The sequence below is a fragment of the Schistocerca piceifrons genome, chromosome 2 (genome assembly GCF_021461385.2).
Source record: "Schistocerca piceifrons isolate TAMUIC-IGC-003096 chromosome 2, iqSchPice1.1, whole genome shotgun sequence".
NCBI lineage: Eukaryota > Metazoa > Arthropoda > Insecta > Orthoptera > Acrididae > Schistocerca > Schistocerca piceifrons.
The window spans coordinates 569,716,722-569,860,900 of NC_060139.1; the positions used below are offsets into that span (position 1 = coordinate 569,716,722).

At 42.5% G+C, this 144,179-nt stretch overlaps 1 protein-coding gene across 1 annotated transcript; it reads left to right on the forward strand.

Annotated features, from left to right (window-relative positions):
- Nucleotides 1-12,939: 12,939 nt before the first annotated feature.
- Nucleotides 12,940-76,802, forward strand: LOC124775589 (ankyrin-1-like). The gene is made up of 4 exons (XM_047250419.1): nt 12,940-13,886; nt 65,280-66,018; nt 66,199-66,406; nt 76,684-76,802. Exons 1-4 carry the CDS (start codon nt 12,940-12,942, stop codon nt 76,800-76,802), a joined length of 2,013 nt encoding a protein of 670 aa, XP_047106375.1.
- The last annotated feature ends 67,377 nt before the right edge of the window (nt 76,803-144,179 follow it).

A 144,179-nucleotide genomic window follows, 5' to 3' on the forward strand; every position in this document is an offset into this window, starting at 1 on the left:
CATACTACGCAAGCAACCACACGGTGTATGGCGGAGGGCATTATGTACCACTGCTAGTCATTCACTTTCCGTACCACTCGAAAATGGAGCTGGCGAAATACGACTGTCTATATGCTCCCGTATGAGCCCTGATTTCTCTTATATTGTCTTCATGGTTCTTACGTGTGAAGTACGGTAGTGGCAATAGAATCATTGTGCAGTCTGTCGCAAATCCCGGTTCTTTATTCTATATCAATAGTGTTTCGCGAAAAGAACTTCGTCTTTCCTTCAAGGACTCCCATTTGAAATTAAAGTACTCGCGTGTTGACCGAACTTACCGGTAACAGGTATGCCAGCACGACTCTGAATTGCTTCGATGCCTCACCTTTAATTCGACCTGGTGGGAATCCCAAACGCTCGAGCAGTATTTACAAATGGGTCGCACTAGTGTTCTATAACCGGTCTCCTTTGCAGATGAACAACACTTTTCTAAACCTGTCCCAATAAAACGAAGTCGACCGTTCGCCTGTCCCACTGCAATCCTTCCATGCTCGTTCCATTTATATCGCTGTGCAACGGTATGCCTTGACCTTTCTGTGTCAAGTAGTACACTAATGATGCTGTATTACAACATTATGGGAATGTTTTCCATAACCTTATATATTTCTACATTTACAGCCAGCTGCCTTTCATCACACCAAGTAGAATTTTTGTCTACGTCGTCTTGTATCGAACTACAGTCATTCAACGACGATATCTGCCCATAGACTACAGCACCATCAGCAAACAGCCACAGATTGCTGCTCAGCATATCCGTCAGATCATTTATGCATACCGAGTGAATAACCTAAAACTAGCATCGCAAATATTGCGGAAATGGTAATTGCTATTGCTGTGTGGTTTTCAAAAAATGGGATGGTAGTCAGGGGCTTGTAATGTTACCAAGTCAACAGATTAAAGTAATATTTAGAAAGAATATTTTTTCTGAAAACATGCAATTTAAGATAGTAACAACTAAAAATAGGATAAATTACACTCCTGGAAATGGAAAAAAGAACACATTGACACCGGTGTGTCAGACCCACCATACTTGCTCCGGACACTGCGAGAGGGCTGTACAAGCAATGATCACACGCACGGCACAGCGGACACACCAGGAACCGCGGCGTTGGCCGTCGAATGGCGCTACCTGCGCAGCATTTGTGCACCGCCGCCGTCAGTGTCAGCCAGTTTGCCGTGGCATACGGAGCTCCATCGCAGTCTTTAACACTGGTAGCATGCCGCGACAGCGTGGACGTGAACCGTATGTGCAGTTGACGGACTTTGAGCGAGGGCGTATAGTGGGCATGCGGGAGGCCGGGTGGACGTACCGCCGAATTGCTCAACACGTGGGGCGTGAGGTCTCCACAGTACATCGATGTTGTCGCCAGTGGTCGGCGGAAGGTGCACGTGCCCGTCGACCTGGGACCGGACCGCAGCGACGAACGGATGCACGCCAAGACCGTAGGATCCTACGCAGTGCCGTAGGGGACCGCACCGCCACTTCCCAGCAAATTAGGGACACTGTTGCTCCTGGGGTATCGGCGAGGACCATTCGCAACCGTCTCCATGAAGCTGGGCTACGGTCCCGCTCACCGTTAGGCCGTCTTCCGCTCACGCCCCAACATCGTGCAGCCTGCCTCCAGTGGTGTCGCGACAGGCGTGAATGGAGGGACGAATGGAGACGTGTCGTCTTCAGCGATGAGAATCGCTTCTGCCTTGGTGCCAATGATGGTCGTATGCGTGTTTGGCGCCGTGCAGGTGAGCGCCACAATCAGGACTGCATACGACCGAGGCACACAGGGCCAACACCCGGCATCATGGTGTGGGGAGCGATCTCCTACACTGGCCGTACACCACTGGTGATCGTCGAGGGGACACTGAATAGTGCACGGCACATCCAAACCGTCATCGAACCCATCGATCTACCATTCCTAGACCGGCAAGGGAACTTGCTGTTCCAACAGGACAATGCACGTCCGCATGTATCCCGTGCCACCCAACGTGCTCTAGAAGGTGTAAGTCAACTACCCTGGCCAGCAAGATCTCCGGATCTGTCCCCCATTGAGCATGTTTGGGACTGGATGAAGCGTCGTCTCACGCAGTCTGCACGTCCAGCACGAACGCTGGTCCAACTGAGGCGCCAGGTGGAAATGGCATGGCAAGCCGTTCCACAGGACTACATCCAGCATCTCTACGATCGTCTCCATGGGAGAATAGCAGCCTGCATTGCTGCGAAAGGTGGATATACACTGTACTAGGGCCGACATTGTGCATGCTCTGTTGCCTGTGTCTATGTGCCTGTGGTTCTGTCAGTGTGATCATGTGATGTATCTGACCCCAGGAATGTGTCAATAAAGTTTCCCCTTCCTGGGACAATGAATTCACGGTGTTCTTATTTCAATTTCCAGGAGTGTAGAATGTCCGTGGTGTTTGTTGCGGGGTTCAAGTGCGAGTCAATTACGAGATATCGTATTTGAAAAAATTTCCACACTGACAATTGTACAAGACCTGTGATCGCATATACTAAAGAGCAAAGCAAGAGCACACAATAGTTACGTGGATTCTGATCAGTAACGAGACAGTTGACCATCATAGGTTAAATTCAAAATGTCTACTGGCAGCAGCAACACACGCTTCCAGTCTAGTATGGAACGACTTCTGCACACATGCTAGCATGTCAGCGGTGTTCGAAAAGGCTGCATCGTTGCATATCGTCGGGTGTAGTTGGTATGTCCTTGTAGACAGCGTCTTTAAGCTTTCCTCACAGAAAATAAGTCTACAGCATCAAATCTGGGGAACGGGTTGGCCAAGGTGCCGATCCGCTGTATCCAATTCAACGATTTGGAAACAGTTCGTGACTATATGGTGTAGTGCTTCGTGCACTATGGGCTGGATAGCCATCATGTTGGTAGCACAAGTTCTTCCTAGTCTGCAGAGGAACGTTTCCTAGCATCCATGGAAAATGGTCTATTAGGAGGCTCCGATACTTGTGCGCGTTCAATATTCCGTCTGTGAAAAATGGGTCTGGGAGGTGATGGTTCACTCTCCCGCAACTCTCACTTTTACTTTCCGTGGACGCTGACATCCCACCTGAGGAATACAACGGGGATTGTCAACAGACTAATAGTGCCTGTTTCGGCGGTTTACCTGGCCATGATTGGTAAATGTGGCTTCATCGCTAAACAAGATACGTGACACATCTGGAGCATTCCGTTGTAATGACCATGTGAAGAAGATAACACGATTCTCATAATGGTTTCCATGCAGCTCTTGAGGGAGAGAGATGTGATAGGGGTGGAATCCATGTCGATGAAAAATTTGTAGGACACTTGCCTGACTCACGCCACTTTCTCGTCCAATTGCGCAGTAGTTAACGTGGTGAACAACTGCTGTTCTGTCGCCATTTGTTTCCTTCTATCACGTTGTCTTGGTGTTACAAAATAATTTCCGAGGTGGTTGATGTCTATTGGGATAGACATCTAGAACGAAGTGCATTCTTCTTGCACTCACCATACACCATGAGCATATCGACTTTTTCTGTATTTGTAAATTCCACCGTCCACTAACAACCTACTGCTTGGACCGTCACACATTAACTGACTGGTAAGTCGCAATGCACTCAATGAACACACAAGAACACTGTCAGTAAACATAACAATATCTTACTCTCCAACTATCTAGGTTGAATAACATTCTGTCAATACTTGCCCCATAGAACATGAATATGACATTTCGTAATGATGTGGAACATGTCAGTTTAACATAAGTTTTCTTTACACAGTACACTTCATTTTATTTTTTAATTTCATATTGTTTTACAGTTACTACTTTATATCTAAAAATTCAGCTATTGAGTAGAAGCAGTTATCATTCAGAAATTCTTTTAATTTGTTTTTAAATGTTGATTGGCTCTTTGTCAGACTTTCAATGCTACTTAGCATATAATCAAAGATTTTTGTGGCACCATAATTGACCCCTTTTGTGCCAAAGTCAAATTTAACCCAGAATAGTGAAGATCATCCATTCTTGCAGTGTTGTGGCTCTACACTTCACTATTATTATTGAACAGAGATGGACTATTAATAACAAATTTCATAAACAAATTTATTATTGCTAATGTACTGTGAATATCCTGAGTTCTTTCAATAAATGTTTGCAGGGTGATCTTGGGTGGGATCCAAGTATTATTCTGATTACACTCTATTGTGCAATGAATATTTTTTCTCTTCATGATGAGTTACCCCAAAATATTATACCATATGAAAGCAGTGAATGAAAATAGGGATAATAGGCTGATTAACTGACGTGTTTATCACCAAAATTTGCAATAACCATAATAGCATAAGTAGCTGAACCTAACCATTTCAGTAGATCATCAACATGTTTCTTCCAATTCAGTTTCTCATCAGTGCACACACCCAGAACTTTTGAGTATTCTGCCTTAGCAACAGACTTCTGTTCAAAGTCTATATTTGTCAATTATGTTATGCCATTTACAGTATAGAATTGAATGTAATGTGTTTTCTCAAATTTTGTGAAAGTCCATTGCAGAGACCCACTTAATAATTTTCTGAAAGGCACAATTTAAAATATCCTAAGCTTATTCGTGTTTGTTGGGTGTGATTACTATACTTGTATCATCAGCAAAAAGAACTAGCTTTGCATCTTCATGAATTTAAAGTGGCAAGTCATTAATACATATTAAGAACAATAAGGGACCCAAGATGGAACCCTGTGGGGCACCATTCTTGATACCTCCCAGTTAGAGGACTTTGCTAATTTTTGCAGACTATCTGTACAGTTAATTTCAACTTTCTGCATTCTTACAGTTAAATATGAAATAAACCATTTGTGCAATGTCCCGCTCATACCACAATACTTAAACTAATGTAGAAGAATTTCACGATTCACACAGTCAAAAGCATTTGAGAGATCACAAGATATCCCAGTGGGTGTTGTTCGGTCACTCAGAGCATTTAATATTTAATTAGTGAAAGTCTATGTAGCATTTTCTGTTGAAAAACCTTTCTGAAAACCAAACTGACATTTTGTTAGTACTTCATTTTTACAAATATGTGATGATATTCTTGAATACATTACTTTTTCAAGAATTTTGGATAAAGCTGTCAGAAGTGAGACTGGGACACAGTTGTCAACATCAGACCTATGCCCTTTTTTATGCAATGGTTTAACAATAGGATATTTCAGTCTGTCTGGAAAAATGCCCCATTTCAGTGATCTACTACACAAATGGCTGAGGATTCTACTTGTCTGTTGGGAACATTCATTGTCTACAACCGCTTATCTGTTCTTTCTAGCAAAAATATTCTCCAAGCCTTCTTGACTGATTTATTAACTCCAGAAACCATTTGTTGGAGACGTCATCAGTTCCACGTGAGCTTTTATGTTTGAGTGCATTTATATTTTCCTAATTTCAATGTGAAAGGTGGGTTGAATTTCAATTTAATCAGAGTGCATAGTTATTGCCTCTTCCATATACTGCTTTGGTTTTCTAATGAATATCTTGATCCAATTTTCTGTACAACACTTAAAAAATGATTAGTAAAAATGTTTTCTACTTCTTACTTTTTGTTAACCAACTTTTCATTGAGTTTGATAGAAATACAGTCTTCCTCTGCCTTTGGTTGCCCTGTTTCCCTTTTAACACTATTCCAAATTGTTTTAATTTTATTATCAGAGGTGTTAATGTGAGACACAATACACATATTTCTGAAATTTTTAATAACTTTCCTTAATACAGTGCAGTAGTTTTTATAACGTTTCTCTGATTCTGGATCATTATACCTTCTAGCTATATGATATATAGCAGTGTGTCAATTTTGGCACTTTTTAAAACACGATATCTTGTATGCGACTCGGACTAGAATCGTGCAACAAACATCTATGATATTCTACATTATCCAATTTTTAGTTTGTTATTATCGGTAGGTATTGTTTCATTTAAAAAGTATTATTGCAATCTGTTGAATGGCTAACAGTACGAGCCCCTGACTACCAATCCATTCTGTGGAAACCGCACATGAATGGCACTTTCCATGTCCGCAGTATTTGCAGTGCACGTTTTAGGTCGTTCACCTTGAGTAGACTATAACAGCGGTCCTATATTCGAGCCACTCACATACCTGGGAACCTATTCCTTAGATTTCGGAAATCTATAAATGTGGAATCTTCGTATTGCCCTCCATCCTTAGTTCGCAGGATGTCATGTGAGAAAAAGGCAAACTGAGTTTCCCACGAGCGATGCTTTCTAAATCCGTGGTGATCCGTGGACAGAAGCTTTTCCGGCACAGAAAACGTTATTATATTCGAACTGAGAATATGTTCAAGGATTCAGCGGCAAATCGATATTAAGGAAATTGGTTTGTAATTTTGCGGACCCGTACTATACAGGAGTCACCTTCACCTTTTTCCGGTCGTTTGGCACTTTGCGCTGGACGATATATTCGCGGTAAGTTCTATCTAAGTAAGGAGCCAAAGCCGTAGAATGCTCTTTGTAAACTGAACTGGAATTCTGTCCGAACCTGGTGGCGTATTTGTTTTCATTCAGTTGCTACTCTGCGCCAGAGATGTCTATTAATACGTCCTCCAAAAGGGAACCTGTGAGATGGTCAAAGGATGGTATGATAGTACGATGCTTCTGCGTGAAAGGTTACCTAAATGCGAAATTAAAAACTTCATCTAAAAACTTCATCTTTCCCTTTGTTATCGTTTATTACCACTCAGTATTTGACAACGAGTGAATGGATAGAAGCCTTCGAGCCGCTTAGCGATCTTACGTAGGCTGAGAATTTTCTCGGGTTCTCGGCTAGATCCTTTGCTAAGAAATGATGATGGTAGTTGTTTTATGCTTAGCGCTTCGATCTTTTTACAAACGCCTGAATCTCCTATAACTTTGGGCTGTCATCATTTGCGTTCTTTGTTTTCAAGCGACAGTGCAACTGTTTTTGCTTCCTCGGTGTTTTATGAACTTTGTTATTAAACAATGGTGAATTTTTTCCGTCCTTACTCCACTTAATGGGCACATACTTTTCCTGAGCGCGATTTAGACTCCGTCTGCACTTTGCAGTATACTGAAACTACATGGTCTCCATTCATTGTCTAACAGTACGTGGGATGCTACCAACCGCTTATCTGTTCTTTCTAGCAAAAATACTCTCCAAGCCTTCTTGACTGATTTATTAACTCCAGTAACCATTTTTGCTACGATGACGACATGGTTTCCCTGTCCCTGTAATGACACCGTTGACAAGGTCAGGCCAGTTTGTAGCTACAAGCTCTAAAAAATTTCCCTTTCATTCCGATCTTGCATCCCAAACACTCGAGCCGGCCGGAGGAGCCGAGCGGTTCTAGGCGCTACAGTCTGGAGCCCCGCGACCGCTACGGTCGCAGGTTCGAATCCTGCCTCGGGCATAGATGTGTGTGATGTCCTTAGGTTAGTTAGGTTTAAGTAGTTCTAAGTTCTAGGGGACTGATGACTTCAGAAGTTAAGTCCCATAGTGCTCAGAGCCATTTGAACCATTTGATTTGCTAAAAGACCATACTTTCCTGTACACCGCTGCGTCATAAGAAAACAATGCAGATTGCTGCTCACCCTATCCGACACATATCGAGAACAAGAGCGGTCCCATCACACTTCCCTGGAGCACTCCTGTTAACTCCTTTCTCTGTGATGAACGCTGGCCATCTACAGCAACATAAGGGGTCTATTTCTTAAAGCCTTCGAGCCACTCAAATATCTGGGAAGTTTTTCCGTATTCTTAGACCTTCGTCTGCAGCGTAACACTGTGAGAAACGCTTTGTATAAATCTGGGGTTTTGGAATCGCTTGTTTTCCTTCATCCGTAGTTCGAAAGATATCGTGCATAAAAGGATAAGTTGAATTTCGCACGAGTGTTGCTTTCTAAAACCGTGCTGATTTGCGTATAGAAACTTTTCTCTCTCAGTGATATTTATTTGTATTCGAACACAGAATTTGGTTAGGAATTCTGCAAGATACTTACATTAAAGATATTTGTCTGTAATTTTGCGGATGCTTTCTTTTACTTATCCTATGTAAGGTAGTCAGCTGCCGTTTTTCTAGACTCTTCATCTCTTTCCACAACACAAGAGAATCGATAAATGCGTGCTAAGTATGAAGCCAAAGCCGAAGAGTGTACTCTGTAAAACAGAACTGGGATTCCAACCTGACCTAGTGACTTATTTATTTCCAACTTTCTGAGGTGCTTTTCAACGCTTACCTCCATGTGGTATACACTGTAAGCAGCTATTATTGGTGTTGCTGATTCTGTTTGTGTGATCTTCAGTCAATACAGTGGTGTCATGCGCTTCTCCATGCTGCTCTGTCCTGCGGAACCCTGTTAATCTCTGTATTACTACAGCAGTTTACATCCACTTCAACCTGCTTACATCTTGGCCTCCCTCTACAATTTCAGTCACTTACACATCCCCCATCACTAAATTAACTAGTCCCTAATGCATAAAAATACACTCCTGGAAATGGAAAAAAGAACACATTGACACCGGTGTGTCAGACCCACCATACTTGCTCCGGACACTGCGAGAGGGCTGTACAAGTAATGATCACACGCACGGCACAGCGGACACACCAGGAACCGCGGTGTTGGCCGTCGAATGGCGCTAGCTGCGCAGCATTTGTGCACCGCCGCCGTCAGTGTCAGCCAGTTTGCCGTGGCATACGGAGCTCCATCGCAGTCTTTAACACTGGTAGCATGCCGCGACAGCGTGGACGTGAACCGTATGTGCAGTTGACGGACTTTGAGCGAGGGCGTATAGTGGGCATGCGGGAGGCCGGGTGGACGTACCGCCGAATTGCTCAACACGTGGGGCGCGAGGTCTCCACAGTACATCGATGTTGTCGCCAGTGGTCGGCGGAAGATGCACGTGCCCGTCGGCCTGGGACCGGACCGCAGCGACGCACGGATGCACGCCAAGACCGTAGGATCCTACGCAGTGCCGTTGGGGACCGCACCGCTACTTCCCAGCAAATTTGGGACACTGTTGCTCCTGGGGTATCGGCGAGGACCATTCGCAACCGTCTCCATGAAGCTGGGCTACGGTTCCGCACACCGTTAGGCCGTCTTCCGCTCACGCCCCAACATCGTGCAGCCCGCCTCCAGTGGTGTCGCGACAGGTGTGAATGGAGGGACGAATGGAGACGTGTCGTCTTCAGCGATGAGAGTCGCTTCTGCCTTGGTGCCAATGATGGTCGTATGCGTGTTTGGCGCCGTGCAGGTGAGCGCCACAATCAGGACTGCATACGACCGAGGCACACAGGGCCAACACCCGGCATCATGGTGTGGGGAGCGATCTCCTACACTGGCCGTACACCACTGGTGATCGTCGAGGGGACACTGAATAGTGCACGGCACATCCAAACCGTCATCGAACCCATCGTTCTACCATTCCTAGACCGGCAAGGGAACTTGCTGTTCCAACAGGACAATGCACGTACGCATGTATCCCGTGCCACCCAACGTGCTCTAGAAGGTGTAAGTCAACTACCCTGGCCAGCAAGATCTCCGGATCTGTCCCCCATTGAGCATGTTTGGGACTGGATGAAGCGTCGTCTCACGCGGTCTGCACGTCCAGCACGAACGCTGGTCCAACTGAGGCGCCATGTGGAAATGGCATGGCAAGCCGTTCCACAGGACTACATCCAGCATCTCTACGATCGTCTCCATGGGAGAATAGCAGCCTGCATTGCTGCGAAAGGTGGATATACACTGTACTAGTGCCGACATTGTGCATGCTCTGTTGCCTGTGTCTATGTGCCTGTGGCTCTGTCAGTGTGATCATGTGATGTATCTGACCCCAGGAATGTGTCAATAAAGTTTCCCCTTCCTGGGACAATGAATTCACGGTGTTCTTATTTCAATTTCCAGGAGTGTATGTCTTATCATTTTATCCCTTATTTTAGCCAAGATGTGCCGTCCATTTATTTTTTCCCTAGTTCCATTTAGTATTTTCTCAGAAGTTATCCGATCTACGCATCTAATTCGCAGCATTCCTCTGTACGTACGGAGCTTCTATTCTCTTCTTGTTGGAACTCTGTAGAAGGCTACATTTTAGACAAATACCTTCAGAAAAGACTTCCACTAACTTATGTTTGTATTCGGTGTTAACAAATTTCTCTTTTTCAGAAACGCTTCTGTTGTTAATACTAATCTGCATTTAACACCCTCCCTGCTTCAGCCATCGTCAACTAGACTCGAAGGAGAAAAAAATGGAGAAAAGAAAAGACACAGTACGTAGGAATTATCCGCATAGGACGGAAAGCGGTAGATATGATTTACATGAACAGACGAACATGTGATTAGAATTTCAGAAACAATGAGTGAATTGTTCAAGAGAAAGAGCTTCATAAACTGAGCAAGCCAATAACACTTTGGCCCGTCTCTGGCCCTTACTCTAGAAGTTGTTAGACTTGGCATTGATTGCTAGAGTTGTTGGGTGTCGTCCTGAGGTATATCGCCCCAAATTGTATCCAATTGAGGCGTTAGATCTTCAAAATTTCAAGATGGTTGGAGGACTCTGTCCATAATGCGCCAAACGCTCTCACTTGAGGAGAGATCCAGCGACGTTCTTGCCCAGAGGAGTTTCTACTGCTTGTCTTCTTGCTTGCCAAATGCTGCATTGGTCAGAAAGGTCACCGGATCTCATCCCAGTTGTGAACGGTTGGAGCATTCTGGGCAGGGCCCTCCAGCCATCTTGGGATTTTGACAATCTAACAGAATTTGGTGCAATATTTCTCAGGAGGCCATCAAATAACCATGTCGATCAATGCCAAGCCTAATAACTGATTCCATAAGTACCAGAGGTGGACCCTCTCGTTATTGAGTTGCTCAAGTTCTCCCTCTTGAATAATTCATTGATTATTTCTGAAATTGTGGTCTGTACATGTACATTACATCTGCTGATTTCCGTCCCATTCGGATAATTCCTTCGTAGTGTGCCTTTTTTTTGTCTTAGTGTGTACCTTCCTGCCCAGATACTAATCATCTACTAAATTTAGTGCCTCATTTACTTATATGATTCCCTTTGCATCATCTTGGGCAAATTGGCGACAATGCGTCATCCTTGTTTTATTTTCTTTTCAAGCTATTTGACCCGTTCAGCTGATCTCCCAAGTATTTCGCCATCTCCGACAGACTTACGATGTCATTGGCAAACATAAACGTATTATTTCGTCTCGCTTTCCAAATTTATCTTGGATTTTCTCTCACTGCTTGGTGAATGTATAGACTGCATAACGATGGTACGCTACAGCTCTGTCTCACTCCCTTCTTAACTGCTGCTCCCGTTTCATGTCCTTCGACTTATAACTGCAGTTTGGTTTCTATACAAGTTGGAGATAACCTTTCATTCTTTGTATTTTATCGCTCTGGGTATTTTATCCCTGCTGCCGTCAGAATTTCAATCAGTGTATTTCAGTGAACATTGGGTAAAGCTTCTACTAAACTGTAAAAGCAAATTTATATTTATGTAGGGTATGGGTACTTCACAAAAGAAATTATATTACAATTGTCTCACACTGCAAACTCATATGCGTGCCACGAATATAGTTTTTTGATCCTTTAGCCATCCCTAGCAACTTTGTGGAATCGCCAGCGAAAGCTCTCCTTGGACATTCTTGGATTACGTGGCTAACAGTCTGCTTTTCAGCGGCACAAAAATGGTTCAAATGGCTCAGATCACTATGGGCTTAACTTGTGAGGTCATCAGTCCCCTAGAACTTAGAACTACTTAAACCTAACAAACCTAAGGACATCACACACAACCATGCCCGAGGCAGGATTCGAACCTGCGACCGTAGCGGTCGCACGGTTCCAGACTGTAGCGCCTAGAACCGCTCGGCCACTCCGGATGGCTCAGTGGCACAACCACAACTTGGAGAAGTTATTTTCGTCCACTTGTACAAAGAATCGGCCTACCTTCCAGTGCTGGTTGTTATTTGGTTAAGAACCGACCAGATCTGGCAGTTCAGTCAGGTGCTTTGGTACGCAAGGTATCACAACATTGATCTGCCAAGTGTGTCTCTAGCAGTGATCCATATTAAAGCCGTTCCCATCCAACATTCTTCCGGTTTTCATGGGTGAGTGACGATAACGATGCCTAACTTTGCTGGTACTTGGAATGTTAGCTTGAGAACGGAGTTTAGGATCTGTAAATGCTATAAACGTATATAGGCCGTTCTTTAGTGTACCTTCTAAGGCAAGTAGTAGGGTTAGTGAACCTAGCGAGTCACTAAATATCTCCAGAACCAATATTGATGTTTTCCGAGGTAAATTTTTACTAGTTTTGCCATTATTCTGTAAACAATTCGTGTCAGTATTTTGATCAGAAACTTTACTTTTTTATGTTGCCGAACCCCACAGGTCCACAGATGCCTCCAGTCACAATTTTGCAGCAGGATGATGCCCCACCTCACTATCATGGGGATATTGTCAAATTTCACCATGAGGCCTTTCCTGAGCATTGAGTTGGAAGTGGTGGGTCCCATTACCTGGCCCCCTCGGTCTCCCAATGTCACTCCACTGGATTTCTGGATTTTAGTGCAAGGGGACATTGTTAACACACCAAGGGTTTGAGGTATCGTATGGTAGATTTGAGACAGCGAATCTACGCCGCAGTAGAGGTCATAACACCTGTCATGCTTATAAGCATGTGGCGAGAAGTGGAGTACTGTTACAGTATCTGTCGAGCTACAAATTGTGCCGTCATTGAACTGTAAAATCATGCATAAATATGTTTGAGCTCCTGTGTACAATGTTGGACAAATACAGTTATAAACCTTAATAGCTGCTGAAATATAAACAAATGATTTTATTTACCTCTAGCCCACTTTCTTTTGTTGCTGTTTCAGGATAGAATCGTGAAAATGACCTCAGCACAAAAGTGGAGACTGGAAGATGTCTTCAAGTGGTCTCCTATACGTTTTGCAGAGGAGACAAATGCGTGGGAATGGATAGAGAGAATGTTGGAAAACGGGTTGTCAGCAAAGGAGCTCATAACCACGAAGAGAAAGCTGTCCGATTTGGAGACGGCAGTCGCCTTAATGCACGTCTTCTGCACGGGCGGTTACCTGCGGCTGCTGCGGCTGGCACTGTCAGTGGACCCGAGATTGTCATCGACGAGTCTAGACGGGAAGGGATCGACGCCGCTGCACGTGGCAGCCGCGAACAGGAGAGACGCTGCAGTGCGGCTGCTGCTGGACGCGGGCGCCGACTGGGAGGAGAGAGACGGCCTCGGGCGCACGCCGCTCCACGTCGCCGCCGCCAGTGGCAGCATCCATGCCTTCCGGCTGCTGTTGGATGCCGGGGTTGACCCAGAGGTTCGGGACTCTGAAGGAAATACGGCGGTGCACTTCGCTAGCGAAGCTGGCCACACAGGTATCTTGAAGGCGCTGTACGGCAGGGGCGTGTCGCGTTGTCTAGTCAAGTTGCAGCTGCTCTTGTCAGCGGAGAGTTGCAACGTGGAGGGCGTGCGCCTCGCTCTGAAGCAGACTTCCAGCTGGGGCGGCGCATGGAGTGACTTGCACTGCGTGGCGATCAAGGGCAGTGGCACGGCTGTGAGGACGATGCTGACTGCCGGCGTCGACCCGAACGCCCGCGACGCCAACGGCGACACCCCGCTGCACGCCGTGGCGGCCGCGGGCTGCCCGGGGGCGGCGGAGGCACTGGTGGAGGCCGGCGCAGACGTGGACGCGGCCGACTCGAGCGGCTCGACGCCGCTGCACTACGCGGTGCGCGCTGGAAACCTGGGGGTGGCGCGCGTGCTGCTGGCCGCGGGCGCCAACGTGGAGGCGCGCGACGCCGAGGGCGACACGCCGCTGCTGCGCGCCGCCGCCAGGGGCTGCGCCGACGCCGTGGCCGCGCTCGTCGCCGCCGGTGCCAGGACCGACGCCACTGACGCCGCCGGCAGGACCGCCGCACAGGTGGCCAGACTGGTCGGCTACAACGGGCTCATCAGCGCCCTGCTGGACCGCGCTGACAACCGCATTCCTTACGCCGTCGATAAAGCGCCGAACGCTGCCGATGTGATCTTGCGTACAGAGGGACTTGTAGATGTGTCTTAAAACAGACTTGGTGATTGAATGGCACGTTCTCGCAATTGTTATGTACGAGGGGCGTTCAGCAAGTAAGGCAGTACATTCTTTTTCTGAAAGCAGGTTGGCTTTATTCAGGATTCCATACACCATATTATTCCCCACTCCTTTGGCCACAAAACCCTATTTTTCAACATAATCTCCGATCAGTGCGACGCCCCACGTCACCATACTGGAATGGACTGTACGCCAGCGAGGTACCATTCTACAGGTCGACGTCGTCGCAGTCAACGTCTTGCTGTTTCAACAACTTCCCTGTCATCCACGCACTGCTTCCTGCGGAGTCCATCCCTTATTGGCTCAGGTCAGAAGGTGGGAGATCTGGGCTGTGGAATAGATGACGAAGAACAGTCCAATGAACTTTTGTGTGCTCCTCTCAGGTGTGTAGACTTGTGTGAGGACCTGCGGTCTTGTGGAGAAGAAGGAGTTTTTTGCCTTTTAGTGGTGACGGACTCACTGAAGACCAACATTGCAGGAGTCACAGCTGTGTGCAGCAGGGCGGCATGAGGGACTGGTTTGCGCGATCTTATTGTGACATGACAGACGTCTCGCCCAACGACTCACCATGCTTTTGTTCATTTCGATGTCTCCGTAGATATGTTTCAAGCGCCTATGAATATCTATGGTTCTGTGGTTTTCTGCCAAGAGGAACTCAATGACAGTTTAGTGCTCGGAACGCACCTCCTGTACCAACACTATTTTGATGGCTACGTGTTGTGCCGTCACCTACTGGAGATTCATGAAACTATAGAGGCTGAAGCGGGAAAATTCCACGATGTCCCGCAACAAATACCGCAGTTTGTCAACAGAAATTGACCGAGAAAAAATGTACTGCACTACTTACTGAACGCTCCTCTTAGCTCTACGAAACCATTATCACACTGATCATTAGAAATCCAACCTTTCCCTCTTCGAAAATTTTCCTCCTACCTAAATATTATCCATCAATCCCACCGCTTCAAATTAAATAGCATTCCTGGTATGTTGCAGCACCAAAACCAATAAATCCTCTCAATCCATGACGTACAAACACTTCGCATCCAGTCACAAAGCAACTTCGGCTCACACTTCGAAACTTCATGAGATATACCCATCTTATGATATTAGTTTCCTCCTGTTCTTGTTGGCCTCCTACATTCTCGTACGTGCCACTTTGTATCTCATCTCATCTTTTCGTACCCTCTCTCCTCAAATCATTACCAACTCCAGGCCGTATTAAAATAGTCTTTCTCAACTCGGATCTCGTTTATGTCCATAGCATCTTACGCCGTGTATCTTATCCTCTTCCCGTATATAGGGTGTCCCAGGAGGAATGGTCAGCATTCAGGAATGTGACAGAAGCAATCATTTCAAGCGCAAAAAAAGAAAGAAAAGAAGAAAAAAAAGAAATTCATATTGACATATGCTCTATTCCAACTTGTTTCCGAGAGGTTTAACCCATTTAATGTACGTCGTTATTTATTTCCTATACTGTTCAGTACGTTGTCAGGTTTACACACGTACAAGAATCAGTAAATATAAAACATGTGTTTTACAAAGCAATAATTGAAAAACACGTATTTTAACTAATTCACCTTCAAGGATTATCGTACATACCGTATTGTACAATTCACAATAAATATTCAAGTATCTCAAATGAATTTGTGCACTTTTGAAAGAACATGTTGTTTTGTTTGTCTGAGTGCATATGTACTTCGCCTAACTAGGCCGGTAGCGTCCATGATCCGACCAAGCACTTATCTGGCATATTCATGTGTCGTTTGTACACTTTATACCTTATCCAGCCCCATGAACAAAAATCTAATGGCATGAGATCTGGCGATCTTGGTGGCCAGTTAACTGTACTACCACGACCAATCCACCTGTTGGTGTAGATGTTCCCGCAAACATCTGGTAAAATGTGGAGAGACTTCGTCATGCTGAAAGTACATCGCAGTCCGCGTACCCAAAGATACCTCTCGAGGTGTATAACAAACGAATTGAAAAAAAAAGAAATGCAAGTAATTCTGTCCAGTCATTCGCTCCTCCAGAATGACCGGATCTATGAATATGTTACTGATCATGTCGCACCTAACATTGATCCAAAAACGCACCTGGAATTAGGTTACCACTGTAGCGCATGGGTTTTCCCGCGACCATCAATGATTATTAAGTGTGTTGTTCGGGGAGTAAGACACAAATGTGCGCGCCACTGACCCAAATATAAGTGTACATTAAATGTGTCCTATCTCAGAAACGACCCGGAATAGGGCATATGCCCATATGAACTTATGTGCTTTAAATGAGCGCCCCTGTCATATCCCAGATTATTGACTATTCCTTCAGATACACTTAACCGCAGCATACCATCCTCCCTGTCTGTGCCCTACATCTACACTTTCTTGGTGAAATTACGTCGCTACATCATCATTTGAGCAATACCACTCACTTCATCACTTGTAAATGTCGATAGTGAGAATTCTGATGACAAATAGGTTAACATGTGATACATATTATATGTTATTGTCCACTTTGTGAAGTAAATAAATGTCTCATTTCAGACTTTTACTGCAATTTTTTCCGATTTGAAGCTTCTCTCTGGCTATGAATGGAACATTTGAGCCGCTTACAACTTAATAATAATCAAGAAAAATAATTTAACACTTAACAAGATATGCCGGTAATTCTACACCTCCACAATCCATGCCCTACCGCAGTTGAATCCAACTAACAGCTGCTTCAGGACCATTAAATTCGTCTTGGCATCAACACATCGTATCACATAAAACGCAGAGTGTTTCTTTCTCCGCACCTGGTCTTGTTTCAATCCCTTCTGTTCATAAAGCGTATGTTTAGACGTTAACTTAATATCTCACCCCTCCCCCCCTCTCTTTCTCTGTCACATCCTAGACGCAAACTTCTTTTCTTCCGACTCGCTATGCCTTTGGTGCGAGTCCTCAACACTACGTTGACACACAAATCAACATTGTTCTCATCCTGCATTTGAATCATATTATGTAATGCATACATGAAAAAAATCACCACATATTACATGTAAATCACAAAATAAGAATTACTTTTACTCCAATGTATGGGCCCGCATCTCGTGGTCGTGCGGTAGCGTTCTCGCTTCCCACGCCCGGGTTCCCGGGTTCGATTCCCGGCGGGGTCAGGGATTTTCTCTGCCTCGTGATGGCTGGGTGTTGTGCGCTGTCCTTAGGCTAGTTAGGTTTAAGTAGTTCTAAGTTCTAGGGGACTGATGACCACAGATGTTAAGTCCCATAGTGCTCAGAGCCATTTGAACCAATCTAATGTATGGGATTAATACCAATGTTTCAAATTTTTAACATATGTTGTAATTAGTTTTTAAAAAAAACTTGGCCGAATAACAGTTGTATAATTGCTCCCATGACGAACCACAAGGGGCAAAGAAGGATGAAACAGCAATAAATAAAATCTATTGGTGAAATGTTGATTATTTCTTGTACTACATTTCAGAACAGTCTCCGGAAAGATCCCTTTCCTTTTTTCTTGTAGCAGCAGTACGATAACTCACTTATAAAGAGATCGAGTCGGTATGTGTGGGGAAAATACGCAAAAAGTTCAGAATAAAGCACTCAGGTCGTCGCAGAATTGTAGGAAATGTAAGCATGCAGAGCACATTTGCTGAACATCTCAAAACTGGAACCACACTCCCTCCTCCTCAATCTCCGCCCATAGTCTGTAAACATAAATACATGCGTTCAAATTTTGAACACAGGCAAAACTTTATTTACGTTACAAATGCATCAACAAGAGGCAATAACTTATCAGTGATCATACATCACTCTCCAAGAAATAACCTTTTAGCACATTATGGGAGATCTCAAACAACACTCACCGAACCAGTGACATTGCAGTACACGGAAGATTTAAATTTAACTTACATCTGTTCTTCTTTCGCTTCCGAGTAGCCCCTTTCCCTCCACTGCTATGGTTCGTAATACTTTTTTGTGCTAAACATACGTTTTACTGAAATAACTTAGTAGAGACCAAAACGATAAATCACAGTTCGAGCATTAAAGATGAAGTTAGCGATAAATAAGAGCCTAAAGATCAAAAGAAGAAAAGAACATAAAAATCGTGAATGAGACTTATAATGGGTGATCAAAAAATTTCCGTTCGAAAGACATACAATGCCGAATCGGTATGCCAATAAGGCAAAATTGCCGTAAGTATTGAGGTAATCATTCATAATCGCATGGGGAGAGATTAGGGCAATAAGGCTCTCACTTAGGATTAATTGTTTTTGCCCATAACGCATGAGACTGGCCTCCCAGATCGACCGTCGTCTTGTGCCGAACCTCTAGCACTACGGAATTTGGGGCATCGTTGCGCAACGGTGGTTTTCTACAGATATGCTGCATCATACACATTCTTGATTTTCCGGCGGATGTATGCTGGTGTTTGTCCTTCGCAGCTAAGACAAAAATAACAGCGTAGTGGTCTTGTTGGGCCGTATTTGGTAATAGTTCACGTTTCCACATTTACCGCTTCCACATTAGAAAGACACGAATGCCGTACTCATCTCTTGCCTACTGCACACGTCGGTGCTTATATACCCGCATTGGGGTCGCGGTATATTGTATATATGTTGCAGCAATGTCCTTAAACGGAAACATTTTGATTGCTACTTATAACATTACGGTTTCTTTCATTGATACAACAGGTTGTAAAGTTAAATGGTAAGTTCGTATTATGAAAGCGATTAAATGGTTCAAATGGCTCTAAGTAGTATGGGACTTAACATTTGAGGTCATCAGTCCCCTAGACTTAGAACTACTTAAACCTAACTAACCTAAGAACATTACACACATCCATGCCCGATGCAGGATTCGAACCTGCGACAGTAGCAGAAGCGCGGTTCCGGACTGACGCGCCTAGAACTGCTCGGTCACAGCGGCAGGCTGAAAGCGATTAACACAGGGTCGAAGGATCAGAACTTCTGTATAGGTGTAAGGAATAAGTAAACAACGATGGCTCGGTACTCTGAAGGCTGAAGTGTGAGTGGGTACACTTGAAGTGGGAAGAAGTTGGTAAGCTTTCTGCTGCTCTTTTCAGTATCGTCGCAGTTTTGCTGCGACCAGCAGCTGATGACCGCCGTTTCTACTCGCTAAAATATGAGAAAATGGCTCCAGTTGTAGTAAGGAAATCAAATTCAATACAAGCGTAAGAATAGCTATCTGAGAAACGTACTATAGATTCGAAAGCAAAATATTACTTGTAGATTTGTCGAAAACCGAAAGTAAAGTCAGCCAATGAAACGAACATTCTTTCCGGGTGTTAACAATAAGTGCCAGGTTGTATTAATAGAAGAGATAGTTAAGATTCAACGCAGAACGTCACATTTCGTCGCTTATGTTATTGTAAGCCCGAGAAGAGTACAGAAATACTTAACAAACTGCAGTTGTAGACACCGCAGAAGCTGGAAAACATATTACTGCCTCCCACATACGTACCCAGTACGACAAAAGAGTCAGAGGAAGTACAGGTCACGTGGAGGATTACCGCTAGTCGTTCTTTCCGCGCATGCAGTAGGGACGTACGAAGCGGGTATAATACCCGTTAAGTACTCTCCTCCACACACCTTAAAGTGGCTTGCGCTGAACAGCTGGATATGTAAATTAAAAACCGAATATTGCATGCCTCATCGTATACCTTAAGGAATGACTGCAATGAATACAGAGAAGAGCTGATGCTTGTCATTCCACGCTCAGTCCGGAAATGGACAGAGGTGAGGATCGGTCCTGGTACATCTGCTCTTCAACACGAGTCAGCAACAGTTTTCCGTGAGCACATGTTGACTTATATACCGTGTAGCTTTGGGTGAGATTGTATTTACATGGTCTGAAGTGGTATGATTTTATCAGCGTCAGATCTGAATGATACTATATGGAAAGAACATGCAGGCGTACTGTTAAGGGAAGAACACCGTACGTTGTTTATAGAGGAAGAAAACATTCTTTTGTGACAACCATGCAGCCTAGACCAAGTACAGCTATTGCGTCCCAACTAACAGAACCGGAAATACGCCATCTCACTGTTGCCAGATGATAAAAGATATATTTGATGTAGAGTATAACACTAGAGGGCGCTAGATTTAAATTTAGTGTAAATGATTATATAATCAAGCGGTTTCATACCGAAGGAGCTTAAAATGTGTTAGTTGGCAATGATTTATCACAGAATTCGGAGGGAAACAGTGAAAATTATTTACTATTTGCTTAACTTTTCTGTAAAAACCTTGACCAAGGTATCTGACTCAGAAGGAAAATCATTTCTAATGTTTCAAACGTATTATAACACAAATACTGAACATTTTACAACGTTGAAATGTAATACGTGGAATAAAGGCATGAAAAGAAATTAGCTAAACTCAAAAGCGTTATTCCCGTAGCAAGGTATTGTAATGACGTTGGATTTCAAAAGTCTAATCACAAATATTTCAGTCGAATGTTAAGTAAGACTCAAATAAATTTTACAGAAGAGGAAAATAATCTCTTGAAGAATGGCTCAAATACATGGTGTACCTAAGGACCGGGAGCTCTTTCAATTATTTATTACACAAGAACTAAACATTGCACAGATGTCATACATATTGCATTTTGAAGAGAAACTGTGAAAGGTTTTTACAATTATTCGATATGCGAACTATGAGTGACCCGTCAGACGTCAGTACGGTAATCGAATTCTTGCCATAACCGTCCCAGCGTGGCATTGTCGACTGTGGCTGTTGCTTCCTGTGTTCTCTCCCGGAGCTGTGCTACATCACGCGGTAGAGGCGGTACGCACAGCAAATCTTTAATGTGTCCCCACAGAAAAAAGCCCCACGGAGTGAGATCTGGTGACCGGGTAGGCCATTTCATGAAACAGCTGTCTCCTTCTGTAGCCTGGCCGCCATGTTTGCGACTAGTGCTAACTATCGGCAAATTAAAAAACTACACTGTGGTGGTATACATGCAAAAAAACTTTCAGGCTTTCTCTTCAAAATGACATATGTATGATATCTGTACAACGTTTGGTTTTTGTGCAATAAATAATTGAAAGTGTTTCCGGATGGCCGGCCGCAGGTGGCCGAGCGGTTCTAGGCGCTTCAGTCTGGAACCGTGCAACGCTACGGTCGCAGGTTCGAATCCTGCCTCGAGCATGGATGTGTGTGATGTCCTTAGGTTAGTTAAGTTTAAGTAGTTCTAAGTTCTAGGGGACTGATGACCTCAGATGTTAAGTCCCATAGTGCTCAGAGCCATTTGAACCGTTTGTTCCCGAACTTTATGTACATCCTGTATAATGTAACGGCAAATGCTACAAATCCAAATATAGTAGGAAACCTTACGGTAGATCTTAAAATTGGTCTTAATTGTGTAAAAATGGAAAATTTGCAGCAGGTTAGAATATCCCATAATGTTCGTAATGTTTTCAGTAAAATTGAATTTTTATGGTTAGTGTCCACAAGATAAAGATTAAAAAATATTAATGCTGAATTAAAGCAAAATGAAGACTTTGTAGCAAAATCTAATAAATGTAATGCTGTAGTTATTGCCAACAAGGTTCAATCCGTTTCTAAAACTTTAAAATTTCTTGAAACAAACAAAGTTTACGAACTGGAGGAGGATTCAACTTCTACTTCATCAAAAAAAAAAGTATGTAGGCGACGTCAAACACCTGTTAAGGCCTTTTCATAGGAAACAGTTGATTAACATGAATCCACAAGTTCCCAGGCTACATTCTCCGTTCAAGATCCATAAAATAAATCATCCAATTAGTCCGATGTAAACAGTGGGCTCCATGAATTAGCTAGGTTTCTTTATGGAAAGACGAAAAAAATCATAAAAATAATTATTCAGTTGCTAAGAGTCAGATTTTGGTGTTTTTAAAATTAAAAGTTTGGAATGTCACCAAGAGACGAAAATAATACAGTTCGATATTACTAATTTGTACACCTCTGACTGGGAGATTTCAGATACGTCTTCGCTGGACATCGGGGCTCAGTTGGAAGCGGGATTCATCAATGAAGACCTTCTACTCCAGTAAATGAGATTTCAGGCCCAAGACGTGTTTGGAGTTGCCCGCACAGCGGTGAGATACCAACGTGACTGCCGCACGCCATATAGCCAACAACCAGGACCGACGGTCAGGTGTGCCACTCCCTTTCAAAGCGGGATCCCTTTAGTTGTCATCCGCGGGACCCTTAGAGCACAGCGATACGTTAACGGTATTCTACGCCCTGTTTTGTTGCCCTTCGTGGCAAGACATCTCGGAGGCGTACTATTGTGCCGTCAGAGTTCCCTCAACCACTACCAACCGTGACCTGAAATCATCCCTGAGGCTTCCCACACCAAGCTGGCCGGAGTAACGCCGTTGGCCTCTCCAAAACACTGGAAGATTGGGGCCTCTCCCCAGGCCGTCGCCATATTCGCCGACAGTCGTCCGAGGTAGTGCAGAACCACGATTTACCTCTGAACACAATGCGATGCCATTCATTTAGCAGTCCATGCTTCACGGTCGCGGCACCCACTCCATACGCAGCCGTTCACATTGCACTGCAAACAACAGCCAACGTATGGGGCGGTAAATTCATAGTCCCGGTGCCGCTAGCCTCCGACCACTGTTGCGGAATGACATAGATTGTTACAGGGAGACAATTACTTGTTCTCGGACAGCAGACACAGATGCGAAGGGGATGCGACGTGCTTGTTCTACAACACGGCGATCCCGCCTCTAAACACCCCATGCATTCCAGCATCAGGCCACTGTCGCAATCGAATGCCGCACTAGTCTGGATGTTGCACTACTTGAATAGCCGGCCAAATGGAGACCCGTAGTGAGGACTCTTTCATACACTGTCAGCTGCTGATGATGCTTTCTCACACTAGTATGCGGCATTTCCCTGTCCCTTTCAGTGATCACTCGACATCTGATGCTGCTAACGTCCGTTATATACCATACCAGGCCTGGTAATACCACTAAACACGAACACTAATGCACACTACAGGCCGTTCTGCCTGACACAGAGAAGTACAACTCTAATTACTTACATACGCGCCGATAATGTGTACGTGTACGAAGTTACACTGACCTCCATGTCTGTCTTCTGGGTCCTTCACTTTTTTTATCAGGCAGTGCAGATGTTGATTTGACTTACTTCATTGCTTTAAATGCGAATATTTTAGGTTGGGCTTTACCGTGACTGTTATTGACATTAAATGAAACAACAAGTTTACTATTACCAGTCACCGTTTTATTTATTTCCACGACGTGTTTCAAAGGTTTAAACCTCCATCACCGAGTGGATTTACATTAGTTAGTATGACATTTGTGTGTGTGTTGTGTTACTTTTAGGAGGAACTTGTGGCACTGTCTAGTGGAGAAACCAGACACTGTTTCGGAACATGGTTTTGGGTTTCTTCTGACAAAAAATTAAACTTCATTGCTGTAACAACGTTCATCTGTAGAGTGAGCGAGTGGGGTGGCGCAGTGGATAGCACACTGTATTTGCATTCGGGAGGACGACGGTTCAAACACGCGTCCGGCCATTCTGATTTAGGTTTCCTAAATCGTTTCAGACAAATGTCGGGATGGTTCCTCTGAAAGGGCACGGCCGATTTCCTTCCTCATACTTCCGTAATCCGAGCTTGTGCTCCGTCTCTAATAACCTCGTTGTCGCCGGGACGTTAAACATTAATTTCATCCTCCTCCTCCTTGTGTAGAGTGTATGAAGACATTTGTTTCTGGAGTTAGTTTTTGAAACATGCATTGTCATTAATAACGAAAAAAGAAACCGTCAGTTTTTCATTTCGTGTGATTTATCACGCAGCTACGTTTTCACCTGATTTTGAAAGAAGAGTTCATTTCTCTCAAGGTCCCTAAATAATTTCAGATAGGTGCAGGTATTGTTCTGAATAAGGGCACGACCGATTTCCTTGATGAATCCGAACTAAATTTCTGTACCTAACGAATTCGTTGTGAAGCTAAACTCTTTTGCTTCTTTATTAAATATCGTCCTGTACGGGATTTTTTCGAAATATTGTCGTTATAATGTGATGATTAAATGGGTAAGTGTCAGACCGTAGACACAAAGGAACGGGGTACAATCCTGAATCGGTCCTGTGGTTATTGTCTTTATTAACCTGTGGCTCTGCTGTGAAAACCTGAAAAGTAGCGCGTGTACCATTCTTCGGAGACTACGTTAGGCAGTAGGTCACCTATAAGTGCCCACCTACGAAAGCCTACTTACATAGTTTCAACAGACAGTACTAACTGACGAATTTCAGCATATACTATAACCGCCCGGTAGGGATCACCAAGAGAAGGTAAAACTAACTGCAGCGGTCAGGAGACATTTAAACAATCATTCTTCCACACTCCATGTGCGACTGCGTGTAACGAAGCCTAATAGGTAGTAAAATGAGACGTACACTCTGCCAGGCGCTTCACATGGTTTTCCTGAGGATAGATGTAGATGAGATGCAAAGGAAAGTATTGCGATGTTCAAATCAGCCTTCAGATTGAGTCCATCCTTATATATTCATGAAAGACGTGAATGGTAAGCTGTTTTTGAACACCGAAATAGTGTGCATCACTAGCGTGATCCTCTGTGCTGCTGATGCATCTATCCCAAAAGTTCTCAGGCCGACTTCGGAGGTGACATGTGCCATGGTGGAATGATGAGTGTCGCTCCGGAATTAAGGTTACACGCATGGCATTGCGACGGTTCAAATGCCAACCATCTGCTACGAGCCTCGCAGCTTTTCAGAGTGCACCGACAAAGGCTCGAAAACAATAAAAAGGACGAAGAAGAGGTCTTCGCAAATGTTTCTGCACTCGATAAATCGACGCACTAGCTCTTTAAAGGAATGGGAAGCCATAAGGAGAATTTGCAGCAAATGTGTCAGAGCACTGCTGTACTGAGGCTGAGGTGTCTCTAGTCTATGTCTGGGGACACCACACGGGCAATGGCAGAATACTCTACTTCGGTTACTGCCACTGATAATCTAGATCCAGCTTTCTACCGCTATCGGTCACTGATGGAGAGGGGTGGTGGAATTTCTATTCCACCAACACCGAGGAATATAATTACAGATGTTCTTTGTGGGAGCTTGAGAGTGCATTGTCTCGAGTCAATAAGACTGCACCAGTTACCGATTGAATCCCGGAAGCGCGTTACAGTGATTCAGACAGGATGTAAAGGAAATCTCCTATTGCTTTTTAATACAATTTGGTTGAGTGGAGACTTTTCCGATTCCCGGAAGGAGGCGATTTTAGTGCTCCTGAAACCAGGGAAGGGTCGCGCTTAGCTCAGTTACTGTAGCTTGGCTCTCAGTAACCACATAGGAAAGACGCTAGAATACATTGTCAACCGTCGTATTAGCGGGACCTACTTTGTCGCTCGTAGTGTGGGTTTCGGAGGTATCATTCGACCCTCACCTTACCATGCCGGAGGCCGAAACACAACAATCTTTCCTACACAGTCAACACCTGACTATTACCTTTCTCGATCCTGAGAAGACCTACGACACTATACGGAAGCATCACATTCTTGGACAGTTTCACAAGTGGGGCTTTCGGGGACTGCTACCAATATTCATTCGGTCCTTCCTTACCGGGCATTTTTTCTATATCGAGTCGGTGATGCCATCTCTCAGAGATGTGTTTGAAGTTATTTGAAATTGCCATCAGTGAGTCCACGGTTAAGCCTCCAGTTCTACTTCATTGTTTGTGGACGACCTTGATACACTCTGCACCTCCTCCAGCCTTGTAAAGACCACTCGACAGTTGCACCTAACGATACGACGGCTGGAGGAGTGGGTTGGTAGTACAGATTTCGAATTTTCCTCGGAGAAATGTGTTTGTGTTAATTTTAGTCGTTTTTGTCGCACTTTAACTGGCCTATGCTAAAAATTAGGGTACGTATGCAGCCTAATCTCCACTTTACGTTTCCCGACATTCCATACCGTTTCTCGCCTTCCAGTGGAGGGACTCTTCAGAAATAAGCCGCAAGCAATGAAGCTTTTCGGGATTCGTGTGCGGCAGGACTTATTACCTCTCAATGCAGACCATATTTCTGTGCTTCATCGGGGCTGAATTTGTTCGCTGCCCTGGTTAATAAGAAGACCCATACATTTTTTAGGTTTATCAGTGTAAAAAATGTATTTCACTGCAGGCAATTTTGTAAATCGATGTTTTACAGAATTTCATTTGGGCACTCTGTGTTATTTTTTACATTGATGCGCCTATACAGGCTAATTACATTGGCTGTGCTGTGTTATTTCCCGAATGGGTTCCCAACATTCGCCTATCTGGTACACTGACAATATATAACTCTGAAATACATGCGATCTTGAGGGAACTGGAACAGATGTGGTGTTTTTCTACTACCCAATTCCTCGTTGGCAGCGACTGCCCTTCAGACTATCCTTCACTTGTATCCAGCAGAAAGGTATCTGCAGCCGATGCACGACACCCTTCTCTACTTACAGAGACATGGCAAAGAGTTGTCATTTTCTGGGCGACAGGGCACGTGGGCGTCCTGTGGAGAGAAGTAGCAGGTGATGCAGCTAACAGGGCCTGTTTGGAAAATACGATTGTTGAATGTGCTGCCCCCACACATGCAGTTTCCTCAGTGTTGAGGGAGACGATCATTCGTCTGTGGGAGGAGGTACGGTCGGTCAAACCAGCGACACGACCGTGGCGTTCCACCTTCATTTCGCTGCGGCTGAAGGAAGTACTCTTAACGCGCCTCCAGATAGGGCACTGTCCTCTGTCGCGCGGATTCCTCCTCTGGCAGTATGCAATGCTTGGCGTATACAGGTATGTGTACACCCTAGTTTAACAGACTGTGTTCTATTACCAAGCGGTGAGAGCTGCAACCAGCTTACCAGCTGATCCGCCCCCTGTTTAAGTAGAGTAGACGATGAATCGAATGTGGTCCGTATTTTAAGATTCTGTGTGGCGTCTGGTATTCTTAGTGGCGTCTTAGGCAGGAGAGTGTAAAGAGTTTCCAGAGTGGTTTCTTCATCTTGTATATTCCAATTGCTCGAGCAGGCACCATTCCTTGATACACTACTTTAGATGCTGTGTAGTTATGGTCTGCGTATTTCGATCACAAAGTGCCTTGAAGCGTACATATTTTGTTGTTTTGCGTAAAAGTGTGAGTGTGCGTGAGAGTGATTGTACCAGGGTGGCTGAGGATTAGTTTTCCTTTTTTAACATGACTTGCATAGTTTTCATAAATAAAACCACATTCGTCTCCCATCAGTTAAATACGGGGGATGAAGACCACTGTTGAGCGCCCTATGCATACCACCACCACCACCACGAGACAGAATGGGAAGATGTTACTATTACTCTCATATCAACCTTGTTACAGGTTAATCCCACAACGCTACGATTGCCTTTCTTTCCTTGCGTTTATGCTTTGCACTGGAACTGCAGTTTTTATGACGTGACGAATTTCTGTTTTCTGTTTTTGAGGGGATATCTCCTTGTCATCAGAGTCATCAATTAAACTAAAATATAGAAGTCGTGTGCACCATCCGTGTGCCAATCTTTTACACTTTGTTCTGCGCGTTATCGTATTTCAACTATTTCGTGTCTTATTTCCCTTGCCAAATCGGGAAAGAATCTAGTATCTGTCAAAGTGAGCTTAGATAACTGCCTAGAAAAGACGCACGCTAACCAGTGTACTAGGTCAGCTTTCATGACGTAGATTAGATCCGGGTCAGAGCCATACCACTGTTTTGAAAGCTACTGTGCTACATGTTGAGCTATTTTTTATTTTCTTTCGGGGCTCCATGCCACCACTTCTAGGCTTTACCTTCACTTTCTAGTTGTGCTTCCATCGGCAAACGTCTTCGGAATATTTTCCAAAAAGGAAAAAGTCTATTGTGTACTGTCCCTGCTTTTCCTTTTAAGTATCTGTTTGCCTTTATAAATGGGATTAATAGGGAAGTCGTTACGCCCATGCAACATTATGCCCCCCCCCCCCCCCCCTCATCGTAACACCTGGATCACCAAAACAATCATGTTCGGCAATGTTCCTGTACGCATTACGTGTTCCCATCTCAGGCCTTCTTCTGTGTTTGGTCCAACTTTCATTGAACTCTGTTACTTGGCATGGATATGTCATGAGAAAGTTACTTTCGTCCTTAAGTTTTGCACACCAGTGTACTTCCTCCAGAACTGCAACAGCGACGCCATTAGTTTTTGAGAATTTCCGCAAACTTCCAATTTGGAAGATGTGATAATAAAAAAAATATTGAGTGTTCGGTTGGTAATAACTCCATCGACGTTCGTATAAGAAAACGATTTGTCAGTCAGGATCTAAATTTCTAGCTCTTAATTCCAGTTTGTATCAACGGCCGTTTAGCATTTCTTTCTGTTACACAGGTTTCTTCATCGTCTGTATCATTCTACATCAAATTATAACTGTACAATCCAAATTAAGCCTAGATCGATGGATCATGTGGGTCGTCTGCCCAGGATTTAATGTTTTGCTATCCAGCTGTTTTTTTGCAGCTCATGAGATTCTTTGACATGCAACACAGGTTTGGTACGATTTGTATATTTTCGAAACAGGCTTTTGGATTTCAATCCTCAGCTTCATTGCTGCTTGTCCTTTTTGGTTTCTAAGAAGACACTTTTGCCGTTTTGTACTTTGGCATTGATAATTTTGAAGAGCGACGAAGTGTAGAAGTGGTTTTGTACTGCATCTATCTTCTGCGATTTTTTCCAGGATGGTGCCTTCGTCGGTTCAGTATCAGTCAACGCATTAATTTTCATTTTCAGACTATCTAGTATCTCTGTTTTTCAATTTTTCTTTGTTTCATTAACACTTGCTGCCATCTCCACATGTTCTTGCAAGTCCATAGGTGCATTCTGAAGTTTCTCATCATGTGTGTTGTTAGAGACACTGATAGCCCTCTCGGCGACTGATTGTTGTCAGCTTTATAGTTCTCCTTTCCGTTCCCTGACCCTTCGACGGTAGTTTCTGTACCTCGTCAATACGTTTCTCCTACTTCCATTCCCTGATATAAAGCCATGGTGGGGTCTGTTTACTTAAGAGAACAATGGCATACATCATTATAAATTTGCTTGCAGAATTCAGATATAACTTCACCACAATTTTTCTAAACTTTTCGGCAAAACATCGGTTGGCTAGGTCAGAAAAGGAACGAGTGATTCATTCATCATCAATAGCTCAAATGTGCTGACATGAGTGTTACACTATGCCACATGTTGATGTAATTAAACTACAAGATATCTTGAAGAAAAACACAAACAAGGGAAAAACTATAAGAAATACGCAGCGTATCTCTGATTCTAATCGTGACGAAGTGTTGTACGACGTGATAAGGTTTTGTCACTCAATTCCGTGAGCGTGTGCTTATTGAAAATATGAAAGAGTGACTCGTCACAGTAACAGCATCGACCGCCATCTTGGCAGTTCGGATGAATCACCGCCAGGTGGCTGTCGTAATGACAGTAGACTCGCATTTAGTGTGGAGCATGATTGAAACCAACCTCCTGCCGATCGGATAGAGAGGTCCTACCGTATCATAAAATTGCTGAAGGCAAATGCCGGGATGGTCGCTTGGATAAGGCCACCGGGTATTTTATTCCTCATTCTTGTCCAACAAGATCTTATTCCGATGCGTAGAGGGACGAAGTAGCGTGAAATTAGCATCTCACGTACGTCTAACTGCTAATGAGCTGCAGAGCCTCCAACTGTTTAATGATTTTTATGCAGCCACAGGAGACAGCACTGTTACAAATACTTTTGTTCGACTCATTGCGGTAGTAAGTCTGGTGTTCCAGTGACGTAGTTGTTTTCTACACAAGTAATGTCGCTCCACTATTCAATGGTTTGTTGCCTCTCTCTGTACAGGTACTCACCATACTTATGAACAACTTATAACTAACAAGAGTAGTTTTAAAAGTTCATGGGATCATCACCAGATGTCAGTGCTATTGCAACGAGATTCCCGCGTTATTACCTATTATTATAGGTTATGCTTTATGAATAAACAGTTGAAAAGTCAGTGTTCTGGGTAGAGAACTCTGGCGCTGACCTTTCTCTGTTGTTGTTCCCGTTTAGCGATTTGTGAAGATAGAGAAACAGGATTCGAGCAGTGATTAAGAAATTCATACCGATTTTCAGAACACACTGGGGGGTGGGGTGGGGAGTGGGTAGGGGGAGGACCCGCTCCTACATATTCAATTGTAGCCGAGTGGAGAAGCGAGTTTAAATTTGGTAGGGAGGCTTTAGATGGTGATCAGCGTAGTGGTCGGTCAAGTTGTGCCACTACCCCAGAAATTATTGCAAAAGCGCATAGAACGGTTATGGAGGATTGCTGCTAGAATGTACGAGAAATTACTGAATCCGTACGGATGTCATCTGAACGGGCACATCGTATTTGGACAGTGGAACCGGATATGAGAAAATTATCTACTAGCCTGGGGCCCCAGACCTTTAACGCAGGATCAGAAACGCATCAGAATGGAAATGGTTGATCCGTTTTCAGAGCAACCAACATGATTTTTTTTTGTGGTGGTTTGTGACCACAGATGAAAGCTGGAGCCCACTGCTTTACTACAGAGCCAAATCAACAACCAAAGCTGTGGAAAACTGTTGATTCACCACCGCCAAAGAAAGCAAAGGCAGTATGGTCGGCCGGAAATGTCTTGGCGTCAGTTTTATGGAATGCGAAAGGGATTCTGCTGATAGATTGTCTTCCCATTGGTCACAAAGCTATGGGGCAATTCCATGCTGATTTCATGGATCAACGACAGCAAAATATATGCAAAACAGGCAAGGTTTGATAAGGAGGAAAGTCATCTGTCATCAGGACAACGCGAGTCCATACACAAACGTCGTTGCCATCGCAAAAGTACATGAACTAAAATATGATTTATTGCCACACCTGCTTATTTTCATGATTTGTTTGTATTAGACTTCCATCCCTACCCCAGTCTCAGAATTTTGATCGGTGAATAGAGAGTTTCTTCAAACGACGAACTGATAGCCGAAGTTGACAGATATTTTGCAGGTCTGGTCGAACCTCATTTGTGAGATGGAATTGAGGCATTGTAACATCGCTGGACCAAGTGCACTAGTGTTTAGAGAGCTGCACTGAAAAATAAATGTTGGACTGTGGTAAGTCGTTACTTTCTATCGCATTTCTCACACTTTTCAAACTACCCTCGTATTCCAGTACAGAGAGCAGAGTTAATTTTACAGCTAAGAATATCCCCGGTAGTAGCAGAATTTTCCGATGCTGACTTCCGAAAGTGTGGTATGCACAGAGCAGTCATGGCTAATTTATTGGGTTGACTGAAGAGATAACAACAGCTTGTGAAGTTGAAGCATTCAGTGATGACTTAACGTGTGTGTGGCGCTCATTAAAAAGCCACTGAATCTAAGCTTTGATGGCTATACGGATATCTGATCTCCGACATTTCCTAATACGAGTTCAGTCTCATAGGTGTGGTGACCCGTCGCTCAAGAGCTCCATCGGATTCTAATTTCGCTTCTGCCCTCATCCTACATTTGTGCAACATAGGAGGCTGGGTGAACCGGCACTGAAATTATATGCAACTGCCTGAGTGGTGTGAAAGCTTGGAGACAATCGTAAGAAGTTCCGCTAAACTGTGAATCTCGTTGTCATGCTGCATATAATTTAAAAGAAAAGCGTTATGACTTATTGCTTTGTAAAGAGGCATTGCATTGGATATAATCTTCTTTAAAGTAGAGCAAAACATTTAGCTGCCACAGTAGTTTACTTTCAGGTAGTGATAAAACAGCTCATTGACTCCTATCTTAAGCTGTGGTATCTTATCGCAAAATATCTTCCACGAAGATGCACGATTTACGGTACGACATTAGTTTCAGAACAGCAACACGACTGCAACGATGTGAGTACACTAATTCTTCGTAAAAATTCGAAGCAGTTAGGAGGTATGCAATCTGAGTTCAGCGTCTCTTACAGAACCACACTGCAGACTAGTAGTCGCTGCTACTACTTCTTCGTTCAGAATATCTGGTAATTTTGAGTCAGAGAATTATTGCTGGTATCTGTGACGTCCAGCGCTACTCACATGGCTTCATGCCAGTGTGAATTTGTGTTCAGGCGATAAGAAATGATACACATCTTCTGTACCATGTAAAAGTAGCAAATAACGGGTATATTTTTCTCAGCTATGTCGGTGACGATATTTTTTTTCGAGACTCAGGATATGCCATAGTGACTGTCCTGCTCATCTTGTTCTCAGTTCAAATCATGTAACATACAGTTTCTCCTTCCTTTGGTTTCCTATCTCAAACTATTCGTTGCCGAAAGGACATCGAGTAAATTGTCAGCGTGTAGACCAATTATCACTAATAAAATGTGTCTATTTGAAAACATCATGTGAGATATTTCCTTTTCGTTCCTTTAATATCCGTCACTGTTGCTGTAAGTCATTTCTTCGTGGTGATTAGTTTGGGACCATCACGTCGTTTTCAAACCATGGCCGTAGCCGTAAGTGTAATCATACAGTTCCCACCAACGTACTTGTATGTTTCCGAACATTCGTTATTACTAACAGTAATCATTACATAGGTACAAAATGATATACTTCGTATATGAGCATACAGTGTGTATTATTTCCAACTGAAAGCAGTAAACCCGTTGAACTTAATACGAGTACAGCATAGTGAGATGTCACGTAACATGATCCAGGGAGCATTAAAATAGCTAAACAAGCCATTCTCACAGAAAAAAACTTGCAACCTGCAGTAACACTGGTGCGTATCGTGTGCGTCAGTAAAAAGCAGTTGTCTCAGTCTTCAGCAACGATTTCGTAATGAAATTCATCGGTCAGTTTACTCAAAATAATATCACTACTTGGTATCAGCCAAACAGCTCCATGCTTACGGACTTCATTTGAAATGCAAAAATCTTTGCTTATGCTTTACCGTGGCTATTAATAACGAATATAACAACGCGTTTAATCTTACCAGTCACTGTTTACTTCATTACGTAACAAATTTCGGAGTTAAACGTCCGTCATCAAGTTAACAAAATATGATGGTACAATGCGACAGATTACTCCGAAGTCGTCGTTGTTATGGTCTTCAGTCTAATGACTGGTTTGATGCAGCTTTCCATGCTACTCTATACTGTGGAAGCCTCTTCATCTCCTAGTAACTACTGCATCCTACATCATACTGAATCTGATTTTTGTATTCATCTCTTGGTCTCCATCAATGATTTTTACCCTCCAGTACTAAATTGGTGATCCCTTGATGCCTCACAACGTGTCCTATCAACCGATCCCTTCTTCTAGTCAAGCTGTGCCACAAATTCCTCTTGTCCTCAATTCTATTCAGTACCACCTCATTTGCTGAGCGATCTACCGATCTAATCTTCAGCCTTCTTCTGTAGCACCACACTTCAAAACTTTCTATTTTCTTCTTGTCTGAACTGTTCATCGTCCATGTTGCACATCCATACATGGCTACACTCCATACAAACGCTGCATTTTCAGAACAGACTTCCTGACACTTTGTATTCTCTCTGCTTCGATCGTCCTACAACGACGTCCTCCTGAGTACCCCCCGCCGGCCGTTGTGGGCGAGCGGTTCTAGGCGCTTCAGTCCGGAACCGCGCGGCAGCTACGGTCGTAGGTTCGAATCTTCCCTCGGGTATGGATGTGTGTCCTTAGGTTAGTTAGGTTTAAGTAGTTCTAAGTTATAGGGGACCGATGACCTCAGATGTTAAGTCCCATAGTGCTCAGAGCCATTTGAACCGTTTTTAGAGTAGTCCCCACCCGGAGATCCGAATTGGGGACCATTGTACGTCCGGAATATTTCACCCAAGAGGACGCCCTAATCATTTAACCATTCAGTAAAGCTCGAAACTATCTGGAAAAATTACGGCTGTAATTTCCTCTTGCTTTCAGCTGTTCGCAGTGCCAGCACAGCAATCCTTTTTTGGTTGATATCACAGGGCCAGTTCAGTCAGTCATCCCAGTCATCCAGATTGTTGCCCCTGCAACTACTGAAAAGGCTGCTGCCCCTCTCCTGGAACTACACATTTGTCTGGCCCCCCAAGAGATATCCCTCCGGTTGGGTTGCACCTACGGTACGGCTATCTGCATCGCTGAGGCACGCAAGTCTGCTCACCAATTGCAAGGTCCACGGTTCACGGGGGGTGGAGGTTCCGAATTCGTGACACAACACATAAATCCCATATTGATCTATATAAATCTACCATCTACCTGACGGTGGAATTAAAGAAACAGTGACTTGTTACAGCAAACTTGCACCTCACATTACTCCTCTGAGACAAAGACAAGTCCAAAGCGTTTATGTTCATTAGTAGCAACTGTAAACTCCATTTGTTTAAAGAATCTAACTCTCATATGTAAAACAGCCTCAGATATCTGATTACTTCACAGATAAGTTAATTAGTTCAATATTTGACTTTAAACATCTAAGCGAGAAAAATTTTAGATATGAGTTGAAATTATACTTAAGGTTTCCTGAAAGTCTGTAGTTATGAAACACTGGATGAATGTCGTATCGGTAAATTGCGTTCCATTTTAGTCAAAAGTAAGTTTCTCACGGATCTCAATGCTTGTAACGTGCATTCACCTGAAATATATACGTCGTACTGTCACATAATTTTTCAGACACACTCAGTGGTGTATGTGGATACTATCTACTAATTGTTTTGGGAATAGAATTAGTAGTATTAGCGCCTCGTCACTTACGCTGGCTCAAGACAAACACACAGTTTCTCACTGTAATAATACTTGCTAAAGCGTCTTAATAACAAAATTTCGAGGAAGGTGTTGCAGTATATAGCTTTTTAAGGCTCGATGATTCCCTTGGGAGCCGCTGCGCTATGCTTTCAGCTGTAGCAAGAAAAGCTGAAAGCAGTAAAAAAAGAAATTACTGCCTCAGTTGCAAATACCGAGAAACAGTTTACGCCATCTTAGAAAAGTTCTTGTGTTCCACGTTTGTATCCTGCAGAAACAGACGAAATTCTCTATTTTTGTTCATAAATTCTTCCAAATTTGTACTGCTTTTTATCGACACTTCATTAATTCGTTATATGCCTAATACTATGAGCTCCTTTCGGCATTAGGTGGCGCAGTGGTTAGTACACAAGACTCGCATTCGGAAGATTCGGAAGGACGACGGTTCATACGGCCATCCTGTTTTAAGATTTCCGTGATTTGCCTAAATCGCTCCAGGCAAATATCGGGATAGTTCCTTTGACAGACTGCACGGCCGATTTCCTTCCCCATCTCTCCATAATCCGAGCTTGTGCTCCATCTCTAATGACTTCTTTGTCGACGGGACGTTAAACACTAATCTCCCCCTCCGCGTTTCGGCATTTTTGCCATTTTCAAGTGATTGTGCAATGAAGGTACATTTTTTTGTAAAAATATACTGTAAAAGTAAGCTGCTTACGTCTAAGGTACAATATAGAATTATATGGCTTACGTGTATCTTAGTACTTTCTTGTTTTACGCCTGAGACGTGTGATGTAATACTACATACTGCACCCTGGAGCATCTTTTTCATTATCTCTCAGATAACACTTACGTATGTTTGGCAGTTTTCTCCGGTGATGCTTATATGTTTCCAATGAATTTTATTCGCGGAAAACCAGCAATAGTATGTACATTGGAAATAATACAGTATAGCTGCAATTTTATGTTTCTTGTATAAATAAATTTGTGTTGAGTATATTTTATATGGCGTGACGTGGTAAAAATAAATCCTTTTTCTTTTAGGATGTCAACAAAGTTTTCTAGACTGTTTTTATGCTTTAGTTCTGTTTGCTCATTTTGAATTTTGTTTGCATACGAGCCTGTGTGACTGTAAATTTCTAGATCTTCCACGATATTCATCGTTTGTCCTCTGGGTACCATATATGGAGTTTTTCTTGGATTTTTCTATTTCTTCTCTCTGTTGTTGGTTGCTTTGGTGCGTGTAAAATATAGAGTAATTGTTCTCACAGTCCTGGATATGTTACTTGAACATTATATATATATATATATATATATATATATATATATATATATATATATATATGCTGCAATCGTTGAAAGAGATTATTTTATTTTTTTACCTCTTGATCCATTTGTTCTACAAAAGGAAATAAAAACATTCAATACAAAGCACAACGGAATTCGTTCAAACCCACAATGGTACGCCGACTATATGAGGAGTATACACACCCAAAATACATAGAGAAATAACGCTAAAAAGACAGGAAGGAACCGTTAACAAACCAATCCGCGTCGCAGTGCCATACGTTGGCAATAATTCAAGGAAACTAAACAGTCCATTTAAAAAGACGAAAATAAAGCTATTATTCTGTACCAATTATAATTTGAAAAAATAATAAAATAAAATCAGGAAAATATAATAATCTTCACTTCTCAAATCCAGAAATGTACAAAATCTCTTGAGACGATTGCAGCAAATTCTGCGTCGGATAAACAGGTAGAAATGTCAGAACAAGGTTCAAGGAATACACATGTAACTGTGAGGGCAATTAGTCTACATTTTAAAAGCACCTACGAAACCAAAAATACAAAGCAGATGAAATGGAGAATGCAATAAAGGTTCTAAGTAGGGTATCCAAACGACATACAGTGAATATCCCGGAAGAGCTGGAAATGCACAGTCACACAGGCACGTGCAAAAACCAAATTCTTAATTAGCGCACAGAAATAAAGCATGAAGAAAATGTAGGAAACTTTATTGGCATCCTTAATCGAAAAATATAATTTTTCAACACTTCACGACAGTTAAAAGACAATAGAATGCTCAACACAAATATCGTTGTACATGAAACCAAAAATTATAGCTCTACTATCTTTGTAATGTACTTATTAGCGCTGATTTTACGCAAGTAAAATTCATTGTAAACATAGAAACATCACCGCAGAAAACTATCAAACATACGTAAGTGCTACGTAAATTCTATTATAAAGGTGACCAGTAGGACTGCAAAAGACGCTGCAGGGTGCAATATGTAATAATATCATATCGCGTGAACCAAGTAAACCATATAACATATTTGGCTATAGACATAAAGAAAATACTTTTACTGTACATATTTACGAAAAATTGTATCTTCATTGCAGAATCACCTGAAAATATCATAAATGCATAAGCGAGCTCGTGACACACAAATAACGAAGTGTCAATAAAAAAGCAGCAAAAACTTGGGAGAATTTGTGTAATACGTCGTTCTTCATTTCTCACGCGGTGCGAGCCCATGAGCAAGAAAATTTTTAGGTTTAATAGAGACCATCATGTACAGTAATAGCTGTAAAAGCGAAATTGTTTAAGAAATACAATGTCCATACTCTATAATGATGCTATAAAAAGTTACTTGTCAGGAAGATAAATTGTAACTTTCATTCTGTTAACATCAAGAAGTCTATGCAAAAAGTCCCAAAAATTACGCAGTCAAAATAAGTATGCAGTTAAAAAAATTGCGCAACGACAGGTATATTTTTTCACAACCATAATATTAAAGACATCAATAGGGTCATGGAAGCGATTTAAGTAGCAGCTAAGTATTTGGGTAATGAAGACTAAAGACAAAGAGTCACAGTAAAGTGACGGCAAAGACGGTTAGAACAATATAAAATGCGGATCAGTCAGTAATACTGCAGACAGACAGATAGGACCCACTATATTATAATCTGACATTTGACCGGATGCAAGTAGCGTGCAATCATGCAATCCCCTTATGTTTCAAATACATGATTGCAGCACTTCTTTCTGTACTAGAAGGGTAATAAACATTTCAACATTTTAAAAATGTTTATTGATGGTTTAATTTATCTAAAATACGTAATTTCCTTTTCAGGCAAAGTCAAATGAAACACGCTTCATTCTAGTCCATTCAAAATTGCTTACTCTCACGAGATGCCAATAAAAGAGGAAAAATGTCTTGCCGTTTAATGCAGAATACACACACATCAAAAAAAGTTTTGCATCACCCCGGTTCCCAGAACTTCTAAAGATAGACGTTGACCGTGATTACTGTATCACAGACGCAGTCACATTGACTGTTCAGAGACGTCACTAAACCCGCCCAAAGATGTAAACAACCATGCATGAGCAACGCCTATTAGACGGAGGGCGCCCGACAGCCGATCAGTTCCAGTCATTTCACCAGGAAGGAGGAACACGGGTCGTGTTGTCCGTAGTTCAACCATGCCTAGGCGGTCGATACCGCGGTTCGATCGCGTCCGTATTGTTACTTTGTGCCAGGAAGGGCTCTCAACAAGGGAAGTGTCCAGGCGTCTCGGAGTGAACCAAAGCCTTGTTGTTCGGACATGAAGGAGATACAGAGAGACAGGAACTGTCGCTGATACGCCTCGCTCAGGCCGTGCAGTGGATGACCGCTACCTACGAATTCTGGCTTGGAGGAACTCTGACAGCAACGCCACCATATTGAATAATGCTTTTCGTGCATATTCAGGACGTCGTGTTATAACTCAAACTGTGCGCAATAGACTGCATGATGCGTAACCTCACTCCCGACGTCCATGGCGAGGCCCATCTTTGAAACCACGAACCGTTCAGCGCGATACAGATGGGCCCAGCAACATTGCGAGTGGACCGCTCAGGATTGGCATCACGTTCTCTTCATCGATGAGTGTCGCATATGCCTTCAACTACACAATCGTCGGAGACGTGTTTGAAGGCAACCCAGTCAGCCTGATCGCTTTAGACACACTGTCCAGAGAGTGCAGCAAGGTGGAGGTTCCCTGCTGTTTTGGGCTGGCGTTATGTGCGGCCGAGGTACGCTGCTGGTGGTCATGGAAGGCGCCTTAACGGCTGTACGATACGTGAGTGTCATCCTCCGACCGATAGTGCAACCATATCGGCAGCATACTGGCGGGGCATTCATATTCGTGGACCACAATTCGCGTACCCGTCGTGCACATCTTGTGAGTGACTTCGTTCAGGATAACGACAACGCTCGACTAAAATGGCCAGCATGTTTTCTGGATATGTACCTTATCGAACATGCCTGGGATTGACTGAAAAGCGCTGTTTATGGACGACGTGACCCACCAACCCCTCTGAGAGAACTACACCGAATCGCCTTTGAGGAGTAGGACAATGTGGCCAACAGTGCGTTGATGAACTTGTGGATAGTATGCCACGGCGAATACAGGCGTGCACCAATGCAAGAAGACGTGCTACTGGGTATTAGAGGTACCGGCGTGTACAGCAATCTGGACCACCAACTCCGAAGGTCTCGCTGTACAACATGCAATGTTTGGTTTTCATGAGCAATAAAAAAGGCTGAAATGATGTTTATGTTGATCTCTATTCAAATTCTCTGTACAGGTTCCGGAACTCTAGGAACTGAGGTGATGCAAAACGTTTTTTGATATGTGTAGATTCAAGACAGTGAAAGTCTATATGGGACGGAAATCGGAAAATGAGATGAACGGGTACACATAAACAAATGATTACAATTTAAGAAAAATCTGATGATTTATTGAAGAGAAAGAGCTTCACAAATTCATCAAGTCAATAATGTGTTGGTCCACCTCTTGCCCTTATCCTTATTCGGCTCGGAAATGATTGACAGATTTGTTGGATGTCCTCTTGAGGGATATCTAGCAAAACTCTGTCTAAATCACGCGTTAGATCGTCAAAATCCCGAAATGGTTCGAGGGCCCTACTCTTAATGCCCCAAACATTCTCAGTTGGGGAGAGATCGAGTGACGTTGGTGACCAAGGGTTTGGCAAACACGAACTCAAGCAGTAGTAACTCTCGCTTTGTGTGGGATCGCATTACCTTGTTGAAATGTAAGTACAAGATGGCACCCCATAGAGGGCAAGGAAACGGAGCGTAGAATACCGTCGACGTACCGCTGTGCTATGACGGTGCTGCGGATGACAACCAATGCTATGGAAAGAAATGGCACCCTAGACCATCATTCTTGGTTGTCGGGCCGTATGGTGGGCGCCATTCTGGTTGGTATCCCATTGCTGTGTGTAACATCTCCAGATGCGTCTTCGGCCTGGAATCTCATTGACTGGAATGAAATTGTCTGCAGAGATAAGCCCCACTTCGAACTGTGTCCCTGTGACCAACAAATACGTGTCTGGAGAAACCCCAGACAGTGGCGGGTTACCATCCTGCCTGTCGCCTACCATTTGGCCCAACATCCAGGAATAATCAACAGCCAATTTTTTGTTTCATGGCAGGACCCCTTTGTCAGTCATCCGCGGCACCATTTCAGCGCAGCCGCACGTCGACGATATTCTGCGCTCAGTTTTGTTGCCCCTCGTGACAGCTATCCTGTTTTTTTTTTTTTTTTCAGAAATATAATGCTCGCTCTCACACGCCGAGAATTCATCCAGCTTGTCCTCGTCCGTGTCAAATCCTACGTTGGTCAGCATGGTGACCGGATGTCTTCCCGACTGTGAATGTGTGGAGCGTTGTGGACAGGGCCATCAACCAGCTCGGGTCTTCCTCTTGAATAAATAATGAAATTTGTGTGAAATTGTAATCATTTGTTTGTCTGTACACGTACATCACATCAACCGATTTCCGTCTCATTCAGATAATTCCTTCGTGGTGCGTCGTGTTTTCGTGCTATTGTTAGAGTGTAACGGTCTCGATCAGTTCGTATAAAAATTTTCGAATAACGTTTTGGGTTGTACCCCAACAGCTACATTTACATCAACATCTACGTAAATACTCTGCAAGCCACCTGATGATGTGTGGCGGAGGACACTTGTGGTGCCACTAACTGTTTCCCTCTTCCCTGTGTGACTCGAGAATGGTGCATGGGATGGAACATTGTCGGTAAGCCTCTGTATTAGCTCTAATTTATCGAACTTTCTCCACGCGGTTATTTCGCGAGATGTACATGGTGGGTGGAGGGTGCGGAGAGAAGGAAGTAATATGTTCTCCGACTCTTCCCGGAAAGTCCTCTATCGACATTTCATTAGTTCCGTGATGTACAATGACTCTCTTGTATGGTGTGCCACTGAAGTCAGTTGAGAATCTCTGTAACGCTCCTATGCCGCCCTAACGATTTTGTTTCCAAACACGCGTTCTTCGCTCGATCTTCTCTATCTCTTGTAGTAGTCCTACCTCGTAAGAGTCACAGATTGATGAACAATACTAAAGAATCGGTCGAACAAGCTTCTTTAAGCCACTTTTTCCGTGGGTGAGTCACATTCCCTTAAGATGCTTCCTGTGAATCTGTGTGGCATTTGTTATTCCTACTATTTGTTTAATGTGGTCATTCCACGTAAGGTCGTTCTGCATTGTTACTCGCAGATTTTTACTGTAGATACTATTTCCAGTAATTTTCTGTCAAGTGTAGCTTTGCAGTAGTGAATTTCTCTTCATATGTATGTGCAGTGTGCTACAGTTACTTACGTTCAGAGTCAGCTGCCAGAGCCTGCACCATTGATCAATCGCCAGTAGTTATTTTGCAAATCGATAGTGTATCCTGGCGTTGTTACTTTCTTATAGATAATCGCATCATCTGTGAGGAACAGAGCGAGCTGAGTTTGCGGTATGGATCTCATGGAGGGACAGAGCGAGCTGAGTTTCGTAAGATCTCTCTTCGCGGAATCTATGTTGATTTTTATGGATGAGATTTTCGTTCTCCAAAAATTTTCATAATTCTCGAGCGTAAAACATGTCCCATAATTCTATAACAAATTGACGCCAGCCATAGAGGCCTATAATTATGTGTATCTGTCCTATGCCCGTTCTTGAAAAGGGAATTACCTGCGCTTTTTTGCAGTCATTAGGTACCTATCGTTGCTCCAGGGAACTACGATAACCTGCTGCTAGAAAGTGGACTAGTTTTTTCGCATAATCTCTGTAGATTCCTACGGGTGTCTCATCTGGTCCTGATGCTTTTCCGCTATTAAACGATTGTAGCTGCTTTTCTATTCGGCGATCGGTTTCTCAATATCTGCCACTTCGACGATCGGAATATGATTGAAAGGAGGGACCGTATTACTACCTTCATCAGTGAAACGTTTTCGAAGACCGAATTCAGTATTTCGGTCTTCCCTCTATTATCTTTCTTTTCGGTGCCTGTATGATTGCTGATTGACTAAACAGATGATTTCGAACAACTTCTAATTTTACAGAAGACCAAAACTACTTAGGGTTTTTAGTTCAGTTGACAAGACTTTACTTTCAAAGTCATTGAACGCTTCTCTCATTGTTCTCCATTCACTCATTTTCGCTTCGTTCAGTTTTTTGTTTGTTTGCTAGTTTTTAACTTCTCTTGAATCTATGACTACACTCTCTTTGTTTACTTAGTACTTTTCTAAGATGGCTGTTAAACCACGGTGGGTCTTCCATATTCCTTAAGACCTTTCTCGGAACGTACTAGTCTAAGTCATATTGAAAAATACTTTTGAAGATTTTTTTTCCATTTGAGCTTCACATCTTTGTCCTCAGAACTGATTATTTGACGTTGAGTACTCAGATACGCTACAATTTGTGTCCTGTCACTCTTGCTGAGCAAAAATATTTTGCTACGTTTCTTAACATTCTTTGTAATACCCGTAGTCACCGTAGTCACTGTTGCTGTTGCAGCCTTATGATCACTGATATCCTCTTCTATGGTAACTTTTTCGATAATTTCGGGTCTGTTTTTTCTAGGAGATCTAAGACGTTACCTTCTCAGGCTGGTCCTCTAATTCTCGAAGTAATTTTCGGACACGACATTCAGAATAATGTCACGCGAATCCCTGTCTCTGGTACCAGTTTTGATAGCATGATTCCGTCAGTCTACGCCTAAGCACGTTGAAGTCTGCCCCTATTACAACGGCATGGGCAGGAAAGTTACTAACGGTATTCCGTAGGTTTTCTCTGAAGAGCTCTAAAACTGCAGCTCTTGAACCACGCGGTCTATAAAAGCTTCGACTACCATTTTGGAGCGACCTTTGATGCTTAACTTCACCCAGATTAATTCATATTCGGAATCCGTGATAACATCGTTAAATATTATCGAATTATTTTCTGAAATAAATACATCGTCACCATTGGCGACTAACTTACCCTTATGACAAATATTCTAATCCGAATTTAGAATTTCGTTGCTGTTCACTTCCGGTTTCAACCAAATTTCTGTTCCTAATACTACGTGGCTGCTACAACCTTCAATAAGGGATACTAATTCTGGGACCTTTCCTTGGACGCTCCTGCAATTTACTAATATTAATCTTTTCTACAGCCCATCTGCGAGGACGAGCATTCTCTGGGGACATTGTGGTTGATGTATCATCGATATTGGCAGGCAATTCGTCTCTGATCCCAAGGGGGTTTCCTCTGACCCGCACACTACACGTAACCCGCTAACCAAGTATCCATTTTAAAGAGAGCCCTATAATTCTCCATCCTGTACCGGAGGTCGAGAAATTTGTATCTGATATCAACGAAGAATCGTCTTAACCTCTGGTTTAGTCCTTCCACTCTGCTCCAAACCAGAGGATCAGGGTCGACAGTGGGTACGATGCTACAAATAATGAACTTAGGCCTCGGAACCCAAGCGACAGGAGACATTCGTTCCTGGAAGGCACTTTGCTGAAATGCTTAGACATTCGTGTCCCAATAAAGCAGCAGTTATCGAAATATCGCAGGCAACAGTGACTATTCTGAGTAATATCCTGCCCGCCGCCGTGGCAGGCATCGTGCCTTTGTCAGATGGACAGTCGTAACAGAAGGGGGGAGGTGTCAGTGAAGTTTGATGTCATCATTGGAGTCCCAGGCAAGAAACATGGCCGCTGATCTTCAGCTATGACAGAGCCCTACACGCTTTCGTGCTTCGTAAATGTAGTGGAAAATCTGAAAACATTGCAGTTTCTCATAAAGAACTGTAGATGGTCCTTCAGTAGATTACATTGGAGCTGTGTAGGGAGCAGCTGCTGATATTGGTCTCTCTATTAAGGCTAATGCATATTAATTTTCCAAAAAGAGAAATATTAAATATGACCTATGAGTCGACTGTAGTACGTCGGTTGTTTTGTATAGAAATACCCCATACATACATTCAGCGAAATATTTCAAACACGGGCTGGTCACATAGAAATGGCCACCGCCTATGTTCGGCGCCAGCGTGCAACAATAATTTATAGACGGCAGGTGGCAGCACTAGCAATGGAGGGTGTGAAAACGATTCGGGGGACGCGGAAAACAGTGCAGTCGTTGTAATCTTGGGGAATCGGAGCGATTTATCTGACGTCCAAATGGACATGATCACTGGCTTTTGGGCTAAGTCGATAAACTGTTTGTGTGCTATCATGGTTAAAGTATGCCATGCGTGGCAGATTGACGCTATCGAAAATCTACGAGAAGGCAACCATGGTGCACCACGGGCAGTAGATGACAGGGGTGACCAACAGCTTCAGAAATGTGTACGGGCGAATTGACGTGCAACTGTTGAGCAATTGACCGCCCAGATTAACCAAGAGGCTGCCACAATGTTTCCTCAACTGCCGTTCAGCGGAAGTTGCTGCGTGTGGGCTAGCGCAGCAGGCGCATGGTTCATGCAACCATGGTGACTGCTGTTCTTCGACTACGAAGGCTGGAGTTTGCACGCTAGTACCAAAACTGGACGTCCACAGAGTGGCGACAGGTGGTCATTCCAGATGAATCACGTTTTATCCTCCATCAGACTGAAAGTAAACATCCCGCAACAATCGTCGTAAGGGTTCAGGTCGGAGGAGGTTGCGTTATCTGTATCTACATGGATACTCCGCTAATCACATTCAAGTGGGCAACGGAAAAAACGAACACCTATATATTTCCGTGCGATCTCTGATTTCCCTTATTTTAATATGTGGCCGTTTCTCCCTATGCAGGTCGACGTCCACAAAATATTTTCGGATTCGGGGGGAAAGTTGGTGATTGAAATTTCGTGAGAAGATTCGTCCGCTACGAAAAACGTCTTTGTTTCAATGATGTCCACCCCTCATTCTGTATCATTTCAGTGACAAATTCTCCACTATTTTGCGGTAATACAAAACGTGCTGCATTTCTTTAAACTTTATCGATGTACTCCGACAATTCTATCTGCTAAGGATCCCACACCGCGCACCAGTATTCTAAAAGAGGACTGACAATCGTCGTTTAGGCAGTCTCTTTAGTAGATCTCTTACGTGTTATAAGTCTTCTGCCAATAAAAAGCAGCGTTTGGTTAGCCCTCACCAGAACATTTTCTATGTCCTGCTTCCAATTTAAGTTGTTCGTAATTGTAATTCCTGGGTATTTAGTTGAATTTACAGCTTTTAGATTCGACTGATTTATCGTGTAACCGAAGTTTAACCGATTTCTTTAAGAACTTGTGTGGATAACCTCACACTTTTCGTTATTTAAGGTCAATTGCCAATTTTTGCACCATACAAATATCTTTTCTAAATCGTTTTGCAATTTGTTTCGATCTTCTGATGACTATACCAGTAGATAAACGATAGCATCATCTCCAAACAACCTTAGACGGTTGCCCAGATTGTCTCCTAAATCGTTTATATACTCATGCTTGTAAATTAAGAATAACTGCAGAATGTGGTGCCACACAACGTAGCACTACACAAAACCGGCGCTAATAGCATGGGCACATAGAGAACACACACGACACAGATCTGTAAGTCCGCGATACTGGCGATAAGTTGAGAAAACCGTCCCGGAACACATGTGCTAGAAAACTCCACTGTTCCCTGTGCATGTACCCCACATCTTAATGGGATATGATCACCATGCACACGTACATAGTCTGCACAATGGGTTGGCATACTCTGAATCAGGTGGTCGAGCAGCTGCTGGGGTATAGCCTCCCATCCTTGCACCAGTGCCTATCGGAGCTCCTGAAGTGTCGTAGGGGTTTGAAGAAGTGCAGCGATACGTCGTCTGAGAGCATCCCAGACGTGCTCAATGGGGTTTAGGTCTGGAGAAAAGGCAGGCCACTGCATTCGCCTGTTATCTTCTGTTTGAAGGTACTCCTCCACGATGGCAGCTCGGTGGGGCCGTGCGTTACCATCCATCAAGATGAAGATGGGACCCACTGCACCCCTGAAAAGGCGGAATACTGGTGCAAAATGACGTCCCGATATACCTGACCTGTTACAGTTTCTCTGTCAAAGACATGCAGGCTGTACGTGCACCAATCACTATCCCACCCCAAACCATCAAACCACGACCTCCCTACGGGTCCCTTTCAAAGACATTAAGTGGTTGGTATCTGGTTCTTGGTTCACGCCAGATGAAAACCTGGCGAGAATCACTGTTCAGACTATACCTGGACTCGTCTGCGAACATAACCTGGGACCACTGTTCCAATGGCCATGTACTGTTTTCTTGACACCAGGCTTTACAGGCTCTCATGTGACCAGGTGTCAGTGGAATGCGCCTTGCAGGTCTCCGGGCGAATAAACCATGTCTGTTCAGTCGTCTGTAGACTGTGTCTCTGAAGACAACTGTTCCAGTGGCTGCAGTAAGGTCCCGAGCAAGGCTACCTGCAGTACTCCATGGCCGTCTGCGATAACTGATGGTGAGATATCGGTCTTCTTGTGGTGTTCTACACTGTTGACGTCCCGTACTGTAGCGCCTGGACACGTTTCCTGTCTACTGGCGTCGTTGCCATAATCTTGAGATCACACTTTGTGGCACACGGAAGGCCCGTGCTACGACCTGCTGTGTTTGACCGGCCTCTAGTCACCCTAGTATTCTGACACTCATAACGTCATCAATATGTGTTTTTTGAGCCATTTTCAACACACAGTCACCATTAGCACGTCTGAAGACGTCTGCACACTTACTCCCTGCACCGTACTCTGACATGCACCAACACACCTCTGCGTATGTTTACTGCTCCCAGCGCCACTGTGCAACGACCGCAGGTCAAATGCACCGCATGGTCATACTCCAAGGTGATTTAAACCCGTAAACCGCCCACCAGAGCGTTGTTTCACCATGTATCACCATTATCCATAATTTAGGAGCATGAGTGTAGATAAGGAACAGCAAAGGGTCTGTAACGCTACCTTGGTGAACGCCAGAAATGACTTCTGTTTTACTCGAAGACTTTCTGTCAGTTACTGCCAACTGTGACCTCCCTGACAGGACGAAATTATGAATCCACTCACATAACTGAGGCGATATTCCATAAGCACGCAATTTCACAACAAACCGCTTGTGTGGTACAGTGTCAAATGACTTCTGGAAATCTAGATATACCGAATCAATTTGAAATCTCTTGTCAATAGCACTCAACACTGTGTGAGTAATGAGCTAGCTGTGTTTCACAAGAACGATGTATCTATCTCCGTGTTGACTGTGTTTCAATAGACCGTTTTCTTCGAGGTAATTCACAATGTTCGAACACAATATATGTTCCAGAATCTCGCTGAATATCGACGTTAATGATATTGGCCTATAATTTAGTGGGTTGCTGCTACTACCTTTCTAGAATATTAGTCTGACGTGTGGAATTTTCCAATCTTTGGGTTTGGATCTTTCGTTGAACGAACGGTTGTATATGATGTTAATTATGGTGCTATTAGGTTGCCCGTGCGATCTAAAGCACAGCTTTCTGGGTAGGAAGGAGCGCCTGGTCCCCGGCACGAATCCGCCAGGCGGATTTGTGTCGAGGTCCGGTGAACCGGCCAGTCTGTGGATGGTTTTTAGGCGGTTTTTCATCTGCCTCGGCGAATGCGGAATGGTTCTCCTAATTCTGCCTCAGCTACACTATGTCGGCGATTGCTGCGCAAACAAGTTCTCCACGTACGCGTACACCACCGTTACTCTACCATGCAAACATAGGGGTTACAGTCGTCTGGTCTGAGACGTTCCTGGGGGGTCCACCGGGGGCCGAACCGCACAATAACCCTGGGTTCGGTGTGGGGCGGCGGAGGGGTGAAGTGGACTGCGGTAGTCGTCGTGGGGTTGTGGACCACTGCGGCTGCGGCGAGGACGTAGCCTCTCCATCGTTTCTAGGACCCCAGTTAACATACAATACAATACAATGGAGCTATTATATTAGTATACTCTGGAAGGAACCGAAATGGTACTGTATTGTATTGTATGTTAGTCGAATGCCTGAAAACGACGGAGAGGCTCCATCCCCTCCACAGTTGCAGTGGTCCACAACCCCACGACGACTACTGCAGCCCACTTCACCACTCCACCGCCCCACACCGAACCAATCTTTCAGGGTTATTGAGAGATTCGGCTCCCGGTGGACCCCCCCCCCCCCGCCCCCCTCCCCCAGGGAACGTCTCACACCAAGCGAGTGTAACCCCTATGTTTGCGTCGTAGAGGAATGGTGGTGTACGCGTAGGTGGAGAACTTGTTTGCGGAGCAATCGCCGACATAGTGTAGCTGAGGCGGAATAAGGGGAATCAGCCAGCTTTCGTCGGGGGAGGTTTGGCAGCACTGTTGCTTTGGCAGCACTGTCGTCGATAGTACTTCCACTGCTGTCGTGCAGAAAAAGGCAGTGATCGTGTCTTGCCGCTAGCATACTTCAAATTCGACAAGAATGTCTTTGGATTTTCTGCCGGCTTTCGAGACAAAGTTTCTTTGTGGAAACTATCATAAGCATTTCGCATTGAAATCCACGCTAAATTTCGAGCTCCTGTAAAAGATTGCCAATCTTTGAGATATTGCGTCAGTTTAAGTTTGGCACGATATTCTAGTTGTTTCTGCGACAGTGTTCTGACCCGTTTTGGGCACCAATGAAGATCAGCACTGTCATTTGTTAATTTATTTGATAGAAACCTCAATTGCTGCCGATACTATTTCTTTGAATTCAGGCCAAATTTGATCTACATTATTTTGTTAATTTGGAAGGAGCAGAGATTGTCTCTCAGGAAGGTGTGAAGTGAATTTTTATCTGGTTTTTTGAATAGGTACATTTTTACTTTATTTTTGGAGGATTAGGGAGTTGTAATATTCAGTCTCGCTACTAAAAACCTGTGTTCACTAATTCCTGTATCCGTTTTGATGCTCGTTATTAACTCAGCATTATTTGATGATAAGAGGTCAAGTGTGTTTTCACAACCATTTACTATTTGCGTGGGCTCATGAGCTAACTGCTCGAAATAATTTTCAGAGAATGCGTTTAGCACAATTTCGGATGATGTTTTATGCCTGCCTCCGGATTTAAACAAGTATTTTTATCAACATCTCGAGGGTAAACTAAAGTCACTGCCAACTATAATTGTATGAGTCGAGTATGTGTTTGAAATTAAACTCAGGTTTCCTTTGAACCTTTCAGCAATTGTATCATCTGGATTAGAAGGTCGGTAAAAGGATCTAATTATTTTTTATTCCGGTTCCCAAGATAAACCATTGCCCAAATAATTCACGATAACTATCCACTTCAATTTCACTACAAGATAAACTACTTATAACAGCAACAAACGCGCCACCGCCATCTGCGTTTAGCCTATCCTTTCGGAATACTGCTAGGTCTCTACAAAAATTTCACCTGAACTCATCTCTTTCTTTAGCCAGTTTTAGTGCATATGCCGATTTCAGCGTCAGTGCTTTCTATTAGCGTTTGGAGCTCTGATATTTCTCCAACGTAGCTACGGCAATTTATGACTGTTATACCATACCTACGGCTCGTGTATCTATGTTCTTCCTGTGTTTGGCCTGCACCATTTGGAACTGAAGCCCTTTTTATGTTATCCCAAGACCCTCTAACCTAAAAAAATCTCCCATTCGATCATGGGTGAGTGGTCAACCTCAGTGCGAGCTACAACTGGGACGGCTACCAGTGAGGACCTATCGGAGGACTCGGACGTGCTGGACGTCTGTTGGAGCCTCAGAGCCGGCCCAGAACAGTGATGCCCGTACATTGTAGCTTCAAGCTGTGTAACCAAAGCCATCACAGCCTGGAGCTAATAGTGGAATGTCACCAACCTTGCTCGCATCCGCACACTACAATCACAGTCCCTATCTATACTAATGACCGTGGAAAACTACCCTACTCAGATATGTGCTGCGGAACTCTGCTGTAAACCGTGACGAATACGCAAGAACTGTGACGATTAGGAACTTATAATATGTCACAAAATCGGTTTACATCCCGACGCAAATGAAAACACGAGGACTGTGTCTATTAAATATTAAGTTAACACGCAGAAACACAAGAAAGTAAACTATCAAAGCCCACAGATGAAATTATACAATTCCTCCCTGGGTAGAAATTCGTAAAAGTCACAAAATCGGTTACTTCCCCGCGGCTGCTTCTGTCTTGGCCGGTTGCTGCTGCTTTACTGCTGGTTTAGAGAATGTTCCTATGGCATTTGCCGGGTGATGACATCATTCTGGTAGGTACAAAGGATGAACACAAGTATACCTCTGTCATTCGGGACCATGTCCAACCCTATAAGCGGCTTGTTGATCCTCGACATGAAGGTATCTTTCAGCAAGACAATTGAACGTGTACCGAGTGGGATGGTGCAGTAGGTGGGGCACTGGACTCGCATTCAGGAAGATAGTATTTCAAACATGCATCAAGCTAACCTGATTTAGGTTTCCTGTGATTTCCTTAAATCTGTGGGACCACCTCGACTGGGCTGATTGCGCCATGGGTCCTCAACTGAGAAATCTAGCCCAGCTGGTCGCGGCACTGGAGTCGGCATGGCTCCACATCCCTGCAGGTACCTTTCAGAACCTCACTGACTCTCTTACCGCACGTCTCACAGTTGTCCGCGTTGCTTGCTTATAACAGGCGGTCACACTAATGTGACCTGACAGTGTGTATGAATCTTAGCCGACGTATTCCTCGCGGGAGAAATCTGCAACTGAATTGTTACTTAAAATATTTTTAATATATCTTTTGTCTTTCAGACACAGTTGAAATTTTTTTTTCATTCATCATGACTATTTTCTGCCCTCCTGGATCATTCTGTATAGGAGCTAGAACCAGGATACTGTGCTCTGAGGTGCATAGTGTACCATGACATTTGTGTTGCAAGACGATGAGAGAATGGAGATCGTGAAACGCGATGCCACCAATATTCTAGATTAGCGCCAAAATGCTCCCCGAGTTCCATCTGACAGTGTCATATGCCCTCACTCCACTGCGGAGAGGTTTGGAATTACGACATGAGTGCCAAGTCTGGTTTCAGCAACTTCACGCAATCGCATTTCCTCCCCTTCCCAGCAAAATTAAGCAGGTACCATTGGGACACGAGCGAGCTACCTCCGAGTTGAGTGGCACTGCACCTGTGTGCGTTAGCGATATCGACTTCTCAGGTGATTGGTTACCCTCTGGATCACTGCCAGCGTATCCCAGGTCACTAATACATACTATCTGATCAAAACTATCTGGACATCAATTATCGTACATTACCATGGGGTTTGCCCACCTTTCGGCATTATGACGCCTTGAACTCGGCTAAAGGCACTTTCAATGAGGTGTCTGAACGTCTGTGGAGGAATGGCAGACCATTCTTCCACAAGAGCCAAAGTAAGGTAGTGGCGTCGGACGATGGGCTCTGGAGAAAAGTTCTCATACCAAAGGAGGTGCGTTGGTTTCAGGTTGGGATGCTGGACAAGCCAGTCCATTTCAGAAATGTTATTGGCCACAAACCATTCCCTCACAGATGCTGCTTCTTGCTGTATCGTGGTCTTACAGACAGTTATCGTCTCCGAGTTTTTCCTCTCCCCCTCTCCCTCCCCCCCCCCCCCAGCCCCAGTACACAAAGCTGTAATATGCGTATATGTCCATATACTTCCGCATTCAACGTTTCCTAAAGCTCAGTCAGGAGACGACATCATAACCACGAGAAAAACCACCATAGTGTAGCATGATCTAATTATCTGCTCCCTACTTCACTGCTGGCATTACACGTGAGGACAAGTGACGTAGCCTAGGCATTCACCAAACCTAAACACTCCCATCAGACTGCTGCAGGTTATAGCGTGGTTCATCACATCATATCACTCGCTTCTAGTCATCCAATGTCCAGTGGCGCTGCTCTTTACACAACCTGAAGCGCTGCAGCGCATTCACTACACAAATGTGTGGATTACGAGGAGATGCTCGACAGTTGTACTCCATTCTTCTGAACTACCTTCGCACAGGCATTGTGCTAGCTGAACTGTTCGCAACTAACGAGTGATGCCTTCAACTGGTTCCATTTGTTGTATACAACCATCCACTGCATTGCCAGGCAGTCCATAGTTCTTGGTTTAAATGTGATTTTCTTTCGAGTTTCTTCTTCACAGTCACATCACCAGTAGTCGAAATGGGCGATTTTAGAAATGTTGAAACGTCGCTAATGGATCTGTTAGCCAGGTGACACCCAACGGCTAGCCAAAATTCGAAGCCAATGATCGCTCCTTCCCAACTCATTCTGCTGCTACTGCTTCTTCAGCGACAACACAATGCTCCCTCCTCCATTCATGCTGACGGATGCACCTCTTGTGATATCTAACGGTTAATTCCGCATTACTTTATGGTTTCTAGATACTTTTATTACACATTCTATGTTATGTTGGGTTCACTCGTCCATGACGTAATTCATTAGAATACTACACTACTGTACATTAAAATTGATACACCAATAGATCCTGAGAAATCAGTACCCAGAACAACCACCTCTGGCCGTAATAAAGGCCTTGATACGCCTGGGCATTGAGTCAAACAGAGCTTGGATGGTGTGTACCGGTACAGCTGCCCATGCAGCTTCAACACGACACCACAGTTCATCAAGAGTAGTGACTGGCGTAATGTGATGAGCCAGTTGCTCGGCCACCATTGACCAGACGTTTTCAGTTGGTGAGAGATCTGGAGAATGTACTGGCCGGGGCAGCAGTCGAACATTTTCTGTATCCAGAAAGGCCCGTACAGGACATGCAACATGCGGTCGTGCATTATACCGCTAAAATGTAGGGTTTCGCAGGGATCGAATGAAGGGTAGAGCCACGGGTCGTAACACATCTGAAATGTAATGTCCACTGTTCAAAGTGTCGTCTATGCGAACAAGAGGAAACCAAGCCGTGTCACCAGCAACACCCCATACCATCACGCCGGTTGATACGCCAGTACGGCGATGACGAATACACATTCCCAATGTGCGTTCACCGCGATGTCCCCAAACACGGATGCGACCAAATGATGCAGTAAACAGAACCTGGATTCATCCGAAAAAATGACGTTTTGCCGTTGGTGCACCCAGGTTCGTCGTTGAGTACACCATCGCAGGCGCTCCTGTCTGTGATGCAGCGTCAAGCGTAACAGCAGCCATGGTCTCCGAGCTGATAGTCCATGCTGCTGGAAACGTCGTCGAACTGTTCGTGCATATGGTTGTTGTCTTGCAAACGTCCCCATCTGTTGACTCAAAGATCGAGACGTAGCTGCACGATCCTTTACAGACATGCGGATAAGTTACCTGTCATCTCGACTGCTAGTGATACGAGGCCGTTGGGATCCAGCACGGCGTTCCGTGTTATCCTCCTGAACCCACCGATTCCATATTCTGCTAACAGTCATTGGATCTCGACCAACGCGAGCAGCAATGTCGCGATACGATAAACCGCAGTCGCGATAGGCTACAATCCGACCTTTATCAAAGTCGGAAACGTGATGGTACGCGTTTCTCCTCCTTACACGAGGCATCACAACAACGTTTCACCAGGCAACGCCGGTCAACTGCTGTTTGTGTATGAGAAATCCGTTGGAAACTTTCCTCATGTCAAGACGTTGTAGGTGTCGCAACCGGTGCCAACCTTGTGTGAGTGGTGAGAAAAGCTAATCATTTGCATATCACAGCATCTTCTTCCTGTCGGCTAAATTTCGCGTCTGTATCACGTCAGCTTCGTGGTGTAGCACTTTTAATGGCCAGTAGTGTACTAATGGAAGTAGCATTTGTAAACTAAAATTCGCTGTCAGTAAAAAGAAGTGTGTAGCAGTGGTATCCCGTTCATAAGGATGCCCGCCAATATTGTCGGCTGCATGATACGGCAGTTCATAATAATGTGTTCAGCTGATAAAGATGTTAAGGATGCTTACTTTAGCGTCACTCCAGGAAAGTACACTGTATGTTTGAAGAAGCTGCATTAACCTTTGCAATTTCTTTTTATTTTCATTAATTGTGCAGAAGAACATAAATAGGATGTTGCATGACACCGTGTCTAACTACGTTTATCCATAAATATGAAATAACAGTTAAAACCTTGCTCAGAGAACTATGCTAAATGTAACACATTTTCACAAACAGTAATTTATTAATTTTTATTTATGTACTTATCACGTTGCGTACGTTCATATGAACCAAAAGTACTTTTTCATAGGACAATATAGTACTTAGTTTACAGAATGATGATTAACAATCTGCGAAGAGAGACAACTAAAAAATTAGTAAAACAAAATAATTGTGACGGAGTGAATGAATGAATAACATACGAGTACTACAGAATGACAAAACATGTACTTTCACATTTCCTGTGATTTATTAGTAGCATATTTCTTAAGTTTCTTTTTTCTATATTAGAGATTTAATCTTGCATTTTGTACGTGTGAATTCATCAAGCCAGTCGTACAGTGAAACTGCCTGGCAGATTAAAACTGTGTGCCGGACCGAGACTCGAACTCGGGACCTTTGCCTTTCGCGGGCAGGTGCTCTACCAACTGAGCTACCCAAGCACGACTCACGCCCCGTCCTCACAACTTTACTTCTGCCAGTACCTCGTCTCCTACCTTCCAAACTTAACAGAATCTCTCTTGCGAACCTTGCAAAACTAGAACTCCTGAAAGAAAGGATATTGTGGAAACATGGCTTAGCCACAGCCTGGAGGATGTTTCCAGAATGAGATTTTCACTCTGCAGCGGAGTGTGCGCTGATGTGAAACTTCCTGGCAGATTAAAACTGCGTGCCAGACCGAGACTCGAACTCGGGACCTTTGCCTTTCGCGTAGCACAGTAGTTGCTCTCTTGTTTTTTAATACAAGCGCCCGTTCGTGTAGCAAGCCAGTCAGTCAGCCCCCCTGCTGTTCATATCTCCAGAGCATCAAGTTAAGTGCTTAGTTTTTCCTGTGTTTTACTAATAGTATATTTCTTAAAATTCATGCGTGTTTTTCTGTTTAAGAGGTTTATTCTCGCGCTTTGTAAGTGTAGATTCAGGTAGTCTGTAGCTTAGTTTTCATTTCTTCTGAACAGCCAGCTACACAGCTCATTAAGGCATCAGCGTCCATTTGTGGCATATCAGGAGGGTAGCAAGTTGCGTACCTGGGTTTACCTAGACCTCTGTGTGCTTTTGTACTTTAGTTAAAACTTCAGATGGCTCTGAGCACTATGGGACTTCTGAGATCATCAGTCACCTAGAACTTAGAACTACTTAAACCTAACTAATCTAAGGACGTCACACACGTCCATGCCTGAGGCAAGATTCGAACCTGCAACAGTAGCGGTTGCTCGGTTCCAGACTGTAGCGCCTAGAACCGCTCGGCCACCCCGGCCTTCTATACTTTAGGTTTAGTTCTTCAGCTGGTCTGCTAGTACCGGTAAGATGTGTGCATGCTCTGAGCGGACGCGGGGGGAGCCGGCCACAGTTCGCAAACATCTGAACGAGCTATTGGACGAGCCGCTACAGAAGTGAAGCGTTGCACTCGACGCCATATTGAGACCACCAATGCGAAACAAAAGCTGCTTACTACTACGGCTCGAAATGGTCATTCTTTCGAAACGGAACTAACCCAACCGACTAAATGAAAACTTTTACTAAAGTACATGCCAATGAAACAAGTTGTGAAAGTCTTTAATTAAAAATTTATCACATATTCTTTTAAATTCCTTACCGTTCAGATGTGCAAGCTGTGAACTGCCACTGCTGTTAGCTTTAGATGACAATGAAGCTACTTTGTTTTGTATACATCGGTTTTTCCTTGCAGCAATTTTATTTCACTTCTTAATTTCTATGTTCTGAGATTTTGAGCTGATAAACCTTTCACTTCCAACAGAAACAGCTGTTATGTGGCACTCTGTAGGAGTTTTTGTGCTGCAATTTTCTTTCACGACTTCAGCCTGAGGTATTATTTACTTGCATGTCTGGGTGAACAGTCATTGACAACGATTGACAGCCATCCGGAATTAATTCGAAATAAGTTGACATGCATGGATAGCCGAAGTGATTAAGGCGACTTCTCGCGAAGCGGAAAATTCTGGTTCGGGTCCCAATACAGCACAAATTTCCAAATGTCAGTAACAGGTAGCACGTCTATGCGTAACATAGCTGATGCCAAGATATTCCCAGTTAGTGAATTTATTTAGAATTGACGAAAGTATTACAATGAGGTGACTAATGTCACCTAATATCGTGTCGGACGTCCTCCTGCCTTGAGTAATGTAGAATTTCGATGGGGCACGGACCCAACAAGTCGTTGGAAGTCCGCTGCGGAAATATTGAGTCATGCTGCCTCTGTAGCGGTCCATAATTGCTAAAGTACTGCCAGTGTAGGATTTTGTGCACAAACTGACCCCTCGATTATGCCCCATAAATGTTCGATGGGATTCATTTCGGGCGATGTGGGTGGACAAATCGTTCGCTCTAATTGTCCAGAATGTTCTTCAAACCAATCGCGAACAATTGTGACCCGGTGACACGGCGCATTGTCATCCCCAAAAATTCCGTAGTTTTTTGGGAACATGAAGTTCACGAATTTCTGCAGATGGTCTCCAAGTAGCCGAACATAACCATTTCCAGTCAATGATCGGTTCAGTTGGCCCAGAACACGGCCCATTCCATGTAAATGTAGCCCACGCAGTTATGGATCCACCATCAGCTTGCTCAGTGCCTTACTGACAACTTGGTTCCATGATTTCGTGGCACCTGCACCACACTCGAACCCTATCATCAGCTCTTACCCAACGAAATCGGGACTCATCTGACAAGGCCACTGTTTTTTCAGCCATCTTGGATCCAATCGAAATGTCACGAGCCCAGGTGAGCCGCTGCAGTGGATGTGGCGGTGTTAACAAAGACAGTGCTGTCATAGTTCATTAACCCAAATTTCGCCGCAGTGTCCCAATGGATACATTCGTCACACGTCTCCCATTGATTTCTGCGATTACTTCAGGCAGTGTTGCTGGTCTGTCAGCACTGACAACTCTGTGCAAATGCCGCTGCTCTCTGTTGATAAGTAAAGACCATCAGCCACTTAATTGTCCGTGATGAGAGGTAACGTCTGAAACGTTGTATTCTCGGCACAATCTTGACACTGTCGATTTCGGAAGATTAGATTCCGTAACGATTTCCGCAATGGAATATCCCATGTGTGTAGCTCCAGCTACTGTTCCACATTAAAAGTCCGGTAATTCCAGGCTTCCGGCCATAATCACAACATTTTAAGATGAATCACCTGAGTACAAATGACAGCTCCACCAATTTACTAGCCTTTTCGTGCTTTGTGTGCATTGTCTGTATATGTGCATATTGCTATACGATGACTTATGTCACGTCAGTGTACTTTACATGAAGACAATAGGCTGCGTTAAGTTCAACGTATACAAATGTCTCGAACTGGCCCGACCCTGTAAGTTTTCTGTAACGTATTATGTAATATGCATCATTTTTTTTTAATAACTAACGCAAAAATCTTCGGTAAGGCTTTCTGCTAAATGGCAGGCGAGTTTCAGATCTGCCATCATGTAACTCTTGGTGTAAAATGTCTTCTTCTTGATCATCATATTCTACCAGCAATAAGTACAACAATAAGTCGCGATCCCTAATTGGAAAAAAACGTGTATCTACTATTGTTCACTACCGAGCTGCGGTCTACTTGCGCTGTGACGAGATGTGGCTTTCATTCCAACTTCAAAAACAACTTTGATAGTTTCATGCAAAGTACCACCTAAAATTAATAAAATGTAAAGTAGCCAGCAGCTACATTTTTCAATGAAAACACTTGAAATTTTATGCTGCAGAGTAATAGGTAATTAAGTTAATCATTAACTGTGACCAGTATCGAAAAAACAGAAACTCCATCATCGAGCTATGATATGAAACTAAGATATGGAAGAAATCAGTTTTGTGCCACAATTAGTTTCCTCAGAATAGAATGAGAAGCATTACATAGAAAAGTGAAGAAACTGCGTAGATGCGAAATCAGTAATTATTTAAAGGAAAGGGAGAACCTCTACCGAAAAACTAACTACTGGAGTTGATGTCTTTTTGTTTGATTTACATACAATATTATTTACAGTTTAATTAGCTTTTGTTGTTTACAGCAAGAATATCGGAAAACTCACTTTCTTCGTGCACTGCTTTCAGCCACTTTGTGGATCCGCTAGTTACTTACCTGCGTCGTCTTTCCTCTTAATACTGCTCATTATATATTTCTGACTCTAACAGTACCTCAGACAATCGTTAATTCGGAGGTAAGCCCAGGAGCTAAAATAACCGAAACGTATTTGTCGTCCACCTTTGGCTTCTAACAAAGCTGTTTACTCTTTCTTAAAAAAAAAAATGGTTCAAATGGCTCTGAGCACTATCGGACTTAACTTAGAAGTTAAGGTCATCAGTCCCATAGAACTTAGAACTACTTAAACCTAACTAACCTGAGGACATCACACACATCCACGCCCGAGGCAGGATTCGAATCTACGACCGTGGCGGCCGCGCGGTTCCAGACTGTAGCGCCTAGAACCGTTCGGCCACACCGGCCGGCTTACTCTTTTCAGTATGGTAGACTTAGCGCATGTGCAATGAAGTTTGGTACATGAATTGCAGTCGAGATTCTATTCCGTATCCTCTCTATTCTGTGTCCCAAGTGCCGCTCGCTTCGCCCGCGGGCTCTGCTGCCGAGCCACCACTTACATGTACTCAACGCGGTGAATCCATCCTCGCAGCAGGGTGAGTGGTGCGTGGTAACGCATTTGCGTCGCTCGAGGCGGAGGTACAGTGTGAAGGCTGGCCGTCTGGCCTCGCATATCCGCCCTGTGAGTGAACAGGCGGCCGTTCCTTCAGCATGGTCCGAGCAGGCACACGTGGGCGGAGTTTTGCGAGTTTTCGGGAGCTCCAACGTTAAGCGCTTGCAGCTATCGAGCGTGCGGGGTGTAGTCGTCTACGAGTTGTGGCTCATGTCGGTATTAACGACGCCTTTGATGTGGGCTTTCCCTTAGTTCATACAGGCGGCTGGCGTAAGTCGTGAAGGCTGATGGCCTCGCGCGGGGGTTGCGAGAAGGGCTCGCAATTTGCAGCATTGTTTCCAAAGTAGATCAGGGTCCTTTGGTTTGGAGTCGAGCAGAGGGTGTCAGCCAAAGGCATTGTCGACTCTCTGACAGTCTGGCTGCAGATTTATAATCATGCGTTATCGAGTGGGCATTTGTAGTACTTTCCTTCATAGATTATGGGTGCACTACACAACTACTCCAGTAGAAGAGTGGTTGTGGAGTGCACATGGATGTTGTTTAGGCTAGGCGGTAGTTTTGAGGTTCTGAACACTTGCCAGTCGATGTGCAGGAAGAAAAGTCATACCTTGTACAAAATAAAGACACTGCGACTGTCAAAATTTTGTCAGTTATTTCTCGAAATATTCGTAACAAAGTTCCTGAATTTAATGCCCTCCAGGAAAGTGCTCTGGCTCACATTATTCTTGGGACCGAGAGATAGCTGAAACCCAAGGTAGAAAGCTCTCAGGTATTTAACTAGTCATTGAACGTATATGGGAAGGACAGATTAGAGGCCATAGAAGGTGGACTGTTCCTCGCAGTTGACAAAAATATTATCTCCATTTTGGTCGAAATTAAGTGTGACAGTGAAGTTATCTGGTCGCTTATAACGGGACTAGGCGAAACCAAGTTAATTGTTAGACGTTTTCACTGGTTACTGGATTTCGCTGTAACAGTTCTAGAGTTATCCAAAGAAAGTCTACTGTCAGTAGCGCCTAAATACCCAGATCATGCAATGCTGGTAGGAGGCGACTTTAACCTAAGGAGTATAGTCTGGGGCGTCAATGGATGCAGTGCGTGGGTTACAGACTGACAGTCTTGCGAATTACTTGTGAACATGTTTTCTGAGAACTGTCTTGAGAAGCTAGTTCGACAGCCCATGCTCAGTGAAAATAACTACATGCATGCTACACGTTATCGACAGCGTCAGTATAGAGACGGGGATTAGTGATCATGAAGTCATTGTAGCAACTACGGTTAACAAAGTTCTAGAAAGAGCATTTCACTTAGTGAACTGACGTCGTTTAGTGCCAGTACGATGGACGTATAGCAATTATGGGCGAAGTTTAAAAAGATTATAAATAGTGGTCTGGAGAACAATGTGCCTAGTATGTGGATTATGGACTGAAAAGACCCGAAATGGTTTAACAACGAAATTCGTAAAATGCTCAAATAACGACAGGCAAAGTTTACTAGAGATAAGTGCATCTGTGGAACAGTCTACGCGCGATGCATACAACTGCCACCGAGAAGGTTTTTGGTTCTATGTAAAATGGCTAAGAGTGTCTAAGGCTTCCGTCCAGTGGGTCGTTAACCAGTTTGGTTTGGCAGTTGAAGATAACAAATTGAAATCTGAAGTTTTAAATTTCGGGTTTAAGAAATCGTTCACACAGAAGAATCGTACAAACAATCGTACAAACTTTCCGCTGTTTGTCTATCAGACAGACTCCTATACGGATGATGTAGTAATAAGCATCCCTGGCACAGAGAAAGAACAGAGAATGTTGAAAACAAAGACGTCGTCAAGTCCGGATGGAATTCCGATTCGGTTTTACAATGAGTACTCTAAGGAATTGTCTCCTTACCTAGCTTGCATTTATCCCGGATCTCTCACCCAACGAAAAGTCACGAGTGACTGGTTAAAAGCGCAGGTTACTCCCTTATTTAAGAACAGAAAAGAACGGTCCCACAAAATTACGTACCAATATCCCTTACATCGATTAGCTGCAGAATCCTTGAACACATTCTCAGTTCGAATTCAGTAAGTTTTACTGAGACCGAGAAACTTACGGGCATGAAGCAGAACGGCTTTAGAAAGCACCGCTCGTCCGAAAGTCAGCTTGCTGTTTTCTCACATGATATACTGCAAACTCTGGATAAAAGAAGACTGGCAGATTCAATATTTCTAGATTTCTGGAAGTAATTTGATACTGTTCCCCAGTGGAGACGTTTAACAGAGGTACGAGCATACGGAATAGGTTCTCAGATATGTTAGTGTCTCGAAGACTAATTAAGTAATAGAATCAGTATGTTGTTCCCGATGGCGAGTGTTCATCAGAGACAAGGATATCATCAGGAGTGTGCCAGGTAAGTGTGTAGGACGCTACTGTTTTCTATATATATAAATAATCTGGCGGACAGGATGAGCAGTAGTCTGCGGTTATTTGGTGATGATGTTGTAGTGTACGGTAATGCGTCGAAGCTGAATTGCTGTAGGAGAAAACAAGATGGTTCAAAATAGTTCAAATGGCTCTGAGCACTATGGAACTTAACATCTGAGGTCATCAGTTCCCTAGAACTTAGAACTACTTTAACCTAACTAACCTAAGATCATCACACACATCCATGCCCGAGGCAGGATTCGAACCTGCGACCGTAGCGGTCGCGCGGTTCCAGACTGAAGCGCGTAGAACCGCTCGGCCACACTGGCCGGCAGGAAACAAGATGACTTAGACAATGTGTCTAGTTGGTGCAATGAATCGTAGCTAGTTCTAAATGTAGAAAAATGTACGTTATTGTGGATGAGTAGGAAAAACAAACCCGTAATGCTCAAATACAGCATTAGAAGTGTTCTGCTAGACACGTCACGTCGTTCAAATATCTGAGTGTAACGTTGAAAAGCGATGTGAAACGGAAAGAACATGTGAGGACTGTGGTAGAGAAGGGGAATGGTCGACTTCAGTTCATTGGGACAATTTTGGGAAAGAGTTGTTCATCCGAAAGGGAGACAGCACTTAAGACGCTAGTCCGACCTATTCTTGAGTTGTGCACTAATGTTTTTTGTCTGTACCAGGTCGGATGAAAGAAGACATCGAAGCAATCAAGAGGCGGCTGCTAGATTTGTTACCGTTAGATTCGAATAATACGCAAGTGTCAAGGATATGTTTTGGGAACTCAAATGGGAATCCCAGGGAGGAAGGCGACATTCGTTTCGAGAAACACTATTGAGAAAATTTAGTAAACGGATATTTGAAGCTGACTGCAGAACGATTCTACATTTCGAGCAATGACCACAAAGATAAGATACGAGAATAGGATACGAGAAATTAGGGCTCATGCGCAGGCATAAGGACAGTCGTTTCCGCTCGCTCTATCTGCGAGTGAAACAGAATAGGAAATGAGAGATAGTGGTACAGGGTACTCTCCACCACGCACCGTACGGTGGCTTGCCGAGTATGTATGCGGATGTAGATGTAGAAAGTTCTCAACTAGTGCGTGGAACTCTTTGTGAGATTTCAGTATCCTCAAACGTTGAGTTAGGGTAGTTTTGATATAATTTATTTTACGTTTTTATTTATTTGCATCGCTGGTGAGTGCTGTGCCATACCTGCCATGTGTTGTTGGCTTAACAGTAATGGAGTGAGGGTCGACAACGTTGTGAGCGGCTATCCAGAGAGTAGTAGCGTCTTGCAGTACAATATAGTACGAGTCTGTTAGAGAACGTGACAGGGTTCAGTGTGGAATGGAAAGCCATGTTGTATGGTGCAAAATATATAATTACGTGCTAAGTTGTTACACTCTGTATCGTGAGTGAATTCAGGGGTTCATCACTTGTAAAACTGACTTTAAATTCAACGAAAGCAAATCCTACTGACGTCACAATAATGAATGATGAGTGGAGTCATATTCACTAGCTGTGAAAGGGAAGGAATTAATGTAGCACCTTTCAACTTGTAATAGAGGCAGGTAGCGATATAGACTCCAAGGGGAAAAAAGGTGACGCACTACGGAGGAATTATCCGAATGGGACGGAAATCTGTAGATTGTGGTGTACATATGCAGAGATGATTAAAATTTCAGAAAAATTGCGTCATTTATTCAAGAGTAAGAGCTTCATAAATTGAGCAAGTTAATAAACCGTTAATCCGCTTCTTGCCCTTATGAAAGCAACAATTCGACTTGGCATTGATTGACAGAATCTTGGATGTCCTGGTGAGGGTTAGCGTGCCACATTCTGTCCAACTGGAGTGTTAGACCATCAAAATCCCAAGATGCCTGACGTGCCTAGCCCTTAATGCTCCAAAAATTCGCAGATGAGATGAGATCCGGCTACCTTGGTGGCCAGAATAGCATTTGTCATGCACGAGGACAAGCGGTAAAAGCGAACTTTGTCGGCGGGCGTTGTATTGCTGAAATGTAAACCTAGGATAGCTTGCCATGAAGGGCAACCAAACTGTGCTTGTAATGGTGCCACAAATGACAACCAAAGGGTTTCTGCTATGAAAAGAATTGGCACCCCAGACCATCATTCCTGGTTGTCAGACAGTATGGCGATCGACAGGCAGGTTGCTGTCCCACTGCTGTCAGAGCGTCTCCTGATGACCAGCAGATCTCTCTCCAGTTGTGAATGTTTGAGGCATTACAAGCGGTTCCCTCCAACGATCTCGGGATCTTGACGATGTAACGCGCCAATTGGACAGATTGTGGTGCGGTATTCCTCAGGAGGACATCCCACATCAATCGATACCAAGATGAATAACTGCCTGGATAAAGACCCGAGGTGCACCAGCGTGTTGCTGAGTTGCTCAATTTATGAAGCTCTTTCTCATGAACAAATCATACAATTTTTCTGAAAGTGTATCCATTTGTTTGTCTCTGCGTGTACCTCACACCTAGGGATTTCCGTCCCCTTCAGACAGTTTTTCGTGGTACGTCTTTTTTCCTCTTTTTCCTCTTAGAGTGTGTCTTTTGCAGAGTAGGTGAGCAGTACTAACAAAAGTTCCAACTTTGATTTGAGAACTAGATGTTCAACACTGAATTTTTTTCAGCTTTTCTAGAAGCCTGTTGGTAATGGTCGGCCTGAGTGGCCGAGCTGTTCTAGGCGCTACAGTCCGGAGCCGCGCGACCGCTACGGTCGCAGGTTCGAATCCTGCCTCGGGCATGGATGTGTCTGATGTCCTTAGGTTAGTTAGGTTTAAGTAGTTCTAATTTCTATGGGACTGATGACCTCAGGAGTTAAGTCCCATAGTGCTCAGAGCCATTTGAACCATTTTTTGTTGGTAATGAAACCGACGAAATAGTGCAGACCTCTGTATACATGGCGGACGGAAGTGGAAATCGTTTTTCATCCTAGTGTTCACTAAACGAATTTTGCAGTTTAATTAAATCAGTCAATTTTGTATAGGTACAGGGACGTAAGAGTTAGAATTGCGACATACCTGGGTCATTTCCTACAAGACTGAGAAATTTTTTCGAGAGTATGGAGTTACCCCAAAATATTATGTTAAGGACGTAATAGGGCAATGGTAAGCAAAGATAACTAGACTCCACATTTCGGTATCAGAGACAATGGAGATGATCCCTGTAGTGAGGATATCAGCTTTAAATTTCTGCACAAAAAGCTTTTCGTCTACTGTTACTATTAAGAATTTAGAGTGGCCGCCTTCGCTTATTGACCAGCTTTCGCATTTCCATGTTAGAAAGGCTATTCACTGTCTTTTGTTGTCGTTAAGCACTAATCTGGCCACGGTATGCGACGTGCTGACGTTATCTACTACCTCATTAATTTTATGATTTGCATTATATTACACTTAACACTTTTGTCATCTCCAAAGAGAAAATGACACGTTTGGTGGAGTTCAGTGATGTACATCAAGAAAACCATCGATCCTGTAACAAATCCCTTCCACAATCTTCACTTTGAATTGTCTGTACTCTGTTTATTGACACTGGAGGAAAACAATTTCTTTTCCTGTTTTCAAAGTGAAGACTTTTCGCTAATTCCATAATTTCTCAGCTTACACAAACGTACTGCATTTTAAGGTCCACGCAATAAATTGACTTTACTAAATGAAAGAAATTACCTACTGACTTCAGCATAGCCATAAAGATGATATAATAATGTGAATAGGGTACAGCAAATGCTAAAAGATGTCATTATTTTGCATTCTATTTTTCAGATTCACAAGGGAGATGGAGATATCAGAGCTGTCTATAGAAGAAGTGAGACAATGGACGCCCCTACGCTTTGCTGAAGAAACATGCGCTTGGACCTGGGTCGAGAAGTTTCTCCAGAGAGGCGTCCCTCTGAGATATTTGGAAGCAACAAGGAGGAAGCTCCAGAATGTGGACTCGGCAACAGATGTAGTGAGGACAGCGTGTGTCACAGGTCTGTTACATCTTCTGCAGTACGCCCTCTCAGTTGATCCCTCTTTAGCAAAGGTAAGACTGGACACAGAAGGTACGACGCCGCTGCACGTGGCCGCCGCCCACAGACGAGTCGCAGTGGTGCGTGTACTCGTCGATGCAGGCGCAGATATCGACTGCAAAACCGGCAACGGTCGGACACCACTGCACGCCGCAGCATCGGTGGGTGCTGCAGACACTGTGCGCATCTTGTTAAAATATGGAGCCCACTTGAGGGAGACAGATCGAGATGGGAAGACTGCCATGCAGCTAGCAACGGAAAATGGTCATTTGCACATTGCTAAGTCGATGGAAATCCACGGAGGAAATGTGAACAAGATTATGCGTGACTTGATTAGGGCAGGTCAGGCAGGAGATGTGAAGACGGTGCGGGAGCTTTTGCCATTGAGCACTCAGGCAGGCCCCGGGGAGTGGACGCATCTCCACTGGGGGACTATAAGGGGCACCACAACTCTATTGAACGCGTTCTTGGCTGCGGGGATGGACCCGAACGTGAGTGACAGGCATGGGAACACTCCGCTGCACATCGCAGCCGCCAGGCGTCCACCAGCCTTCAGCGCCGCCCTCATCGCCGCCGGCGCCGACATCGACGCCGCTGACTCCACCGGCTCCACGGCGCTGCACTACGCGGTGCGCACGGGGAACATCCCCACTGTCCGTCTGCTGCTGGAGTCCGGGGCTCGGCACGACCTGAGGGACAACGACGGAGACAGCGCACTGCACCGCGCGGTCTCCAGAGGCTCGCTGGAAACTGTAAGCGCGCTGCTGGAGGCTGGAGCCAGAACGGATGCCAAAGACGCTCAGGGAGAGACGCCCTACGATCTCGCGCGGAGGTGCGGCTACACTGACTTGCTGAGACTGCTTCGTCTTATGCCCTCAGGTAGGGAACAGGCACTCGTGAAGAAACCCCGGGTGGCGCCCCACAGCTGCTTGGGCACCCCAGCTTGTTGCAGATACTGTAGTCCACCCCGTGATTAAAAAGATGATAAGCCATTGTCGTTGATGGTAACAGAGAATTTTCAGTTAGCAGGAAGGAAAATCGTAGGTGATGTCTGACACTTAGACAGGAGGACTGGGATATCGTGAACACGTCCGACGGCTGTTTTCCAGAGGAATGAGAAGTCAATTTTAGGCAGTCTTGTACAATATGAAATGATGTCTATGGAATTTCGCTTTCTTTTATACTTGCTTACACCTACCATTGAGTGAATCACATACTGTTCAAATGACTAACTGACAGCTCAGAACATTTCTTCCTAATCATCCACAGTCATTTAATTTGCCTCTCTTGCAACACATTCCAACGTTTGCCTTTCTACAATTGCTGCAGTTTCTTTGTTTGTTGGCATCAATTTTACATTATTTGACACTAGACGGCTCTAAGTGCTTGCAGACAAATTATCTCACATTAAAAGGTACCGTGGATTAAGGATTGCTATTCTTACTACAGTATGACTCAGTGTATTCTCATCGTACAGTACCCTCCGCCTTTTATTGTTCTCCCTAAAACTCTTAAGAAGAATACCAAGGTGCATTTTTTCTTCTTTAGTGGCCTTTAAGATTTTATCCTATAGTGATCTACATACCATTTTTTATCTTCAGTGGCCTGTTTAACTCATAAAAAATCCTTAGCAGATTTATTAATTGATTTAACAGTGTCTGATATGACATCGTTTGGTTAACAGCACGGAGTGGTATGAGTTAGAGAGAAAGCTCAGAATCAGACATTATGTGGTCACACGTTAGGTGAGTTAAAAGATTTAAAGAAGGAAAGAGATACAGAAAAAACGTGTTCTGAGCAACACACAATGTAGTTAAAAATACGATGTAAGTAATAAAAAGATATACGCCGCCTAGATTCTACATGAGACAGATGTAATTATCGAATACAATTTGGCAAACTGAAATTTACAACCTACTTCTATTGTGACCAATATTTCTCAGCATGTTCTCTCTGCTTTCTTACATTTATATATACAGACAGAGCTCAAGAATGAGGATGGGGCTGAGGTGTATATTGGGATGATACACGGAAAGATAGTAAAAAAATTAAACTCGTAAAAGATAACAAGCAATCGTGGAAGTTCTTTCCTGTATTGTATATACCGTAAACAACAATAACATCATTCTGTCAGATTCCAAATAAACACTCGCCAGGAAAATAAATGTCTCTAAGTGTGTAGGATGATTGACACACTGAAAGAAAATCAGGACAATAAATGCCAGGTAAAGATGTACTGGTGCAAAACGTACTGGAATAAAACGAAACAAAGACAGCATGGCGAAGTAGCCAAGGTACGATAGCGAAGAAAAACATCTTAAAGTACTATTACTTGCAGACGATTTCCTGCAAAGATATAAATGACTATTGAGAAATGAATGGAACAAAGAACGGAAGCGGCCAACGTTATGCAGTAGTAGCAAGCAGCTTGTGGTACTCAGTAGTTATGAGAGAAAGTCTGTATCTCTTCAAGAGATCTTTAATGCAGTCCATTAATTAAACTAGCTTTAACACGCAAGTATAAATAGCAAAAACACTAGATACGGCACTTTGTGTTTTGAAAACGCGTAAACCAATTGACGCCTGATTGCTTTCAATCTACTCTAGTCCCTGGCTTACGAGACAGGTCATGCTGCCATCACAAATTTCAGTCATAAAGTAATAAAACTTACCTAGAATAAATATAGTCAGTGTTTTATATATATATATATATATATATATATATATATATATATATATATATATATCTGTGTGTGTGTGTGTGTGTGTGTGTGTGTGTGTGTATGTGTGTGTGTGAAGTTGAAGTGCCGTGTTTGGTATTTTCGTATGTGCAATTTCATACTACAAAAACATGCAGTTTGGTGTATGCACCACGATAAAAATATCTCAAAGCCGCGTCGTTTTTGATACAATTTTTTATGTAAAAATATCGATAAATTTAACGCTGCCGCATTAAAAACCTGTCTGTATTCATAGTTAAAAATTAAGAGTGCCTTATTACTACTTCGGGAAAATGCATTTTTGGTGATTCAACCAGTAATCTTTTGAGAAATATGCAAGTACAAATACTTCAGTGTGAATTAAAGGAAAATCTGAAAAGCTCTGGGCTGCCCATTCTAATTATGCTGACAACCCTTATGGCTAAAGTTCAATGTATTAAGTCTGTGTTCACAGTTCTAGGTTCTTGTTTCAACCGTGGGATGATAATTGAATCTAATAATGCTGACATGACAAAGAATATGTTATGTGTACCTAGAATTGCAGATCTCAGCCATGTAAGATCTTTTGAAGGAACAAAAATCTTTTCATAATTTAGTAGAAACGTAACTTTTCATGCCAGTGGAATATATGGCCAATCTCAGTTGTCTGGTGTTGTGCTGAAAGAAGTTTGTCTTCCATGTTGAAATTTAAACTCACAGCATGTGTTTCCACACAACAATGAAGTATTTATGGATTCGTAATATGAACTCTCAGAAGAGAACGTTGGAGTTATGACATGCTTTCTCTTGAAAAACCTTCAACAGTGTATGGTTGCAAAATTATTTTTTCTTTATTGCTTTAATTCACTTGACTTAGTGAGTTGAATATAAATGTTTCTTTTAATATTGTAAATTTATATGACCTTTTATGCTAGTAAATGTAACATAATTGATAGATACATTTTTCATTTTGAGCATAACACTGAGAAACAAGTAAAACAAAAATAGGAACATATAGTGCTTCAAAAATAAACCATCAGAACCGACTACCAAATCTACCAAAACATAGTTGTAAAACTGGAAAAAAGTAATACAACATGTGACAGAAAATTTCATCAAAATTAGTTAAAAACGACAAAGAAACTGGCGCAAAATGACACCGAAATTGACTACAAAATAAAACGACCGTTTGGTGATCTAACTATAATATAGTTGAGTTTTTCACACATATGTTTCAGGCAGCATCTACTTTGCGTATATGGTTTTTAGCTACAGCTTTATGAATGTGGAATCAGAGAGCAGCTGAATCACTTGTTCTGCAGAAGCAACAGTTGAAGAAAACAATTCTTAACATTGATTCCATGCCTAGTGACTCAAGAATGTCCTTTTACACCTTCTTACTGATATTCCTGGCGACACAAGATGCACAGGGATCTCTTTCTCTTCCTGTTTACTTTATATACATGTAAAAAGTGTGTGAAATATTCATTTCCGATGGTTGATTCCTCATCTCAAAATACACAGTTGAGAACATTCCGCAATAAGTGTTCAAATTATTAAACCAATTTTCACTTTGACTCTGGTACCTGCTTTATTCTTTTACTGTCTATAAACTGATGTCCTTACCTCTGACCATATGAACCCAGCAGTCTTAAAAGGTGTCACCATTGCACATACAGCTAAACACTGGCAAAACCTGAAAATGAAATTGGTGATTTTCATGTTTCACAAAAGGAAGTATTTTCAATAAGCTACTGTGCTTTGTACTTGCAGATGACTTTGTAGCGACTTGTAGAAGACACTTTTTTACATCATATGTATTACCGGCATCGGTAGTTCTTACTGTGTAAGTAATGCTACTGTTGGTTATTTAAAACACCAGCATTAGTACAGTCCTCTTCAAAGAGATATGAGTTCCTTATCCATTTCTCTTTTAATTGAAAAAGCAACAATATTTACTTACTATTAAAAACAGTCTTGATGACGATTTATTTATTAGGGTGACTCTAGTCATCTTCAAACCATTGAGAAGGAACCTCTTCCTGCTAGAGATTCTCCGGCAGAAAGAGGTATCTCCTCAATGGTCTGAAGATGACCACAGTAGTGCTCAAAACCGGTCACCTTAATAAATAAATCGTGATCAAGACTGTTCTTAATAGTAAATATTTGTAACACATTGATCACTGTCACTCCCATAATGTATTCAAAAGTAAACTATTTTTATATTGTGATAGGCATCTGGTACTTGAAAGAAAGAAATAAGATCTAATCAAATCATTGTTTTTAGATTTTATTTTGAGGTGGATGGGACTAGTTCTTCAGCTTTGTAGCAATATTTATTCATTTGTTTCCCCGTTTATTCAGCAGCTGCACACATGATTAGAAAGTAGCCTTTGAACATATCCCATAAATAACCTCGTATTAGTTTCATGCCCAGTATTCGAGTGTTCCATTAGTATCACAAAAATAATTTCAAGTTTTTTCTACCAAACAGCTTTTGAGAAGCAGTTTTGCATCAGAAAAACTTTATATTCTAAGGCAGGTGTGTCAGATTCATATACAGATGTGTTTTGTACAGATCAATCAATTTGTAATTGCTAGATATTTTATGGTCATTAAGTAGCTTCATCTTGCCAATAATCATTTCTTCATCACTTTTATATAAATCTAGTACAAGCAGAGATTTCATTCATTCACTCATAATAAGTGAAACAATGCTTGATGCATCTCACATGATTTTGAACATTTTGAACATGAAAGTACTTACATCACTAAGGAAGGTGTCTTCAAATATTCTTTCTGGCTGACAAGAAAGAATGCGGAAACTCCAAAAATTCTAAATGTTCATTTAACCTAAAATGTTAATGGGATCACCAGCATTCATTCAGTTGATATAAAGTTAATAATAATAAAACATAGATGTCAAAATGTTCTTTCAACTTTGTTGCTATAGATGTAATAATCTTGAAGAGAGGAATGTCTGCACTACCTTTTTTTTTTTTACACTAGTATCATTCCCACCATCAGATATCATTTTACCAAACATATTCATTAACAGGTAATGTCTGAGTCAATTGTAACTGGACACAGATACAATTCATCACTCTGATTACTATATTGGAAAAACATTTGTTTGTTTTGCGACTGTGTAATGAATGTGCTTGAATGAAATGTGTACACAGGAATTATCTTTTAAGATTTACATTTTACCTGGAATTTTAAGATTGAACTTGAAAATTTATTTTGAAACAAAAACTGAAGTAGAAAAATATGAAAACTTAAATTTGATGCCATAGTGCTCTTAAACTCTTCATTAAACTGTCTCCTCAGCTTTGAGAATTTGTATGTTAAGACAACTTTACAGTATCAAAATGGTTCTATCAAACAATATGTTACTCTGCAATGAATTGAGTGATGCTTGTCAACTTCTAACATACACACATAGTTTACTCTTAAAGTGATATTATGATACTGTAATTCTGTTACATCCTTAAATAAGTATTTTAAGAGCCTGAAGAGATATAAAGGATATGCTGTACAATGTACATCTAGACATCATTTACAAATGTGAAAGCAAGTGGGCTTCTAAATATAAGTGGAACCATGTTGCTGTATGTTAATTCAATAATAAATACTTCTTACTTGATTATCTAGTAACATTTCAATTGTCATTGCAAATCAAGGATTGAACAAACATAAAATTCTTTACAATGTTGTATATCAATGAGTATTATCTTGAAATATAAACATTAAAGTGATACTGACATACATTAATTAAATATATTTACCTGAAATAAACAACTCAGGCTTTTATTATTGTTATTAGAATGGTTGGGTGATTGTCATATGAATATAATTGCCTTATAAGTGATCTCTGTTTCACAGTCTTAGTACTTTATATATATATATATATATATATATATATATATATATATATATATATATATATATATATATATACCAATTTAAAAAAGATGAGAACATGTTCTACCTCTGTCAGAGTGTAATATTATGTAACAATGTAAAAAAGACTTAATAGGTTGGGGAGTCATTTAGCTGTTAAGGTATCTTCATACAATATACTGCTCATTATGTCACTATCTTCAAAAAGAGTAAATCGTTTCAAATACTATGGAAAATAAAAGCCCAGTGTTGTTGACTGAAATATTGTAAACAGGAATAATTGTGGTGTAATATAATTCAAGGGATTAAGCGAACCAATATGCTATTTATTAATGCTCTGCTGGACGCTGAAACCAAACTGAAAACAACAGAAATAAAGGCATTACAGTGTGTGACTATATGTGCAGGAAAATTCCACCTGTTGAAGATTCCAGAAGTTTGTAGAATTTTGTTCAAACTGCAAGAAAAAGTTCCTTTTGATTTAATTTGATTATGAATCTCTAACACTTCTGTACTGCTCAATACTTTTTCAAATAACTTCTATATATCTCATATATAAAAACTAAAATCTGAGATATTTAATGATTACAGGATTGCAATTTCATTCCAGCCTTCTGCTAAAACAGCATTTTATTAGTCACAGGGATTGGTAATGGAACACTGTGTTCAACAATATAGTTTCATGCAACTAATTCCATCTGAAATCACCAAATATCCTTATGCCAGTCTTCAAACGCAAATTTGGTTAGACAGGTTATTAGAAATACAACATTTACAACAACAAGAGAAAGAGACAGTTTATGACAGTCAATTAAAAATTCCATCAGCACTTTCAAGATACCTTACAGAATTATCAGTGAGGCAACCTCTGTAAATAAAAATAATTCTGAAAGAAAATGTTAGGAAATAATAAGTTCTAAATGCACTTTTTTCCATGAGTTGAATATCCAAGTGCATGTTATCTAGATTGCCTAATTATGTTCAACAATTTGAATGATTGTCTTATTTATATGCACAAATTTTTTGATTATGAGCAAATATAATGTAATTTGACATGAGTGTGTAATATAGATAGGGTAAATGTTGAATTTAAATATGGCTGTAGTTAGTGAATATACAAGAAAGCTTTGAAACCATCTGAAGCATTTTTATTCTTCAATGTTCTGAATGGTTTGTTCACAAGTGCAAAACATTTCAATCATTTTAATGTAACTGTAACAGTATCATCATCATTAGTATATGTTCTGTTAACATTTAAAATAAAACTTACAAACTAGTGTGGCATGTCTGATTCACATTTTTGATCAAACATCTTACTCATCAGAATATCTGATTAATAAAATAAACAAATTATTTTTAAAAAAATATACAAAAATATTAATTTTAACTTGGGATTGAGTGTTACAATTGAAATCTTATAGGTCTGAATTAATAACGAATCTATAAGAAAAATATTTTCGTAGTATTTGCTGTTTCTTGTATTGTAAATTGATTGTGGTACTGCATATATGTTTCTCGTGTTGTATACCAGTAATTGAAATTCTTTAACACTAGACAGTGATTCCTACCTAGAAATGCAAAATTAGCTAAAATATCATCAGTAGTTTTATGTTGGGTTATATGATTTTAATATATAAGTAACAGCAACACATTTAATTATGGATCTGAATTTATCCATTGAATTAACATGTATATGGGGCATTCTCACTGAAGTGATCTTGTGGGTGGCTTGCTGATCTAGTCCAATAGAAATGTACTGTTTATTGTACATGATAAAAATTTATTATTAGGAAAAGTTGTAATTAGTGTGCAGAGCCTTTGAACGCCATTTAAGTGTTGCATTCTTTTCTAGGGTGTATGTTTGATTAATGGTTTCATAAAAAACTGAATTTTAAGTTATTTAACAATTTACGCTTGGTTACATTTAGGCTTCTGGACATGTTACTGAAGCCTTTGTCTTGTGCAAAACTTCATGTCTTAATATGTTGCTGAAACAAACTGAAATACAAATGGAGTCTTTTAACTTAATGCTTAATTATTTCTTTGTCAGTAAAATTCAATCCCTGTCCCCAGATTTCACACTCATTCCTTTACTGGAAAACTTTCACCCAAGTATCATGAACAGTTGAGAATTCTTTCATACGTTGAACAGGACTTTTGACAACATACATCACTTGGCGTATGTCTCTTTCATCAGGTGATCACAATGTCATTGGTTGATACATCAGAGTCTACAGTTGTGAATCTGAACAGGTAAGCGAATTTTAGTTTGTGGGAGACTTTCGCTTCAAGGAACCACACAATATCTATTATTTTTCGTTACGATTATGGAATGATGTGGAGTTATTAACCACTGCAGTGATTTTAAATAGTATCAGAAATATGTATGGCATTGTTGTTCATTTATCTGTAACAGGAGATGAACTACCTGAAGATGAATTTTAATTTATCAGTCCAACATGGCATATCAGTACAAAAAAAACAATGATTCTATTTGGATAAAGTCTGTTTCTATAACTACTTATCTACTGTTTTGGATACCCTAAAAATAGTTTGAGGAAATACATATCTGTTGATAGTAAGGGGTAATAAAGTTACTAACATCCAGGTATTATAAATTTCGTGATAAGCAGAAGAATATCATGTTTCGCAGGTTTCAGCGTTCATGGTCTGGGCACACTTTGCTAAATGACCGTTCAGAAAGTGAATAAGCTACTCCTTAACATAATTCCTTGCTTGCTGTTTCACGTGTGGCTCCCTTTTCTAAAAGAATGGCAGTGCTAGAAATGTTCTATTCTACGAGTGCAAAAAAGAAACTATATCATGATTTAAGTAGCTGAAGTTGCTCTGCGAAATGTAATGTTTACAAGGCATCGGTGTAAAGTTATTGCAGCGATTATGTGAATATTAGAAGTAGGGAACGTCTCCCTGCTCATTTATAGAGATGAAAGTCAGCGGAGAAAGAATGTCAACGCTATCAAAGTTTAGAGACGTATATGCCGATAACTGTATGTGCCATGTCAAAAGCAGTTTACTTTTGTATTCGTGAATATGATATTCTCATGGGCTTCAAATGTTTCAGCTTCATTTATTTCGCTTTACAAACATCTCTAATTAGTGACATATTCGTACTGACTTTCCTTTGAATATCTCTGGAAACATTCTGTTAGACCTAGAATGCGTGTATGAGTTCTTTGTGGGCTTTTATTTGATGTAAACTGCTATCAAATAAAGATCTTCCAAACATTTCTCTCTCTCTCACTGTTTCTCTCTCTCTCTGTACCCTTAGCTTCCTTTCCAAGGTAACTCACGCGGCGCCAGATTCTGAACACTGGGGGACGTTGTCCTCTGCTGCATTTCAGGCGTCTGTGGGGACACCGCATTTGTGGTCCTGTTTAGAAAATGTTGTCACAAGACACAGCACCAAGATACACTAGAGTAACACATATTCAAGAACTAACACTTATCGTTTATCGTGATAAGCACTACAGTACAAACACTAACACTTCGATACACGCCCTGAGATGGAAAACTGCCTGTTAATTTTTTCTTTCTTATTTACTACTACTACTACTACAACTAAACCACATATCGAGTAGTCACGTACACGATGCACGTGTGTATTCAAGCTACAGATTGTCATTATAATGTGCAATGTATATGTGGGCACTTAATCATGCACAGTGGTTCACCAAGACCAATCTCTTACGAGAAACTCTCTTCAATTACGGGAAGCATCATAACATGGCTTAAGGTGGTACGGAAAGTTCATAAGAATGAGATCTTGCATCGATTTATTTAAACCAGAAAGCTGCACAACATATTCGTCTGCATATCTGTTCTGTTTACCTATTAGCTTAAACAATTACGTAGACATAAAACAAACATGGTATTAAATTAATGAAATATGACAGGCTATTGGAAATACGCTAGGTTGACAGAATGTTAACTGGATATAAGTCCTCGAAAACTGAATTATTAATTTTACTATTTTTTATTACAGTCTATTTTTGCATTTGTGTTTACAATGATTTCCGGTATCGTTCATATTCTAAACATCTTCAGATCCATTTTAGTCGCAGAGCAGTAACAAATATACCCGAAGTTTCTGGTATCTCAAGAAGCGTCGTATGCTTCTATTCCTTGAAGCACAACGCCTATCGTTCAGCGTTCCGCCGATAGAGCTTGCTGATCATTTCTGTAACGCTCACGCCCTTACTAAACTTGCAGCTCTTCATTGGATCTTTTTTATCTATTCATCCAACATGCTGATGATCAGTGCTAAAAAATCGGTTCTACAACAGTTCTGTAAGCGACTTCTTTCGAGGCAGGCTTACACTTACTTAAGATTCTTCAAATGAATGACAACCCTGCGTCTGCTCTCACTACAGTTTGTTGTATGTGGCTGTTCCACTTTAGGTATATCTGGACAGTTACTCAGAGGCATTTAGTGGTTGTTATTGTTTGCAGTGCTTTATCGCTAACAGCCTAATCAACTAGTAATCGATTTCATCAGCTACTTGAGCGTAATACGTCATACTTATTTACGTTCAGGCGTTGCACTGATCATCGAGCCTCCACACAACTTCTCACATTTCACGAAAAATACATTTTTGCATAATATAACAAGTAAGACTTACCTGCCAGCTCTGACGTGGGAGAGTGAAGGCTAGCTTTAAATGAAGAATCCAAGCAAATACTTAGTTGCTTAGTGGAACAAACAAAAAGAGCTAATTAGGTAGGAATGGCGAGACGAAATAATAAACACGAAGGGAATAGGTGGGAATGAGAAGTTACAGTGATTCTTAGGATCCTAATATGGAAATGGATTGGACATTAATAACAATAGGAACTGATGGAAGATGGAATACGGAAGTTAACTATTTGGCTAATAGTGCTAAGAATCAAACTATGTAATCAATAAATTGCCAAAAAATACCTGGATACCTAAAGCTAAGTAATTTCATCATATAAAGTAGAGAAAACTGGAATAAACATTTATGCACCAGTGAGTGAAAAAGTCGTTCAATGAAACCTAAATACCGTACCTGAGAATCGATGACTGGAGACCAATCTGGCCCAGTACGACGAGGTACGTTGCTGTCGCGGATGCGGCAGACACCAGCAATCTCCTGTCGATGGGAAGCAGTCCAGATGCTGTGAAACGTTGTCGGTGCGCACGCTCCGCTTGGCTCAGGAAGACTTCAACCTCAGGTGGGGTGTCCGCGAGTCCAGCAGCCCTGTTCAACAGCTCCGGCGTCTCTTCAACCTCCCGTAGCAGCGCAGAGCACGCCATCGTCGGAGCCGTCAGGTCAAACACATGTTTCAAGAGCCAGCATGCGGAGTAACTTACAGATGTTACGACCAGCAGGTTATCGGCTTCGTTAGGCGCCACCAGCATGACGAGCAGCTCGTAGCTGCTGTAGATGCAGCCCAGCATGCTGTACATCACGTAGAAGGTGAGGGTGGGAGACACGTGCAACTGCAGCAGCTCAGCCGCGCGTTGCAACACCAGGTGGGCGTGCTGCAGCCTGCGTAGTCTACTACTGAGCTCCACGTGCGGAGGTTTCTGCCGCCAGCCCAGCAACAGCTGAGACAGTCTGGGGTCTCCTAGAGAAGACAGCGACTCCACTAGCGCACCATTCAGCGTCCCGAATCTAGACCACAGTTCCAGCACAGAGAGTAGGAACTGTTGTTTCAGGACGAAGTCACAGAACAGCGAATATGTGCCCACGAACACTTGAGCCATGGCCAATAGACCGAATCTGTTTCTGAAGGTGAGAACTGAGTTGAAGATAAGGGTCATCACAATTAATGTATCTGTTATCAACATCATGGTAGCAAATTTCCTGGAGTCGCGACTGTTGTTTGGAGTGATCATGACGTCAATATAGTCCAGGGAGTCCAAGAAAGCTGTGTAGTATTTTAACTTATTGAGCGAACATGTAAAGAGGCCAGTAATAAGTCTGAGACTGACCATTTGTTTAATCAGTACGTCTGTAATCACTGTAATTTTCGGAATGTTAGGGTAAACGTTCTGAAATACAATGTAAAAATCCAAAATGCTTATCGCTACGGTGAGGATCAGCCACGCTGACGAAATAGTCAGATACTTGGCAAAACCTGTCTTGAGACATCGTACATATTTGTCATTCAGGCTGAAATTTGGCGCTATTCCCAGCAGTTGCCACAGCCTGTAAGACGTAGTCGCAGTAACGCAGAAATTTACATCAGTCATTTCAGTTTTCTGTTATGGCCTTATATATTGCAGATGCCAGCAGTTTCACTCTCACACCCCTCTTCTATCACTGATATGATTTTGGACGAGGGAGATTACAATATTGCCAGTACCCTTACGTGTGGCGTCTAATAACAAGTCTTTCAGCGACTCAGCTTCTCCGCAGGGTACGCCGTAACCCTCTACAGCAAAGACACTTGACATTAAAAAGGAAAAGAACGCTTCTACCGATTTTTAATAACTTGATGGTTACCACTTGGGTCAATAAAGCTGTTGCTACACACAATACCACTCTTCTTTATTGTGCGTTAGAGTTTCCGCAGCGTAACAGCAACATTTAATTTCAAGAGTCTTTTATGCATACATTTTATTCACTTTCCTAAGTAAAATGAGTCCGCAAAATGAGGAAAGATAAATTTCAACATCACTTATTGAAAGAAAAGAAGAGAGAGAGAGAGGCAGAGAAAAGGGAGAATAAAACTCAAGGGCAACATCTATCTTGCAGCTGTCTTACTGTTACTCTTCGTGCATTAATACTGTATTACGTACACAATCATTATATTTGGCACGCAGTCTTTTCAATACATCGAGCATTAATTCTGCTTCAAAACATTATGTGGTTCCAAATAGTATTTAATCCTATTGGTGATATTTGAATACTCCTTGAGAAATACATTGCGAATTATCCCACTGCTGCTTCTTACAGCACTTGTAAGAAATGTGCCCCATATCGTTGTATCAGCAGTCAATACATCTTATTACAAGTTTCCTCGATAGGAAGAATGGAGTGAGGTTTACAACGCCTGCTGACGCCAATTAGATAGGCACCTATGGCATAAATTGTGACTCCGGTTGTGAAAATTTATTAAAGGCTCGTTGGGCTGAGTATTTTGTAGTGTTCCTCCAATACTGTAAACAGATAACGACATACACAGTGAATAACAAAAGAGTCAGTGAATGAACTAGTGCTGTATACGACTATAGCCATATGTTGTATTGTTATTCCCTGTGACACTGGTCATCGCTTGCAGTTGGTAAGCACGGTGGACTGGGATGTCCCCAAAGAGAGATAAAGACGGTTATATTGCTAAGTGAGTTTCTACTCGGCCTATGCCTGAGTGAAAGGCTGCCCAGGACTGGAGAAGCGAGCTACAAACTGTTAAGGGGAACTGATCCACAAAACAAATTATTCCGTCTCATTTGCAGGCTACAGTGCTTACTTAGAGTCCTTTCTCACTTCAGAAAAAGTGATAAAACTTAATTTCTATAGGATCTAGTGTTTTCCACAAAATAACAAGAATGGTGTAGCGAGCTATTGCTTCAGAACGGGAAAAAGTCACCGTTAAATGTTGTACTGCAGCTAGGCGCGTCACAAGGAATTCCGTAACAACTTTTCTCTACAATAGAGAGCAACGTGTTTTAAGGTGCTTGCAATAAACGTTTCGTTGACAGAACTAGAATTAGGAAACCGGCCATTCTCAATAAAATGTACGCCAGGGAGAAATGGAAATGAGCGTATGGCATCGTTGGCCGAGAGGCCCCATCCGGGGAAGTTCGGACGCCAGGTGCAAGTCTTATTTGATTCGACGCGACATTGGGCGACTTGCGCGCCGGTGATGAGGGTGAAATGATGATGAAGACAACACAACAACCAGTTCACGAACGGAGAAAATCTCCAACCCGGCCGGGAATCGAACCCGTTCCCGCTTTCATGGAAGGCAAGCACGTTACTACCCAGCTAAGGAGGCGGACACCAGGGAGAACTTTGTTACACTCTGACAAAGGAGAAAGAGAGATGATCTGCCGAAGGTATTCACTTAAATACATTATTTTCCTCAGATTCATTTACTGAGGCATACGTGTCCGTTTTGAAAGAAATTTTGATGCAGGGACCGATTTTGTTGTCGAACAAGACAATACACAGAACTATCTTATTGATATATAATATATGAAAGCTTATCGAAGAGAGAACTTGTTATAGGTTTCTTTCATGGCCTACCAGTATGAATGTTTTCAATGGTGACTTCGTTTGCAGCTTGATGCCACAGTTTATGTCTCATTAAGTGTATACTGGCGCAGAATGTAAAACTGTCAGCAGCCACTACATAATCGTGGGTCCACTGAAAATTTGCGACATGCTATCCACCATCACAATCTGCATACTGCCTGTTGACACAAAATCAAGGAGGCTGTCATGTTCCAAGAATTATTCTTGGCGCATACACATATTACTTATACCGAGGAAAGCATACCTAAATAGTATATGTGGGGTGTGTAAAATCGGTCTAACAGAATATTACGGGGACAATACTAGTCAAAACTAAAAAAATCCAAATCATTATACCCTGCATATCATGTTGGAAACAGGGGAAAGGAGCTGTAATCTCTTTCAGTCACGAGCCAGTTAGTATGACTTAAATCGTGAAAAAGTGTACTAGAATTTAAAGTACTCTCTTTCACACCCTACCTGGAGATTCATGTCATATAGCTAATACTTTAAAAATTACTGACATCCATGGTCATGAAGCAAAGAAACTGAAAAAGAGATGGATATACTTCATTAGAGACAGACCTGAAGAACACTAAATGTAGCAGCAATATAATGGCTAGCAGCTCTTTATTTGCCTTCTGGGTCATATCAACGAGCCCCTCGTCGAGGTGGTGAAGGGTCGAGAGATGTTTACCGGCCACCGTTTCTTCCTCTACCTTACATCATGCCGATGCGATATGGAGGGACATGTGGTCAGCGCACCGATCTCCTGTCGATTTTGCAGACTTTCCATACCGTGGAGCCATTATTAATCGGTCAAGTAGCTCCTCAGTTGACGTCATGAAGGTGCGTGCACCACATAGTTGCCCTCCGCCAAGGGAGAATCCTTGGCGCTACTCGGAATCGAACACGGGTCCTATGAATGGTATCTACGCTGACCACACAGCTCCTGAGTCATAGGGAATACTGTTAAATATGATCTTTTGTAAGCTTTTTAGGTACAACATACTGTCTTCATTTTTGTCCAATGAATTTGCTACACCAGGAAATAAAGCAAATAATAAATTTTACTGTGGTTGGATGACAGTTACTGGTACGACACTCCATAGTGCTTCAACTCGATGATATAGTTTAACAGTCAAAGTTGCTGGTAAGTGGTAATGTGCCTATCTCTCAGTACTTCATGACCACATGTTTTCAGTCGCTGCCGGCCGAAGTGGCCGTGCGGTTCTAGGCGCTGCAGTCTGGAACCGCGAGACCGCTACGGTCGCAGGTTCGAATCCTGCCTCGGGTATGGATGTGTGTGATGTCCTTAGGTTAGTTAGGTTTAACTAGTTCTAAGTTCTAGGGGACTAATGACCTCAGAAGTTGAGTCCCATAGTGCTCAGAGCCATTTGAACCATTTTTTTCAGTCGCTGAGAGATCTGGAGGAATGGTGGCCATGGCAACCATCGAACACCCTCGGTATGGAGGTAGGTCAGGATAACGCAAGCACCGTGCAGTTGGTTGGATAGTTCGGGGGAGGGGACCAAATAGCGAGGTCATTGATCGCATCGGATGAGGCACGGATGGGGAAGGAAGTCGGCCGTGTCCTTTCAAATGAACTGTCCCGGAATTTACCGGAAGCAGTTTACGGAAGTCGCGGAAAACGTATATCAGGATGGCTGGACGCGGGTTTGAACCGTTTTCCTTCCGAATGCGAGTCCAGTGTGCAGCACCATGCGGTCTTGCATTATCTCACTGAAACATAACTTCACGGAGATCTGGAGGATGTCAGAAGTAAACGGCTACTGTTCAAATTACTGGCTTTGTGGGGACGATGTCTTTAGAGTTCGTATCGACACCGACGATTTGCGGGACTCCGTTTTGGAGATCTTTTTCCTAGACAGATGCAGCCATTATAGGAATAAGAAGCACATCCTTTTCAAATGTATTGCAGAAATTCAGCAACGAGGTTTGGCGTCGGCATGTTACGAAGAGTGATAAGTTGCACATTTACTATTCGCTGATCTCTTTGCGGTTCGCTCTTGATACTGTAATGAAAAGACTCATTGTTCTACAACTGAACTGTCACAGTAAATAAGCACCTGTTAGTAATTTTCGTAATATCAAAAGAGCGAATGTACTGCTGGCTACTGGAATTTCAACACCAGCAGGATAGCTTTTATTAACATTTTACGTATTTTGTGCATACAGTGTAGTACGAAAAGTGCAATATGACATTTGTGAAGTTGATTCGTAAGTATAAAGGATGCGAAATTTGGCAGACAGAGCCACCATATACCACAGCTACGATGGCTCTAATTCGGCTGGGCATTGAGTCGAGGTGATGTTGGGAACATCATTCTATGTAGCTTCAACTCTGTGCCAGCTTTCGTCAATTATAGTGGCTGCAGTGTTGTGGCATGCAAGTCTCGCGGCAGTCCAGATATTTTCATTGAATGAGAGATCGGAATATTTTGCCTCCCTGGGAAACCTTCCAACACACTCTGTATCGAGATATCATGCACGAGAAACAGCCTGTAGCGGTATCTCGTTGAATGTCAACATTATGGAAACCTTTAATGAAGCACGCAAACACCGGCTTTAACACGTCAGATAATTATAATGATTGCCATCCAGACTACAAACCGTGAGAATGACAAGTGACCATGTTGTGCATCCAGCGGGGCTCCATACCATCACACCGCGAGCTGGACGCCTATGACGATGACGACAGCAACGTTAGTTCTCCTCGGAGCTGCCCCAGACGAATGCATCCATCATGACGCTGTTCGCAGAACCTGGACTCTCCTGTCTACTGTCTTTGGACGTACCACTGTCGGTGCGTCTACGTCTACAGTAGCTACCACGCAAGTCTCATCTCAAGGAGACCAACCTGGAAATGGTTTTTCGCTGATTTCCCACGTCCGACTAGGCGAATACCGGGCTGGTACGCACGTCCCATCTCATTTGCACGATTCACAAACATTTAGAAAACGAACGCACATTTTTACATCGGTTAATAGTGGAAACAGACAGATGGGGTACCCAAATTCCGGTTCCAGCGGGGACGGGTGGGGAAGAGGAAGGGGGTGAGGAAGGGGTAACGACAGGAATCAAATCCAGCGACCCTCTACCACTAATGTTGGAAAATCCAATAACTAACACGCCGACTACATGAAGTCCAGGAAAAACAAAGATAATGTATTCCTCCACTGACTGCTATCTCAAAGTACAACATTAGCTATACCATTAATAACAGACATCACGCATTATAGGAGGGCGCGCTGCAAATTAATGCCTCCGAATTTTTCATGTGAAAACTCTTAAAGATTTTTAAATAAAATTAACGTTATTAACATTCTCCATCTTTATTCCTCACGTCTACATATTTAAAGCCCTTTGCCTCTAGAGGGTTCAGAATTCTAGCGTGTAACCTGCCAGTGTGTAACGTTACTGTCAGTGCCCGAGAAATAGCGTGCAGCAAGTGAGTCTCGAATTCGAAGAGTTCATCCACACATGGAACACCGTCTCCTCCAGCATGCCAATGTCAGACCACACACGAGCACTGCGTCATCTGCAACAATCCGACGCCTTGGTTTCACTCTCATCGATCATCCGTTCCAACTTGCCCCCATCCGATTTTTGTCTGTTTTCAAAACTTAGAAAAGATGAAACTTCCTGGCAGATTAAAACTGTGTGCCGGACCGAGACTCGAACTCGGGACCTTTGCCTTTCGCGGGAGAGCTTCCGTAAAGTTTGGAAAGTAGGAGACGAGGTACTGGCAGAAGTAAAGATGTTAGGAGGGGGCGTGAGTCGTGCTTGGGTAGCTCAGTTGGTAGGGCACTTTCCCGCGAAAGGCAGAGGTCCCGAGTTCGAGTCTCGGTCCGGCACACAGTTTTAATCTGCCAGGAAGTTTCATATCAGCGCACACTCCGCTGTAGAGTGAAAATTTCATTCTAGAAACATTCCCCAGGCTGTGGCTAAGCCATGTCTCCGCAATATCCTTTCTTTCAGGAGTGCTAGTTCTGCAAGGTTCGCAGGAGAGCTTCTGTAAAGTTTGGAAGGTAGGAGACGAGGTACTGGCAGAAGGAAAGCTGTGAGGACGGGGCGTGAGTCGTGCTTCGGTAGCTCAGTTGGTAGAGCACTTGCCCGCGAAAGGCAAAGGTCCCGAGTTCGAGTCTCGGTCCGGCACACAGTTTTAATCTGCCAGGAACTTTCATATCAGCGCACACTCCGCTGTAGAGTGAAAATTTCATTCTTAGAAAAGATGTTCGAGGACTTCAATTTGATAGTGGTAAAGCGGAGCAAGCAGAGGTGAGGTTGTGGCTCCGCTAACAATGTCAAACATTCTACAGTGACGCCAACAAACTAGTCTCACGTTGGGAATGATGTTTTCGTCGCCAAGGTGACTACATTGAGAAATAAATATGTAGACATGAAGAATAAATATGTAAAATGAAAAAAATAACGCATGTTGTATTTAAACAACTTCAAGAGTTTTCACACAAAAAATTGGAAGGCATTTCTTTTCAGCACCATCGCGTGTAAATATAGGTTCGCAGCACACTGCAGTAACATACACACGAAGAAGCACTTACACCTAAAACATACTACGTAGAATGTTTGTACATATTCTCGCATCTCTCTCTGCACGGCCCAACAAGTGTTGTAGTATACTCACGTCTTTACAGCCGTATCGTTCACCAGTAAGTAGTGTTAAAACGAAACATATTTTATAACTGGGTTTCTGCCGTAAAGGAGAGCTGCGATAAGACAGCAGATTATGATAGTTGTCAGGCTGATATGGTAACATTATGACCACTGGCTCCAAGTATGCCGTAACTGGTTCCTAAGCGCTATTAGATAATACAAGGCCAAATAAGATATCTGACATGGCTCCAGAATATATTACAACTCAGGTTTTACATTTCATCGCAAACTATACACTGACGGACATGGAGGGTGTTACACGATGAACACCATGACCGAATGCTACCAAGGTGATGCTTCTATACCTGTGGGACGAGTTGATTAATATTCATCATTATGCAAGCTTATTTTCAGTAGAGAAGAAAGCCATTCTTCTAGATAAAATTGGTGTGACTACGCGAGGGCTATTGGGTGAGTTTAATATTACTAGAAGCTTTCTTGTGGGGATGACACCCCAACATGCCCAGAGAAAGTGCTCTTCCTACTTGTCACCATTTTTCGGACTTTGAAAGAAGTCGAAACATTGGTATGAGGGACATGAGAACATCAAACCGACAGATGGCACGAATGATTGGATTTCGTGCGATGGCTGCAGAGCGATTGGTAACGACATGGATTCAAGAACGTAGTGTAGCAAGGCGAGTGGGACCGCGTTCATCCAGAAGGATTACATCACTGGAGTGTTCGTTTGGCAACAGCTGAAATACGGGCACAGGTTACAAACAGAATGACAATGAACTATCGGGAATTCATTACCGGCAGCTGGGTTGAGATCTCAAGTTGCCATGCGTCGTTTACCGGGGACAACTTACCACAACGGAGACTTGCGTAGTGTAAAAACAAAATCAACGGGGACACTGAGACGAATTTTGTGGTATTAACCGGTGAGTTTTGGTCTGTTTTGTGGGATGAGGTAGACACCACTGTGGGCGCAGATGGCCTGGTGAGAAATGTAAATGTAAATGTTGGATGGGAAACCCCACGGGGAGGCTTCAGCTGACTGTCGGAAAGAATGTTCTGCCTCCGCACAAAGTGACCCGTTTCCTTGCGGGTTTGTAAGGGCTGTGTCATCTGTGTGTTTTTGGAGTGAGAGCGAGTGTAGTGGATGCTTGTACATCGTAGCAATATGTTTGCGTTGTGTGATGCTTGTGAGAGAAGGGATAGGATGAAAACCTGGGCCAGCTCAAAGGCGATTTCTCACTAGAAATGAAACGTCCCCTTAGAAAATTTAATGAATTACTGTGCTGATAAACCTCTTACATTATTTGATTTTCAAACAGCTGAGCAGAACTGAACGTACTCTGACATTTCGCTCTTTACCTATTCTGATCAACACTAAACTGACACACAATATTTTAAGCGCAACGCAATCTGACTTTCAGCAATCCCTAGAAAGGAATGGCCCTGACTAACATTAACCTATACCTTTCACAAATCACTTACCTCACAAAAATCTTCGTTACTCGAACTACTGCAATGCAGCGAGCGCCACTACTGCCAGCTAAATAAAAGATTCAAACTACTGAAGGCACTAACTACTGATAGGGATAGCAAATGAAAGATTTTGATAGAGAACAAGCAATGTATTTGCCTTAATAGTGTTCAAAAGTCATAATATATATAGCAGTTCGTGACATCCAGTCTTACAAATTTATTGCCTCTGATGGACACACGTCCAGATCATCCGCTCTCAACACTCCGCCATCTCTCTCCCCACATCCACCACTGCTGGCGGCTCACCTCCAACTGCGCAACGCTACGCGCTGTTACCAGCCAACTGCCCAACACTACAATAGCATATACTCCAACAATGCAAACCAACCACAGCTACACACAGCACAGTCAGTGATTTTCATATAGAGCGCTACGTGGTTTTACCAACATAAAAACCTAAACAGCCTACTTACAGTAACACCAACTGGATCTCTAAGCCTAACGTCCCCATCCGACGAGTGGATCACCATAACGGTGTCGCTTTCCTTCATCTCTTCAGTCGCTGCGGAGAGGTTTGGAGTTTAATTCAGGACAATGACGCAAGGGCTGACGATCAGGAGCTTTAAGCCACCACCTCTCCACCCCTTTGACGGACAAATATTGACAGTGAAACCTTCATCCAGCATCATGATTCGAATCAGCTTACCTTCGCGTCGAACGCCACTGCAAAGGCATGCTTTAGCGATCTCCTTTATGGAGTCGAACCTAATGGAGACCACAGGAAGGGTCTGCTCACGAGACACATTCCTGTTCAATTCGTTGAGTCGTGGTGTAACTGTTTCATGTGACAAAAGGACTGATGTGGCAGTTGTTGAATAGAGGCTAAATGGTCGCCAGTATGTGACAAGAATGCTAAACACTGTTGTGACGGTACAAAATTTAATGTTTCAGCAAACTAAAGTAATACGCCGCTCAGCACTGCACATCCCAAACGCCTTGAGATACGTTCAAATAACTGACTGGCCTGTGCGGTGACATGAATAGTTTGGGGTACGATGAGTAGACAGATACTTTCGTACCGGCCTGCACCCAGCAATCGTCATGAACTTATCATTTTGTTGGCGTGTGTATTTACCCCTTGTACTGACAGACATCTCTTCCATATGGCATAAAATCATTTAATATCTGTTAGATATTAATATATCCTCAAAGGTTGATAAATATAGGATCGATATTTCATGATCTAACAATGCCCATTTCCGTTTGTGTAGATAAATCCATAACGACAACCTGTAACTTATACGAAATTCTACAGTTACCCTTCATTAGTTAAATATGTTTCAGTATACCATTTAATTCCTGTGTTGCCGCTAGCTTTCTTTTGCTAATGCACACCTATAGTACGGAAAGAGATAAAACCAGGTGCGTGTGTAGCTCGTATGTTTCATGATATCTTCCTCAACAATATGTATTTATCGCTAGCTATATAGCGTTCGTAACGCATACCTTTTGTGCCTATCATTGTGGAGAAGGACGTAGAGATCACAAAAGACGGAGTACGGACCAATTTAAGCAAGTGTAAAAACTCATGTTTCGTTCTTGATGGAGCCTCCCTGGCATTCGTCATCATGTATGGCGTTAAGATGTTTCATGTATATCTCTATAGTTATGTTGCTATTCTGTCCCCACTCTAAACTTACCGATAAGACAGCGCAGGGGCTGCAGTGGTGGCCGCTGTTCCTTTGTGACTGTAACTACGAGATCCATTACAGGCTCGCTATGTAGCACTTAAATGTGGAAGCACATTCTTACTTACTGTGCAGCCCAGATAAGGAGTCTGAGAAGTATGAAGCACTGCGTTTCACCTTAGACGCTAATCAGCGACACACCCTCGACCAATTATCAAATAAGGCGCGTGAAGGAGCCACATAAACAGGTGATCAGCTACCCCGCGGGGTGTTTTCTAATGTTAACCGGATCACATGGCTGAGAGCGCAGACTCGACATGACGCACACGTTTCTTTTATTACGATGCCGGCTTAATGCACATATGGCAGCAATTAATGACACAGTTATACACCTGCATTCTGGCTACCATTACTTTCGAACATCTGTCATCTTACCAGAATGGCGGCCCTCTACAAAATTGACTAGCGAGTTTCTAAAAATGAATCAACCCCTCTTCATGAAGAATTACTGTCGCTTACTAGGATATGCCTCAAATCCAGAACACCTGCGTGTGAAGCAGGAGTCCAAATTCTCTCCACTGGGTTCAGCTGGGAAGCTGAATGGAAAAATAAGTAGCAAGTCGTGGAAGCTGAGAACCAGAAATTTATTGGCAGCCCTACCGTTAAAATTCCAGGCTTTCATCAACCCAGGTAAGTGTGGTTACACATCTTAACAGATGCAGTTACAACATGTGCGTACCGGGCTTTCGACCTGATAATATGGTTGATTGTGGTGGTATTCAATGAGTCCCATGGTTGGTGAGTGCACTGACACTCAGGTCCAGCCGCAACAACGTGCAGCTCTGCCCCCCATCCCCCCCCCCCCCCCCCCCCCCCACTGATCGTCCACAGAAGCCGAATGAGCAACCAGCAACCACACCGGGGACAATCCTGCCTAACTGCCTGTCTGCCACCGCTATAAACGCCGCCCTCATTGCAGATTCCAGGAAGAGATCGACAATGTCCAATGTGGGTGAAACTGTTTCCATAAGCCCTCACCAATCAATCACTGGAGAATGAGCACTTCCAGCCGGAGCTGTTCATGGATGCGAACCATTGTCTCCACCTGAAACATAGCCAGCACTCACTCCCTTGCAGGCAGGACTTTGGACCGACCTAGGAGCCGTCGATCGACGGAAATCCCACAGAGACCTCCGGACGATCACGACGAGGAAATGCCGTGGGGGCCTTTGGCGAGAATTCCAGCACTACTGTTCATCCTTACTCAACTCCCCGCCAATAGTTCGGCCACAACTTACTACCATAGGGGACGACGCTGCTCTGGGCAACGTACGCGAGCCCGTCTACTGAAGTGAAAGTACCGTGACCTCGGTCTCATACAGTGGTTTTCACAATTGTCTGAAGCATATGGTTTCCACCACTTAATAGTACACTGGCTGACATTGTCTATACTTTATGATCTAGGTCGCTTCCTGAACTGTTTCGCGCACAGTTACGACAATTCTCCCTAAGCTGTGGACTTTTTTTCTAACTGTTTACTTCGTGAACCCTGCCATTACTGACCATGGGAGGAGTCTGTACGTCCACTCAGTCTCACGTCACTCGGTGTTTTATCTAGACAGAGGAGGATATAGAATCGATCATTGATTATTCTCTACAAAGAAACGTATCCCTTGATATCTACGCCCATGCAATGTACGACGTAATTTAATTTGGACTGAAAACCAACATACACTGACGGGAAAAAGTCGCAACACCAAGATGGAGCCGGCCGCTGTGGCCGAGCGGTTCTAGGCGCCTCAGTCTGGAACCACGCGACCGCTACAGTCGCAGGTTCGAATCCTGCCTCGGGCATGGATGTGTGTGATGTCCTCGGGTTAGTTAGATTTAAGTAGTTCTAAGTTCTAGGGGACTGATGACGTCAGATGTTAAGTCACATAGTGCTCAGAGCCATTTGAACCATCTTGAAGCAAGACGGAGCTGCGCGACATAAACGAAAGTTTGTATCCGTGTTTCTGAAAGGTGATGTCTGTTCAGATTTCATGCCATTCGCATGAGAGTGGCGGAGTAGGGTGACTATGAGGGTGCAAAACAGGTAAGCTCTAAGTACACCCTGTAACTGTCATGAGTGTTGTGGTTATCAATACCTCACCTTCTCTAAAGAGGCTACGAGAAGTTGGATATTCCTTCTGCAATATTACAAAAAGACTAGACAGGAATGGAGGCACTGTACGTGACTGCTGGCAGCGGTGGTCACTAGAATGCACGATCACAAGAAGACCGGGGTCCAGACGGCCACGTGGCATTACAGAGAGGAAGGCCATCGTGTGCAGCGTACTCCGGCGCATTGCACTGCATCTGCAGCAGCACTTCGAGCAGCAGTTGGCACCTCAGTGACACAACGAACTATTACAAACCGGTTAATTCAAGGAAAGCTCTGAGCAGACGTCCTGTAGCGCGCATTCCACTGACACCAAACCGCAGCATTTGATGTCAAGCGGGAGCACATTGGAAGGCAGTGTAGAGGTCTGTTGTGTTTTTCTGATGAGAGGTGGTTCTGCCTCGGTGCCAGCGACGGCCATGTGTTGGTCTGAAGGAGGGCAGTTAAGGACCTGCAACCACACTGGACCTACATCTGAAGTTATGGTCTGGGGTGCGATTTCATATGTCAGCAGGTGCAGTGTCGTGAATTTCCCAAGAATTGTATGTCAATCTGGTGAACCCACCTGAGGGTGTTTTCCAACAGACTAACACCCACATGCCGCTGCTGTAACCCAGCATGCTCTACAGAGTGTCAAGAAGTTGCTTTGACCTGTTCGATCACCACATATGTCTCCAATCGAGCACATATGGGACATCATTGGTCGACAACTCTAGCGTCATCCACAATAGCATCAACCGTCTCTCTAGTGACCGACCAAGTGCAACAGGCATGAAACACAATATCGGCCACCGGTACAACACAATGCATGAACGTCGCAAGCTTGCATTCAACATTCTGGCGGCTACAACAGTTATTAATATACCAGAATTTAACATTTGCGATGTATTATCTCGCGATTACATTAATCTGTTATGCCGCAACGTTAATCACTTAATTATGCTACCTAGAAAAATGTATTCCCGAAATTTCGTTAATCTACAATAACTTTTTGTGATGCGACTTTGTTTCCGTCAGTGTAGTTCATTTTTCTGATTCGACCTTTATTTAGGTGTCATCAAAAATCATACTTTCCTCGAAAATTCAGAGGTTCTTTAAGTCAAGTATTCATACTTCAGATTTACATATGAATTGCTAATGTCTTATTTTACTCTAAATCTATAAACAGAGTGTTCTGCATTGTAGTTAGCACATGACAAGCCTAAAATAAAATTTAAAAAAACTTGATGTAAACGCAACTCCTTGTTTTCTTTTTCCAGTATTTTCACAATCATTACAAAATGATCGTTCAATATAGTTTAAATAATTATCTTTACAGCATTGGCGACGCGAACCGTTAGCCGTCTGTGCAGCTGATGATCAACTGTACCTTCTCTGGCGGTCAGCCACCATTTCCTAAGTATCTGAATGTTTTGTACTTCCGTTCTTCTCTTCGGCAGACCTATCGTCTTACCATACGATAAAGCCAAACATAAAATTAATATGATTTCTAGCACTTGCATGTACCTCAAATTAAGTTGCTTTCTTTTATTATTAAACTATTTGCGCGCTGTGTCATTAATGTAATTCATGGGTCTGTGTCAATCTTATTCTGGCTACCTCACTTACTAGCGAAAGAACTTTTTTTTTTTTTGGGGGGGGGGGGGGTCGTGTGTTCAGAACACATTGTAAAAGAATGCAGGAATAGCTATGAAATCTAATTACATTTGTTTACAAAAATATGCAGAAGAGTAATTGAAAATAATGGCCGCTGTGGCATGTTTGTTCAGGTGGTGCTATGGGTCTTGAGAGTTGAATTTTTAGCCTCAATAGTTGTGATCTATTTGCTTATTTTTCGCTATAAGCTGTAAGTTAAGTGTAATACAGAAAATCCTAGAGAGTGTGGTGAACTGCATAATAGCGCTCCTCACATAGCAAATGTACTGCAAGTTTATGTTCTTTGCAACGGTTGTTTGGGGGGTTACACTGTGTAGTGATAAATACAAACATAAAATTTAGGAGAAACACACTAGTCTAATATGTAAGAGAATCATCTTAATGTGGAAAACATTATGTTGCATTTTTCTTTCAAACCCGATTGTATGAGTACAGTATTTTATTCTAAATCGTTACGTTCTGTAATTGAGTAGTTGTGTTATTGTTGATTTAACATAAAGCCAGAGTATGTGTTCCACATGTTACGTCTCAGATCAACGGAAAATGCTGCCTTTTAAAATAATCAATAATAAATGTCGAAATAAAAATTTTTTGAACATAATCCGGAAATTCCAAATAAGTCTTTACATTACAAAATGTGTGTTAACGACATCGTGCTGATTTATAATGATTCCAAAGATGCGATTGACTCATTATCAGGAGCTTTAAATAACGTGCATCACAAGCGTGTAGTCACTGTGGAACACGAAAATCATAGAAGCATCAACTTTTTGTACCTTAAGATTCCAACTGTCACTGGAAACATCGCTTCGCAATTTATAGGAGTCCAAAGGCTAGAGACAACTCTTGTCATTCTTGCAGATGCACAAAAGCGTTTTCCAATCTGTGATTCATAGAAATAGAAAACTTCCTCTTGAGTCGGATGAGAATTGAAAAGGAAACCTGTAGCAAATCATTATTTGGCCAGGACATAATGCAAAGTAATCATTCTCCTGAGATCATTGATAATCATTTTCACAATACCTCCAAAGGATTTCTGTTGAATACTTTAGAAGACACAGAAATTTTCGTACAACGTAAAAGCATGCCTTTGGTTTTACTGAAGGAACAGTTGGATTTTTTACTTATTTGATGAGTTATTCTGAACTCACCTGCTGCTTTGCTATCTTCTTAACGCTTATGTGACTCAGTTCACAAGTACATTATTCACAAATTCTACCAAAATGCTTGGTAAGCAGCCATTCTTATTCTTTCGACTACTATGTTCGTTCAAAGATTTCTTTATGCTAAGGTGCAAGTTAACTACCAGATAATCAGTATTACACTATTCTTATATCTGGATTTTGTCACTGACTTTTTTTTGTAGTATTACATTCTACTGTACGTAATTGTTTTATGTTACTTGTTAATGTGGTTATCTTCTGACCGTCAATGCAACAATTTGAAGGTATTTTCCTCTAAGCTACGGTGTTGGATAATTTTTATATTTCACGATATACTTCACAACCACACACAATTGTGTGCTAAATTAGCTTTGGCGTAGGTCACCTTTATCCAATTTTGAATGCGTATTATCCATTGCTTTACTTGTTCATTACCGTTTTATATGTTTATGGACTACAGTTGATTACGTTCAACCATTTTATGCTAATTCCTATCCCATTCGGTTGTTCCAACGTTTTAAGCTTCCAGCTTTGTGCTTCCATGGTGTCCGACGATCTTTGGCTGATCTTTCGTTTCGATGCAGTCACGGCGCGGCTTGTAAGGCCATTTCAACATTTTCTCACGATTCACCGCTTATGGTAACCAAATTTTACAGACGTCGGCGTCGCCTTTGATACCAATGGCTTCAACTACATTATCCTCTCTGGTCGTCCGATTCGCGTAATAACATTAAGTCCCCAATGAGGGCAGCTATTGTTCGTAAAACCTGTTGCCATTGGTTCACTGTTGACATTAATTATAGAGTTCTGGTAAACTGCTTTGTACAAAAGTAAATTCTGTTGTCATTATATAAAAAATTATACTGTTGGTATTCATATTGTGTATTATAACCACGAAGGCACAGTAATTTTGTCATTCTTCTCTGTACACTGTACCTCACTGGCTGTAATTGAAGTCAGGCGGTAGAAGGGGAGGGAAGGCAGAGCCTCCTCTATTCAGCCCATCGCTCCCTTATGCTAACCAACTATTGACATTCTCGCACAAACGATTCCTGCCCTGTATCACCGCCTCCACCTGCTACTTTTAAGTACATTTGTAATTAATTACTGCTTTTACTTTTAGATTTAAGTTACAGTTATTGTCTAGACATCCCTCTAAGTCTTTGACTATACTCTTGTTGATAATAATGTAACACAGATTGGAAGCGATCACCGTTTTTAAATAAATGTCAATATGCGATGAAGACTGCCTCTGAATTTTTATTAAAAGTGTCTCCCCAACGCAGAATGCACGTTCTCTATAGGATTTCGCTTGGGGGAACAGGCAGCCGAGTCTATTCGCTGAACATGCTCTCGTCCCAAGAGCTGCATCACCTGAGCTGTCGATGCTGTCAAGCGTTGTCATCGATAAAAAATGAAGTCGCTGAGAAGATTGATATTTGGAAGGATTACTGCGTCACAATAACGATGACCGGTGAGAGCACCGTGTTCCAAGATTTGCAGTTCAACACCATTATTCCTCACCACACCGCAACACCTGTACCACAAAATGATCGTGTCAGACGATGTTACCGAGTGGATTTAGTGTTCCTATCCCTCACCAAAAAAGTGTACGTCCAGCATTATAGAATATGATCGATTTGGTGGTCCATGTATTATGCTGTAGGGAAGTGTAATCCTTCGTGGGCGTAGTGACATCCACACCTTTGAACACGGTGCGCTCGACGATCAGTGTTATTGTGACACTGTACTTCTTCTCTATGTACGTCTTTTCACGAGTGTATTTGGCCCAGAGTTCATTTTTATGGTTGACAGTGCGCGACCGCATCGGACAGCTCAGGCGGGGGAGCTCTTGGAACGAGAGGGTTTTTGCCGAAAGGACTGCCCTGCCCGTTTCCCCGCCCTAAATCCCATCGGGTTCGTGTGCAAAGCCTTGTGGAGACCTAATACAGCACGTCCACATGCACCAACGAGCGCCCAGCAGTTGTCAAGGGCATCAGTGAAGGAATGGGACGCCACACGACAAGAACTGCTTATCCTAGTGACCAGCATGGGAGCATGTTGCAGACTGCTGTCCCTGGTAATCGCACACACTAATAAGCACCATGTCCCGTCGTTTGCAATATCCGGGGAACCGTTTCGAAGCGCGGATACTTGCATAAAAGTGACATTTTGTTCGTCTCATTGCGTACTTCTGTCCTACCGTGTAGAAGTTTTTCATATGTATGGTCCAAGTTTCATCGAGCTATGTCAATTGGCAGACACGCATCATGCAAAAATTACTTTAGTCCTTAAGTTTTGCACGCCAGTCTATATTGTGCCTTAGCACACTTTCACGGGATTGCTGCAATATTCAGTCGCATTTCGGCGGACTGTGCGAGAGCCTCCTTGAATGATCAGATTCTGCACCAGTTGGTGACGTATTACAATTTGGAGGAAGTTATTGTTCTTTAAGGTTTAAAATACGACTCTGTCAGTTACTTGGCCGTATTGTGGATAGTTTTGAGACCAAGTTTTCGTAGCTTTTCATACCTAAAGGACCACGGTTGTAAGTAAATAAGATCAAACAGCAATCTGTTTTACGTTAGAAAAGGAGATTGCTTAGCACACAAACTTCCTTCAAACTACACGTCCTGCTACATCAAAATTGGTCAGTGGAGTTTAGCACCATGCTATTGTACAAGAACATAATCCAATTAAATTCTGTCGATTGATAGACGGCAACGACAATGAAGTTCACCTCCTTTTCCAAAAACAAAATATTTTTATTCTTCACTTCCAGAAAATTTGTATACATAGATGTTTGGCAAATCTTACACATACTTTACTCGGTTTTACCACTAAAATATCAATTATCATTAAATGTAACAATACGTTCTGAGCGACGGCCTAGCAACTCGTCCTCTTTCCACAAGATACAAATTAAGAGTTCCCTTTTTTTTAATAAATCAATTGTCTTTTTTTTCCAGAGTGCATACTCAAAGATTCACAACTACTATCGTTGGGGGGAATGCGCGGTAAAGAATTTGTTTCTGTCCAGCAGCTCTTCACTTCAAGTACTTTTTGAATCAAATTTACATTTACGGTATTTACATACATTACTGAGCTTCTCAGAACAAAATCAGACACAAATTAGTTAAAAAAAGGGCACGGTGAGGCTCACATAACATTACAAGCCGCACAAGTTCGGTCAGTGGTCGCGATGCTTGAAGCGTTCAAGCGAAAGTAATTGTCTTTCTAATTATGGATGTTATTCCCAGGACGTCTCGCAAAGAAGAGCTGAAGATTCAGAAAGCGAGAACTGTAGGACATACTTCTACCACATCGTCGTTACTTGGTTGTTCAGAACAGTGTGCATGGCGTACTTCTTTGCAAATAGACGTTAATATCTTTTGTGCAAATCATCGTACACTGTAAAACAGTGAAAGAGTAACAGTGATTTTTATGGGGGTGGTTTAAAAGAACATTACAACCACACGCATCTTGGCATATGCTTTAAGTGAAATCGTTAAGCATAGGCTTAAGGGAAACTAGTATTCGACTGCACTACTGATTCTACAATTCTTCCTTACCTTTCTACTGTCTTCGTACTACATTGGTCATTCTTCACTTCATTCTCAATCCTGTTGACTCAGTATTGCCTGGTACTATCGTAACTATTCCCAGCTATAGTGAAGCAGAATGAAATTTTGCCCTCCTCAGTTTCCACACCTCATCTATGCTGTACACTTCCAACGACGTTTATACGTCTCAGCTGGTTTCGTCTGTAATGAGTGGAAACTAAAATGAATTAAGCACAATTGCTATGTACATCCGAAGGCGACCAACCGCATTCTCGTAAGTCATAACATGAATCGCAGCATTTAACTGTATTCTCTGTTATAAACATGCCTATCGATGACACCTTATTGTGCCTTTCGGTTTTAGGACCTCACAGCAGTCAGACACATTCAATTTCACTCTATCTGTTGTATGTTAAATTTTATCTTAAACGAAGACAAAGCAAAGCGCGTACGACGGTTTACGTGGCCAGTCAGATTTACCATAAGCTCCAGGTACAGCAGTGTTTCCGGTGCTTTTGCGTTAGCGGTGAACTGTAACTAGATGTCACCGGACTGTACGGATAACAACCCGCTGGACACGTCAGTCAGCTGACGCCCCGTCGTCTGCAGTAGCTGCCGATGCTGTAGCCGCAACTATAGCGGGTGCGCTTCATGCCGCCTGTTGTCGTCACGTTTGGTATCGGAAGCAGAACGTGTACAGGACGCAGGGCGAGTCAGTTCTCGGCAGCCAGAACACTCTTCCGTGATTCCTCAGCACACAAATCAGCATCTGAAATTACGAACTAATATCTCTAAGAAAGGCAGTGGAACTCTAAGACAAGGTATGCACGCACTTAAACAAACAGGAATTAACCTCGTGAACATCAGGTTAGCTACATACCGTAAACACAACAGATAAAATGTGGGACAATACCTTTACGCATTCACTACCAATCCAGAGGGAGGAAGTTCATAAAGTAAAGTCTGCGAACAGCGTCAGAGATGTGCGTTGAGATACTGTAGATGCCCTCCTACTTTTTATGTACTATCACCACAGTAGCCGGCCGGGGTGACCATTTCGCCAATTGCTGCAGATTCAGTGCTGGGCCATCAACAAGTGTCAGCGAGCGAACGAATCAACGTAACATCGTCGATAGGGGCTTTCGGAGCCTGGGCCCGCCAATATCGACATTGGACTATTGGCGATTGGAAACATGTTGCCGGCTCGGAAGAGTCGCCGGTCGGGGTGGCGGAGAGGTTCTAGGCGCTACAGTCTGGAACCGCGCGACCGCTACGGTCGTACGTTCGAATCCTGCCTCGGGCATGGATGTGTGTGATGTCCTTAGGTTAGTTAGGTTTAAGTAGTTCTAAGTTCTAAGGTACTGATGACCTCAGAAGTTAAGTCCCATAATGCGAAGATCCATTTGAACCATTTTTATCACCACAGTATGCAAACTACGACTCTAAGACGACGAGGAAGGATGAATGAATGTTGAATGCTGTATCCTTTAATGTGAATAAACTCAGTTTATACGACTTACAACTTATGCAACTTTTACACATACACTCCTGGAAATGGAAAAAAGAACACATTGACACCGGTGTGTCAGACCCACCATACTTGCTCCGGACACTGCGAGAGGGCTGTACAAGCAATGATCACACGCACGGCACAGCGGACACACCAGGAACCGCGGTGTTGGCCGTCGAATGGCGCTAGCTGCGCAGCATTTGTGCACCGCCGCCGTCAGTGTCAGCCAGTTTGCCGTGGCATACGGAGCTCCATCGCAGTCTTTAACACTGGTAGCATGCCGCGACAGCGTGGACGTGAACCGTATGTGCAGTTGACGGACTTTGAGCGAGGGCGTATAGTGGGCATGCGGGAGGCCGGGTGGACGTACCGCCGAATTGCTAAACACGTGGGGCGTGAGGTCTCCACAGTACATCGATGTTGTCGCCAGTGGTCGGCGGAAGGTGCACGTGCCTGTCGACCTGGGACCGGACCGCAGCGACGCACGGATGCACGCCAAGACCGTAGGATCCTACGCAGTGCCGTAGGGGACCGCACCGCCACTTCCCAGCAAATTAGGGACACTGTTGCTCCTGGGGTATCGGCGAGGACCATTCGCAACCGTCTCCATGAAGCTGGGCTACGGTCCTGCACACCGTTAGGCCGTCTTCCACTCACGCTCCAACATCGTGCAGCCCGCCTCCAGTGGTGTCGCGACAGGCGTGAATGGAGGGACGAATGGAGACGTGTCGTCTTCAGCGATGAGAGTCGCTTCTGCCTTGGTGCCAATGATGGTCGTATGCGTGTTTGGCGCCGTGCAGGTGAGCGCCACAATCAGGACTGCATACGACCGAGGCACACAGGGCCAATACCCGGCATCATGGTGTGGGGAGCGATCTCCTACACTGGCCGTACACCACTGGTGATCGTCGAGGGGACACTGAATAGTGCACGGTACATCCAAACCGTCATCGAACCCATCGTTCTACCATTCCTAGACCGGCAAGGGAACTTGCTGTTCCAACAGGACAATGCACGTCCGCATGTATCCCGTGCCACCCAACGTGCTCTAGAAGGTGTAAGTCAACTACCCTGGCCAGCAAGATCTCCGGATCTGTCCCCCATTGAGCATGTTTGGGACTGGATGAAGCGTCGTCTCACGCGGTCTGCACGTCCAGCACGAACGCTGGTCCAACTGAGGCGCCAGGTGTAAATGGCATGGCAAGCCGTTCCACAGGACTACATCCAGCATCTCTACGATCGTCTCCACGGGAGAATAGCAGCCTGCATTGCTGCGAAAGGTGGATATACACTGTACTAGTGCCGACATTGTGCATGCTCTGTTGCCTGTGTCTATGTGCCTGTGGTTCTGTCAGTGTGATCATGTGATGTATCTGACCCCAGGAATGTGTCAATAAAGTTTCCCCTTCCTGGGACAATGAATTCACGGTGTTCTTATTTCAATTTCCAGGAGTGTATATAACCTGTACAGAAACCAGACAGCAGTTATAAGAATCGAAGGGCATGAGCGGGAAGCAGTGGTTGAGAAGGAAGTGAGACAGGATTGTAGCTTATACCCGATGTTACTGAACCAAATGCATTGAACAAGCAGTAAACGATGCCAAAGAAAAAATTGGAGAAGGAACCGAAGTTCACGAAGGAGAAATAAAAACTTTGCGGTTTTCCGATGACTATGTAATTCAGTCATAGACGGCGATAGAGTCGGACAGTGTTTTGAAAGGAGAAGAGACAGATGGATGCTAAAAGAAGAAAAATAAAGGTAATGGAGAGTAATCGAATTAAATCAGGCGATGCTGAGGGATTTGGATTAGTAAATAAGACACCAAAGGTACTAGATGAGTTTTGCTATTTGGGCAGTAAAATAACTGACAATGGCCGAAGTAGAGAGGATACAAAATGTAGACTGACACTGCCAAGAAAAGTATTCCTGTAGAAGAGAAGCTTGTTAACATCGAATGTATGTCTACGAATTAGGAAATCTTTCCTGAAGGCATTTGACTGGAATGTAACCTTATGCGGAAGTGAAACGTGGACGATAAACAGTTCAGACAAGACGATAGTATAAGATTATAAACTGCAGTGCTACCGAAGAATTTTGAAAATTAGATGGGTAGAAAGCTTAACTAATGCGGGGTAAAGAATGGCATTGGGAACGAAAGAAATTTGTGGCTTAACTTGACTAAAGGAAGGAATCAGTGGATGGAACCCATTCTGAGACATCAAGGAATCGTCACTTTAGAATTATAGGAAAATGTGAGTGGCTACAATTTTAGAGGGAGACCGAGACATGAATTCAGTAAACAGGCTCAAATGGAATTTTGGGAATATATTTGTCTAGGTAACCTATTTAAGTAATTAACATGCCAACATCACAGGTTAATGTAAGCACGAGATAAGCCATTGCAAATACGAAATGCTGGTACGTTAATAACCGGTGTAACCGACAGAAGGTGTAACGCAAGCATGCAAATGTGCATGCATCGTGTTGTACAGATGCCGGATGCCAATTTGAAGAAATGAAGTTCCTTACCAGTTGCACTTCCTCGGTGAATACGGGGATGGTTAATTCTCATTGTGACCGACGCTGGAGCTGTGATCCGACAATTTCCCTTATGTGTTAGACTGGAGACAGGTCTGATGATCGAGTAGGTCAAGGCAACATGTCGACACTCTGTAGAGCTTGCTGGGTTACAACAGCTGTATGGGGGCGAGTGCTATCATGTTGGGAAGCACCTGCTGGAATGCTGTTCATGAATCACTAGCATAACAACTCGAATCACCAGACTGACGTACAATTTTGTAGTCAGGGTGCATGCTGTCATACTAAATCGCATCCCACACCATAGCTCCAGGTATAGGTCAAGTGTGTTTAGCAAGCAGACAGGTTGGTTGCAGGCCTTCAACTGCAGTCTTCGTAATTAACACACAGTCATCACTGGCACGGAGTCAGAACTGGCTTTCATAAGAAAACACAACAGAACTCCCATGTGACTTCTAATGAACTCCTGCTTGAAACTACTGAAGCCTCAAATGTCGGTAGTTTGGGGCTAATGGAATGCTAGCTACAGGACGTCTGGCTCGGAGCTGTTCTTGAAGCCTTAAGACATTCTTGACTAACATCAACTCACCACCTCTAGTCTCAAAGATAATTAACGCTCACGATCGTTACGGCGGGTATTTAAAGCACACCTGATTTGTATCCTCATAGTGGCGCTACTAGCGCCACTGTTATGCTACTGGTGCGACATTTGAATAGACATCATCTTTCAGATGAACAAACACGCCTACCAACATTCGTCTATGTCGCACGCCTCCTTCTTGGTGTTGTGATTTTCTTTCGTCAGTGTGATTAAGTGCACGACCTTAAGCAGTTAATTAGGCATGAGTGCGGTGCATATTCAGAACATGTTATAATCTTCATAGATTTCCCACTACCTTCTCTGTCATCCCATAAACTTTAAGAATAATGACGTCAGGTGTTTAAGCTATATAATTTTAAAGACAAAATCAGGGATTTCCAGGTTTCAGGTCTTTTTGTAAGAAACGTAAGCCATCAAAAAGAGCCTTTAGGCGGAAGGACACCTAATTTCCCGAAAGACTGGCGCCCGGCACGCAACACTCATGCCGCTTCCACAGTCTCGAGCACAGTGTTCCGTCATCTGCTGATCTAGGGAGAATACTACCGTTGGAGTACGCCGGGTATTGGTAAGGGCATTTCTTTGTACACTGGAGAGCCAAAGAAACCAGTACACCTGCCTAATATCGAGTATGGCCCCAACTAACACGCCGAAGTACCGCAACACGACGTGGCACGGCTCAAATAATATCTGAAATAGTGCTGGACGGAATTGACACCAAGAATCCTGCAGGACTGTCCATAAATCCCTAAGAGTACGAGAGGGTGGAGATCTCTTCTGAACAGCACGTTGCAAGGCATCCCAGATATGCTCAATAATGTTCGTGTGTGGGAGTCTGGTGGCCAGTGGAAGCGTTTAAGCTCAGAATAGGTTTCCTAGAGCCACTCGGTAGCAATTCTGGACGTATGGGGTGTCGCATTGTCCTGTTGGAATTGCCTAAGACCGAAGAATGAATGCCGACCATCAGACAGGATGCTTAAGTACGTGTCACCTGTCAGAGTCGTATCTAGTCGTATCAGGGGTCCCATATCCTCCAACTGCACAATTCCCACACCATTACAGAGCCTCCACCAGCTTGAATAGTCCGCCGCTGACATGCATGGTCCATTGATTAATTAGGATGTCTCCATAACCGTATACGTCCATGCACTCGATACAATTTAAATCGAGAGTCGTCCGAACAGGCAACATGTTTTCAGTCATCAACGGTTCAGTGTCGGTGTTGACAGGCCGAGGCGAGGCGAGGCGAGGCGAGGCGAGGCGAGGCGAAGCGAGGCATAAACCTTTGTGGGCCTTCAGCGCCGAAATTCCATGTCGATGATGTTTCCTTTAATGGTTCACACGCTGACACTTGTTGATGGCCCATCGTGGAAATCTGCAGTAATTTGCAGAATGGTTGAATTTCTGCCACGTTGAACGATTCTCTTCAGTCATCGTTGGTCCCGTTCTTGCAAGATCTTTTTTCAGCCATATCGATGTCGGAGATTGGATGTTTTACCGGATTCCTGATAATCACGGTACACTAATAAAATGGTACGGGAAATCCCCCACTTCATTGCTAGCTCGGAGACGCTGTGTCCAATCGCTCGTTCGCCGACGATAACACCACATTCTAACTCACTTAAATCTTGATAACCTGCGTGCAAACGAGCCACAAGTTCTGGGACACCGCTCCCCCCTTCCTTCTCAACCCTTCCCCGTCCTCCCTTCCCCCATCCCCACCCCCACCGCCGCCATCATCTAGTTTCCTTAGACGTAATTCGTATTGAAGTTGCTCGCGCCGAAGATGTTGCAATATAAGTCGTGCTCTCCAACACGCCAACTCAAAACTGGGACAATTACAATGCAATGTATTAGGCACAATATTTAAGTTAAACTTGTCAGAAAACAACGACCACGCTCTGGGGCTACCACTGAAATATCAAGGGACGCCCCAGTGTCAGAAAAAAAAGCCATGGGAAAGGTGCCGACCATCTATTACAAGTCATTTGTTACTTCACAAAAGTCCAACAGTCTATTATTGCGAGAGATCAAAAACACTAACAAAATTGCAAAATTTCTTTAATTGAACCAATTGATTATTAATTAGTTAATTTAAACGAATAAAATGCACCAATTTATGGAGAACTGACAAACAAGTAGTACAATTAAATATGACTCAGGCACGCGCTTAGCGCTGGCAAACAGTAACAGCAGTGATGCTAAAGATTGCAATTCCAACATCTGATGAGCCAAAGGGGGTGCTAGACATTAATGAATATAACTTACAACAAGTTTAGTAACATAAAATTAACCAAGTCTGCTATCAACACTAGTATCCAATATTTGATCAATCAGATAGGTTCAGATGGTTCAAATGGGCCTGAGCACTATGGGACTTAACTTCTGAGGTCATCAGTCCCCTAGAACTTAGAACTCCTTAAACCTAATTAACCTAAGGACATCACACACATCCATGCCCGAGGCAGAAGTCGAACATGCGACCGTAGCGGTCGCGCGGTTCCAGAGTGTAGCGCCTAGAACCGCTCGGCCACCATGGTCAGCAATCAGACAGGCCCCTTGGGCACAATCAAGACACTGACGTGAAGAAGCAATAGAACACTATTTATCAAATTGAGCATTACACAACTAATATTGAAACTATTACGTTGTAACTAAACTTCAAACACGGAAAACATGGAAGGGGCAGGTACGGCAAACCAGGTCTGAATAAGATTGTTTAGAATAACGAGAATTACTGATTAAATTAACGTCCGGTTGCTGCGAGGGATGCCATAGCAAACCAGGAGGCCGCAACGTCTCAGAGGCTACGGTGAGACGGGAAGCGGCGGGCCTCCCACGCGCCTTTCTTTGCACAGCCTACGCGGACAGGCTACTCCCGATGAATCGGTGGGTAACAGTTAACACACCGCGCCAGTGCCTCCAAACGCTACGAACAGCTAGGAAGGCCGAGATCAAACACTCAAACATATGGGTCATGCGTAATAATCATAGGATGTATGAAAATGCTCAGACCAAGACAAGAAACTCAATGTGAGCGTAGCCCCAAGTACAACCAAACCTTACGTATTACAACAAGAATATTACAATAAGAATTACTAAGAGGATTAACCGGTTAATCTTACAATGAAACATAGCAACAAGTTAATGTAATATCCAAGACATCACAGTGTACACGAACACATTAATTTAAGTGACTTAAAAAATTAGGAAATATGTGGTAAGGTCTTGTAGGACCAAACTGCTAAGGTCATCGGTTCCTAAGCCTACAAACTATCTAAACTAACTTACACTTACGCTAAGGACGACACACACACCCATGCCCGAAGGAGGACTCGAACTTCCGACGGGGGGAGGCTCGCGGAGCGCGACAAGACGCCTTAGAATGCGCGGCTACCCTGCGCGGCCTAAGAGACTTAAAAGGTACAGCAAATATTGAGAGCTAGCGCTCAAACAAATACAATAGTAATGAAACTTAAAACACTGAATATTAATTTTTTTAAAGGGGCAAAGTCTCACCAGAGTTATGGGACTTAAATACCCAAATGAGCCGAGATTAATTGGTTCGCTAGCGCCTGCTTGCTAAGGCCGTAGGCAATTTAATACTCGCTAATACAGACTAGACCGGCTGCGTAGACATTGTGCTCAAGTATTACCGACCAACACAGCTCTACCAACCACCGGCCGCTTGGACAATCGTGCGTCCGTAGGCTACGTGAACAGCTCACTGTACGTCACATGTACCTCTTATTTCTGCCTCCCTGACTGCGACCGATTGCCTGCTCTTGTGGTCAATAAGCCAATCCAAGAAATCACCAACAAAGACTCAACTAACGGGTGATCGAAGCGCCACTCGGCGACTAGACAGAAACGGACTGCGCCAGTGGACGAAGATGTAAAACATGTAACGAGCAGAAATGGCTGAATGTTAAGGCCAGCGGCTATCTTCGAGTGCTTTGTGTTGCCATGTTTCAACAAGATAACGCAAAACTATACGTTACCCATGCCGTGCTGACAGTGTATTCGATTGTTATCTTTGCCATCATTTGCCCCAGATCTCTCACGCACTGAGAATATCTGGTTGTTGGTTGTCGAGAGACTGGCACACCTTCCGCCAGCCAATACGGTTGAGGTAACCTGGCAAAGAATGGAAGCACCATAGAATGACGTACATTTATATGTCATTCAATCTCAGTTCGACTCAGTTCCCTACCGGGTCTGAGCCGTCGTTGCTGCCAAAAGTGTTAGCTCTGTGCATTGAAGTTTACTCCCTGTACACCCCTGAACTATTCAAAAAGTAAATCACGTATTGCTCCTCTTAAGTTTGTGCGCAACAGTAAGTAAAATTTGGTTTTATTATTTTCCTCGGTTACAGCGTTTATGATACTGAGAATATTACTTTCCAATGTCTGTGACATTATGTCTAGAGACAACGGTATAGCTGTACAGTATTTTTATTTTATTTTTTTTCCTTTATTGTATTTCGATTCCCCTGCAGTTTGTTACTCTGCTCTGCAGCCTACAGACTTTGTAAAACGCAAGAAAGAAGATAAGAAACAATAAAAGCAGGCGACTGAAATTCTAAAACGGCGGAAAATTGTGGAAAGTTAAAACATAAAGCAAAGGGTTGGCAAAGCTAATAAAAAAACACAGAAAGCAGACACGGAACATAGTAGACAAACAATTAAAAAATATGGTGACAGTCTGGTTTCTGTTCGCAAGAGATATAAAAATCACATCCAGCGACAGTATGATGTCCGTTCGCAACACTTTGGACAAGACACACAACACTGAACACTCACTGTAAACACTGTACTAAAATGTCGGCACAAAGATAACCCACCATAGCCGAGGGCAGATGGGGCGGGACCTGGGCAGATGGGGGGGGGGGAAACAAGGAGGGAGGAGAGGAAAAACTAAAGGGGCGGAACCAAAGGAGGGAGTGTACACATAATGGGGAGGGGGAGGCTGGGCAGACACGAGAGGGAATGGGAAAAGGCAGAGGAGGAAAATGCAAAAGGATTTCGGGGAGAGAAGGGGGGAAAGAGAGAGGGTAGGTGGGGAAAAAAAAGGATGGAAGGGGGGGAGAGGGAGCCCAGGAAAAGGACAGAGGAAAGGAGGGCGGTGAGGATCAGAGTTGATAGGAGGGATAAATGGAGGGAGAGAGGGAATCATCCGGGAGGGGGAGTTGATGGAAGCCACCGTGGGAAAGGAGATGAAGGGTGTAGGGATGGAGGGTAGGGGGGACACAACAGTGAAGGCGTGGCAGGGGTCGGTAATGGGAGAGGAGAGGAGCAACCAGGGGGTGAGGGGGATCAAGGCGGCGGGAGATGTAGAGTATGCGGATATGTTTGAGGAACAGGAGCAGATGGGGGAAAGGAATGAGGTTATAGAGGATCCGCGTGGCGGACGGGAGGCGTATATGGAAGGCGAGGCGCAGTGCATGACGCTCAAGGATCTGGAGGGACTTACAGAATTTGGAGAGCGTACAGTATTTCACTGGAAGGTAGATTTATTATCTTCTTCGATTACTAAGTGAGTGAGGTTTCCACATGCTAGGATGCTGATTTGGACTGTTGTGTCTGTTGACGGTATTGGCAGCATCGCCTCCTGAAAATGAGTGGTAGCTGTGCATTCTGTCTCCTTATAATCTTATACATGATCCAGTCATGCCAGTGCGACCAACGCCTATGTTTGACGTCTACGTGTGATTACCACTCACTGACAGCAGGTGGCAGCTCGAGCATTGGAAGGTATATAAAGTGTGTCAGGGGGACGCAGAAGACAGTGCAGTCCTAATCGTAATGCGGGAATGGAGCGATTTATATGACATCAAAAAGAGAGGGCACAAGCATTGTCGTGAATAAAACAGTGACTCTTATATACAATAACTTTCCTTTAATTTACACCTAAGGTCACAAACTTTTTGTTAACAGATTACCGGTTTCGGTCTATAATGACCATCATCAGATCTGTATTACAAAAACAAAGTCCTGCAGTCCTGCACTACATTAGGACTTTGTTTTTGTAAAACAGATCTGGTGACGGTCATTACAGACCGAAACCGGTATCTGCTAACAAAAAGTTTGTGACCATAGACGTAAATTAAAGGAAACAAAAAGAGAGGGCATGATCATTGGCTTCCTGGCCGAGGGCATTTCCAGAACTCCCAAGTCTCAAAAAAAATGGTCAAATGGCTCTAAGCACTGTGGGACGTAAAAACTGTGGTCATCTACATCTACATCTACATCTACATTGATACTCCGCAAGCCACCCAACGGTGTGTGGCGGAGGGCACTTTACATCAGTCCCCTAGAACTTAGAACTACTTAAACCTAACTGACCTAAGGACAGCACACACACCCATGCCCGAGGCAGGATTCGAACCTGCGACCGTAGAGGTCGCGCGGTTCCTGGCTGAAGCACCTAGAAGGGCTCTGCCACAGCGGCCGGCGAACGCCCAAGTATGTAATGAACCAAGGAGCTAGCAACAGCGTCTCCTCAACGACCGTTCAGCGAAAGTTGTTGCGTTAGGGCTAATGCAGCAGGCGCCCTGTTTATGCACTAACGCTGACTGCTGTTTATCGGCGACGTAGGCTGGAATTTGAACGTCATTACTGCAACTGGACATACATTGTGTGCTGACAGATGGTGTTTTCAAATGAATCACGTGTTATGCTCCAACCCACCGAAGGCCCTTGTTGTGTACGGCGTGAAACATCTGAGAGCTAACACCCTGCAACCATGAAGGAGCGTTACGGTCTGGGGAATGTTTTCGGAGCATTCCCTAGGTGATCTCGTCATTCTGGAAAGCACAACAGATCAACGCAAGTACGCATCTATCCTTGGGTAACACATTAGCTTCTACATGCTGTTGGTTTCTCCTCGGCACGATGACATCTGCCAGCAGCATAATGAAAAGTGTCACTCGTCTCGCAGTGTGCGTGAGTGGTTCGAAGGGCACCAGGATGAGTATTCTGCACTCCTCTGACCACCAAACACCTCGGATTCAAAACCCAGTCGAGAATCTGTCGGACCACCCCAGCCGAGAATGCAAGCACAGGTGGCCTTGGCAATGTCTGTACCTTTCAGTCTTCATTGGCTCCCTTCCTGCACGTCTCGCTGGTATCCGCGGTGCCAAAGGTGGTTATTCAGGCTTCTAACAGGTGGTTACATCAATGTGACTGCACAGTGCATAAAAAATTCAACTACATGTTTGAAAATACATTCAGTCAACCATTACTAGCAGTTGTACCACATGCAGAGTATCTCTCTTGTACTCTCCAGTCCATTTTCAACTGTTATGCCTCTTTGTGATTTTAACAAGACGTGCTAGAATGTAATCGCGTCTGAGCGTGCCATTGGTGTCATCCATCAACTACTGTGTTATTTATAGATCGTCCTCCCGCATGCTTTGATATTCCTCATTCTATTAAAATTACTGATTTCTGTTAAGTGAGAACGCTGTGTGGCGAAGTGTTCTATTAACCCAAAACTGGAACACTGCAATTGATATTATATCCTTAGAAATTATTATTTCCATAGAGACAGTGAAGATTCTACTTAACAGAGTTGTGATTATTTTTCAGTGCCAGCTTTAAGTACTGCGAAAATGCATCGAAAGCTCAAAATTTCTCACAAATATCTGTAAAGTGATCCCAAATAAAAACACCAGGTGGTAAGCGGTTTTCACACCACTTTCCATGGTACACTTACAAAATCATTACTGAATCACGTTTCTTGCAGGAAGAATCTCATACGATTCTTCAGGTATCCTTAGTCGTGTAACTTCTGTTAACAACAAAGAATAACTTGAAAATTTTAAGGTGCCCATTGTGCTTTGTGGCTTTATATACGTTTGTTCCATTAGTCGGAATACTGATTGCCTAACTGAATAGATTAAGAATGCACTACATTTGCTTTCTGAGATCTACTTTTCATTTGCATACTATCCTATGCACAATGGTAACTGTGCGTGACCTGCACTTACGTACCGCTTCACAGCTTACTTCGTATCACCAGACAGATCAAAAGAAATGCCTGTTGTGGTAACTGTGTGTTCTCCTTGAACAATATGAATGAAACACAGTGATAAAATAGAATTTCATATTCTGGTGAGAAACTAACAGCTTGGCAGGAGACATCAGGCAGGAAATTGAGAGTCCGCAGATATTCAAAGACAGAGTTAATGAGTACCTGATTTCAGAAAGCAGAAACTCAGTGACGGAAAGTCCACACAACTTTAATGTTAGTGTCAAAGATTTTTTGACTTTGCCAGTGTACAAGTTGAAACACGTGAGACACAACAGTCGTTTTATTTTGTAAATGGTTCGAGATATCGAAACGAGGATTCGGCAAATGGTAGTTCTCAAAGTGGCATGTAATCCTGTTGTATAATCGTAACTCTTTGTATCAACAGATGTTTTGAAGCAGGTATAATTTTTTATTTTAAATATTTACCCGCATTGCTACTCTTTTACTCATTATTAAACCTAACCCTGCATTACCCTTATTTGATTTTGTATTTATACCCCTGAATCCACCAGAGCAAAACCTCAGTTTCTGCTGTCACCGAACTTTACTAATTTCCATTATATCCATCTTCAATCTACCCATTTCCCCCTTCAAATTTTGTAACCTAACTGCCCGATTAAAAGATCTAACACTCCACGCTCCGACACGTAGGACACCAGTTTTGTTTTCCCTGACGACGATATCCTGCTGAGTTGTCCCCACCCGGAGATCTGGAGAGGCGACGTTTATACCACCGGAATATGTGGCCCAAGAGGATACCATACAGTAGAGCTGCATGCCCTCGGGAAAAATAATAGCTGAAGTTTCGCCTTACTTTCAGCCATTCGCAATACCAGCACAGCAAAATCACTTTGGTTGATGTTACAGGGCAAGACCAGTCAGTCATCTAGAGTATTGCCCCTGCAACTACTGAAAAAGCTGCTGCTCCTCTTGACGAACCATAAGTTTGTCTGCCCTCTTAACAGATACCCCTCAGATCTGCATCGCTGAGGCACCATCTTACCTGTTAAAATAAAAAAAAAATATGCATGTTGAAATATTTCCACAGTTAATGACAGCTTTAATAACCAGCAATAAAGGCCATTGTTTTCGTTCTAGTTTCGTAGGTAAAGGCGTGTCTCGTCTTATGTGACTCAACCTGTGTAGACAGATGGTAGTAGTCGGTGTAGGGTTGTTGATGTGCTTTGTTCACAGTCTTATCTAGTGCGAGAGGATGATCAGTGCCATTTTTTCGAAGTTGTAGTGTTTCCCTTAATACATACGTAATTATCGTCTGATTAGATTAGCACCAGTGATAAATTGTAGTACCAGCTTGCGTCTGTTAAAGTCTAACTTGTTTCACATTTCTTAAAGGGGATGGGATAAGATATATGGAACACGATTTGTGAATAAATGAATAAATGTACCTGGAAGACGAAGTAAGTCCGAGTTGGCCCAGCAGAACGAGGTGGGTAACGGTGGCAGAGATGGCAGACACTAGCAGCCTTCTGTCAATCGGCAGCAGACCGGATGCAGTGAACCGCACGGTAGGCCCTCGCTCCAGCTGGCTGAGAAAGGCCTTTACCTCCGGCTCTCCCACTGTGAGACCCGCAGCCCTGCGTAACAGAGTCGCTGCCCGTGCCTCCTGGTCCTGCAACGCCGAGCATGAGAGTGTCAGCGCCAACAGCTCAAACACGTGTCGCACCAGCCAGCATGCGGAGAAGCTCAAGGACGGGGTGACGAGCATGCTCTCCACTTGTTCTGGCACCACCAATGCTATGAGCACTTCGTAGCTACCGTAAACTGTGCCGACGACGCTGTACACTACGTGGAAGGTGATCGCTGGTGACACGTGTGTCTCCAGAAACTCTGCAGCACGCTGCAGCACCAGGTGAGCGTGTTGCAGCCGCCGAAGCCTGCCACTCAGGTATACGTGTTGCTCTTTCTGTTGCCAGCCAAGGAGCAGCTGCGACAAATTGGGCTCTCCTAGACAGGACAGTGTCTTCACCAGACTGGCGTTCAAACTCTTTAACCGAATCCAAAGTTCTAGCACTGACGCTATGAACTGCGTAGTTATTGAAAAATCACAGAATATCGTGTAGACCGCTATGGCCATCTGTAGCGTGGTGAACCTGCCGAATCTCTTTGAAAAAGTGGAAAGAGATGAAGCTCCAGAGATGACAGCTATAATTATATCCACAACGAAAATAAAGTTTCCCGCATTCCTCTGCGTGTGGACAATGTTTGGACCCAGGAGTTTGTCTGCATGACGGATCGCAGCCAGGAAACTACTGAAGTGTGATAGTTTACTGAATGAACAGTGGAAGGACATGCTGAAGCACCTGATATGAGTCATCAGTTTCAACAACACGTCAGTGTAAATAGTTACTTTTGAAGCGCTAGGATACAAGTGCTGACTCGCTACATAAAAATCAGAAATTGTCATAAAAACTGCGATTATTATCCATATTGATGATATCGTCAGATACTTAGTGAATTTTTGTGGCAGTTTCTTGTCAAAACATCGACAGTCTTGATGGTTGTAGCTATTTGGTGCAATCCCATGAAACTGCCATATTCTATAAATCCACATGATACTAATGGAATATGCGGTGTCTCCCATTCTAATTCAATGTATAACTTTTCTTGCTACGAGTCAGTACACTTCCACTCTCTTGTGCCACACAGTTTACGAACTAATACTCCACTGGAGGCTTGAAATGTAGAAACATCGTTGCAATAAAGTGAGAAAGCAGAGGGAGCTAGTATTACAGCTGGTCCTGTCCAATAAGGAACTAATCTCTTTACACACTAGAGTCTAGCTGACTTCGTAACTGTCAGAATTATAACTGTGTCGAGACACTGCTGTGGCAGACAAGATAAAGTGGATATTGATTCTTAACAGTTCGATACCGTATTCTGTTGGCAATCAAGTAATGAGGGTCTGAAAAGTTTTTCAGTTAAAGTAGAGGGAAATATCTTAATCTCATACCTTGATCCACTTAGCATCTGATAAGTACTGATTCTAAGGAATGACACATTCTTTTCATCCTACCTTAAAGTTACACATATTGCAGTTTTTTTAGCTAGGGCATCTATATCCCAAATCATTTGAACACAACGTATAAAAATATGGATCAACGTTTATTTATGACTTTAGTTCATTTATCACTATTCGCTTCGTGATTAATAGGTCTGTGTTAAGCACATATAGGAGCTTCCCTAAGCCATGCGTGTATTTGTATTCTCTTCTGTATTGTATCTATTGGAAGAGGAAAGGTTCAAAGAATTAAGTAGATTTCTTCTGGTAAGACCTTTTACCACATATATTGCCCGTTAAACTTCACCTGGTATATTCAAATGTGAGCAGAAATTTTATGTGATATACCACCAATTGATAAACTCGTACTGAACAACCAAGTTCAATGGGAAACATGAAACTTTTTTTTAAATAGATAGAATTATTTGAGTAATTCTATTATTGTTTAAGCATTCAAGAAATTTGGGTTTCGATTCTCAACAATTTGGTGGATATGACAGTTTAGTAAACAAGTACTAAGGAATAGAAATTGCAATTAAAGTTCTTCATGTACTAAATTCCTGTTGAGTTATTCATATTTCATATGTTCACTCTATAAACTGAGTGTCTGCCGCACAGATAAAGGAATGTAAATCGTTAGGTGTTCAGTCATATTAGACAAATGAAAGAATCTTGATTCATAGTATACAAACAATTTCCCAATGTTTTACTGACCTGCAATATCAACGATATACAGTATATTGCATGTCTGTGTGTGTGTGTGTGTGTGTGTGTCAGTGTGCTCAGTGTGTGAGGGTGTGTGTGTGTGTGTGTGTGTGTGTGTGTCTTTGTGTGTGTAGAGAGAGAGAGAGAGAGAGAGAGAGAGAGAGAGAGAGAGAGAGAGAGAGAGAGAGGGAGGGAGGGAGGGAGGGAGACACTGTATCAAAGTAAATGACAAACGATCAATACTGTCACTGGAGCATTCAAAACTACATGGAGTAGTAGCGAATGTGGTTGTAAAATACATTTTCTACAAAAAAAATGATGCATCTAGGAAGGGAGGTGGACGTTGCACCCTCTCTAGCCTGGATGCATCCATTGATTCGGTTCGGATCAGTACCATAAAGCCGTTGCATCCTCTCCCAGACCAAGCTGGTCCAACTCTGTCGTAAATGGCCCTTGATACTCTAGGTACTGGCTCTATGGTGGAGTCGATGTCCGATCTGCTCCCACACATGTTGCAGTGAGGACAGAGCTAGGGATACAGCTCTAGCTGTATATATATATATATATATATATATATATATATACTCCCCAATAACGTTTCATCTCTATCCAAACTGTATAGCCTCATAATTAAATTTCATCTCGTACGTGTGCACAAAAAGCTTCCAAACCACTCTCATCAAAATCTCTCTGATTTTTTCATCACAGTATATTTCCTCTCTCTTTCTCTCTCTCTCTGCCTGTCTCTCTCTCTTTCCACTTATGCACACCATAATTACTTACAAAAAATATTACCACATACTCCCCATCATCATATCTATGATTCATACACGACAGTAAATTCCATGTCTCTGTGTCTCTCACGCTCTCCCTCCCTCTTTCTATCTCTTTACATCTCTCCCCCGTTATTAATTAAATTGCATTTCGTATGTATGCTCACACAGCATTAAAAAATATTTCTTATATAGCCTTATCATCATGGGGCAACTGGAGAGTCTACAGACAGAGAGAGAGAGAGAGAGAGAGAGAGAGAGAATGTTTGTGTGTGTGTGTGTGTGTGTGTGTGTGTTTGTGTGTGTATGAGTGAGTGAGAGAGAGAGAGAGAGAGAGTGGAGGGAGGGAGAGAGAGAGAGACAGAAAACTTGGGGCTAGTGCGAGAGAGAGAGCTCCACAACTCAGCAAGATGTGTTCGATAGCTCGCTCCAGCTGCTGTCACAGCTTCCGCTCCTGCAGAGGGGAGGTCAAAGAACACATGCTCTCTGTCTTTCTCTCTCTTCTCTCTCTCCCTCTCTTACAAAATAACCACGAATTGTGTGTTTCATCAAAATGAGTAGTTTTATGAATGCATTTTTTCTTTTCTATTGTCTGTTTTTTTCAGTTGGCTGTGAAGGTGGATATCTGGTTTTCTGTAGTGGTGTGCTGTGGAAACTTCCTACTGTACAACTTGACATCTAATCTCCCAGCAGATGCGTTATATCTTTGGTCTCCTGAACTACTCAAATTTTGAATGTCTCAGTAGGCCATGGGGGTGCAGCCTTTCTCGGAAATTACCTCTTGTTAGTTAAGTCTATGATACTCAGCAACTCTGAATTTAGGCTTTGTGGGCATATCATCTTGGTTTTGTTATAGACAGTTGGCAAAGGGCTATGTTTCACATCAAACGATCTCATATTAACTGTCTAAGTTAATGTGACTATTTTGACTGACTACATCTTGTACCGTGTCACTCCATCTGAAAGAACCTACGGTTCTGTAACCAATCGATTATGCGAATATATTGACCATAATCCCTTGATCCAAGAAAATTTTGAGCCATCTGGTTAGTGGGAAAACTGTAGAACAAATTATTTTTATAAATAACTTCCTATACTCCCTAATGACAACAATAAAAATTACGTCTTTGTTTAAGAAATTTGTAACAACAGAAAAACACTGTACGATTAACAGTGAGAAAAGTTGAGGATTTTTAAAAAAGAAAATCAAAAGTAATAAATGGAATCGTTCCGTGCACACCAATATGATCCGAAAACCCGCATGCGACAAAACGATTTTTCAAGGGGTTATGTCTTGGGTTCTGTTGATCAAAGAGATAAGACGTCGAGAGTAAGCGGGCAGTTCGAAAGGGGCGAGAATCTTTTGCATGGAGGACCATATTCAAGAAGTGGGAATAACGATCATATTTACAGCACTTCAACCGTCTCACATAAACATCAAACCCCCTCATTTAGTTTACATTTGTTTATGGAGGCATGGAAACCTGCTCTAGACTTTAAAAGTTATTTGCAGCCTCTGCAGGTAGAAACCTTACAGTGTTCACTGTCAGTAAGCAGGTTAATTAATCGCGGAGTTAAAACCTGAGTAACTTTTTGATGGCATCGCAGTAACCTCAAAAACCCATTAGAAATCTAGATTTTGTAAAAATCAAACTTTTTAAACTGTTGAAGCCTTTATTGCCACATTCGTTGAACGTCATAAAAAAATCGAGTGTTGGCTGGCCTCAGAGTTATTGTAGACTCTTTAGGAAGTTTATGCATGCTCCGATAGCGATGACGCAGTACAAAATTATTTATTAAGCCACAAAGCAATTAATCACATTAGCTGCCAGGGGGCAAGCTGAACATTTTTGCCGAACAGGAATTCGAACCCGTGTCTCCTGGTTACCAGGCAGATGAGCTGATCACTAAGCCAACCAGACACAATGGCCATCGCAACTTCACGAACTATCCTACTCCCATCTGATCCAAATTCTCAAGGTACTCATACACTACTGATGTAGTGCCTCTTGCCCATTATCCTTATTACTTGCGGCAGTTCGCCTACACCCGTAAGAGTTCGAGCGTGGTTATATCCGCATTGAACTAGCAGATTTGTCGTCCTCGTCTTACTTGTATACACTACGTGATCAAAAATATCTGGTCTCTGCCAAATCATATGTCTTTCATTTTAGGTGCATTGTGCTGCCACCTACTGCCAGGTACTCCATGTCAGCGACCTCAGTAATCATTATACAATGTGAGAGAGCTGATGTAGCATTGCCCCGAGTAAAAAATAGTAGAAATAAATTGCAGAGACTTAACAATGAAGAAGAGTTTTCTGTGTTATCAGAATTACAAATATTATTATATGGTTTATATATGTATTTATTTATTTTTTTGTAGAAGAAGGATGAGTGGTTTTTGTTTCATTGCCTTGTCGATTCTGCGGTCCTCAATGACGGACAGTTAATTTTCACAGTCTGTAACTAATACAGTTATCTGTGGTAGGAATATAATTTTCTTGAATACATATGAGATTAATAATTGTAGTGCCTATTTTTGTGAGTCGCTAGTACCTATCCTGTATTTGATTCAGTATGTAATAAATATATGCTGCCCTTCCCATTTGTGTGTAGGATCATTGTTGTAGTGACGCCATTAATGACATAACTTGTATAAGTTCTTCAACAGTCATATAATACTAGAAGTATAAAAATAATAATTTTAATAATATGAAAAAGGCGTCCTGCAATATTTTTTAATTCATATTAGGTGAGAGGTACAGTTTTTATTAATAACAATATCAATAAATGCTTACGTTGCCATTGCACATAGGCAGCTATCCTGGAACATCCAGGCTCTCAGAAAAATAATTAAGAATTGTTTAAATGTATTGTTGCGTAGTAGTTAGAAAGGATTTTAATCCATCGTGAGTGGGATGGATGTCTTCACTTTGGGGTATGTACGCTATTTTTGGTGATAACACCCTGACAAAAATCAGACGTGGCTTTTAACATACATAAAAGAGAAATGATTCGTTATTTATATTTTCCAAAACTATTTCATACAAAAAGAATAACGGCACCGTTATCGTTGTATGGATTATTCAATCAATCATTCATTATCATTTTAAATTACGCGACAACTGGCGCCAAATATGGGCCTCGAAATTCCGGAAAATTTATGTATGTGGAAAGAATATATTATTAACATAAGAAAATTAATGCTTGTATATGTAATCTGTTTCTTGTGGACGAGGTTTATTATTTTCGATGTGAACAGAAATGGAAGACCTGGAACCTACAAGAGATTTGAATATGAATAAAGCTGACAATAAAAACGAAAGTAAGGGCTTCTGAAAATATCTCTAGCTTTCGTGAGCGTGTTGTTTGCCAATATTCGTGGTTCGTACTATGTGGTTGTGTCTTGCAAACCGTAACTCGAGTAGGTAAATTTTTGTAGAAATAGATATGTTATATTATACTATTATTATTTTTTGTGGTGATTGCTGTGTGAAAATAATTGTAATAGAACAATGTCTCGTACAGAGTCAATGACGTTACATAGTAAGACTAGGAGAGAAGCTGATATGGAAGCAGATTCACGAGAGTTTGGTGACAACGAATTGGAGGAAATCCCCATGGGATCTACATCCAATAGAAATATACAGGAAAATACTAAGGATCATGAAGTAGAAACTGCACGTCCACGTGCAGAAACTGAGTGTAGCGTTGATAGCAGCGTGTTGTCAACTGTTGCGGGTGATATGCGGAGTATGAACGTAGGAGTTCACTACACTCAGCTGGCGGCTACACGGGTAGCGGAGGGTGTGTGGCGTGGACTGGACGGTTTTTTAGGTTAGAAGGCCTCGGGAAAGTACGGGGTGGGCTGCAATCTCAAATGGTGCATGGCAAATACAGGACGTGCTTCGATCAAGGAACAGTCAAAATTGTAGTTGTAAATTGTTGTAGTTGTGCTGGGAAAATCCCTGAGCTTCAAGCGTTAATAGAAAGCACAGAAGCTGAAATCGTTATAGGTACAGAAAGCTGGCTAAAGCCTGAAATTAGTTCTGCAGAAATTTTTACGAAGTCTCAGACGGTGTTCAGGAAAGATAGATTAGGCAGAATTGGTGGTGGAGTGTTTGTGTCCGTCAGTAGTGGTTTATCTTGTAGTGAAGTCGAAGTAGATACTCTATGCGAATTGGTATGGGTGCAGATTATACTTAACAGCCGAAGTAAGTTAATAATTGGCTCGTTCTACCGACCCCCAGTCTCCGATGATATAGTTGCTGAACAGTTCAGAGAAAATTTGAGTCTCGTAACAAATAAATACCCCACTCATACGGTTATAGTTGGTGGGGACTTCAACCCTCCCTCGATATGTTGGCAAAAATACTTGTTCAAAACCGGTGGTAGGCAGAAAACATCTTCCTAGATTGTCCTAAATGCTATATCCGAAAATTATTTCTAGCAGTTAGTCCACGAACCCACGCGAATTGTAAATGGTTGCGAAAACACACTTGACCTCTTAGCCACAAACAATCCAGAGCTAATAGAGAGCATCATGAATGATACAGGGATTAGTGGTCACAAGGTCGTTGTAGCTACGCTCAATACCGTTTCTTCCAAATCCACCAGAAACAACGCAAAATAATTTTATTTAAAAAAGCGGATAAAGTGTCACTGGAAGCCTTCCTAAGAGACAATCTCCATTCCTTCCGAACTGACTATGAAAATGTAAACGAGATGTGGCTCAAATTCAAAGATATAGTAGCAACAGCAATTGAGAGATTCATACCTCATAAATTGGTAAGAGATGGAACTGATCCCACATGGTACACAAAACAGGTCCTAACGCTGTTGCAGAGGCAACGGAAAAAGCATGCGAAATTCAGAAGAACGAGAAATCCCGAAGATTGGCTAAAATTTACAGACGCCCGAAATTTGGCACGGACTTCAATGCGAGATGCCTTTAATAGGTTCCACAACGAAACACCTTAGGGGTTGCGAAGCAACTCAAATCGCTTGATACGGGCAAGTCTTCAGGTCCAGATTGTATACCGATTAGACTGTATACCTTTCAGATTACGCTAATACAATAGCTCCCTACTCAGCAATCATATAGAACCGCTCGCTCACCGATAGATCTGTACCTACAGATTCGAAAATTGCGCAGGTCGTACCAGTGTTTAAGAAGGGTAGTAGACGTAATCCATCGAACTTCAGACCCATATCACTGACGTCGGTTTGCAGTAGGGTTTTGGAGCATATACTGTATTCAAACATTATGAATCACCTCTAAGGAAACGATCTATTGATACGTAATCAGCATGGATTCAGAAAACATCGTTCTTGTGCAATGCAGCTAGCTCTTTATTCGCACGAAGTAATGGCCGCTATCGACAGGGGATCTCAAGTTGATTCCGTATTTCTAGATTTCCGGAAAGCTTTTGACACCGTTCCTCACAAGCGACTTCTAATCAAGCCGCGGGCCTATGGAGTATCGACTCAGTTGTGCGACTGGATTCGTGATTTCCTGTCAGGAAGGTCGCAGTTCGTAGTAATAGACGGCAAATCATCGAGTAAAATTCAAGTGATATCAGGTGTTCCCCAGGGAAGCGTCCTGGGACCTCTGCTGTTCCTGATCTATATAAATGACCTGGATGACAATCTCTTAGGCTATTCGCAGATGATGCTGTAATTTACCGTCTAGTCAGGTCATCCGAAGACCAGCATCAGTTGCAAAGCGATTTAGAAAAGATTGCTGTATGGTGTGACAGGTGGCACTTGACGCTAAATAACTAAAAGTGTGAGGTGATCCACATGAGTTCCAAAAGAAATCCGTTGGAATTCGATTACTCGATAAGTAGTACAATTCTCAAGGCTGTCAATTCAACTAAGTACCTGGGTGTAAAAATTACGAACAACTTCAGTTGGAAAGATCACATAGATAATATTGTGGGGAAGGCGAGCCAAAGGTTGCGTTTCATTGGCAGGACACTTAGAAGATGCAACAAGTCCACTAAAGAGACAGCTTACACTAAACTCGTTCGTCCTCTGTTAGAATATTGCTTCGCGGTGTGGGATCCTTACCAGGTGGGATTGACGGAGGACATCGAAAGGGTGCAAAAAAGGGCAGCTCGTTTTGTATTATCACGTAATAGGGGAGAGAGTGTGGCAGATATGATACGCGAGTTGGGATGGAAGTCATTAAAGCAAAGACGTTTTTCGCCGCAATAATAGGAACGTACATGGTCAAGCAGGTGCTTCAAACAACCCTGCTTGGCTGAATCAGAATAAAAGGGTGAGAATAGATGATGTGACGAATGACAATCGTCCTACATCAACCGATTCGACAAACTAAAGACGGCCGCAATTAGCTCTCCGTTGTCGGCCGCGGGACGGAGGGAGAGCACACAAGAGAGTAAGGAGAAACCTGATGTATTGAATATGTTAACATATAACAATCTTGTTGGAATGAAGGAGGAACTTTTATCGGAGAATAAGAGATGTAACCAAGTAGACCGTGAGTTGATACAAGCTGTGGTTCAGGCTTAAGTTCTTAGTATACCGGTAAATATCACGACTGATACAGGAGCTACGGTTAATGTAATGAGTTATGGTTTCTATATGAAATTGTGCTAATTGCATAAAGCGCCAGTGTTGCCAGTTGAGAATTGCAAAGTGTCGGGTGCTATTGGTGCCCGAGCACATGTAGTGAAGAGCCAGGTACAGGTGAAGGCGTATTTATGGGAAATTGAGCATCCAATTGCACATTCCTGGTTTTAAAGGGATTGAGAGTCGCCTGTATTCTGGGTTTGGAATTTTTGAGGGAAAGGAGTGCCTGTACGGACCTCTCTCAAGGTATTTGCAGTTTGGAGAATGGAGAAGTGAGAGTGAAACTGGAATTGCTGGACACTAAAGCTATACATGACAAGTATTGTTAGAATGTTAAATTGAAGTGTAACCTGCGAAAAATACTGCATATGCAGCAGTATTTTGGGGGGAGAGATTATAGCCATCTCGGTGGAGAGAATGTTAGTACCACAGAATCCTGTCAATCAATAAACAATAGAGGAATCCACATAACTGAAACCAGAGCAACAATTAAAATTATCTCAGACATTAAAGGAACATATAGAGGTATTCTCCGAGAGGCCGGGGATCATCAGAGGTTATATATATATATATATATATATATATATATATATATATATATATATATATATATATATATATATATATATATACAAAAGACATTTTGTAACGCTACTTACTCCGTTCAATGGTCGAAAAAGGAGACTTATTAAAATTTGTCTTCATTAATGAATTTTCAATTTAATTGTAGCCAAGATGAAAATTTTATCCTAGTATGTAGTAAAAGTTTCATGCAATTAACGTCATGATACAATTTGTTAGAAATATGTTATGACAAATACAATGGTATATGTAGAATTTTAAAAGGTTAAGGAATTTATTATATTATCATGAGCATAGTACACGTAACGGAACAAGCCATGAATCAACTGAATGAAAAAATTAAAGGTCAATGGGTAGAAGCTAGGTAGTTTTACCTACCGAATTTATAAAGATAGAATTTCATTAAGATACGTTCACATTTTGAGCGAATTGGACTGTCAAATACAGTGATTTTAAAAGTATCACGGAAGCAGAGACATATTGAGGAGTCCTGTATTCAGTGAATATACGGGTATATTTATATGTATCTTAATATGTGACGAACTGAATTATTGTATAAACCAGGCCAGTGTCAAAAAGTCCAAAGTATGGTCTAATTGGCCAAGCATATGTAACAGAAAGATACTAATGTTACCACTATCTAATGTGAATTGTAATGAGTTATAATGTGAATACGAGTACATTGTGTATTTCGTCATGTAAGTAGAACGTTAAGGTTTTCACGCACAATTTAGTGTGCCACAAGAGACTGTGAGGAACAGTATCTGCGTGTGCATAGACCAGAATGAACGTTGTGTCAATAAACTGGATGTGTCAATAAACTGGTCTCAGTGTGACCAAAAGTAACGTCATTTACGGGAACTCTCGTGTAATAAATAGTGGTCATGAAACGTTATAAACGGTACAACGCCAGAGACGTTGATTTTATTATAGTGTATTAAGGTTAAATGTAGCAGATACATTACAGACCGTGGCAAACTGATAAGTGTCTTTCGGACGAGGAAGTTACTTAACGAAGTCGAAGCACAGCTGATCCCGACGGACAACAGAAAATCAATATCTCGCCAACGCCTGGAGTGGAGCAAGTCAACAATGGGCATCCGTCCGCGCAAGAGAACAGAACAGCTGATATGTGCAAGCGTGTCCGGAGATACCTATTCGTGACATTATGGACAGTGTGATCAATGGCTCTGAGCACTATGCGACTTAACTTCTGAGGTCATCAGTCGCCTAGAACTTAGAACTAATTAAACCTAATTAACCTAGGCACATCACACACATTCATGCCCGAGGCAGGATTCGAACCTGCGAGCGTAGCGGTCGCTCGGTTCCAGACTGTAGCGCCCAGAACCGCACGGCCACTCCGGCCGGCAAAACGTGTCATCCAGCAATAAGAAATCGAAATATAAATTTCAACTAGAGTGTGACCAACTGTACTTAAACAGTGTCATACAGTGGACTTCGTATGTATTAACGTGTGGACGATTAATTCATACGCAAAACGACATAAACTGTTGCTGGATGAAGCAACGAAACAGGATTAATAATCACGTGTTTTTCCCATTCGCAGGAATAAACATGTATTTATCTATAATCAACTGATGCTGCTGTTGTTGTTGCATTTCATGAAATCTTGCTGTGGAGTGGTGGCGGAGAACAGCTGTAAGGAGGGTGGGAGACGGAGCACGTCCGGTGCGCGGTTGTGTGCTGCTCGTCGCTGTCGCGTGTCAGCTGATCGCCAGCCTCGGTGACGTCACGCGCTGACGGGGGCGCAATCCGGCGCCCACTGCCTCATCACTTCACCAACTCACCACGAAAGTAAAATAACGATGAACATTCTATTTTGTGTAGAAACCTTAACGACAAACTAAATTGAAGATAGCTACGCCTGTATTTATGTATTTAAATGTTTAACGAGAGTTCAGTCTTTATAGCCCTGCCCTGGTTTTCCCTCGGTTTCCCAGTGGCTTTTACCTAGATGGGGGAGCATGCAACAAATCATTCCGAGGAGAAATAGTAAAAGAGGCTGCACTCGACTTTAGACTGAAAGCGCCCATGTGCAAGAAATGTACGAAATTACATGTATTATCATAACTATTACGATCACATGTGTCTGCAGTCAACTGTCGGGACGCAGGTTAACTTAAAACATATTAATATAATGATTAAAAAACAGCATGTATCCGTCGACACCGGTCTGGACGAATTTAGTCTATAATAATAATAATAAAATAAATCACATCAATCTATAGTTACCTGTTTGGATGCAGATAAAAGTAAAAATCAAATAATAAAGATTAAATCAAACACGTCTATCGTCACCTGTTTGGACATAGACAAATGATAAAAAGAAACATGCTATCGTGGAATGCCGTTTACAAGACTGTATGCAACTATGCAAATGGCATTCCAGGGGGCTTTTATAGCATTGCCTCTTGTAAAAAATAGTAGAAATAAATTGCAGAGACTTAACATTGGAGGAGAATTCCCTGTGCTATCGTCACCTGTTTGGACGTAGACAAATTATAAAAGGAAACACCCTATCGTGGAATGCCATTTACAAGTCTATGTAGCTATGCAAATGGCATTCCAAGGGGCTTTTATAGCATCGCATCTGGTAAAAAATAGTAGAAATAAATTGCTGATACTTAATGATGGAGAAGAGTTATTTGTGTTATCAGAATTACAAATATTATTATCTGTGTTTTTTTGTAGAATAAGGAAGAGTGGTTTTTGTTTCATTGTCTTGTCGATTCTGCGGTCCTCACTGAATGACGTTAAATTTTCACGGTCTGTAACTGATAAATTTGTAGTTGGAATATAAAATAGTTGAATACATATGAGATTAATAATTGTAGTGCGTATTTTTGTGAGTGGCTAGCACCTATCCTGTATGTGGTTCAGTACGTAATAATGAAATGTTGTCCTGTAGACTCATTGTTGTAGTGAAGCCATTAATGACGCAAATTATGCGACTTCTTCCAACAGTCATATAATATTAAAAGTATAGAAAGAATAATTTTAATAATCTGAAAACGGCGTCCTGCAATATTTTTCAATTCATATTAGGCCAGAGGTATAGTTTTTATTAATAACAATATAAATAAATGCTTACGCTGCCATTGCACATAGGCACCTGTCCTGGAATATCCAACCCCTCAGAAAAAATAATTAAGAATCCTTTAAATGTAATATCGCGTAATAGTTGAAAAGGATTTTAATCCATCGTGACTAGGACTGATGTCTCCACGTTGGGTTATGTATGCTGTTGTTGGAAATAGCACCCTGAGAAAAATCAGTCGTGACTTTTAACATACATAAAAGAGAAGAAATTCATCATTTCTATTTTTCAAAACTGTTTCGTAGAATAAGAATAACGGCACGGTTATCGTTGCATGAATTATTCAATCAATCATTTATTATCATTTAACATTTCGCGATACAGAATGGGGCGCTCCACGGAATTCACGGACTTCGATCATGGTCAGGTGATAGAGTGTCACTTGTGTCATACGTCTGTACGCGAGATTTCCACACTTCTAAACATCCCCATTTCCACTGTTTCCGATGGGAGACTGAAGTGGAAACGTGAAGGGACACGCACAGCACAAAAGCGTACAGGCCGACCTCGTCTGTTGACTGACAAAGACCGACGACACTTGAAGAGGGTCGTAATGAGTAATAGGCAGACACCTATCCGGTCCATAACACAAGAATTCCAAACTGCATCACGATCCGCTGCAAGTACTATGAGAGTTAGGCGGGAGGTGAGAAAACTTGGGATTTCATGTTCGAGCGGCTGCTCATAAGCCACACATCACGCCGCTAGATGCCAAACGGCACTTCACTTGGTGTAAGGAGCGCAAACACTGGACGATTGAGCAGTGTAAAAACGTTGTGTGGAGTGATGAATCACGTTACACAATGTGACGATCCGATGGCAGGGTATGGGTATGGCGAATGTCCAGTGAACGCCATCTGCCAGCATGTGTAGTGCCAACAGTGAAATTCGTAGGCGGTGGTGTTATGGTGTTTGATGGAGGGGGTTAAAATGGTTCAAATGGCTCTGAGTACTATGGGACTTAACATCTGTGGTCATCAGTCCCCTAGAACTTAGAACTACTTAAACCTAACTAACCTAAGGACATCACACACATCCATGCCCGAGGCAGGATTCGAACCTGAGACCGTAGCAGTCGCGCGGTTCCGGACTGAGCGCCTAGAACCGCTAGACTACCGCGGCCGGCGATGGAGGGGGCTTGCACTTGTTGTTTAGCGTGGCACTATCACAGCACAGGCCTACGTTTATGTTTTAAGCATGTTCTTGCTTCCACTGTTGAAGAGCAGTTCGGGGATGGCGATTGCATTATTCAGCACTATCGAGCACCTGTTCATAATGCACGGCCTATGCCGGAGTGTTTACACGACAATAACATCCCAGTAACGGACTGGCCTGCACAGAGTTCTGTCCTGGAACCTATAGGACACCTTTGGGATGTTTTGGTACACCGACTTCGTGCCATGCCTCACAGACCGACATCGATACCTCTCCTCAGCGCAGCACTCCGTGAAAAATGGGCTGCCGTTGCCCTAGAAATCTTCCAGCACCTGATTGAACATATACCCACGAGAGTGGGAGCTGTCATCAAGGCTAATGGTGGGCCAACACCATATTGAATTCCAGCATTACCGATGGTGGGCGCCACAAACGTGTAATTCATTTTCAGCCAGGTGTCCTGATACTTTTGATCACATAGTATATGTTGCGCTGACTCTTTCGGACATGTACAAAAGACAGTTACCACAAATGAAATTATTTAACAGCAGCACAAACTGGGGCATCCAGAATCGAATCCACCTCCCCCCATTTCTTTTCCTCACCCGGCAATATCAGCTATATTAGGGATCAAGAACTTCTTAGTTTTGTAAAGTCTATTATCATTAACTTCACTGTGGATGAGGAGAACTGTTTGAGGAGTATTGTTGTGTAAGTAAATACTAAGAAGGTAGACTGGAGGACTGAAATATTAAGTCAGATACCATTGTCGGTAAAAAAGGCAAAAAAAAAATATTTATTTTTCACAATGAGCGAGTGTGTCTGGAACATATTACAAACTTGTTTGAATTTTCACTAGCTGTTCCGGTTCTAATGCATCTATGAAAAAGTGTTTTCAATAACAAAAGCTTTGCGGTCAGATGAAAAAACAGACTTATTTAGGGCACATTTAAAGCTCTGACAATGACAAAAACCACATTTGCTTGCAGCCGTTATACTGGCTTGTAAAATCTGATACTTAATGAAAATAAACCTCTGGAGCAAAAACACACCACTTCAACATACTACTCAAGTACCAGTGAGTCTGTACCATCATCTTCAATGGAAAATATGTGAAATTTAAGTTTATATTTAGATGCAAATTTTATACGAAATACTGCTGTTACCCTGACATCAGTGATATTGCGGATTATGCGAAAGAAAATTATTATGAAGCAATACTGATGGCAAATTTATCGTATGCCTATTTGTAATTGTTTGTCCGGAATTTTAATGCATTATTTTCGAAATGTCATGAATTTCGTTAAACACAACGTGGGAACTCTATGTATGCAAAAACCCTTCCGCTGACACTAATATTTGTTTTTCGTCTCAGCTCTCTTATTCTGCAGTGAGTGGAAATTAATATGAAATACGCGTAACTACTGTGTATTTACTAAGCCACTCAATCTCATGGTTGCAAATTCTAACATAAAAAACGCCGATTCATTATGTTCTTCATCGTAAATACTTTTGTCAATAAAACCCTCATTATGAATCTATGTACAGGCAATGTATCTTTCTACACACTCTCATAATTATCATCAGGCACAGTTGGAGGGGATAATTCGTGTGTAGGGCCTTGCAGCAGTCATTGACATATAGTTTAGTCTGTCGGGTGTACATCAAACAAAGATAAAACATAGCAGATACAAACGTTCGAGGGAACTGTCCAGAGTTACCATAAGCTTCAGGTACAGCAGTATTCCTGGTGCTTGTGCGTCAGCTATAAACAATTGTAACCAGATGTCACCAGTCTTTACGGTTAACAACCGGCTGACACGTCAGTCAGCTGACGCTCCGTCTGCAGGAACTGCCACCGCTGCAGCCACCACTGTGTCGGGTGTCCGTCATACCGCCTGTTGTTGTCACGTGTGGCGCCGGAGGCAGCGCCTCTACAGGACGCAGTGCGAGGCGGCCCTCAGCAGGCAGAGCGACCTTCCATGGTTCCTCAGCAGACAGATTAGCCTCTGAAATTATAAAGTAACACATCTAATAAATCCAGTGGAACTCTAAGACAATAAATTGCACTTATTTCAACAAAAGGAAATTCACAATGAGAACCAGTCGTTAGCTAGATATGGTAGATACAATAGATAAAAGGGAATGCATTACATGTGTGCAGCCACTACCAACCAAAAGAGAGGAAATTCGTAACGTAAAGATTGCGAAAAGATTCCTTGATGTTCGTCGAGATATTGCAGCTGCTTTCCACTCTTTTATGTGACAACTGCTCGCTATGCTGATTGGGACTGTAGGATTTAATGGAGAATGTAGGGACGTTAAATGATATGCCTTAAACGAGGATAAATGTTATACAGTATAATGGTCTCACTTATTAAAAACTCAACTTTAAGCAGTTAACTGTGCATGACTGTAGTACACATGAAGAATAACTATCAAACCCCCTAGATTGCTTGGCATGCATCGAATAAAATTTGAGACTGACGACGTCATGTATTGGTTAAATACAATTTAAGAAAGATATCAAGGACTGTCAGCTTTCAAGCATATCTATAAGAAAAGTAAGGCACTAAATTCAGTCATTGGGAGAGAGGACACCAAATTTCCCGACATTCTGGCGTCCGGGTTCCAATCTCCCTGCGGCTTCCTCAGTCTCGAGCACTGGGTTGTCGTCACCTGATGACCCAGGAAGAAGCCTGCTGTTCGTGTACGCCAGGTAACGACAAGCGCAGTTACTTTGACATACGTTCGTTTGTGTTGGCAACCAATGCCAGGTTGTCTGAGAGCGAGTCAACAACGAATTTTGAACAACGTCGTTATAAAACTGCCGATGAACAGTTATTCGGTTTGAGTCATAAGCTACCAGATGATTACATACACTGGCGCAGTTTGTCACACTCATCCTATAAATCTTTAGGCCCTCTATCTGAATCTCTAGTGAAGCTGACTGCACATGCGCTCCTTGCATTACCATCTCATGGGGAGACGCACTCTCCGTGTTCCAGTCGAGTGTGAGCGAACAGTACCGAAATGTTAACCGCGTCTCCATGCGAAGGTAAGCCAGACACGTCATTACATATCTTCTTGATGTATATTTCACCTTCTAAAGTCATGATAAGTACTCTTCAAGAAGAGGGATCGTACTTGTGAATGTTAGTGTCTTGTAAACATGTTTTTTTTTTTTTTTTAATAACACATCGTTCTTCGCACGAAAATGTCATTCATAAGTCTATTGTACAAGTTTCTGGTATGCTTCTTTGAACACTCAATGTGCTCGGTACTGATTTTACTATAAATTCTTTAACGCAAAAGTGACAATCTGTCGAAAGAGATCAGTGATTGACTTATATCGTTTTATTTGAGAAACAAACATATTCTACGGCATAATAATGAGCATTTTAGCAGGTAATGAATGTTTTGTTCACCAAATATCACCCAAAACCAATAACATCAGAAAAATGTCAATGTAGTGTGGAACTGATAGTAACTGTGAAGTGGAGTGAGGTTGTCTCTAAAATACCATACAGCAATATCCGTATACAAGTGGTCGGTATCTTCGTGTGTAGGAGGATGAACCATTGCTCACATAGTCAAAATATAAAGTACCCTGAAATAATTAACAGGTCACAGAACCATTGTCTGTAAACAGAAGAGGTACTTTCAGTGGGTGGTAAAAGCGGAATCAGTAAAGTTTTGAGTGTGTGAAACAAAGAGGCATCACATGATGTTAACAGGTACAAGACATTCTAAATAATTCGCCCACCGCAAACGTTACAGCGTGTTCGCAGACAATCTGACCGCTGAGAGCTTTTAGCAAAAGATGGTGTTTAAAGTACAGTTTCTACGACGTGAAGTGCTTTCTTCATTCAGTTGCCTACTCATACTGAAGTTTCTTTTTATAAAGACGGAAGTAGACACATTTTGGAAAGCTGTTGTTATTACTATAAACGATAAGCGACTAAAATTAGACGTTCTACCAGCTAATGTAAATTGTCTACGAATGAAAGATTCATTTCACTTTTACGATCGTGAGGCAATTATTTAATGTGTATACTTAATGAGATGTACAAAAATTAGCATTGCAGGAACAGGTGTTCAAAAGATATGTTTTACTTTGAAGACGGAATGTGTCATCGTTAATAGGACGAAGATAAGGGCTTTAGATTGGACAGATTTGAGAAAAAACGCACGCACGTCCACTACTCTTAGATCTTTTACTGATAAATCTGGACGACCTGAACTGTCTTTCAGGTCCTCTAATCTCTTTTCTGTACGGAAGTTTGACTATACAAATGGTTATTACAAGGGACGAGTAGAGACCTTAGCCCGGTACGACAATAAATCCAGATAGAAATTAACATCACTATAAGGAAAATACCAGGAAGTACGTTATTTAAGATGGCCCAGTCTTTAAAACTTGTAAGTTCAAATTTATTGCACAAGTAGAACTTCCTAAATCAAGATTCAACTTGAAATTCCGTAACAAAAGTGTCTGTACTGTACCAGGACCTGGGATTTCTATCCAGCACGTACTCACCCTGTTAATCAACTACATAAGATCTGAAATATGGTTTCAGTCACAAGCAACAACTTGAAATGATGTGATGTAAAGTTGTGTGTTCGATGGAGACTCGAACGCAGCACCTAATCGATTGTTAACCAAACACAACCAGCTACTAAACAAAGCCAGCAACAGTCATTACTTTTGTCAGCGCATGGAGGCATAACAAACATCATAATTATTTTTCACACATTTTATTGTGTTTAGGTAACAATCGATTAGATGCAGGGTTTGAAACCCTATTCAACATATAACTTTAAGATGCATCAGTTCAAGTGCAAACATACGCGCACTTACAAGGGAATATTCCTAAGTGTAAATAAACGACGTTAATGAAACTTGGTGGATGTGTAGAGGGAGCAAAGTAATTCAATTAATATATTTATGTTTGTGCCATACTCTTGAAAGGTAATTTGGCATATCAGGTTTAAAGGGAATATCTTTGAAACTATGATTTTTCCATATAAAAGCTGTATGTAATCAACATTCCTGAAATTTGTATGATCAACCTTTGGATTAATTTGAAATTTTTCAAAATATCTCACCACTATTTATTAATTAATTTGAAAAATGGAAAAGTTTTTCACAACATGAATAAAAGAAATTGTCAAGCCACTTACATCCATGTGTAATAAACTGGGTGTCTGAAATCCCAGCTGTACATAGTGTGCTGTCACATATTTTCAATATGCTTAATGAAAATATTTAAACATTCGCTATTATTCAAATTATTTGTTTTACTTACATTTATTAGTTGTTTTAAATTGTTATTTTATGCTTTACAGTCATGTTTTCTATTCCTTTTAGTTTACAATTTCACATATGTGTATCATATTAACTGAAAATAGTGACTCATTATTATCATATAACATAATTACACTGATGTATAGAACATAGCGTTTTTTACATCATATACTTAAACTGAATCAAATTTCTACATGTGATATACACAATGGAAAACACAGTATAAAACAAAATTCAGCAGGATTTCAAATTGTCAAGGGTGATCCTCTAAACATCTTGATTTGTGTCAGGCATATTTCACTATGTTGGTAACCCTTCTTGAAGAGAACTGATTATAACTGGTGGCTGCATCTTGATTATATTGTTTCTCAAATGAAGATTGATATCATAATCATTCAAAAGAACTAGATGTGACGTTCTTCTCATGAAGTTCTTCCAAAACTGAGAGCTGTATACGTCCAATGGTTATACCATGTTGTTGAGGCTCTTAGGATCACTAGATGAATAAGATTCTTGTCCTCTGGATATTTAGAGGTTTATACAAGGGCGATGTACTTGAGGACAATATTATGGAAATGGAAGAGGATGTAGATGAAGACGAAATGGGAGATAAGATACTGCGTGAAGAGTTTGACAGAGCACTGAAAGACCTGAGTCGAAAGAAGGCTCCAGGAGTAGACAACATTCCATTAGAACTACTGATGGCCTCGGGAGAGCCAGTCATGACCAAACACTACCATCTGGTGAGCACGATGTATGAGACAGGCGAAATACCCTCAGACTTCAAGAAGAATATAATAATTCCAATCCCAAAGAAAGCAGGTGTGACAGATGTGAAAATTACCGAACTATCAGTTTAATACGTCACAGCTGCAAAATACTAATGCGAATTCTTTACAGACGAATGGAAAAACTGGTAGAAGCCGACCTCGGGGAAGATCAGTTTGGATTCCGTAGAAATGTTGGAAGACGTGAGGCAATACTGACCTTACGACTTATCTTAGAAGAAAGATTAAGAAAAGGCAGACCTACGTTTCTAGCATTTGTAGACTTAGAGAAAGGTTTTGACATGTTAACTGGAATACTTTTTTTCAAATTCTGAAGGTGACAGGGGTAAAATACAGGAAGCGAAAGGCTATTTACAATTTGTACAGAAACCAGATGGCAGTTATAAGAGTCGAGGGGGTGAAAGGGAAGCAGTGGTTGGGAAAGGAATGAGACAGGGTTGTAGCCTTTCCCCGATGTTATTCAATCTGTATATTGAGCAAGCAGTAAAGGAAACAAAAGAAAAATTCCGAGTAGGTATTAAAATTCATGGAGAAGAAGTAAAAATTTTGAGGTTCGCCTATGACATTGTAATTCTGTCAGAGACAGCAAAGGACTTGGAAGAGCAGTTGAACGGAATGGACAGTGTCTTGAAAGGAGGATATAAGATGAACATCAACAAATACAAAACGAGTATAATGGAATGTAGTCTAATTAAGTCAGGTGATGCTGAGGGAATTAGATTAGGAAATGAGACACGTAAAGTAGTAAAGGAGGTTTGCTATTTAGGGAGTAAAATAAGCGATGATGGTCGAAGTAGAGAGGATATAAAATGTAGACTGGCAATGGCAAGGAAAGCGTTTCTGAAGAAGAGAAATTTGTTAACATCGAGTATAGATTTAAGTGTCAGGAAGTCGTTTCTGAAAGTATTTGTATGGAGTGTGGTCATGTATGGAAGTGAAACATGGACGATAACTAGTTTGGACAAGAAGAGAATAGAAGCTTTCGAAATGTGGTGCTACAGAAGAATGCTGAAGATAAGGTGGATAGATCACGTAACTAATGAGGAGGTATTGAATAGGATTGGGGAGAAGAGAAGTTTTTGGCACAACTTGACTAGAAGAAGGGATCGGTTGGTAAGACATGTTTTGAGGCATCGAGGGATCACAAATTTAGCATTGGAGGGCACCGTGGAGGGTAAAAATCGTAGAGGGAGACCAAGAGCACTAAGCAGATTCAGAAGGATGTAGGTTGCAGTAGGTACTGGGAGATGAAGAAGCTTGCACAGGATAGATTAGCATGGAGAGCTGCATCAAACCAGTCTCAGGACTGAAGACCACAACAACAACAGTATCTATCTTACCCCTAGTGATACTAACTTCTACATCCTTACATTTGTCCTCTAGCCATCCCTCCTTGTCATTATTTGAATATATTCCCTGTAAAACTAATATGCAAAATTACCTTCTGCGATGTGTTTTACCACTTAAAATGAAGTTGACCACAAACAAAAGAATATATTTATTGAATTATATTTCTCCCTTTGCACACATGCCAGGTCTCATCAGGATTATTTATTTATGCTTAGGAATGTTCCCTTGTCAATTGTTTGTCATTAAAATCACAATTAAGGTCTTCCTTGAATAATTCACAGGGTGAAAAATTTGCTGGATAGAAGTTCTGGATCCCAGTCCAAGACTAATCTTTTGAATATGGAATTTGGATGTGGAACTTGCGTTTAGAAATTTTATTTATTGTAATAAATTTGAGTTGTGGTAAAGACTGTTACATCACTAATAATGTGTTACCTGCTGCTTTTGTTATAGTGGTTTTAATTATTTTCTGGACTGATTTCCAAGTAAGTCCTCTGGTGGTTTCTTGTAGTAACCATTTTGTTTCGTCGAACGTTTTTACCGAAAAGAGATTAGAAGACTTGCAAGACAGTTATGTTACGTGCATTACATAGGATCTATATGGAACATAAGTCACGTCTTTTGGATACCTATGAGGATGATTATAGGTTGCTATTTACTTTCTGTATTATTTAATACATTACCAGGTTTTCTCATGTATATGTGTGCAACTGTTATTAAACGTTCCAAGATGAATTTTACAAACATTAATGAAAAACATGTGCTTTTAACAGGTTCACCTCTAAGCAGTACTGTACATGTCACATTACATCTGTTGTACAGTTCACAATAAACGTTCGAATTTCCTACTGTCACCTGCTGTGCATTGGTCGGCTCTTTGCAGATAATTTTGTGTTGCACGTCTGGGTGCCTCTGTACATTCTGTAATGAGGGCACTAGCGTCCATGATGAGACCAAGCAATAAATGTTCATCTCACGTATGCACTTTTCGTTTGTGCACCTTATACTTCATCCAACCCTTCAAACAAAAATACAAAGGCGTAATGTCTGAGATCTTGTGGGCTAGTTGATTTTACTACCATGACCAGTTCGGCGATTACAGTGCCACTAGCCAAAATAAAGAAAAAATGTACATTATACATGTTGCTCCCTGGAAGCCATTCCGAACAGGGTAGCGCTGTAACAAATATGTGTGTAAAGGCCACACACAAAACTACGGTTTAGGGAAGGGGGGTCTTGGCATTCGGTTCGTATCTGAGCTAGGATCATGAGGTAGAAGCTTTTGGTTTAGCCCCGACCAGGGGCCATTTGTGTAGTTACACGGAAACGTGTCTTACTCTGGCTATGTTACAGTTTATTAAACAAGGCCTGAACGACGAACCGCATCTGAAATTCAAGTAAATTGTGCGACCAGGTAATTTCCTTTTTGAAAAGATTATAATGGGACTGCAAGAAATAAAAAAACGCATTTTTACGATAAAATTGGAAACTCGCTTTCAAAAATCCAGCTTCATCCGGATATTAGGTACAAGAAACATTTTTCTGGGTTTCTCTTCGCGCGCGACTTCTGTCTTTCACACTTGTACGAACCGTTCAGATTTTGTAAGAAGGTAGACGAATATGTAGAATTAACGGACCTACTGTTGTTTTATGAAATCTTTATCCGTTGCCACGATGTAACAGTGTAAATGTGCACATATAATGCACGTAAAACCTGGTTTTATGCGTATTGCAAGTGCTGAGACGATTTAAAGTGATACAGATAGTAATAAATTATTCTTACGGTAGCAGTAAGAAATATTTGTAAAACGCTTTGTCCTTTCGGTTTTTACGTCGGAAAAATTATGCATTTGTACATGAAGTTGTGCTTCGTAGGAATGTGTTGCATTTTAAGCGCTGCATTTGCTTGCAGTTTGAAAAAGTTCGTTATTACAATTGATTATCGTTTCGTTGTTTATACGTTAAAGACTTTATTCACCATGACTTAAAATCATAGAACAATCTCTGTACAAGCGAGGCAATGATTGTAGCGAACCAAAATTATGCCCAACTCTGTGCAAAATGATGTACTCTTTGATCGACAATTCAAAGCTCTATTGATGACTAGGCAGAAAGTTAGAAAGCTCGAAACTGTTATTAGCGTAATGGTCAGATAAGAAGGTGACGTTATTTCCTACCAATAGAAAATGTATCATTGCTTTTTCTTCAGAAACTGTTTTGCTATTATTTTCAAGCAAAACTAGCGTAAGTTCATCAGATTTCGTAGGGGACTGAAGACTGAAAAGTTAATAGCATTTTGTTGTGCATACATTGCTTCTCAGCTCTTCTGCTTATTTTAGGCAAACATACCTGTTATGCGCCAAAATTATTCACGTGAATTTTTCTATCATATATATATATATATATATATATATATATATATATATATATATATATACTAGAGCAACTTCTTGTCCAGGAGTTGCTCTAGTACTCTTAAAGTTTCTGGCCCTCTAATATGGATCAGAGTTATTTCATTCTGCTCATACAATGAACACTTCCATTATTTTGATCTGTTTATGTTTTTCTTTCACCTATTCAGCTTTAGCTTCACTGCATTGCCTGTCGATTTTATTCTTAAGTGACTTAATATGCTTTATTTCTTTCATTCGGCAAACATTTTTGCATATTCTTTGTTCTTCGATCGGTTAATGTTTTTTTATCCAAAGTTTAGCCGCACATCCTTGTACGTATATTTGTATCATACTTCTGTGATTCCCTTTATTTAGTGGTATGCTTTCCTTTTCAGCTAAACGGTCTGCTGTATCATTCATTATCATAGTTTCCACATGCACAGAGATCTCCAATTGCACATCATCTCTCATTATCTCAGTATCCCACTTCTTTACACTCTGGTTCCTCCTGATGCTTCTTTTAAACTGCACCCTACGCTTCATCATTACTAAATTGTACTCTGAATATACTGGGTGATCCCTCTAAGATGTCAGGAAAGTACATGAATTGAGTTAATGTATATGAGCAATTTTCTGCAACGTACACGAAAAGTCTGGAGTTAAAAATGAGCGATTATGCTCTGGGAGGAAAGCCAACAGAGTGAAGTTGACAGCACGATAACCAGATGTCGGAGACACAATATATTTTAATTTATTTATTTACACATCAAGTTCCATAGGACCAAATTGAGAAGCAAATCTCGAAGGTCATGGAACGTGTCAGTACATTAAATTACAACGTGAAAGTAATAACAGATTTAAAAAAAAGTATTTTCGAACGTGAAAAAAGTCAAGGCATAATTTTAACTAAACGCAGTCAACAATACAACAACAATCAGCTTAATTTTTCAAGAAATTCCTCGACAGAATGGAAGGAGTGATCCATGGAGATACCTTTCAGTTTTGATTTGAAAGCGCGTGGATAAGTACTAAGAGTTTTTAATGCGAGTGGTAACTTATTGAAAATGGATGCAGCAGTATACTGCATACTTTTCTGCACAAGTGTTAAGGAGGTCCGATCCAAATGCAGGTTTGATTTCTGCTGAGCATTAACTGAGTGAAAGGTGTCAAACGATCACTTACTCCAGATACCGTTCGAATAGGCAAAATGGCAGCATTAACTCTTTGAAAAAATACTGTACGTGGGCTTTCCACGACAGTTTACTATCTATCTGAACACCTAGAATTTTGAACTGTTCAGTTTCACTAATCATATGCCCATTCTGTGAAATTAAAACATCAGGTTTTGTTGGATTGTGTGTCAAAAACTGTAAAAACTGAGTCTTACTGAGATTTAACTTTAGTTTATTTTCTACAAACCATGAACTTATGTCATGAACTGCACTATTTGAAACCCATGCAAGCACTGACACAGCTGAATTACGGAGTTCGACTCTAGTTTGTTATGGTCATGTGTGGGCAGTAGAAAGTGAGCGACTGATGTTTTGATTTGTACTATGTAGTTAGAATTATCACATAAGGCGTCATTGTCCAGGTGAAGCTTCTTTGACTGCTAACCAGAAAGTGCTGGATTCTGTCCTAGCCGATCTCTTAGATTACAATTAAAATCTATCAGCAACTGCGGTGAGAACTTCCGATATCAGAAGCCGTCCTCATTCTGTCAGTAGCCTTTACAGAGAGAGCAAGAAACTGGATACTCCTGTAGTGTGAAACTGTCAGTAAAGACGGATAATTCAGCAGTGACGAATTGCATCAATATGCAGAAGACAATGGGATTCACAGTTAAAGACACATAATGCGAATTCTCAAATTATGTCTCCTGCAGCTGGAAAACTGTCTATATCTCAACGTTGGCAAATAATACTAGTCTACAAGTTAGGATATCCGGGAGGTAACTGTCAAGAGGGATGAGACAATGAGAAGTAAACTGAAAATCCAACAGCACCATAACACTCCACAAGTCGGAGTGTGGAATGTCAAAAGTTTGAGTTTGGTAGGGAAGATGGAAGATCTGTAAAGGGAAATCCAAAAGCTAAATCTATACCAGTGGGATTCAATGAAATTATATCGAAAGAAGATATCTGGTCAGATGAATACAGGATAACATCATCAGCTGAGAAAAAAGGATGAAGTTGGAATGATTCGCTAGGAAAAGGAAAGTAGGGCAAAGATTGAGTACCTCTGGTCATCAATAGCATTATTCTCATCAAAATCGACAGCAAACCAACATCTACAACATTATTTCAATAATATATACTGATGTCACAAGCAGATGTTTTAGAGGAAGGGTATATAAAGACACTGTATAGATATCACATTACATAATGAAAAATAAAAATCAAATAACCAAGTGAGATTAGGAAGCTGCAGTAGGGGAACAAACAGAATTTTAGACTTAGTAAAGGACCACAACTGAAATACTATTTCAAAACCAAATTACGTACATCTAAAAGATTCAGATTTGACCAATTTATTTACACAGAACAACAAAACAATGCGTTGGGCTTGTTCTGTAAACTGACAGCCACATGGTTGGCCAGTATTGGTTCTCTGAAGGTTAGCGGATAGACTACTTGTTAGTGGCAGTCAGCCGAACTTCATTACTCCCCAAAAAAACTGCAACACCGTGAAGAAGAGATGCAACTATCATCTAAAGCTCATAAAGTGTACTGTAACCCTGGGCACACAAACGGACAGCAACTTAATGGAACTGCTCAAATTAACTTGGAATACCTAAGGCCTCAATCTGTATACACTCTGAGACAAAACAAGAAAAACAACGCACTACAAAGGAATTATCCGAATGAGACGGAAATCGGTAGATGTAATGTACATGTACAGACAATAAGATGACTACAATATCAGAAAAATTTCATTATTTATTCGAGGGAAAAAGCTACATAAATAGAGGAAGTCAACAACTTGTTGGTCCACCTGTCGCATTTATGCAGTCAGTTATTCGGCTTGGCATTTGTTGATAAAGTTGTTGGATGTCCTCCAGAAACATCGTGCCAAATTATGTACAACTGGAGCGTCAGATCGTCAAAATCCGAGCAGGTTCGAGGCAACTTCCCATAACGCTCCAAATGTTCTCAACTGGGGGGAGATCCGGCGACCTTGCTGCCGAAGTTATCGTTTGGCAAGTACAGAGACCAGCAATAGAAACTCTCGCCATTCGCGGATGGGCATTATCCTGCTGAAATGTAAGTTCTGGATGGCTTGCTATAAAGGTCAACAAAACTGGGCATAGAATATCGTCGACGCCCCGATGTGCTGTAAGGGTGTCGGGGATCCTATTATGAAACTCAATTACACCCCAAACCACCACCACTGGCTGTCTGGCCGTATGGCGGACGACGATAGCCGGGTGGCATCCAGCCACTGTCTGAGGCGTCTTTAGGCACGTCTTCGGCCTATAATGGGGTAGAATTGTCTTCAGTGATGAGTTCCGCTTCGAAATGGTCTCCGATGCCCTACTTTCACCAGTCACGCGGCCTAACAACAAGAAGTGATGGTCAGAAGTGCCATTTCATTTCATAGCAGGTTATCTTCGGCTGTAATTCACGTCACCCTTACCGCACAGTGGTACTTCGAAGTTATTGTACGGCCCGTTTTGTTAACCTTCATGGTAAGCCGTCTTGGGCTTATATTTCAGCGAGATAATGCCCGACTGTTCACGACAAGAGTTTCTACTGCTTCTCTTTGGCTTGCCAAACCCTACCTTGACCAGAAAGGTCGCCAAACCTCTCCCAAATTTAGAAAGTTAGGGGCAGTATGGGCAGGGCTGTCCTACCAGCTAGGGGTTTTGACGATCTAGCATGTCAACTGGACAGAATTTGGCATGATATCTCGCAGGAGAACATCTAGTAACTCTATGTCAAGCCAAGTAATTGCTTCAGTAAGGGCCAGACGTGGACCGCAGTCTTATTGATGTGCTCGATTTGTGAAGCCCTTTCTGCTGAATAGATCATCCAAGTTGTCTGAAATTTTAATCATTTGTTTGTCTGTACATGTATGGCACATCTTCTGACTTCCGTATTTTTCTTATATTTCCTTCGTTGTGCATAATTTTTTCTTTCTTTTTTCTTAGAATGTGTCAGGAAGGATTATGCAGCGGGTTTCACAGCGACAAAGAAAATTTTTACTATCGTTTGTGAAAAGAACATGTTGTGTGCTCGGTAAGTACGAGAAAAGTCTGTCAGTGAAACTTGACAGCATCAATCCCATACCTCTCGAGTTCTCAGTTATACATTATATGATATTGCTACTGCCTCTGGTTGGTATCCAGCAGCTATCGTGTAGGAAAGGAACTGTTAGCTCCAGGAGGACCATGCTCAACTATGTACAGAATCTTATCAGCCCCACACGACTAGCACTCGAGAGGACGACCACACATACATAAATTAATTCACGGTAGTTCCACGGACTTTCCACACGGCGACTGTTGTTGCAGCTTCCCTTAACGTCGCAGTAGAGAGAAGTGCGCCGATAATGGTGCAGCTGACGACAACACAGATGTGAGTGTGGCACCCAGGTATGTTTTCTGACGAATTCCTGTTCAGCGTACAGCATGACAATAGAGGTAACCGTATGTGGTGCTTTCGAAGAGAATTATCATTGGCAGTTCGTGTTCGTCATCAACATAAGAACCAAGCAGCTTGCGAGGCAATATGGCGTGCCATTTGTTATACAAGAAGATTGCCACTGGTTTGAACAGCTGTTAATTGAACAGATCTGTTAGATTTACATTTATGACATGTTAAGGTCAGTGGCTATTTTTGAGGGCTCCGTATCGATATCTTTGAAAAAGAGATCGCATGGGTATACGTTTCACCTGCTCTGCTGACTTGCCTCAGTACAGAAGGCGTTCATCTGTGGATATGGTGAACACTTTCTCATCATTGCTTACCCATTGAAGAAAAAAGTTTGCTAGGTTCGTCGGGAGTCTGGCACACCTTTTGTGAGCCACTATGACTGATGTATTCTGGCACCAACTTGATGCATCATAGAAAGCTGTACACGTAAATACCAATATGCGGTGAGTTCGACTTAGTTCCCGGCCATGTCACAGTCGTGTTGCTACTCGAGGTGGCAGCTCTGTGTACTAAAGTACTCCTAGTACACCAATAAAATATTTAAAACTTCAATCATGTATCACTTTAATCATTTCTCCTATTACGGTGCGTATGAACAATAAGCAAAAGTTTATTTCAGTTATTTCATTGTTTCCAATGTTAATGACATCGAGAATGTTATTTGCAAATGTCAGTGAAGCTATATCAATAGACTAAAAGGTAGTCCAATTGTAGTATCTTCTTCAATTAGAGCGTAAATGATGCAGATTCCAAAGCCTGTAATTTATTGTACTTTTATTTGTCTCTATTGAAGGCATTCACAGCTTCACTACTGGGAACTAGTGACGGTCAGCTGTTCTGATTCCATGAAATTTTATATAAAAGATTCTTCTAACTTCATGGAAGCAAATTCAATCGGGCATTAACAGCATTTCTTCTACCATATGTAATGTATGTCTCTTGTACTTTCCGCTCTCTTTTGGTCTGTTTTGCCTCTATTTGATCCTAAGAATGCTGGAAACTGATTCCATCTGAACGTCACATTAGTGTAATCAAATGACTACTGTAGTATTTAACTATCAATTATCGGAAAGGTTTTGATCTTCCCCAGTCTTTTGAAATTACCGACGTATTTTCTGTGGGAAGATCTGTGGATCCAGATTTGAGACACAGCAACTGATTTTGTATTCCTACGAATAATTATTTCCATGGAGACAATGGTGGTTATAGTTAACGCAGTAGGTCACTACGAACGTGGAAACTATGGTTAATGAAAAACCTTGAAGATAACTTTTCAGTGGCACCTTTACATACTGTGAAAAAGGGATGAATGTTAAAGATTTCTCAAAACCATCCATAAAGTGTGTCAAATTATTTAATTGATCCTAAATAAGATTGAAAAATCTGAAAGAAGAACAAATCTCACTTCTTCATATGCGCAACTTGTATTTTCAAACAAACAAGGGAAATAATACAATGCACAAACAGGGAAATAAGCAGGTGATGCTCAACGTATGGGCTCTGAAATATGGAACTAACACTTCACACTATAGCAGAAAGTGACACTTAAATCTGTAAGTAGCATCGCCAGCACAGGACAAGGGCCAGGAAGCCAAGCATCAGAACATCAGGAAGAGAATGATAAGAATATAAAGTGCTCTGTTCTTAACTCAAGTTCACTTTGCATGGTGGTAGCAAGATTAAACGTACTGAGTTTTAACAGTTTCTCACTCTCTGTTGACGAATCACACGCAATGTCTACACGGGGAAGGACTGCACAGAACTGGCTCAACAGAAAATACTGTTGCGAAGATGCTAAGTTCTGACGGTTGATGGGAACGGAAAGGCAGAGCTCTTGCTGGAACCCATGCTGAGTAGGGATTTGCTACATCTCATACGGCCAGTTGGGGCCTAAAGCCTCGTGAGGGATTAACTAGTGGAAACCGCAGCTTCAGAATACACCGAGCAGGCCCTGGGAACCTTACTATGTTGTCATCCCACATGACAGTGATCACGGATAGTCCCGGAATCCACTATATTTCGTGAGAACCTCTTATCTACAGAGTCGTGGAGCTGTCTATACTAGTCCTGTTACAGAGGTTTTCAGCAAATGATAGTTTACAGAGGATAAGCAGCTGCCAGCAGCAAGTCGTATACTCTTAGCTCAATTATTTGTTACAAAGTTTAATTCTTAATCCCTTTGCGTGTTTTTGGGTACTTGTATTGTTTAATACATACATTTGGGGCGTATTATTGTATTTGAGAGTTTTAGCATCGCGCTTTAGTACCTGGCTAGTGTAAATTCGCGTAGTCGTCTGTCTTCTGTTTTTGTTTCGAACGGCCAGTGTCGGTTGGTCACAGCCAGTGCGCCGTTGGATAAGCAGCTGCCAGCAGCAAGTCGTATACTCTTTGCTCACTTATTTGTTACATAGTTTAATTCTTAATTTCTTTGCGTGCTTTTGGGTGCTTGCATTGTTTAATTCATAAATTTCGGGCATATTATAATATTTGAGAGTTGTAGCATCGCGTTTTAGTACCTGAATAGTGTAAAATCGCGTGGTCTCGTGCCGCCGAGCTGTGTGTCAGCAGTGCGCAAGTAGCAGCATTACTGCATTTACTAGGCAATCTTGTATTTTAATAACCGTTTAAATTTTGTGCCGATTGTTTGTGCCCTCTGTAGATTAGTTCAGACGATCTTTGCACAACAGTTTTTAGCATGGATAGGGACTGCGACTGCTGTGTTCGGATGCGGGCTGAGTTGGCATCCCTTCGCTCCCAGCTTCAGGCAGTGTTGGCTTCGGTCACACAGCTTGAGGCTGTTGCCAATGGGCATCACTGTGGGGGTCCAGATGGGGGTTTGTCAGGGACGGCCAACTCGTCCCACCCATCCCCCGATCGGACTACGGCTGTGGCTGCCCGATATACTGCCCACATTGAGGCCGACTTCTCACCCGTGGTAGAGTGGGAGGTCGTCTCGAGGTGTGGCAGGGGGCAAAAGACATTCCGGAGGGCTGAATGAAAGGCCTCTGCAGTTTGTCTGACGAACCGGTTTCAGGCTCTGTCTCTGGCTGATACTGATCTTCAGCCGGACATGGCTGCTTGTCCTGTTCCAGAGGTTGCCCCTCAGTCTGCTAGATCCCGGCGGTCGCAGAGGGTGGGCTTACTGGTAGCTGGGAGCTCCAACGTCAGGCGCGTAATGGGGCCCCTTAGGAATGTGGCAGCAAAAGAGACGAAGAAAACCAATGTGCACTCCGTGTGCACACCGGGGGGAGTCATTCCAGATGTGGAAAGGGTCCTTCCAGATGCCATGAAGGGTACAGGGTGCACCCATCTGCAGGTGGTCGCTCATGTCGGCACCAGTGATGTGTGTCGCTATTGATCGGAGGAAATCCTCTCTGTCTTCCGGCGGCTATCTGATTTGGTGAAGACTGCCAGACTCGCTAGCGGGATGAAAGCAGAGCTCACCATCTGCAGCATCGTCGACAGGACTGACTGCGGAACTTTGGTACAGAGCCGAGTGGAGGGTCTGAATCAGAGGCTGAGACGGTTCTACGACCGTTTGGGCTGCAGATTCCTCGACTTGCGCCATAGGGTGGTGGGGTTTCGGGTTCCGCTGGATAGGTCAGGAGTCCACTACACACAGCAGGCGGCTACATGGGTAGCAGGGGTTGTGTGGCGTGGACTGGGCGGTTTTTTAGGTTAGATGGCCTCGGGCAAGTACAGAAAGGGCAACAGCCTCAAAGGGTGCGGGGTAAAGTCAGGACATGCGGGGACCAAGCAGCTATCGGTATTGTAATTGTAAACTGTCGAAGCTGCATAGGTAAAGTACCGGAAATTCAAGCGCTGATAGAAAGCACCGAAGCTGAAATCGTTATAGGTACGGAAAGCTGGCTGAAGCCAGAGATAAATTCTGCCGAAATTTTTATAAAGGCACAGACGGTGTTTAGGAAGGATAGATGGCATGCAACCGGAGGTGGCGTGTTTGTCGCTGTTAGTAGTAGTTTATCCTGTAGTGTAGTAGAGGTGGATATTTCCTGTGAATTATTATGGGTGGAGGTTACACTCAACAACCGAGCTAGGTTAATAATTTGCTCCTTTTATCGACCTCCCGACTCAGCAGCATTAGTGGCAGAACAACTGAGAGAAAATCTGGAATACATTTTACTTAAATTTCTTCAGCATGTTATAGTCTTAGATGGAGATTTCAATTTACCAGATATAGATGAGACACTCAGATGTTTAGGACGGGTGGTAGGGACAGAGCATCGAGTGACATTATACTGAGTGCACATCCGAAAATTACCTCGAGCAATTAAACAGAGAACCGACTCGTGGAGATAACATCTTGGACCTA

Bases quoted from the DNA above. Each gene is read 5' to 3' on its own strand.
- LOC124775589 (XM_047250419.1), top strand. From the start codon at position 12,940: ATGACCTCAGCACAAAAGTGGAGACTGGAAGATGTCTTCAAGTGGTCT. The intron at 66,019-66,198 runs GTGAGTGACAGG...CTGCTGCTGGAG, and splicing joins CTGCGGGGATGGACCCGAAC to TCCGGGGCTCGGCACGACCT. The intron at 66,407-76,683 runs GTAGGGAACAGG...ATTTACGTTCAG, and splicing joins GCTTCGTCTTATGCCCTCAG to GCGTTGCACTGATCATCGAG.